This window comes from Balearica regulorum, chromosome 1, assembly GCF_011004875.1.
Source record: "Balearica regulorum gibbericeps isolate bBalReg1 chromosome 1, bBalReg1.pri, whole genome shotgun sequence".
Lineage (NCBI taxonomy): Eukaryota > Metazoa > Chordata > Aves > Gruiformes > Gruidae > Balearica > Balearica regulorum.
This window is the reverse complement of record NC_046184.1, coordinates 27,209,212-27,353,390: the sequence shown is the minus strand read 5'-3', so window position 1 is coordinate 27,353,390 and position 144,179 is coordinate 27,209,212. Positions and strand designations below refer to the sequence as shown.

At 41.8% G+C, this 144,179-nt stretch overlaps 4 protein-coding genes and 1 long non-coding RNA gene across 31 annotated transcripts; 2 read left to right on the top strand and 3 right to left on the bottom strand.

Annotated features, from left to right (window-relative positions):
* The first annotated feature begins 21,010 nt into the window (after positions 1–21,010).
* LSM8 (LSM8 homolog, U6 small nuclear RNA associated) lies at positions 21,011–26,624 on the top strand. The gene is made up of 4 exons (XM_075743682.1): positions 21,011–21,179; positions 22,537–22,577; positions 24,008–24,135; positions 26,221–26,624. The coding sequence occupies exons 1-4, from the start codon at positions 21,149–21,151 to the stop codon at positions 26,309–26,311; spliced, it is 291 nt and encodes a 96-aa protein (XP_075599797.1). The 5' UTR covers positions 21,011–21,148; the 3' UTR covers positions 26,312–26,624.
* Positions 26,625–36,547: 9,923 nt separating this feature from the next.
* On the bottom strand, positions 36,548–101,158 carry ANKRD26 (ankyrin repeat domain containing 26). 24 transcript variants are annotated; one of them, XM_075743566.1, is made up of 42 exons: positions 100,663–101,066; positions 97,096–97,210; positions 96,680–96,853; positions 96,466–96,572; positions 95,805–95,942; positions 94,854–95,002; positions 91,250–91,300; positions 88,394–88,427; positions 88,242–88,311; positions 88,098–88,131; positions 86,932–86,992; positions 85,621–86,579; positions 84,774–84,909; positions 83,123–83,184; positions 82,031–82,142; positions 80,613–80,641; positions 80,439–80,505; positions 76,633–76,694; positions 75,541–75,652; positions 74,128–74,156; positions 73,954–74,020; positions 70,537–70,622; positions 66,814–67,076; positions 65,819–65,968; positions 64,845–64,878; positions 64,485–64,623; positions 62,386–62,599; positions 60,013–60,196; positions 59,410–59,553; positions 57,731–58,684; positions 56,854–57,006; positions 55,710–55,885; positions 55,415–55,508; positions 54,280–54,357; positions 52,977–53,111; positions 51,822–51,934; positions 50,126–50,261; positions 48,032–48,313; positions 47,093–47,328; positions 46,074–46,320; positions 38,269–38,314; positions 36,548–36,848 (listed from the first exon to the last, which is right to left on the bottom strand). In XM_075743566.1, the coding sequence occupies exons 9-42, from the start codon at positions 88,289–88,291 to the stop codon at positions 36,700–36,702; spliced, it is 5,793 nt and encodes a 1,930-aa protein (XP_075599681.1). In that variant the 5' UTR covers positions 88,292–88,311; positions 88,394–88,427; positions 91,250–91,300; positions 94,854–95,002; positions 95,805–95,942; positions 96,466–96,572; positions 96,680–96,853; positions 97,096–97,210; positions 100,663–101,066; the 3' UTR covers positions 36,548–36,699. The 24 variants fall into 24 exon arrangements, 23 of the variants coding, with proteins under 23 accessions (XP_075599681.1, XP_075599672.1, XP_075599653.1 ...); XM_075743557.1 differs by lacking the exon at positions 91,250–91,300 and having other exon boundaries at positions 100,663–101,158; XM_075743538.1 differs by lacking the exon at positions 88,098–88,131 and having other exon boundaries at positions 88,242–88,314.
* On the bottom strand, positions 67,096–69,609 carry LOC142599996 (uncharacterized). The gene is made up of 2 exons (XM_075742795.1): positions 69,562–69,609; positions 67,096–68,960 (listed from the first exon to the last, which is right to left on the bottom strand). The coding sequence occupies exons 1-2, from the start codon at positions 69,607–69,609 to the stop codon at positions 67,875–67,877; spliced, it is 1,134 nt and encodes a 377-aa protein (XP_075598910.1). The 3' UTR covers positions 67,096–67,874.
* On the top strand, positions 101,157–108,062 carry LOC142600328 (uncharacterized). Of its 3 annotated transcripts, none has more exons than XR_012833758.1 (3): positions 101,157–101,317; positions 104,060–104,121; positions 104,744–105,667. It is a non-coding gene; the product is annotated as an uncharacterized LOC142600328 (long non-coding RNA). The 3 variants fall into 3 exon arrangements; XR_012833756.1 differs by having other exon boundaries at positions 104,060–104,125; XR_012833757.1 differs by lacking the exon at positions 104,060–104,121 and having other exon boundaries at positions 104,744–108,062.
* Positions 108,063–108,416: 354 nt separating this feature from the next.
* LOC142600325 (uncharacterized) lies at positions 108,417–116,654 on the bottom strand. 2 transcript variants are annotated; one of them, XM_075743660.1, is made up of 8 exons: positions 115,691–116,305; positions 112,850–112,992; positions 112,636–112,697; positions 112,013–112,165; positions 110,533–110,708; positions 110,238–110,331; positions 109,015–109,149; positions 108,417–108,763 (listed from the first exon to the last, which is right to left on the bottom strand). In XM_075743660.1, the coding sequence occupies exons 1-8, from the start codon at positions 115,936–115,938 to the stop codon at positions 108,629–108,631; spliced, it is 1,146 nt and encodes a 381-aa protein (XP_075599775.1). In that variant the 5' UTR covers positions 115,939–116,305; the 3' UTR covers positions 108,417–108,628. The 2 variants fall into 2 exon arrangements, with proteins under 2 accessions (XP_075599775.1, XP_075599784.1); XM_075743669.1 differs by lacking the exon at positions 115,691–116,305 and adding an exon at positions 116,516–116,654 and having other exon boundaries at positions 108,614–108,763; positions 112,850–112,988.
* Between the last annotated feature and the right edge of the window lie 27,525 nt (positions 116,655–144,179).

Sequence of the window (144,179 nt, the reverse complement as noted above, 5' to 3'; positions counted from 1 at the left end):
TGCATATGTTATAACAGTTCATTAAACACAGTAAACTGCCTGCAAAATTTGCATAGTGGAAAGAAGGCATTTCATTTTTCCCTCTCTGTTTGAGAGAGACAAGGACCACTGACTGTATCTCAGCACTCATCATCTTAAGAGGATTCTGTTCACTACAGGGGTAGTACCTGGTAACACTTCAGTGGGGCTAGGCTTTTGCCTTGTGCTCATCGGCTGGCCTCAGGTTCTTAATTCCAGAGATCAAGAAAATATATTCCTACACTAGAAGAAAATTTCCTTCAAGATGTTATGCACCAAATCTTCACTGCTACATTGGCTCTACATATGTTAAACATTTGTAGAGTCATGTAAGTGCAACAGAAAATATCACAACAGAGACCTTCAATGTGGCTGTGAAAGAAATGTTTTAATTCAATTGTCAAGATGCAGGATTTCATTGTTAGACAGTATCATACAATAAAGCTTTGCCACCTAGTTTGGGTGATCCTAGGTTATCTGTCATTTAACATTTAAACTATGTCAGGAAACTGACAGACATTCATATTTCCACTAAGTTACTTCTTCTAAGAGAGTCCTTAAGTGATTTGCCTTCTCTCGTGTGTATTTGCAGTATATAATTATTTTAAAGCAGAAAGAACGCTATGCCTCTGTACATCTCCTTTTGACAGTAGTCATCTTGGATTTCAGTAGAAATTACTCAGATTGAAAGGGATGTGTTATTGTAACTGACTCCTATCTATGCCCCAAAATATCATTCACTGTGGGTGGCGGGGGAACCTCCACCAACATGCTGATTTGTTCTGTTACTACATGTTCTTTGATATTATCAACAGCCTGAAAAAATGAATCTGCCATATGTCTATACTCAGCCATTCTCCATTTGGTTGAATGTACAGTTCCTACTTCATAGAGCTCTGGATTTTACTCTCTTGAATCGTGCTGAATGGAGAGACTTAGTACTCAGGTAAATTCAATGATCTAAAGCCAAGCAGGACAATTACGATCATCCATCTGACCTTCTGCACCACACATAATTCTATCTAGTCAAGCCCAATCAATTTGTCCTTGAAGTAGGCTATCTATTTTAGGAAGATATCCACCGTTTTAGTCAGTTGCAGAAAGCCTGAAAGTATAGGGCAGAGCATGAAACATTTTTCTAAAGAAAATGGAAACCAGCAGCAGACATAGCTATGTAATCTCACCAATAGAAAATTAGACTTTTGGGAATGTTGAGATAAATCAGAGTTTTTGCAGTGGTGTGCCAGGTTTGGAGTATATCCTTAGATACTTTGCAAGGTTGCTGGAGAATTTCATGACATCTATGTATCCTCTTCTTTTCTCTCTCCTGCAGTCACACGAAGATGTAACATTTTCTATGAAGTAAAGGAAATGATGAGTACAAAAGAAGTGTGGCATGTCAGCCAGTGTGGCATGTCAACCGAGGGCAGTCAGATCAGCTGTCTGCAGGAATATTTCTGGTCTATTAATTTGTTGGGGAGCAGAATCCCTATGGTCAGAGTGAATAACTTTTCTGGTTTGACATATTACATCAAAGCACAAATATGGATGTAACTTTGTTATCAACAACTACAGGATACATCACATTAACTCTATTTCCTACCAGATAAGAAAACCTATAGCCAAGTAAGATTTGACCAGATCTTAAACACCGCCATGGTGGAAAGTCTAGGTTCTGGCACTATTTCTCAGGTTCTGCTGCCATTCTTTGATGACATGAGGTGGGAACCTCCTCTTCCATTGTTTTGGGGGGTTTTTTTTGTCTCTTTTCTTGTACCCCATCTAACACTACATGATATGCAGAATTAGTTTCTTCTATCAAATTAGGACTTTATCACAGTCTGCCCCAGACAACTGTTGTCACTTTGCAATCCCTGCTGCTCACTGTGATGTTCAGAACTGCCTCACTCCAATCCATATTCTCACCAGACCATTTCCAAGGCAAGTACTATTCTTGGTTAAAACATGAGCTTCTCTTTGGTTCCACACTCACGAACTTCCTTAGCCTTCGATATTACCTGAACAACAATGCCTGCCCTTGATCCTACAAAGTGCTTTTGTAACTCTCAATGTGCTGCAAAACCTCTCATGAATTTCCTCCTACGATAACAGACACATGGACTGTAGGCTGCACCTTGGTATGGGCCATGGTCTGTGAGAACAGTGTCTACTATTTAATGGTGCAAAACTTACCTTCAATCTACTCTTTGCTCACCATACAAGAGCGAGCCAACCAGAAGATACAAAGCAGCTTACATCAGCCCCCTCAGCAGAGCTTCCTCCCAGCTACCCAGTAATGAGCTGGGGGGAGCCAGGAGTAGGGGAAGAGAGAAGCAATTCCCCTGGGGATGCCAATGTGCACCCAAGCACAGAAGCAGGGCTCTGCAGGGGGGGGGCAATGGCACGTGGAGGACAGGGAACTTGCGGGACGAGGACTGTGGGTGCAAAAAGTCAGGCAGGCAGTGACAGGCATAAGCAAGTGAAAGATGGGTACAGGATTTTAGAGGGGAAAAGTCAGACCTGCCACACCTGGATTGACTGGAGTGGAAGTAATTTTTGAGGGGAAGAGGGAAAGGAAGCATTTTGGCAGAGAGATGGAAAATAGAGAATAAAGGCTTGGTGCAGGCCAAGGCATATGCCCGTTCAAACTATCACAGCAAGGTAGGAGCGAGCCCAATCTAAGGAAACTTGGGAACAGCTAGTTTAGTGAAATGACCACAGAGTAAGACCGAGCTCTAATCTTGGCTTAGATATTGATTCAATGTATTGCCATGGGCATGGAATCGGTTAGATGGGATTAATTACGTCTATCTACCTATTTCAAAGGGCTGCTGCAAGGATTAATTAGTCATTGTTTGTAGATTTCTTTGAAGATGAAAATGTAGAACTGTATAATTAAATGAAATCATTAGACATAAGGTTATGTGACTTTGATGTTTTCCAAAAATGGATAAATTAATACCATAACATCTACTTCCATTTTATTCTTAGGCATAGTTGTAATCATGGATAAGGAATTAACAGTGCCTGTAAAACATTCCTACACAGTGGTCCCATGAAAGAAATCCATTTTATAAGTAAGGCTATATTAAAATTATAAAGATTAAAACAATAAAACTTGGGTTTATATATCAAGCTTCCTGCTGGAGACTTTGTGAATCTGAGATAGAGCACTGCCGTTTAAAAGTATTGTTTCATCTATAAAAATTTCTGGTTGTTTTCCAACACCTAGGAATTGTAATGGACGTTCCTCGCAGCAGCAGTGAAACTCCACTGGAGAGAAAGGAATTACTGATGCACACGCGATAAGGATTACAGTCTAACACCGGAGCTGTGCCTGCTGGGGTGACGTGCCAGCCAATGTGCACACATTTCACTGTCTTCTCTAGGACAAGCTTGGGCCAGAACACATGAGAAGGGTGATCGATCATACCCAGCTCCCACTCAAATGAACTGAAAGATGGTGATATTCCGGTTGGCATACAGTTTCAAAAAGCATAAACTGTCAAAGACATAACAAATCAAAAGACATTACACAATTTTATGTAACCATCTCAGGCCAAAAGGGTTAATACCTATGATAGAATCATGTCTTTGAAGTTCAGTGGTTTTTTGGTTGTGTACACCTCTGTAACGGGTTCCTGTGTGGTTTTTCACCATGGCATAACACTGAGTAACTTTATACCTATGTGTCATGGTTTTGCCCCAGCCAGCAGCTAAGCATCACACAGCTGCTCGCTCACTCCTTCTAGGTGGGATGGGGGACAGAATCAGAGGACCTAAAATGAGAAAACTCGTGGGTTGAAATAAAGTTTAATAGGTAAAGCAAAAGCCACGTGCACAAGCAAAGCAAAATAAGGAATTCATTCCCCACTTCCCATGGGCAGGCAGGTGTTCAGCCATCTCCAGGAAAGCAGGGCTCCATCATACCTAATGGTTACTTGGGAAGACAAACACCATCACTCTGAAGGTCCCCCCCCTTCTTCCTTCTTCTTCCTCAGCATTATATGCTGAGCATGACGTCATATGGTATGGAATATCCCTTTGGTCAGTTGGGGTCAGCTGTCCCAGCTGTGTCCCCTCCCAATTCCTTGTGCACCCCCAGCCTCCTTACTGGTGGGGTGGGGTGAGAAGCAGGAAAGGCCTTGGCTCTGTGTCAGCACTGCTCAGCAGGAACGAAACCATCCCTGGGTTATCAGCACTGTTTCCAGCACAAACCCAAAACACAGCCCTGTACTAGCTACCATGAAGAAAATTAACTCCATCCCAGCCAAAACTAGCACACTATAGCAGGAACAGTTTCTGTGATAAGAACAATTTGTCATTGTAAATGATTCTGAAACCATCACAGAAAGCTGCTGTGGAAAGTTTCTAGACTAGTTATCAAAGACTTTTTTTGCTCTCTTTTTTAAATGGAACTCTATTAAATGTTTCTGAAAGGACACAACAGCTCCACACAGTTTGCTTCTCTGTAGGTGTTGCTTAGCATTGATATGATTACAAGAACACAAATTAAGTTTTGTATTGAATTGGTTGTTTTCCAAACAGTTTTTGTGCACTGATTTATTGAACTTGGTGGAGAGTGGGGAGTGAGAGGAAGTGTTAGATTCCTACATGGTCCAATCAACCTACTTAATTTTTCACAGCTCCTAAGATCCATACCATCCTCTGGCAGGACCCATCTGCTGGTAGGAAATGGTGCATAGGGCACTATATTTCTCAATTAAAGTTCCTGAATAGAAACAGCAGTTAGCAAAATGGCTGAACAGAAATAAAAGATGACTATGTTTGCATTTGTCTATTGTTAGATCGCATGAGGAAAGCTTCCTATACTCTATTATTCCAAACCAGTGCCTTGACCATGGAGCTCAGAATGTGGTCCTTATTCCAGTCACAGAATCACAGAACTGTAGGGGTTGGAAGGGACCTGTTCCGATCTGGGAAGGCCCGGGCCGGGAAGATTCGTTGTTATACCCAGAGTGAGATTAAGATACAAATGAGGTCATATGCCGCTAACGGGAGGACTTTACTGAACAAAGTATTCATCAAGAAGGTAGCAATAGGAAAGGGAAAGAGAGAATAGAAAAGGAGGAAATTTAGCAAGCAGTCAGGATAGAGTTGCAAAAGACAGTCACCACCATGGATCCAGCAGCGTCCCGTTGGTCCGTAGTCTTCGTGTATTTCGGCAGTGAGAGGCCCCTCACCATTTGACCGAGCAGTCTTACAGGGTTGTTGAGGGGAGGTTGTTCCCTAGACGACGGCATGTAATGCATACCTGCGCATGCTCTCGACAGGTTGGGGTGGTCACCCCTGCCCAGGCATACCCCCACCCCACCCCCAAAGCAATGTGATCATTCTTTGACCCCTGTTGGTCTGTCCATGGCAACTGGGCTCGGCCAATCCAATGGGTAGTCTTGTGAAGAGCTTACCAGGGTTGCAAACAAGCTTTGAGACAGTTCATTCAAGACGTGGTCCCTCACAGGACCTCTGGAGATCATCTAGTCCAACCCCCCTGCTAGAGCAGCATCACCTAAAGCAGGTTGCACAGGATCGCATCCAGGCAAGTTTTGAGTATCTCCAGAGAAGGAGACCCCACAATCGCTCTGGGCAGCCTGTGCCAGTGCTCTGTCACCCTCAGAGTAAACAAGTCTTTCCTCATGTTCAGACAGAACTTCCTGTGTTCCAGTTTGTGCCCGTTGGCCCTTGTCCTGTTGCTGGGCTCCACTGGAAAGACTCTGACCCCACCCTCTCGACATCCGCCCTTTAGATATTTATAAGCATTGATGAGATCCCCTCTCAGTCTTCTCTTCTCCAGGCAGAACAGACCCAGCTCTCTCAGCCTTTCCACATCGGAGAGATGCTCCAGTCCCCTCATCATCCTTGCAGCCCTCCGCTGGACTCTCTCCAGTAGTTCCCTGTAGTTCTTGAACTGGGGAGCCCAGAACTGGACACAACATTCCAGATGTGGCCTCACCAGGGCAGAGTAGAGGGGGAGGAGAACCTCCCTCGACCTGCTGGCCACACTCTTCTTAATGCACCCCAGGACACCATTGGCCGCCTTGGCCATGAGGGCACATTGCTGGCTCATGCTTAACTTGTTGTCCACCAGGACTCCCAGGTCCTTCTCTGCAGAGCTGCTTCCCAGCAGGTCAACCCCTAACCTGTATTAGTGCTTGGGGTTATTCCCACCTAGGTGCAGGACCCTACACTTGCCCTTGCTGAATTTCATTTGGTTCCTCTCCGCCCAACTCTCCAGCCTGTCCAGGTCTCGCTGAATGGCAGCGCAGCCTTCTGGTGTATTGGCCACTCTGCCCAGTTTTGTATTGTCAGCAAACTTGCTGAGGGTACACTCTGTCCCCTCGTCCTGGTCACTGATGAATATGTTGAATAAGACCAGACCCAGTACTGACCCCTGGGGCACACCGCTAGCCACAGGCCTCCAACTAGGCTCTGTGCCACTTACCACAACCCTCTGAGCTCTGCCATTCAGTTCTCCATCCACCTCACTGTCCACTCATCCAACCCACACTTCCTAAGCTTACCTATGAGGATGTTACAGGAGACAGTGTCAAAAACCTTACTGAGGTCGAGGTAGACAACTTCTACTGCTCTCCCCTCATTCACCCAGCCAGTCATGTCATCATAGAAGGCTGTTAGATTGGTCAAGCATGACTTCCCCTTGGTGAATCCATGCTGACCACTCCTGATAACCTTCTTTTCCTCCACATGCTTAGAGATGACATCCAGAATGAGCTGTTCCATCACCTTTCCAGGGACAGAGATGAGGATGACTGTCCTGTAGTTTCCTTCATATCCTGTGGAAGCAAACCTAAAGAAGACCTCAGCCAGGGAACATGTGCTTCCTCCCTCCATTAGCATCTGTTTGGATTAATTCTCACCTCTACAGCCTCTTTTGCCTTTTCACCTCCACCCTGACTCCTGCTCCCCCTCAAGAGACATATTGGTTCTTAATTTATTCGAGAGACAATGTCAATACTCACTCCCCCAAAATCTTCACTACTTTCACCTCTTCAAACAGCTGGTATGCCTGTAGAGGCCAGGTGCAGGCATCCCTCTTCTCCCATAAGCAGCACCTGCTATTGAGGGCTGCTCCCTAGACTTCACTAAATGTTAAAAAATCAGCTCAGATTAAGGAAAAATGTTCTCTTTCATGTGATAAGGGACTGTTCAAATTTCACCATGAAGCCTTACCATATACTGAAACTGGTATTACACACAAGCATATACCTATGCCTATAAGCTTTGCCACACCCTACACAAATATACCCGTGCATTACTGGCTCTTGCTTGAGACTGGACTTGGCAGTAATTAGTCATGTGAAGTGGTGAGGTTTGGTGTGACAGAACCCTGAAGCAACCCCTGAGGGATACTGTGACAGACTTATTTGAAAGACATGTCAATAGGTAATGTATATTTCATACAACTCTCTATGAAGGGGGTTTTCCTCAGGAGCATGAGGAAGAAGCTTGTCAGTACTTCCTCTCCTCATCCAGACTGCTTAGTTACAATTCACACGCCTGTCTGCCTGACCCAGAGCATTACAGACACTCTCAGCCCAGAGATTTCCTGGGTAAACAATTACAGCAAGTGAACTGGATGCAAAAAAGGAGGTCTATTTTATAGAAAAGATACACAAAAGGGGTGCTAAGCATTCCAGACACAAAGGGTCTGTTTTTCCACCACTCTGTACTTGCGTAGAGTGAGAACAAATGGCTGTAAAAAGCAGGAAGATCAAAATTCTTTATTTACTTGCACATCATGTGCAGTCTCTGCATCTCGCTCTCCACATCATCACTACAAATATAGAGCACAGTAACATGTCGCTATGGAGGCTGAGAAGAAAGGAGGGGTAAATTGAAACACTCTGCTTTTATAGGATCAGAATGAGGCCTACCCTGCATAGATGTAAGTTGCCAAGAAAAATGTGAAGAATTGCCTTTACCTGCCTCTAGTACCTGGGCTTAGACACTCAGTCCCTCCAGAGACTGACCCTGGGTCCTCAGTTGCCTCATGCACATAGACACCCCCCACCCGTCCCCCCCCAAGGGGTCTGATCTCTCAGTGAACCCCAGCTCCTCCAGCCTCTCTGCCATATGGCTGGGACCCCCACTCCCTCCCACAGCCAGATCCTCCAGTCGGCTCACTCTGAGAGACACATGCGCACACCTGGCTCCCAGGTCTCTGCAACTGCTTTGCGAGCCCAGGTTGATATTCAGGAGCAATCACACTGACTTACGTACCCTCACCCACTCCAGTTGCTAATGGCACAGACAGGGGCCCCTGTGATCCCGTGGTCCCACTCCAGTTGCTGGCCTCTCAGACCTCCATACACACAGAAGAGAGCCCTGCACCCAGGAAAAGAAAAATGAGAGTTTAATGAGAAGACAGGACAGACTGTGCTGATCAAGTGCAGGGCATGGCCAGACAAGCCTACTGACCAGTCACCTGTTTACATGTAACTGCCCCCTTTTAGCCCCTTATCCCTCTGTTTTCCCCTGATTTTTCCTCCCTAAACCACCTCTATCCCTCCCTTTCTCTGCTTGTGGTTTCTCTCCTAAACATAGGATCATAGAATGGTTTGGGTTGGAAGGGACCTCAAAGATCATCCAGTTCCAACCCTCCTGCTGTGGGCAGGGACACCCTCCACTAGACCACGTTGCACAAAGCCCCATCCAATATGGCCTTGAACACTTCCAGGGATGGGGCCTCCACAACCTCTCTGGGCAACCTGTTCCAGTACCTCACCACCCTCACAGTAAAGAATTTCTTTCTAACACCTAATCTAAATCGACCCTCCTTCAGCTTGAACCCATCACCCCTCATCCTGTCACTACACTCCCTGATAAACAGTCCCTCACCATCTTTCCTGTAGGCCCCTTCAGGTACTGGTAAGCCGCAATTAGATCTCCCCAGAGCCTTGTCTTCTCCAGGCTGAACAATCCCAACTCTCTCAGCCTGTACCATCCTATGATGTTTTGCACAATCCCAAAATGCTTTTCCCTTGCAACCGATAACGTGTCCTATACTCCTAGGGAGTGACTCCCTCAATCTGTGAGGTGCTACAGAGACACACTCCCATCTTGGAGACTGCACCTTCTCTCTGTATAGAACAGCAGACATGGATCCTGACAGCAGGAAATGGAAGCCTCTTCCCCTTACAGATTCCTCTGCCAGTATAGCATCATCCTGACGCCCAACATCCTGTATCCATGTTCTCAGCTGCTCTAGAGCTCTTAGATCTTGCTTGCATCTGACACACAGTGATAGCTTGCTTTGCATTCCTTGGTAACCATGTGGACGAAAAAAACGTAAAGACTTGCATGAGAAAAAAATATCCAATATGAAACAATAGAATGGGGTTGTAACCCACCCATCCCCTAAATCCAATGCACTAGCATTGTTCAAAATCTGTTTATTAGAGCATTAGCTGGCATAATCTCGTTGCCAGCTTCCTCCACGCTCTTTTTATTTATATGTTCAAACATTTGCCTTTGGAATCCTTGCATTGCACAGAGGCCCCTTACTGGACAATGTCTAAACCCAGAGCACCAATTGTACTCTTCTGAACTGAGGCTTTGTTCAGCTGGAACATTACTGATTAATCACCAATTCAGCACAACAATGCTTTAAACTAAAAAATGGACTTGCTTCAGAAAACCTGGCATTATACTTGGCATTGTGTGTTCTAATATATACACACACGGTGCTGTGATGTACAGTTTCTAAAGCTGAGCATTTTCCTGGAAAGACTCTATCCCTGAGATGTGAGGGATGCATGGTTCAGGAGTTTTTCCTACCTTGAGACAACTTTCAGCTAGATACATATATCCTGGACACAACTCCTCCTGTAAAAATAACTTCTCTCTGTGCAAGCGTGGTGCAGCAGATAAAAAAAGCCTGCATTCAATAAGCATCTAAACAAATTTGCTAGCAGTGACTGGAGATAAGTTACCAGTTCTGCTTCATCTGGAAATTGAAGATAATTATGTGTCCCTCACCAAACACATTTTCATAATACAATCATGTCACACTTGTATTTCAAGATTTTCAGAAAATCTTGAAATGCGTTTCAAAAATCACTGCCAGGCAAACCCTTTGAAAGGAATTCTCTTAACCAAGGGCAATGGGCTGCTTTATCACACCAAATGCATTTTAGATATTAACAATATGATGAAGTTTTATAAAAAGATCTCAATTGTTTACAATAGTTGCTATTCAAGTGACGTTGTTCATTTCATCTAAGTAATCACAGCTCTTAGGCTCAAATTGGGGAGCAATATTATATAGTAGCTAAAACAGAAATAGATGAGACCATATACATGTAAGCGTTTTCCAATTTAACGTCATATATGCATTTCTAACACAATGATAATGCTCCCTAGGTACAGACTGGAAATCAGATTTAAATCACCATAGGTTTGTACATGAACATAATGAACACTGGGTATATTCTTTGAAAAATAATCATAACACCCTCTTGCCAAAAAATAGCAACGCTTTTTTTAATTATTTCCTCTATAACACAACCCCTTTTCCATGTGCAGAACAGATCACCTCCTGTTTAAATACCACAATCGTGACTACAAAATACGAGAGTCAGCCAATACTAAAAACACTTATGTGCTGTGTATGTTCATAATAAAGAACAAAAATATGAAAGCACTTGTGAAAACAGATTGTGCATATTAGCTTCAGGGCAGCAGAGACTTGCACAATGAAAGTCTTTTCTTGATACTGTGCTTCAATTTGCAGTGGCCTGTTTTGCCTAGGAGACACACCTGCCTCATCACTTATCTGACATAAAAGAAGACAGACCATTTTTTGAAAGGTATATAAACACTCTAATAAGTCATGTTAGTGTCATCAGGAATGGCAATGAATATTATTTCCATTCTAATGATCTCCTTTCAGGTTTATTTAATTCCCTATTTTTCTTTTTTTTTTTTTTAATTTGAAGACAGACAAGCAGGTGAGGCACATGATAATAGTGCTTTACCTCGCATGTGGCATACTGCAGTCCATATCCCACTCTGGCACTTCTCCTCCTGAGGCTGAAAGAGGACGGTGATTAGCAAAGTACTGGAGTCTCTGGAAAGGGGAACAGAAAGGGCATGGTAAGGAATGCTCATACATGCTCTGCATCAAATTACATGCTGAGGTGGGAAGCAGGGGAACCTTCCTCAAGGACCAAAAGTGTGTTGTAAAATAAACCATGAGAAACTGCCTATAGTTCAGAAATCTGAATTTGGTTTCTACTGGTGGTACGCAGCTGCCTTAGGCAAATCACATTTTTTTGCATCCTGTCTGTAAAATGGAGACATTAATACCTCATTTCTTCTGCACTTTCTCATGGCTATTCACCGTGTCAATTCCTTGTAGCCAAGACTTCTTGTCTCTTCATATGCTTATGCAGGAGTTTGGCATAATCAAACGCTCATATTGACTGATGCCTTCTGGTGTCATTGTAATACCAACTTTTGAAAATTAGCTAACTTCTACTTACAGTTCCACCACTGACTTCAAAAGAAATTCTGCCATTTTGGCGAATCTCTGTCTATGTGATTAAACTTACAGATTTAGTTAATAATTAAAATAGTATTTACCAATCATTCTGAGATATGGCAATGCTTAACTAAGATGTACAGAATACTTTTAGTCTTATTTACTTCACAATAAGTGAAGCATGCAAGTCTCCAGAACATTAGTAGTAGCGGTATATCGAGCACAAGTTGAGTAAAACATAAAAAAATATAGCATTATATTTGGAAATTTGATGCCTTCAGGATGGTTTCAATATTCAGTGACATACATACTTTTGCCAATGACTGAAACAGAGGGAGTGCTTATGAAGGACCTTTCACTCATTCCTCTTGCTATTCAATTAGATGCGGCTCATATGTTAAGTGGTTTTCAGTAAGAACATAAGGGACCAGCAGGAATGGCTTTCAACAGCATTAATCAATAATGCAATAGCACAGTGGTTGATAATGAAAAAGCAGCAGTTACTAATGGTTAGCACTGTGCTCTCTGAGACACTGCTCTTCTCTCATGTGAGATATTGCGGAGTGATGGTCACCCTTCTACAACATAGCCAGGTAAGCATGCACTCCAACAGGACATTTCTCAAGGCTTTTTATAATTTTCCCTCCCAACTACTACAGCACTACAGAGTTACAAAACTAACTTGCACTTTTAGGCATTAGATGTACCCATCCAAACAGCCCAGAAATTTCAGGGCATGAGTTTATCTGTGCCATACATCACTCCCGAGTGGCAACTAGTCCTTGGACACATGATCATTTTAATCAGAAGGAGAACAAAGTTTGCCTGAGATTAAAAGGAAGAAAATCTGTGAGCACAATGCAACTTCTTGCTGTGAAGTAGATCTGTGTGGTGAGTTGACCCTGGCTGGGTGCCCACCAGAGCCTCATTCACCAGACAGGGGAGAAAAAGTACAACAAAAAGCTTGTGGGTCGAGATAAGGACAGGGAGAGATCACTCACTAATTATCATCATGAGCAAAACAGACCGAACTTAGAGAGGGAATTCATCTAATTAATTACTAAGCAAAACAGAGTAGAGGAATGAGAAATAAAATCAACTCTTAAAACACCTCCCCCCACCCCTCCCATCTTCCCGGGCTAAACTTCACTCCCGGCTTCAACCTCCATCCCGCTCAGCAGCACAGGGGGACGGGGAGTGGGGGTTACGGTCAGTTCATCACACGGTGTTTCTGCCGCTTCTTTGTCCTCAGGGGGAGGACTCCTCTCATTCTTCCCCTGCTCCAGCGTGGGGTCCCTCTCACAGGAGACAGTCCTTCATGAACTTCTCCAACGTGAGTCCTTCCCACGGGCTACAGTCCTTCACGAACTGCTCCGGCGTGGGTCTCTCCCACGGGGTCACAAGTCCTGCCAGCAAACCTGCTCTGGCGTGGGCTCCTCTCTCCACGGGGCCACAGGTCCTGCCAGGAGCTTGCTCCAGCGTGGGCTTCCCACGGGGTCACAGCCTCCTTCAGGTGTCTCCACCTGCTCTGGCGTGGGGTCCTCCACGGGCTGCAGGTGGAATCTCTACACCCCCTCATCCTTCCTCCATGGGCTGCAGGGGGACAGCCTGCCTCACCATGGTCTTCACCACAGGCTGCAGGGGGATCTCTGCTCCAGTGCCTGGAGCACCTCCTGCCCCTCCTTCTTCACTGACCTTGGTGTCTGCAGAGTTTCTTACATCTTCTCACTCCTCTCTCTGGCTGCAAAAGCTCTCTCTAACTGTTTTTCTCTTTCTTAAATATGTTATCCCAGAGGCGCTGATGGGCTTGGCCTTGGCCAGCGGTGGGTCCGTCTTGGAGCCGGCTGGCATTGGCTCTGTCAGACACAGGGGAAGCTTCTAGCAGCTTCTCACAGAAGCCACCCCTGTAGCCCCCCCGCTACCAAAACCTTGCCACGGAAACCCAACACAATCTGCCTCAAACAAAAAGCTTTACCCAAGGGGATACCTCTTCAAACAAGGAATACATCTTGTCATGACCCAAAGCCCCAAGGTTTTTTGTTTACAAAGGTGTTCCCCAATTTAGACCAGCAGTGCAAACAGTAAGTCAACAGAAATACTTTTTTCTGCTGCCAATCATTCTCACTCCTATTAATCTCTGTAATCACGATCCCTCCCTTCCCCTCCAGATACCCTTGTGCTGGCTACAGCCCAGATTCCAGGGTGCAGCATATACCTTTATCTTCTTCACACCAAAGGCCTCAACACTTAGCCCAGCATTGGTGCCAGCTGCCTGCCTGAGGGACTCATGAGCTACCACAGCTGGGACAAGCAAGGTCATGAAGCTATTTCTTCTCTCCATAAGTTGACTGACCTCAGTATCTGAACACTAACAGCTAAAAAGACTCATCATTAGAAAGAATCTCAAGTGCCAGCAGAAACACTAACCAGAGGATGTGAAGAGAGCACCTGAAAGTACCAAGTGAAAGAGCTAGCACATACTCTGGCAGTGAGCAAGGATGCCTATTGCAATCATCAAGGAGATTCTGAAGGTTGTAAGAGAAAATATCCAGTTGGAGCAGTAGCTTGCAAAATTCTAGGCTAGAAATAATGACAAATCAGACAGCTCACTTCAAGGCTGTGAAGAAAGCATAGCATCTGCCATCCTCATGTGCCCCCTCTCTTCATTGCTGTTGGTGCAATTCTGTTTGCTTGCACTTCAAGTTTTGCCTTTCACAGCATAGCCTACTGATAAAAAAAAAAAAAGTCCTCCTCCCTGCCCTTTGGTCTTATGCCTTTTATTACACGAAACACAGTTCAGTGCCTGTTAAAGGAAAGGCAGATTCTCCTATTTATCTTCCCCTCCTGTTGATTATTTTTCATTGACATGTTTCTAACAAGAAGGATTTTGGCACCTCTTCTGGGCAGGACCAAATAAATCCACACAACATTCTTTCTCCACTTCCGTAATTGGTTTAAAGGTTCTGGTGCCAAAAGACTGCTCTGTGGTACAATGAATAACCTATTTCACAAAATAATGATGCCATATAAGTTACAAAGCAGAATTATATTGATTTTTTAGTGCAATCTACGTTATATCTGGCAGCAGGCAGCGTGTAAGTCACCTCTGAACAAAGCCCTTTGACCATGTGATATTTCTTTTACACAGTGATCATGTGCTACAGAGCAAATGAAACAAGAAGTGGAATGGGGTCAAATGGGCATCCCTGCAGAGAGTATTAAGATAAAGGACCTTATATTTAAAACTGGAAGATCTAGTCATCTTAACATAGGCTAAAGATTAGGATCAGTGCTTGTACAGGAAGATGAATTATACTTTGAGAAGTAGGGAATCTATCAGAATGAAAAGCCTGCTTCATGAGAGCAATTCAGCAAATGCAATTTCAACTACGACTGTAAAAAATGATGAACCTGACATGCTAGTAAATGTCAGTTTCTTAAAGCTTATTATTCATTTTATGTACAACAGAACTGTCTTAATACTAATACTTAAGAGCAACTGAAAACAACAATCCATTTGCTTTGTAATTCTGGAGTTGGAGGTACATGACCCATTAGCAATGGCATTTTTCCTACCAATAGTTTGTAACATCCCCTAAAATTATTATCTAAAAGGATAATGGTACTCAACTTCTACAGTTGTTTTCTGTTTCATCTGGTTAAAAAAAAAAAAGAAGAGAAAAATGGAAAACAGTTTGTTTTCCTGCAAACATAAACACACAAAGTTATTTTTTATGCCAACACATTAAGTAGTGATGTAGTCATTAAGATTGCTATCCTAGTTTGCATGTTTTAGCAAAAAATGCTGGAAAAAATATAGTTTCTCATATAAAGGAGCTCTTTGAGTAAAATTAGTTTTTTTTGTAATGTTTCCCATGATAGCAGTAGTTGCCATCATAACAAACAAAATTTAGATCAGGTGTTTCTTAACACTGAGTTTCTAAAGGCAAATAAAAAGCACTTTGGGACTACTCATGCTACAGATTTGTTTCTGATGCATTATAACTTATATTCAGAGTCTACAAGCAATTTTCAGACTGTTCACCATTTATAATACTTTCCAGTTGTTTCATTGCAAACCCCTGTCATTTGATATAATAACATATTACATGAAACACATCTCAACTTAGATTGCAGCTAGTCATGCACGAGGTGAGCAAGATCCTTCTACTTTTCTCCAGCTACCAGATAACATCCACGTCCTTGCATTGCTGATAATGGATCCCTAGAGTCTCTCCAGACTCAGAGGAACAAAGCAGAGGTGAAGGGATGTTTCTGTTTTTCCTGAACACATAAACAGAAGTCAATCATGTTTAGCCAGCTTAGGTGCATATAAAGACAAGCTAATGGGCTAGGCTCTTTTATGGAGTGAAGTTCTGGGAATGTAGGTAAAAAATCAGAGGTGTAAATCTTTGAGTCACAGAAAGTATGAGAAAGGCTGTTAGGAGGATTAAGTAAATTCAATGTGTGGGATTTGGGGGTACTTAGTTCTCTTCTGGAGTATATACTGTCTGATTCTTCTTCAGTACATACCACTCCATTATTCCCTACCTCAGGTGCTATTTTTTCTTCAGCAGCAACCAGGGGATGCAATTCTTGTTGAGCAAGCTGACAGACATTACCAATCTTGGGGGTTTTGTTAAAAGAAATTTCTTAAAGCTCCTGTTCCAACAGTCAGGCAATGGTATTAGAATTTCAGCTTTCGGGGAAGCCTGGAGTAGGTCTTGCACCCTTCTCCATCTGATCTGACAGGGAGATGGCTTGACATGCCATGGCACAGCACTACTGGTTAGCATGGCTGGGCTATAAAACCTGGCTACTTCTTCATAACCAATGAATGCAAAGCCACCAGAAGCTAGTGTGTTTTGGGAGATGTAAAACTGTAAGTGAGATACAGTCACAGCAGCAACAGACCATTCACTCATCCATTCCACTAGCTCCGGGCTAGATAACAAGTTTATGCACAGTAACTGCTTGCACATACACCGTACAACTACCATTGCAGGGTTTCCTTCCTGCCCTGGCAGACTGTAAGGAAGCAGGAAAGTGTGCAGAGACACTCCAGGGCATGATTAGTTGGTTATATATTCTGTGGAAAGCGTAACATACAAAAATGACTTGCCACAGCAACCTTAATGTATGGAGAATCAATTGCAGAAATAAACTGATTTTAATTACAGGAGTAAATGTAATTAGCAAATAAGCTATATCTAGACAATGTAAGAGAGAGGGAAAGCCTTTTTACAAAGGTGTTTTGTTTCTTCAATTAATTGAGAGTTTAATGAGCATTATGCTCATATTTGCTTTAGTGTATACTCATATTGTTATTTAGAATGTCCTAACAAGCAGCTCTGCAGCAACTGAAGGGAAGAAAGAGGCAAAAGGGTACCTAGCTGCAGGTTTCTGATCCTAAAACCAATGTTGGCAACTATATTAGTCACCACTAATAAAATTCGTTTGGCCCAATAAAAGTATGAACCTGTGAAATGTCCATGTCTGAGTTAGTCACCCTAAGCTCACTTTATAGGTATTGGAGAAACACAGACATCTGTAGAGCACAATGCATCCATAGTAGAAAATTCATTATTTTTGTCTGTAAAGAAGACCAAGGTGACATGCTTAGACCTAAGATACTGAAGTTCTACATCTAAAGTTAGGACTCAAGTGGTACTGACCAGCTACAGAGAACCGATGCTCAAGGTTGCTTATTCATTTCATCTAAAATGCCACTGGATTTCTATAGAGACCTTGTAATAACAACCAGAAGCTAAGATTTCCCTCTACTGGACAAGTGGCTTAACCACAGTTTTAGACTCAGTGCTCTCTAGCCTAATGAATCCATGTTTTCTCTGCATGTGGCCCAGCTTCAACAAAAGGGCAAATCATGGCCCCCGGCTGTAACTTAGGCTACCAAACCTTGCTACGGACGGGGAGAGGCAGGCAATATCTTTTTTTTTTTCAAAAAGAAGAAAAAACCTCCTATGTAGAGGTTTATTACATAAGGGGACAATAATAGTAGCATGGACTTCAAACAGAAGGCTGAACCTCGATTAGGGCTGTGAGAGGGGCACAGCTGCTTGTGCTCAGAAAAAAGCAGAGAGCACCTGCATAGATGAAGTCAGGAAATCTCTTTTCAAAGTTCGTTTACATTGAGAGTGCTGACTGCTGTTAAGCACCTAGTTTAGCAAAACCTGGGTACCTAACTTCAGGAGCCCAGAGCTAAGCCTTACTCTTTGTGTCTTAGTCCTTATTTTTAAAATAAGAAATATAGTCTGTCGCTGCTTTTCACAGACACAGCTAAAATAAACAAGTAGATCAGAGATTCTCAGGTGATCAGATGTTGATGTAATGCCACTGTACAAGTATTTTAAGATTTTATCCTACATACTTGTATCTCAATGATCTCATATTCTTGGCCTTTTAAAATGTCTATCTTTACAGGGAGACAGAAGAGTATGAAAAGGAAAATGTCAAACCACACACACACACACACACAAATCCTCAGCCTCTTACATGGAATATACAATAATTACTTCCAATCCTGGTATAAGGTTCAATGGCAGTTGTTAAACTTTTTATAATAGGAGCTTAAGAGGATGGGCATTACGTAATGCCCAGTTCTAAGAGTATTTTACGTTCTCTGACATCTCTTGTCATGTTTTTGATAAAGACTGAGCCATTAGACAAATTCCTGAGAGACTACTTTGGTGTAGTTACCTTCAGAGGTGCCAGGAAATGTCTATCCATTTTTTCTGGCTAATTTGCCTTAAAACATTCCATTTGCTTTTTGTGTAGTTGTGATGGCTACAATGTGAAAGGAAACAATCAGCATACTAGGAGGATATCAGGATGAAACAACAGCATTCTGCTGTACAGAAATGGTATTCCCCGCAGGAATTAAACCATGGGCTGGACACCAAGTTCCAGTTTGTACCTCTTGCCAATTTGTCCCTGGAGTCTATTGAAATAAAAGGAAGTTGGACTAGTACTGACAGGGATGATTTAAACTCTAAGTAGCATCTATATAGCAAAATAAAAAAAGAGACCACAGCATACTTCTACAGTTTTCAGGCAGACATGCAGAAGTCAGGAAACGCAGAACCAAGATATTTTAAGCAACATCAGTTTGGCCTCATTTGTGTCCCCATCTTTTGCTACTTGAACTGAGACTTATTTTTATAGGATTCTGTTGCTTAAAGAGAACAAAGGCTGGTACCTCATCTGCGTTGAGTTATTCAGTGTTTCTCCTACAAAACTGGGAGTAGACAACTTTGAATTTTCAGTTTGTCTTAAAAACCTGATTGTACCTTCCAGTTATTAAAAAATGCATTCTCAGTATTTCAGTATTTGAAGATTTATGACATTTACAGGTGAAAGCCCTGGAAATCAAGATAATAATAAAAAACAATTGAAAATTTATTTCCTCACATTTTTTCAAAGTATTATTTGTGAGAGCTTTCTCCTACGAATGCCTACTCAGTGCTTCAGCAAATCTAATCTCCTGATTATGCACAGATCTAATATTATTTTAAACATTTTATTAAGTCCATCACAATCACTTTTTTCAGACAGATTGGAAAACTTTCCAGAAATTAAATTTTCTTAGTGTCATCCAAAAGCTGACAAAAAGGGGAATTCCATATTCCAAGTCTCAAGCTAATCTTCTGTCTACTGAAGGTCATGAACTTACAATAAATATTTTTTTAATCCAGACTTTATGTAACATTTCATTTCACAATATGCTGGAGTGGAAATGTCCCACTGTTTGTTTTTATACTTTGGAAGAATATTTCCCATACAGCGTTACATCTGAAAACGTTGGCATCCAGCACAGTACAAAGCTGATATTGTTAAAAAAAACACAGGTGGAAGAAAATTTATTTTAATGGAACTCCATGAAGACTATTTGACCAGTGGTGCTGAAACAACAGCTGAAACAACAAAAGCATTGACCTTTGAGCTCTGAGAAGCTTGGTAGATAGACTGTTTGTAAGAGGTCATACCTGTGTAAGAAGTTAGGTATCACCTACAGACTGCTATATTATTAAATACCATTAGAGGGATGCATTCCTGACTTTGAATATATTGCAATGCACAGTATGTCTGTATGTACAACATATTGCTGTATGCTTCTGAAAGCCTGTTGCATACTAACTGACATAATTTCCCACAGACAAACATGGCTAAGCACCACGATTTGTTTTGTAGGGTAACTTGGTTCTGTTACTGAATGTCTGAACTTAATCTCCCTGCGGTATTTCTTCTTGTATTAAATACCAGTCAGGCTCCCTAAATTCCTGAAAATTGTCTCCCAGTGCTGCCACTGAACCCAGCAATTTCATACACTCTTCTATTTCACAGGACTCTGAGGAGACTGACGAAACACTGTGTGCATCATGTACACTGACCAGAAAGTATGGAAGGCAGTAACAATTACGGATGCATCAGAAGAAACAATGGGCCACCAGAACAGAAAGGGAAGAATGCTAGTGACATGTACAGTTATAAAAAAATGAAAATGTTCATCAGGACATCCCTATCTATGATTCCCACATTTACAGATTATGGTGAGATTCCTGTAAACATAAAATCCAAACTTCTGCATAAGAATCACCACTTACTTGACACTGCACATCTTTTTTAAAAAGATGTATAGTTGTGCTTGAATTGCAGAGAGCTTGACCACTGCACTTCTCTTTAAAGAAGCGGCATAGCTCTCCACTTGCAGACTGCAGCCTGGGCCCAAGCAGGTAGCTCGCTGCCACGCACATTTCACTGTGGGACCTCGGCACAGCAAAACCACCTTCCACAAGCCTCAGGTCTCAACCACACCCAGGCATCCACCATCGCCTACAGAAAGCACCTCTGCGTGGGACTTCAATACAGAGCACCGCGAGGCTGGCTCCGGGCACCCATCCCACAGCCCTGCTGCGAGGCTCTCCGAGTCAGTGCGGAGGGGCAGCAGCCAGGCCTCCTTCCCGCCCACCTCACACCGACAGCCCGCAGGAAACCGAGGGACCGATATGTGGCTCCCATGGTAGCAAGAGCAACGATACACTCAGGCAGCGAGGCTCTGAAGGCCAACTCTCAAGATAGGCACACAAACAGCCCTAACACTCCCCGCCAACCAAGCGCCCCACAGCCATGGCGGCCGACGGCCCCACATGAGAGAAGACGACGGCCCATACTGCGCCTGCGCCTCCTGCCCTCCCACCCAACAAGCCTCCCTACGGATGGTGCCATGTGCCGCGGAGGGGGCACTGTAACCCCCCCGCGCGGCCCTCGGCGATGGCTACTTGGTACAGCCCACTCGCATCGCCTTGCCCCCTCCTGCCTCTCCGCGCATGCGCATCCGCAAGGGCGCGTCTCCGCGCTGCCGATCTCGCGCCGTTTGAAACCTGTTTGCGCCGCGCGTGCGCGGCAGTTGGAGCGACGCTTCCCTGCCTCTCCGCAGGCTCGTGCGCCTGCGCGCCGGGCCGCGCGTCAGCGGCGCGCGACGGAGGTGGCGTTGGGAGTCTCGTCGTCGTTGTTGCACCCGCCGCCGCCGTCGTCTCGCGGGAGGTGGTTGCCGGCGCCGGTGTGAGGCAAAGCGCGCGAGCCGTCGTCATGACCTCTGCCTTGGAGAATTACATCAACCGTATCCTTCTGGCGAGCGGAAATGTCCCGGGGCGGAGCGAGGGGCGGCGGGAACGGGCCTGCTCTCTCCTTCGCGCCTGCGGGGATGAGGGGAGGCCGGGTGCGGGGCTCGCCCCGAGGGGCTGGCGGCTGCAGCATGGCGCGGGGCTGGGTGCCTCCGGGCCCGGCAAGCTGCGAGGAGATGCCCAGCCGTAGGCAGGCTGCTGACGGGCTTGTGAAAAGCATGTCGGCCGGGGCCACGGGTCTCCTGCATCGCGCTCCCGCGGGCCGTTGCGTGGCTGTGGTCCTTCCTGATTGACTCTCGGTTTCTCTTTACGTGAGACTGGCTTAGCAGGGAGAATGGAGGTTACAGAAGACCTAGAGAATAGGATCCCCTATAGCCTCTAGTGCTGCAGACCTCATTTGTGATGAGGAACGAGATTCACAATGAGCCTGGCTCCTTAAAGGGCTGTTAACGTGTTTTGTTACCAGCTTTACATCATTTGCTCAAAAACTGTGAGTTGGTGTTCTTGGAACCCTTTTCTTGCTATTTTTTTATACTCATAACCTATAGGCATTTTCAGTTTTATTCACAAACAGTAAGGTATTAAAAATCTTTCTACTAAAATCATTCAGGATGGTGGATATGTGATCATCAAATTGATATAGTCGGACCTTCAGAGTGAGTATATGTACAATGCCAGACTTGGGATCCTCACTGCTAAGCTGTTTTTAAGGATGTAGCTTGAAGTGCTTATAAAACTGTTGTTTCAGTTTTGGGGTAGTGCAATTAGTAATGGCAAGAGGGGTGAACTCAGATTTTTAGTCTGCTTTTAATGGTGTTCATGTTTGTGTATCATAGAATCACAGAATGGTTTGGGTTGGAAGGGACCTTAAAGATCATCTAGTTCCAGCCCTCCTGCCATGGGCAGGGACACTCTCCACTAAACCACACTGCTCAAAGCCCCATCCAACCTGGCCTTAAACACTTCCAGGGATGGGGCATCCACAGCCTCTCTGGGCAACCTGTTCCAGTGCCTCACCACCCTCACAGTAAAGAATTTCTTTCTAACACCTAATCTAAATCGACCCTCCTTCAGCTTAAGGCCGTTACCCCTTCTGTCATTACATGCCCTTATAAGCAGTCCCTCTCCAGCTTTCATGACTCTCCATGGTTGGGTACAGTGAAACTTTAAAACAGATTGTCATAAAAAATACTGTATTGTGAAATGTTACTATCAACCATGTTGCTTTTTAAAAAAATCCTGAAATGCTGATAGGCTCCTAATGGCTCTTAAAACTTACATTACATATGAATGATTCAGAAAATGCTAATGTTCTGTTTCAGATAGCTAAGCATTTCCTTAATGAACTATTAGGTACTGTTGCAGTAATTACTTCTGATGGAAGAATGATTGTGGTGAGACTTGTATTTTTTCAACATCTTATTTTGCCCTCATAAAGACTTTTCATCATGGCAGTAAAGAAACCATGCTAGAATGTTATCACTTATATGTTCACACATTTACAATTGGGGTGTTTTTTAAGCTTTATGGCCATTATTTTGTATTGTATGATTTAAACAGTTATTCGTTGTTGCCTGTCAGCTTTGTCCTTTGATAAACTTGTGCATGCAAATGCTTTCACTTTTTGTCAAATCGCCTTTTCTATAGGAATGCACAAGAAAATGCATTTCTTTTTCTGTTCAGCAATTTGGCGTCTATCTTAAAAAAATCCTCTTTATTCAGTAAGCTCTTTAACTTTGTGCTAAAACCATTTCTTCCATATGTTTATAGAAAAACAGCTGATAATTATGTAAGAGTTTTTATGGGATTCTGTTTAAGCCTGAAAAGTTGAAGACTGTCAAACCCTTATATGTTAGACTGTATAACTGAGTTTATTGCTTCTGTGTTTGGTTGTTTGCTTGTGTTCCTCCTTTTTTCCCCACTTTTATTCTCTTCTGTTTTGAGTTTAACTTAATAGCATGATCTTTGCATGAGGGTTATATTTTCCTGTCTGTCTGTACTTAGCTTTGTGCAACCTCTGGAAAGAGAAAAAGGTACTTTTAGCAGAGAAATATTAGCTTCACCAAATCTGTCTGGTTAGAGTCAGTCTGGTAAACTTTGTGTTGTGATACATGATAATTTCTACCAAAAATATTGGAATGGAATTAGTATACGTGACTTTGTTACATGGTTAGATCATATAAATGGATATTATTACTGTTTGAATGATGGTGTTGTACATGAGTTTAAATTTCTTAATCAGTTACTGATGGTAAATTACACAAACCAATTACATTAGCATTTTTTCAAATGCGTATTGAAGTGTTACAGAAATTCTTCCTTTGATGTGTTTTGGAATTGGTTTTGAGTAATTTTGTGGAACCAAGTTAATCTCCTTCCAAGAGACACCACTTAAAATTACATGTTAAGGATGATTTCAGTACTGTTGACCACAATAATCTAATTTTTCTATTCTTTGATTTATTTAATTATTTGATTTCTGGAAACTTCCATACATGGAAGACTCAAATAGTATAGAAATTGTAGAATTAGTTGTCTAGAGGGCCACCATTGATACAAGGGAAACTTTACCTCTTTTAATGCTCAGGATTACTGTAGCCGTTAGCATGAACACTCAGTAGTAAATACAGATACTTTTCTTCAATCAGTCGTTTTTAGAGTTTCATTCTCCGGCTATTTGTGTTTAAGCATAACAATAAAACATAAATAGAGCATCTGTTCTCTAGTATCTTAGTATTGCCACCTTGTTTAAAATATCCTTGAGAGCAAAGGTGATAAATGTAAAAGGTATTTGGAGTGATGTATTTTTGTGTGTGTTTTTCAGGGAACCCTCAAAGGTTTTGATCAGACCATTAACTTGATTTTGGATGAAAGCCATGAACGAGTGTTCAGTTCCTCACAAGGAGTTGAGCAAGTAGTGCTGGGACTATACATTGTAAGAGGTGATAATGTGTAAGTATAGCATATACTTGTTTAAACCACTTAATAAAAATCTAGTGTGTGTGTGTATATAATCTCATATACATCTATATACACCTTTATAGCCCCAGACATGTTGCATATTTCTATGTGTGGGTAACACTGATTGTACTATCAAAGCTGAGGCTTATTAAATAGCAAATATCTATGCCTCTGTTACAGAAGTGATTGCATTATAAAGTTAAGATATTGTTGGTCTAGATTTACTGAGCTGTAAATTACCCAGCTCATGCACTGATAGCAATCTAGGAAGGTCAGTATAAAGTAGAAAGCTCAGCATTTCCCTTTCTTGAGTCTAGACATTGTGTAGATGTTCTTTATTCTGATCTGCGAACAGCAGGATCCCTCGATGGAGGAAAAGATAGAAGAATGAACAAAAGATGAGATAGAATTTGTGTGCATCATGTCAGCAATCCGGTATACAAAGTTAACTTTTAACAGGATTTTTTTAGATGAAGTTTTCACAGAGAGCACTTTATAATCTGGAAGATGCTTGAATGTTCTGGCTTGACACTGTAACAACTGGACAGTGAAGCCAATGTAGTAACAAAGGTGTGACTTCATATTTGATGTAAAATGCCATGACAAAATGGTAGTAAAAGCTCATTAAGTGCAGAGAAAAGTAGCTGATGTGTGAAACAGACAGAAGGGTTACAAGAGAAGTAGAAAGAAGGCCTAGTAAGTGAGCCTGCTAGGAAGGTGATTTTTGCAGTAGCATTCTGAAACTGATGGCAAAAAATGAGATTATTTTTTAGCACAACCAGACAAAGAGCATGTCACAGTGACCAACATGTGAGCTGGGACAGGAATTTTAATCTTCTAATTCTAATGGATATTTCTGTACAAAGAAATGTCAAGACTTAGATTTATATGTAGTTGTTTTTATCTAACATAATTGAGAAAGCAGATCATTTTGGAAGACTTTCATCACTGAAGCTTTTCAGCAAAAACAAACTGACAAACGTGCAAAGGTAGGGCTAAGCATGCTACTCAAACAGTAACTTTTCAAAAAGCCAAGTAATTGTTTATACTTTTCTTCCTATAAGGATGCTGTCTTTCAGTATGTTAAAAGTTGCATGAATACAGAATTATTCCTTCTAATAAATATGTTTCCGAGTTTGTCAAGTTTACAAAAATTAGAATACTTTCTATAAAAGAATGTTTTGAGAACAGCTATAGAGGTAATTTGTTGCTGTGGATTGGTATAAGGAAATGGGGACATAACTGCTTCATTTAATTGCATCTAGCTTTTTCAGTTCTGGCAAAAAGGAAGATACTCCAACAACAAGTTTACATATAAGGGTATTTCCTTGCACACTGCTACATCTTGCAGCAATGAGTGCCACAATTAAGTTTTACAAAGACCAAAAAGATAAATTTGCTCAGAAAGCTATTGGATGGATTAATATAACATAGTTTCTGGCGGCCATTAAGTCTTTCCGTGGATACAGCCACTAGCTCATAAGTCTCTGAAGTGGTGAATAGAAGGATATGCCAGGTAGATTAGACTCTGTTCTTATGTTTCTTCTGGGATAGTTCTCACCCTGAGAACATCTATTGCCTTCACCTTCTTTTCTCTTCAAGACAGTTTTACTGAGTCCACTAGTGTTTTAGTCCAGGTAAGTCTTAACATAGCATAGGTAAAATACTATATATTCTCCCTTGGATAAATTAATAAAATTTCACTGGTCTGTGTTGAAGGAAATTGTCTTGCTTATCTAATGCTGTAGACACTTAGAAATTGCTACAGGTAGGCCTTACTCTTGCAAGGCGATTCTCTGTAAAAAGTTTCCAGTTCTTGTTTCAGAGGCTAACCTACTGCCTAAAACAGACCAGTAGTATTTGGTTCTTATAATCTGTATCTTTAAAAAAAAACAAATGAGACTTCTTTTACACTCTACTTATAGCCACCAAAATTTGAAGTTTAAAGAATAGAGCTCTACAATTATTTTAAAAAAAAAAAAGGGGGTGTGTGTCTTCACTAGCAAGTTAATTTTGTGGCTTTCTAGATTTGCACCAGAGGGTTTCAAGAAATGATAACCTGTTTTTTTATTGCAGTGCTGTCATTGGTGAAATTGATGAAGAGACAGATTCAGCTCTTGACTTGGGGAATATTCGAGCAGAACCTTTAAACTCAGTTGTGCATTGAAAAGATGAAAATGCACAGGGACTTTGTAAATCTTCGGTTGTACAGACCTATTTAACAACGTGGATGATTTTTACAAATTGTGTTTAATTTGTTTAGTCACTGTTTTTTTATTTTGAATATGTTGTAGTTTTGCATGTAAATTAAAGTTTCTACATTTTACTAAACATGCTTTCATTGAATTTCCTTTGGGCTTTCATGCTGCATAATTTCACTGTAAAATACATACTGGGAAATGCAAAAAATACCACTTACAGTTCTGATGCTGTGTATGTATACCTTGTTTTTGAAACAAGATTTCATTCCTAAAGGTAAACCAAGGCTTTTTGTGTTAACTCAGGATTATGTGGAGGTAGATTATGTAACAGTCAATTTAACCATCTCTAAATGTAGTTCTGGCTGTAAGTAGAAAACTGGTTTTGGTGAGGTTTGGAGGTTTTTTTTGTTGTAGTGTAGAAAGCAAGAATGTTAAAAGCTTTTACAGGCAAATTAATAACTTATGCATGCAATAGGGTTTTTGTGGTTTATCAAACATTGTTCTCTAGTCCCCAGGACTATACTAGAGGTGCAGGAGTTCTTAGTGCCTAAATGCTTGCAGACAAATTAAATTGGAGAAAGACATTTGAGCAGGAATACAGAACCTAACCCAAAACCACACATTTATTTGAAGCCCATTCCAGACCAACTCATTCTCTATCTTCTCCTCTCAGCAGGGGAGTTGTGTTGCTCAAAATTTGGATAAGATCTATAGAAAGAGAATTGTGTATTTGCTAAAGTGTAACCATTGAGTTGCTAGAGTGTAGTTCAGAAGACACAGAAACTTTAGCTAGAGAAATTATTTCTTTTGAATGAAATTTACCATAAAATTAAAAATAAGGATTACATGTATAAGAGGAGGTCTATTGTGGTTACATCAGCAACAGCCAAGTTAAGTGGGACAAACTCTGTGCAGTATATTGTGTTTTAGGCCACATACTATTCACTGCCCAGCGGAAATACTGGTAGGATGGTAGCAAGAGGAAGTTGGTACTATTGGACAATGTTGGTTTCCTTATCCTCTAGTGTGCCAAGAGGCCCAATATTTTTTTCCCCCCACATATAAATGTGCTGCAAGTTCACTGTTTGGAAACCAAATACATTGAACTGAATATATTTTTCTTCATGAAATCTGGCTCTCAATTCTTGTAGCTTCCAGCTTGTTTTCTAAGAGTGTTCTTGGTGGAGCGTGTGAAGCCCAGCAAACCCTTTTCTCCTTTATCCATCTTGTGACCTAGTAAAGGAATGTCTTGTAGTTTTCTGTCCACGTTTCTGCAGGGAGTTGCTGAGCATACATCGAATAAGGCAAATCAGGGTTTTTCTGTGATTACTGGAAGTAAGTAAAGTCTGGCTATAATTCATTATGTCAAAAGAATCGACCAGTTTCATTAAACAGTCAACAAAACTGTGTGTAATGAAAAGCCCTTTTGCTACTGAAACGCTGATAATCAGCACAAAAGAAAGTATGGAAAGTGAATTGTATTGATAAAAGACAAAGCAGATTATGTAAATTAGAAATGTAGAGGCAAAGAGATTAGAACCAGGATGAGCTGATTTTAAATGCACCACTTTGTCTTGGATGTATTAGAGTTATAGTTGAAATACATAGGTTGAATACTTGTAGAAGCACTGAAGTAACTAAGGAAATGAGGTGCTTTACAGCTGAGGAATTATGTTTGAAACTTACTTACGGAATGTTAATGCATGTGGAGACTATCTGCGTTGAGCACATCATTTGCAATGCAACTCCTTGGTCCTGTGTTTGGTTGAAGACTTAAAATACGATGAGCTGCTGATGCCAATTGAAAAGTCTTTCTCTGTCCTTAAAGTGATGATTTCAGATGCTGTGAAATGCTGTGGAACCAAGGTGGTGAAGCTGATCAGTAAAATCCAGGAGTGACCAGATGAGAATTCTGAGTAGGTCAGGAATTGCTGAAGCAGGAAAAATATGATCTGGAAAATAATAGTCTCACACAATTAGGTGTTTAAAACAAGATTGCAAATCCTGTCTTCCCTTCAGGTGAGTGACCTCAGCTCTTGCATGGACTTTTCTGGACCTGTGAAATTGTGTGTGCAGAGTGGGGGGGGGTTACAGCTTAAAGAAGTTAAAATGTGTCTCCACTCACAGGCTGACCTAAACTTTGGGCGTTCTCTAAGGGATTGAGAAAGATAAGTTTCAACTGCCTTTCAGAAAAGCATCCTAACAAAAACTGGCTGCACATAGCCCAAATGGGTTGATAGGCAGTGCATTGCCAAACTGATCCTTCTGCAATGAGATAGGCAAAGGATGGCCAGCCCACAGGTCTGATCGGGATTGTGGGCAGTAACTCAGCCCTGCCAACACAGAGCCTGCTCAGAGGCGAAGTTCTGCCTGAAGTAGAGCTGAATTTTGAGATAAAAAGTTACCTTCTTAGATGCTGAGGAGGTGTGAAAGATGACTGGAATGGAAAAAGAGCACCACAAATCATTATTGTGTTGAGCCAATTGGAGTGTGCCAGCTGGCTAGGCTGAAGGTTCTCCTCGCTGTTTCCCACTAATTGTACAGATACAGCAAAGCAAATGTCTCCTAGGAGATGAGGAATAGCACTGTCTGCAAACAGCCTTTGCTGTATTCTTGCTGGAGGGCAAAATACTCTCAAAAAAAGAGAAAAAGAATAACTCCCTTCTCAGACTTGAAGGCACTGACCACTGTGGCTATATGACTGTCAGCTGGTTCTTCAGGGTACATGAAGAGCCCTGCTGAGAGAGGAAAAGGGGGTCATAGTCCACAGTGTTCTTGAAACAGTCTTTTCCTGCAAAGAGCCTAGATTAAAGATCCGATAAATAGCAGGTGATGTTCAGTTAAATCCAATGTGTCCTTGCAGAGCGATAAACTAATTTTACAAAAATAAGCAGGGAAGAGAAAGGTGATGCTAAGGACAAAAGGAAGTAACGCTGAATTGGAGGTAATTGTCATATTCCATTAAGTTTCCTGCATTGCCCTAGGTTGGTCACTTCCTCCTTTTGTTTGTTTAATAGAGATCTTGGAGTGAAAGGACAAGTCTTGACTAGTACTGGAAAAGGATGCCTCTGGTGAAATGACAGCTGGCTCATAAAGAGATTAATTAAATTCATTTGGTGTTCATGAAGCAGCACAGGAGCCATCTTCTGTGGTCCAAGGGCAACTACCCTAATTGCCATTCACATGAAGTGCCTCCATATCCACTTCACATATTTGCCATCTACGTTCTTCACATATTACATGGCCTACAGGCAGGTTACTGGATTGAAAGAGCATGGGTTCTGTTTGGAGGATTTATTCCAACAGTGGAGAATCTCCATATGACTCAACCTTTGCTATCAATGATAGTCTGTTATACTTAGTCACTGGAGGTAATGTTTATCAGGCAGGTTACTGGATTGAAAGAGCATGGGTTCTGTTTGGAGGATTTATTCCAACAGTGGAGAATCTCCATATGACTCAACCTTTGCTATCAATGATAGTCTGTTATACTTAGTCACTGGAGGTAATGTTTATCATTCAATCCATTTTATAAATAAAGCAACTGAGACATATCTAACACACTGTGCTAGAGCTGAAGATAAAACACAAGTGGTTTGTATGACAGATTTACCTCTCGGCCATCACCAAAATACTTCCATAGCAAATGTACCAGATCTGTATGCTTGAGGAGGTGTTTTGTATCTGCGGTCACGTAATTCCACCTCCTAGCCTCTGCTGCGTGAAGCTGCACTCAGCACTGAGAATTTAATTCTGCCCATTCCTACAGAAATGATCCTAAATAGCAGCGGTGTGTTCTCGGTGCATTGGTAAGAAAGGATTTAAGTTATTCCACAGTTCATGTAACAAATACCAAGCCATGAGCTGTTGTTCCTTTAGGAATTAAATTACAATGACCATGAAGACACTTCTCAAGGAGGTAGAAGCATCAGTTGAAGAGACTTGGAAACTATGAATGTGAGTCATGGCAGTGAAACATCACAGTGGTTTGTGCTTGCTGGTTATATTTGCTCTATGGTAACATTTTGGCACCTGTATATGCACATCTACTAATTCTTACTAATTGTGTTCTTATTTCTGCTTTCCAGTTGGGAAGACTCCATTTTATTGATTAGAATCATGAGAAGTCTGTGGATTTTTTTTTAAAGCAGAAGAGAGTTCCTTGGTCCCAGTAAAGATCCAGAAAAGCTTTGTCATATCAATCAGCCTTAGCTTTCCTGTTGCTTAAATAATAAGACATATTTCATGTGCCGGGTGTTCACAGACAAAAACCCATGAAACCTGGGTGTGCCAGAAGGTGGCATCTGTACAGACCAAGCCTTGAGGTGAGGGATGGAAAACCTGTACAAGGCTTAGGTTAAAACCATAGGACAGAAGATACTAAAGAGCCAGGCATTTGTCCTGGAAATCCTGTTCCTGACAGCCTCTTCCAGTGTGCTAAATTCTGTCTTGGGGTCCTTCTCAGCAGCCTTTTTTCTTACAGTAATTTTTACAGTATGGCAGAAATGCTGACATGTCTACCAGTAGCAGCATTTTCCCTGAAGAAAATAAAAGCTCTGATGAAAGTGGAAATCAAAGCTGAAAACAAGATAGTGTTCAGACTTTTGCCAAGAACTACTTGCTAGCACTAAAAGCCTGACCTTATCTAGGCAGTAATACCTTCCTTCCTGGAGCCTTGCAGCACATTCCAGGAACTCTGGAACTTGCGTTGAACAATGTGCTGCTGCCGTTCAGCCTTACATCAGTATCGGTGCCACTGAATGCCAAGAAATTCCACTCTATGCTGAACTTCTTGCCTGCTACTTGTGCTTTTAAATTAAAGGTGTTTGATACTCGAGGGAGCACAAGAGCATGTGGATGTACTGGTTTTGTCCACTAAAACATCTTTAATGGTTGTCCCTCCATCTTCTTTTTGTTTTATACTCTAGATATATCTTATCTTTGATTCAGTGTCTATTTTTCCAGCAGTGATGATTACAGTGCTCTGCATAGAAACTGGAGTGGAAATTATACAGGTGGAGAAATCAAAGAAGCTGGATTCCAAGTAAAATACATTAAAAAAATAGAAGTAAGCAAGATAGAAACCTGTTGAACAAAGTTAGGTTTTACAGCAGTGCTCATTACAGTGAAGTTATCTTTAACACAGATACAATTATTGTGCATGTCATATTATAAGCAATACTGAGAAACTGTAAGAGAACATTCTCAGAAATATTTTAGGGCACTAGAATTTCATATGGAAACTTCCTATCCCAAAATATTATTTTTTAATTATGGTTCTTGCTTTGGATTTTTGTGCTTAAATCTTTGGGAATTGTCACTTGTGTAATTTCAGGCTTCAGCTCTGCTTATGATGCTGATGGAAAGCTGCATGCTGATGAACACTGTCATGTTTCTGCAAGCTGTCCAGCCAGAGTTGCTCGTGGTGTATGGCAAGGATTTGCAGTATTTGCACTGATGGAACATGCAGGTGATGTAGCATCCTCAGATCCAGGGGATAGATTGTCAAAATTGTATTCAGAGCAGCATGCATGCAAAAGACCAGGAAAAAACATGCAGCAATAAAAACCTTAGCTATTTACAACCATTTCAAACTCAGTTTATAGCATTTCCAATTAATAAAACCAGTTCTTGCCAACTGCCACCTAAATACCACTTCATTTATGCCATTTAATGTATACAGACTACTCTACTCTCTACTTACGAGAGTTCCGTTTTGCAGTGAGTTGCAGTGCTGAACAGAAGCCAAGGCAGGAAGTGATTATGGCTAAGGAGCTGATGCTGATTGAAAATGTGTGATGCTGCAGAGGAAATATGACACAATAGACCCTCAGTTAGTTTGGAAACAGATTTCAAAAACAGGGCACATTAAGGTGTAAACAGTCAATAGAACTGGGGCCCGCCTTTCTCCTAACAATCAGATCATTAGCAGTAGGAGCATGCAGAATGATTTCCATGATTGAACTTCAAGTGCAAAATGCGTGAAAGTGTGTGCTCATCAATGCCAAACGGAAACAGCCGTCTTGCTTTTTGCCATGTTTCTTCTACTGCTTGTCCTAACTCATCCTGGATACAAGAGTCAGGCATAAGTGCAGATTCAGTCTAGGAAGTGCAAATGCTGAAGGTCTTTGAAAAGGCAGGCCTGCGATTCTTTTGTGTAACTGTAAAGGGGTAGGCTTGCATTTCTCATTTTCAAGACTGCTTCCCTGAAAAGTCATCAGCTCACATTGAATTTAAATTGTCAGGATACGAGTGGAAGCAGTCTGTGATGAGAAATGGAACAGAATTCAAATACTTGGAAGAGTTAGCTATTATAATTCCAGTGATGGATGTCATGTGGGTAAAGGGGACAGCTTCCTGTTTTATCTAGGGACTAGTTTAACATCTTGCATGATTTATAACATACATCAAGTAACTTTGAGTTTTTATGCTCTAACTTCTGATTTGACCATTTTTCAGCAGTCCAGCCACTGCAGAAAGTGACAAGACAGACAACCATCAATCTGGGAGTCGTACCATTTTATTTGTGGATAAGACATGTATGATGCTGTACAACCACATTGCGTATGTCAGTGTTTTTGGGGTTGGTTCTAATCATACTTTTTCTGCGCATCAACAGCAAAGCACAGATGCTAACAGAATTGCCCTCAGCTGAAAGGGAAATGCCCAGGCTAACCCTACTGCTAGTGCCATGCTTCAACACACAGATGTACCCAGAGCACCATTGAAAGCCATGAAGGAGGAGCATTTGAGTTGGGTAATTGTCTATTCATTCTTGCAACAGGGAATGTAGTTGTATGGACAGGATTTTGCTAATACAACTGGAGATAAAAAGTGACTTTTCTGTAAGGCTATGGCAGTTGATCAGCAAGGAGGTGACTGCCAGTACTGTCCGTGTAGATGCCACAAGTGTTTATAAATGTGAAGGAGGCCTCATCCTGCTGCTGATCCTGACCTGGGGACAGACTCCCCAGGCTGGAGACTGTGTGCTGCATACAAAGGAGAATGCTCAAGGACCTTACCAATGCAGAGGAAGACTGGCATACTGTAAACAAATAAGTGGATATTATTTCCCAAAGTATGGAAAATGAATCTGTGTATCACCTGGAAGAGGACTGCCTGACACTGTGCAATAACTTGCACTTCTCACTGGGAGCCATCAGTAAAGAAGCAGTTGCCATTGGCTTTTATAGCCAAATAGAATGTGTACTTAGTTTGGTTTTAGTAACAGGTAGTTATCTCTATGTCCAGGGTAAGGGCAGTGAGAGGTGCCTCTGAGGTAAAGAAAAGGGGAAAAGAGGACACAGTTGGTCAGCATGGTTATAAGCGACCAGATTTATGCTCCCTCTGCCATGCATCAGCGAAGTGGTTAGAGCTGCAGAGGTCAGCAATGAATTGTAAGCAGATGCCTGAATATCTCAGAAGTCAAGGTTCACTGGGTGGACGCATTAGTGCTACGGCAGCACTACTCAACCAACCTTTAATTGCTCTTTCAAGCCACTACTCTGCCAATGAATAACAATTAAAAACTAATGTTTTGTGGCCACAATTCAATGCAACATTTTGTAGAGAGCAAAACCTGGACAACTACTTACACTATTTGCTCTTGAGGAAAAAGCAACTATCATAATAAGATTTTCTGAAGCAGAACTGTATATTCTGTACACCTGATTTTAAAAAATCTAGCAAGGGTTTCTAACATATCTTAACAAAGAAATTAAGAAACACACTTGCTTTCTTTTTGGAAAGAGATCAGGAAGTTCCAGAAGCTGAACTTGACTGTTACAGTGCAAGCCAGAGAAAGCCTTGCTGAAGTACGCAACATGCACTGCTCTCCCTCTGTCCACTGAATTACGTCATCGTATAAGGCTACCAGATCGTCATGGCATGATTTCTGCCTTTGCAAACCATGCTGACTCCTCCCCATCACCTACTTTCCTCAGTATCTTTGGAAATGGCCTCCAGGAGGATGTGCTCCATCCCTTCCCATGCAGCAAGATGAGCTGACCAGCCTGTAGTTCCCCAGCTCCTCTGTCTTGCCCTTCTTGAAGACAGGACAGGCATTTCCTGTCTTCCAGGCCTCAGGAGCCTCCCCCAACTGCCATGGCATCTCTGAGATTATCAAGAGTGTCCCCACAGTGACACTGGAGATGGACTTCAACATGAAAAAATTGACTGGACTTCTCTTTACCGCCTCACCCCCCACCCCACTGTAACTGGTATCAACACCTGTTATGCCAGATGCCAATGCTGAATTTCCATTCTGTGGCTCCACCAGCCAAGAACTTTCCCCTCTCGCTGACAGCCTCAGCCTCACGGCAGCACAGGGCAGGTTAGGACCAAACTTGAAAACAGGTCACGTCTGAGTTTATCACAGGGACAACACAAAGTGAAGGGCAAGATGTTCTGCACCTGCTTTCTCTGCAGAGAGATGCTAGAAAGTACCAAAAGCTGAACTTCTCTTTGACTGCTGTGGTGCAGGCTGGAGAAATATCTGAATGCCTTTTCCCTTTGCGGGCTACAAACTGGTCAGCTTCCCACGGGATCAAAACCTGTGGGATCTGCCAGTGTTTCATGGCTAGCGGAAGCTCACCCACTACCTTCTGCCCAGACCACAAGAGGGATTGCTCTAAACCAGAGGACGAGCCTGGGAACTGATTGTTAGCAATTCCTCAACTCTAGTCCACACAATTGTGCTTCAAGCCTCCCCAGAGGAAAAGGAGAGAGCTGTGTGCTGGGCATTTGCCTGGCCCCCAGGAGAAGCTGCAGGTGCAGCTGTAAACAGAGCTGAAGTGGGCAGAGGAGAGCTCTGGAGAGTTCTGTGGGCAGGGAAGGGGGTCAAGTCAAGAAGGGGAACAATAAAACCAAGACATGTACTAGACTACAAAGTTTATTAAATATCAAGTTGGAACAGAATATCTGCAATTAAATACAGTGTATTAGTTTCACAAAAATCTATTCATATAAAAAGGAACAGAGTGTCACAGCAGCATTCATTGCGTTCCTCGCTGCCTGTTCACCCAAGTCCTTGAATTAGTGGGTAAACCCCCTAAGTTTTTCCAGTCTTAACTCATCTCAGTACAACCATTCTTACTTTTCCAGAATTGGGACTTTGTTCTATTATCTTCTGATTGATAGTGACTTTTGCAGACACAAAATGACAAGTGCAGCTTTTCAGTAACAAAAGGCAACTCCCTGAAAAGTGAAACTACTTGTTTTATTGACACAAGTGTCCCACAACAGTGGCCAACATCTGGGTTACAGCTACTATCATCAGCTGCTAGCAGCAACAAAAAGATCAGCTATCCTATCACACAGGTTTTGGAAATTACTGAGGAGTCTGAAGGTTGATATATTAACATTCCTTTTTTCCCCCCCGTATAAAGTGTTTCAGGTGCACCACAGCTGTTGACATAGGAACCGCAAATGTCTAAACCTGCAGCAATTTTTAATACAAAAATCAACATGAATACCATGACAGGCAATGGGCACCAACTGAAACACAGAAGGTTCCCTGTGAACATCAGGAAATACTGTTTTACTGTGCGGGTGACCGAGCACTGGCAGAGGCTGCCCATGGAGGCTGTGGAGTCTCTGTCCTTGGAGATATTCAAAAGCCAACATGGTCCTGGGCAACTAGCTCTGGGTGGTCCTCCTTGAGCAGGGAAGTTGGGCCAGATGACCTCCCAAGGTCCCTTCCAACCTCACCCATTCTGTGGTTCTGTGATACCAAACGTACCGAAAAAGCAATCGTACCGAAAAGACCTCGTAACAACTTTCTTGGCATTACTATACACTCACAGTATTTTTAAAGCTAATGTGCATAAAGTGACAGCAATGTAAAGTGCCCTATTCTCCAGCTTGAACACTGGTAAAACTTTCACTTTATCAGCAGAAATATTCACTGCATCAGGACTGAAGCAGCAGGCTCAAAGCACATCCAAATAACATCCTAAGCATTAAAACAAACACTGGAAACATTAAGAACAGAGTGAAAGAATTAAACAGAACAAAGGGAATGCTTTTTTTAAGACAAAGAACACAAGTGAAGCAAAATAATGCATCTACCTTAATAAGAAACATTTTGACAGTTTTGTCATGCTCAAGAATCAAGATTAGTCAATCTGCTAGTCAGAAAAAAATAGATATGGTTCTTATTGTGAGTGCAAAATAAAACAACTATGCATCACTAAACCAACAGGTAAGTGCAATGTCCTTGACATCCATTTAATAGACTTAGAATTTCTATTCAGACTGCAACAAACAAGTTTTCACAACTGAACCATGGAACAGGAAACCCTAGGCAGCACTATGTAAACAAAATTATTTCCAGAGGCTTTCCCTAGCATTTTGTTCAAATCAGGTAATTTTTGGTTAAAACATCACGATACTCCTGTACTGCCCTGCAAAGAGGATCCTGGTCAACATGGAAATTTTTTGAAGAACCATCAATGGATACCATGGGAGAAGCTCCAGCAGATCCAGCTTCAAGTTCAGCAGTGGCTAGGGAGAATAGAGACAAGATTCCTGGTGTTACTTCTACAGTAGACAGAGCCAAACAAGTCACTGTAAAAACATTACGGGTAACTGCAGACACGACAATCCAGAAAGAGATTTTAAAACTTCCAAGGGAACATTACAATGAAAGGGCTAGGCACAAAGGAAGAAACACATTTTTCCACATTTTTTTTATCAGTCAATAGTATTTCTAAAGGTAGTGAAAGAAATTCCAGAGGCTACACGCCGAACGTGTTCACAGAATCCACAAATGACTCTTGCTTACACCAGAGCTAAATTTAGCCCCCTGCAGACCTCTTCAACCTCAAGTGTCTACTTTCCTTAAATGTTCAAACTAGTGATTCATTGGAACACTACACCTAAAAACCTGCCTCTGCATTTGCTGTGACAAACTTTAAATGAATCTGCCCATGAAAACGTGAACACCTTTGCACTGCAGTCAGGCCAGGACAAGTCTCCCAGCCTGGTGCCTTCTCTGAGGGGAGTCTTTGTAAATTGCTCTGGCAAAACAGTCTTTTCTCCATGAAGACACATACTCAATGAAAGCAAAACCACCTTTGCCATCTTTCTCCAGGCACCTTTATCAGACAAGGTCCCCAAACCAAAACACACTCTATGACTCCTAGCAGATACGAATTACATTCAAAATGCACACGGTTCAGACATGTGGGAAGAGCTATGACGCAACAGCTGAACATGCTCTATATGATTAAAAGTATACAGGAACAGAAGGAAATGCTCTCAGGGGCCACCTGCTTTGAAATAGCACCAGTCACAGTGACTCTGGAGGAACAATTATCATGAAATAAGCTGAATTTGTCTTTGGACACCTGGCCTGATATTACAGAACACGTTTTATGCTATGTAATATAAGCAATCAACTCATCTCATGTTTGCCTAAACACTGCTGAATGATCTTTTCCTAAAGAAAGGTTATATTTTGTCATTGATTATTTTCTTCTTGCTTATTCAGAAAAGACTGCAACATATAAGCTACAAAGACAAGCAATGAATAGCAGATGTAGCAAAAAATCAAGAACTAGTAGCAGAGAATGTGTATGGTATGGTTTGGTGCTGAATGCAGTTGTACATGGAAGGCAAAGTGATGGCTGAAGTCTATAAAAATCTTATCTCAGGGCTTCTTTTATATTTGATGTTTGTGCTTGAGGATTAACTGTAGTGAAAGGTGACTTCAGCTTAATTCACGTGTATCTGTGTGAGGGAAATAGGTTCATTTTTTTGCACTTTTTTTTTTTCAGGCAACTGCATCCAAGTCTAAACTGGAAAGCTAGCAGAAAAAACCCTAGTACTTAGCACAGGAACTTGACAACTTTCAAGCCATTATTTTCAAGAGTTAGGAACCGTCATCTTCCTTAAAAACACTCCCAACATAATGACACATTACCCTGTTCAAGTTCTTTCGTGATTTTTTCATCCAGTTCCTGCCGTACCTAGAATTATAGAGTAAACACACAGTTAATATTTTAACAGTTACATTTTTGTAGTATTAAACTTCTATAACATTCCTAAAGCCCACACATAATGTGATAAAACCTAAAAATATCATCCCAAATACAGAAATCTTGGTTTGGGGTTTGATTTTTAATGAAGACAAACTTCTGGTCAGCCAGGCTCATTCTCATCGCTGAGCGACATTAACTAGCACAGAACAATCTGTAACCCACCAGCTGGATTATAACTGGGCATTTAAAAAATATACAGGAAGAAAGCACAGTGGAGTTATTACAATGAAGGTATGGCTGAAGTCTATCATCAAATACATGAGCAGAATGTCAGCTAAATGCTGAGATATGCACAAATGCCATCCATAGGAACTAATTCAGTTGAGGCTGGCTTCTGCAACTTCATAAGAGAGGAGATGCAAGAGCAGCTGCTGCAGGATTGACATATTCCATTGTCTAGAAAAAAGCATGCACCAATATTCTTTTCTCCACTGTAAGATGGAAAATTGAAAGAGTTCCTACAGATCGCACCAAGATTTTTCTTTATTGTTATTGCAAATACTGTGACACACATACATAAAAACAGAAGAACACAGTTTTTTCTTGCACTCTTGCATGAAGAAAAGATAGCAACAGCTACAGCTTCTACACAAGTGCTGTGGGTTTTATTATGTAACAAAAATCAGCTTGGATCACTAGAAAGGATCACTTATCCCCTTCTCCCCTAGAAGGTGGTTATTGCTACCAATTAAGTTATTCTCACTTACGATTCTGACTTCAAAGTCTTCATAAGAAGAAAACAGACCTTTTGAAGAGTCATAGTCCAAGTGCTATACACTGTTGTTTACATTTGATAGTATTTGTGACTCCTCCATTTTTTCCACCAAGTCCGTGACACATAAGTGATTTTCAAAATAGATACCATAGAGCTTCCAGGCCTATAACGGCCATGAAGATGCTGAAGGGCTTGGACCATGTGAGCTATGTGGAGAGGCTGACTGTGACTGTTTCTTTACTGGAGTAGAGAAAGCTCAGGGGGACCTTATCTATAAATACTTGGTGGGGGCAGTAAAGAAGATGGAGCCAGACTCTTCTCAGTGGTGCTATGTAAAAGAACAAGAGGAATGGGCACAAATTGAAATAGAGAAAATTTCATTTTAACATAAGGAATTTTTTTTTTTTTAAAATGTAAGCATGGTCAAACACTCAAACAAGTTGCCCAGAAAAGGCTGTGGAATGTCCATCCTTGGAGATGTACAAAAACCTGGCTAGACATAACCCTGAGCAACCTGCTATGGTTGACCCTGCTTTGAGCAGGGGTGGGGTTGGACTAGATGATCTTCAGAGACCCCTTCCACCCTCCCTCATTCTGCGATTCTCTTAGTACCAAATCCCTGAAAGAATAAGTATTTATTTTATGAAATGAGCAGGCTCACCTAGCAACATACTAATGAAGAGAAGAACCGAAACACTGTACAATGTACTCAACAGGCCATGGAGAGCAAGAGTCTCAGTAAGGGCAAAGCAGCAACAGGCAGTAACTCCAAGGACTAAAGAAGTGGAGCCATAAACCAGCAAAGCTGAGGGAAGGGCTCTCTCTCCAGGACTACAGGGATAGCTGCGACCAAATTCACCAGCTCCGCCAGGGAAGAACCACTCAGTGGTACTTTGTTGGAATAGTCTGTGCCTTCACAGCTAGAAGAGGAGAGCAGGGAGGTGAAAGGACAATGAAAAAGGACCCCTCAAATCCCCAAACCTCTAATTGTTTTCAAGCAGGTACAAGCAGCAGCAAAATCCTAGGGAAAAGGGGGCCCCTAACACATGAAGTGAGAGATCGGTAACAGAAAAAAGCAGGAAAACTAATGCTTAGACCAAAACACAACCCAAACCCAGGACCAACCCTAAACAAAGCAGCTGTAGGTGAGGTGTTAGAATAAACCACTTTTCCTGGTTTCTGGAGCCTTCACAATGACCAGAAGGCCCACAGGACACTCTGCAACATGTGTGGATGAATCAAGACAAGAAAAAGGATCTTGTTTTCCTCTTATTCTTTCCATTACATTGCAATTCTCATCCACGTCCAAGGAAAGAGGAATAGGTGGAAATAAAGCCAACGCACTGATTTCTGAAAAGGGAATCAAGCGTCAGGTAAAATACATCCTTGAGGGCTGTAATCTGTCTCCACTGTTCTCATTCCTCCCAACCCCCTGGCAAAAGGCATCACAGCTGACTATCCCAAATCTCCTGAGCAGCAAGGATGACAGTTTCAGATTCCAGAAAAACTTCTGCCAGACTACAGTCACAGAACTTGAAACCAGAACAGTGATTGCTATCTCTTCTGTACTAAGTTCCACACTGAAGTACTTCTCATCTCACTGCACATCTCTTCAGGCAGCAACATACTGGGTTCCCTTGCAGCAGTCACCTTCTCAAAAATTCTTTTTCAGAAAGTGGTATTGACTTACTGCTTACCCACATGGGTTGCTTGAGCCCAAAGTAAGTTGGATCCTGTAAGACTCCATGAGCTGATAATCAAAGTCTAGGAACTCAACTTCAGAACAGTACTGGTATTCCAGACGCAACTGCTGACAATACTAGCAAGAACTTTTTGAACATCAGAACCGACAAGGAGGGTAAACCAGCCAACTCCTATAATGGAACTTCTTTAAACTATAACAGATGAAATCCATACGTTGTCATCTTATAGATGGTTAACTCCCACAGAAGCCATACCATTACAAATACATAAGCATGAAAGTACTCTGCAGCAGTCATTCTGTCACTCGGACAAACTAACAAGTTTGAAATATTTGCAGTATTAGGAAAATATGAATGCATCAGTAAGCTTTAACCAAAACCTAACAGCATAAATAGACAAAACGTTTCCAGTATAAAATACCACCCAACATTAAACAATACTGACTACAAACCTTGTCATGGATTTGGCTGCAGAGAAGAGAGAAAAGAACAGTTTTTTTGATTAAGGAGCTGAAGAAGAAAGGAAAATGGCCTTAAGTTCAAAGGTTTTTAGTGAGAAATATGGCCTACTACATAAATGAAGCAAGTAAAAAAAGCTAGCAATACAAAGACTGCTACAATATGAGAGTGTAGATGGAAAATGAAATCAGGAAAGAAACAAAAAGTGAGAGAGGAGGAAGCAGACATTCCCTTTTTCGTGTTACATAGGCAAATTGATTTCTTAAATCCACTAATTCATATTGGTTGCAGCTAGCAGAATTCACCATTATTTTCTATGTCAAGATACCCACATTCATTTTCACCAGCCTTTCACATAGCTGTTAGGTTTAACAAATGTCAAGTTTAAATCCTAACAGTGGGATTCCAGTCCCAAAACCTCCTTACAGCAGACATTCCACGCCTTAGTCTACAGGCTAAAGCAGCAGCTCGCAAATTATGGTACACAGACACTAGCGTTACCTCACATTGGTGTTTCATCCACTTGACTCAATTTAGTTTTGAATGGTAACATGCCAATTCATGAGCAGTTTGGGAGTCAGTAGACCAGATGACCAAAAGATCAAAGATCTCTTGACTCCTGTAAAGGACAGGCAATACACATGCACACCCTTCTTATGACACAAGTCCTACTATGAAACAAATTTCAGCCAACCTCCTTCCAGAACATAATGAACTGCTAGTTGCTACGGTTGTTGTTTTTAATTACATGCACAGAATTTTTCAAGTACTAATTTATTCATTTTTCATATTTATTTATTCATTACTGGAGCTCTAATAAAAATAAAAACAACCAAAACCCCAAAGACATTTGCATATGATTGGTATTTTTCTGGTTAATTGTGTCAATATGAACTTTTTTATATTTTTCAAGATACTTTTGCACTTCCATTTCAAGGTTATTAATTTCTGTAGCATATATATTTTATAAGCAGAAAGGGGCTATACTGTAATGGAACACATTTATTTATGTTTTTTTTAAGAATAAAATGCTCATTTTTTGCTGAGCTTGCAACATGTCCATCTTTAAAATGTAAGGCTATATGCATAATCACTGATATTTGCCTCTCACGTTAAGTAGCGGTTTAGGAAAACGATGAAATCTTTCAAGCCTTTAAGATCCAAATTCCTTAGTTATGTCTAAAGGTAACTGTGTCCAATTGCCAGAGGAGCACTTCTTCCTCTTGTTGGCATCGGCACCGTTTACCTATGTTTTATCCAACAGTTGCATGGACGAAGAATTAATGCCAGCATTTTGAATACTAGCAGTGTGAAGTATTTTCACCTCCTTGCCCATGAAGCTATTTAAAAGCTTTTCCATAAACCAAATTTACATAAACATCCCCCTCTTAAGAATCCTCTACTTCAAATAGCCTTTCTCACCTTGAGGAAGCAACTGCGAACACCAAATCTGCACAGAGAGCTTTGACTAAAAAAAAAAAAAAAAAAATGCAAGAGGACTACCTGAGGCACACTGCAATTTAAGCTCCTTAACTCCCTGTCATTATGAGCTTTAGTGGTAGGAACACTTGTAATCTCCAGCCAAGAAGGTACTGCTCAGCTTGAATTTAAAAGGCAAGACAAATTCTGTAGAAGAAAAAAAAATCTGTAGAGTTACTGGAAAAAATCTGAGGCATAATTGAAGCAAATAGTGAAGAAAAGGCTTAGAGTCAGAGAAACTCTTCTGTCTTAAAATAATCTGGTAACAGCATAACTGGCTAAGTACTTCAAAACAGACTAAAACTGTCATCTCTCAATTCTTCCCTCATGCTCCAACTTGTCTACTGAATGACACAGGACTCCTGCAGAAATGACAACACAGACTGTGCATCTGGTAATTTTGCTTTTGGAAACTGATTGCAATTCACCACCCATCACTGTACGCAGAGGGATACATGCAGTTTTTCCCTTTCATTACTGCCTGACTTAAAGCCTTATTTTTGAAATCAATCCACCTTTTTTTGATGCACGTCAGGAATCCTGTACTTTCAGTTCCTCAGAGATACAGTATGACTTCAAACACTCTTAATGACATACTGCACACAGTTGAGAAAACTTAAGTTAGCAGTTCTAAGTGAAATATCCACTTAGATGCCCATCCTCTAGCAACTACTACACCTCTGCGAACTCTGTTCCTTTTTTCCGAAGGACTCTGAAAGAGAAGATCGGGTTTTAAGACTTTCCTGAATAGACGGAACATTGAGTGACTTGAGGCTACAGACAGTGCCATTACACTTTGTCTCAGTTGATCCCTAACTAGTGGTTACAGGAAGAAATATCACAAAAAGATGTGCAGCTGGATTTAGTAACAGGAAAGATAAATTCACACCAGTAATTCTAAGTCCCAGAGAGCAGCCTTTTGCTTTGATTGAGGGAAAACAGGCATGCTGAGGTTTCCAGCTTTTTCTTAAGAGAACCTGGTAGAAATGGCAAGAAATGGGTAAGTTCTCTGAAGATTTAACAATAGTTTTATTCACCTTCATTCAGAGAAGAACATTTTAGAATTTCATAGTATATTAGAATTAAAGGCTAATCCCAAGACAACAAACTGTGTAAAGGAAGAGCAATTATCCTCAGCTCCTCTGTTGACAACAAAGTAAAAGTCTCTGCAGGTTGTAAACAAGATCAGAAAACTTCAGGGGACTAAGTCCTACTAACAAAACTGAACTAAGGAGGAGAAATTTAGGTATATAGGAAAGCCCCCAAACTAACAAACAGAAAATCCCACCTGACGTCAGTAATGGGAGACTGGGGAAATGTCATACATAATTGTTCAACTTCCTTGAGAGTCTGCTCAAGGCTGATGGGTTTTTTGATTATGTTTTTTAAACCTTCAAAGCAAAGCCTCCAAAAAACAGTACCAAAACCTAAAAGCATTCCCAGCATGGCAATCCATCACAAAATGTAAGAGACATGCTCTGAAAAGAAACCTTATGGTTGCTGTTGAACTCAGGACACCGAGTGAGAACAGTATCACCATTCTCAGATCTAATGCACACTTTTCTTGGAATCAGCTCGAAAGTTTTTCACAAGTAGATTTGCGAACCATTTTTCACAAAACGTTGAAGCAGCCTACGTAATGAATTGAAATATATACGTGCATATATTAGCAACTGGATAAAAACAATGAGTTATGAAATAGCCTTTCAAAATATTTAATTTCTGTAACATATTTAAGGGAAGCTAGCAAACCAGTAAAGGTATCTATCTTGATACTGACAAAACTTTGAGATGCCCAGAGATTTCCAATTTCTTCTGGAAAATTAAAATGGAAAGGCCTACCTGAAGAATGTTGCTGCAATTCAGTTAAGAGTACTCTTTCTTTTTCCCCTAAAAATAGGGAAAAACCCTATTTCTTCTTCATCAAAAAAGGCACAACTGTTAACTGTTCTTTTAAACCAGGGCAGCTTTTTTCCTAGAAGTGGGATGGCTTCCCTCCTTTGCCTTTCCTTCAACATCTTGCTTCCATCTCTGTCCTTTCATTCTCCTCACTTGTTCCCTGCTCCCTATCCTCTTGTTCCCTTGTCCTGGCCTTCTCTGTATTTCACTTTTGCAGTAGGTCCCTGAATTTGCCTCCTTTCCACTAGTTGCAGGCAGAACAGCCCCTGCAGATGGTACAGTACCAATTGCCTCCTGAGTGCTTCCTGTAATGTATGTCTACCTCTCTGACCTGAAAAAACACATTCACAGTGATACAGAAAAGTTCTCTCTGTAACTGCCACTGCTATACATTAGCTACACTGCTCTGCCCAGGTTTTTGGTTTTGGTGGTGGTGGTTTGGTTTTTTTTTCTAAACCAGGTGCAGCATGTAAACACTGTTTAAATGGGTTCCTCCCAATGCAGATGGGACCATTGAACCAAGATGGACTTAGCAGTGAATGAATACTTCTCACGTTTCTTCAACAACAGAATATGCGAGGGAGAGAACACTGACTGAACCGAGAAGCTTGTCCATGCCTCAATCCTATGCTAGGTGAGAAACTGATTACAGCTATTGACATCTAGTTTCCAAATCTTGTGATATGATGTTCACCATTCTGTGAGGGATGTACTATCACGCTGACTGCTAATTACAGGGCATACTTTGACCAGAGGTACTGCAGAGGTTGCAGCATTGCTGCAAAATTAGAAAGCTGTGAAGACTTCCCAAGGAGTAGTTAACTTTACCTTTTCATGTAATAACACATAGCAGGAACTACAAAAACAAATGCTTCCGCACTGAAATTTCTCACTGAATGTGAGAAGTTACATGATCCCATTCATATCATCCTATTTTTGAATCACCCCTTTGTTGGTATTAATGTACTAAAACAAGTTCCAGCGAAGAAACTGCTAGAATCAAGATCTGTGAAGAAGGAAAAGGTGTCTCAAAGATGCCTGATGGGATTTTGCACTCAGCATGAAGTTAACCATTTTAAATAGGTCATACATACTATATATTAAAATTTAATGAAGAGCTTAGGTGGGAACTTCCTATGCCACAGTATTCTCTACCACAGTTTCTCTTGTAAAAGAATGTAGTTACACAGTTCATTATTTAGTGGTCGGTATTTTTTGGTCTTTGAACACTCTTGGAAATCCGTACAACCCCTGTCGACCAGAAGTCTTCAACCCCACCACAAAGTTGTGTACTGTTTGGATGATTAGCAGCTGTTTTGGCATATTAGACCATATGGATTGGGACTATAAATGGATTCTAACTTTAGGCTAAAAAGCACAGCCTTGCTTACTGCTTTAGCAATAGTTGAGAACAGTATTTCAAAATGCTTACCTTAGCCACATAGGCTTCAACTCTGTTTCTCGATGTTAATGCGTTCCTGGTTGGGCTTAGGAAGCTTCCTCCTAGACTTAGACTTCTGTTCAGTGCCAAATTGTTGCCAAGGCATCCCAGTTCAGCTGAATAGAGAACAGGACTTGCAGCCAGACCTCCACTGACAATGCTGCCTGCGATTAAAGATTTGCTTCTATGGCGCTCCTGAAGAAGCTTAGCGTTGGCTTCTGCTAGTCTCTCATTAGCTCTGAAACATTCAGAGATGTAGAAAGAATTATCTTTCTTAGCAACACTTTTCACAAAGTTACCTTCCAAGTCTTTGACTATTATTCGACTTCTGAAAGTGAAAGGGATTAAGAGCACCCAAAACAAGAACATAATTCGATTTGAGGTTTTTTCTGGAGAGCCTATTTTTTAAGATGTCACACTACCTGCAAGGAGCAACAAGAGTTACCAGCACTTAGGACTTCTCAACATTTGGGCTTCAGAGCAATCTATGAATGCCATGTGTTTACATAGCTTCTTCTGAAAGGTACGTCACCTGCATAAGAACTCCGGGCTACCCTCCCTTTCCCAAGGAAAGCTCAAACCTCAGACACTGCTGACTTACTGCTGAAATGGAAGCGAAAAAAGATTTATTTTTTTTGCTTCACAGAATCAAATTATGTTCTCTGAAGGGCCTATCTTTATTCAAGCAGTAAAGGACATGAAATTTACCTTCTCTGCTATACACAGAGTAAGAGGAAGAGATTATTAGAGATTGGCAAAAAGGCTGCCTGTTAAAACACAACGTAAAAAATACGGTATTAATGCCATGATCAGTGGTGTTACTGCTGGAACACTGAAGAGAAACGAAGACAGTTCTAATGAAGGGGAAGGGTCTTAAGGTACTTTCCTCACAAATACACCATTTTGTGCTTACATACATAATACTGACCAGATGAAGAGGGATTTTAGGAGGAAAATGCATGAGGAAGAAGTAGTATCTTATTACCACTCCAAAAAACGCATGGACTTACCTTTCCAGTTTATTGGCTAGGCATCTTCTAATTTTTACTTCCTCCAGATACAGCTCTTTGTACCTTTCCACTTCTGCCTGTGTGGATTCTTTTTGAAAAATACTGTCTTGTTGGGTATTTTTTATCCTGTCCAATTCACATTCGAGATCTCTAATTCTGTGTTTTAGCTGGTTTCTCAGTGAAGCATGATGATTGGCTCTGATTTGTTCTAATCTGTCCTGGGAGGCTGCCTGTGTCTGAAGCAGATAATGCAATTTCAACCACCGCAAAGAAAAAGAGAACCCTCCCTGCCAGTCAACTGTACATACCCAATTTCAAGGGCCCAGCTTCACTCAGTGAAGCAACTGTGTCTCCTCACTACTATCAGCAAATCAACGCAGAACCCTGGAACTACTGTGTTAAACAATTCTTTTCATTCAGAAAGAACCCCCCTCTTAACACTATTATTCATCAAAGGTACTAATGAAAGAATGCTATCTTTGTAAGACAGGGCATATAGAAAAAGGGTTGCTCAAAGAAATTATGAGGATCCCTCTACTCCAACACCCCCACCCTCACCATCTTCGGTGACTTCTTTTCTCAGCACTTTCCCCTGCACAATTAGCAAAGCAGGACCTGTATGTCTGGCCATGACAACTGTAAGTTGCACTACTCCTTCAAGGATGAACAGTGAGAACAAGACCAGTGGACAGCAATACCACTCCGAGGACTGCAAAATGGAAATCTACCTTGGGCAAGCTTTTGATTAAGGGACCTGCAGGCATGTTACACATACGAAAGCACTGTTGCCCAACCATATTCCCTTATCCCACTGCCCTTCAGGAAAGAAGTACACCCCTAACACACAGAATCAGGCACTAAAAATAAGATACTAAAAAATGATGATCACAACAAAAGTATATAATAGATACAAAAGACACAAGTGAGAAATTTACTTACCTGCAAAAACAGATTCACTTCTTGTAGTTTTTGTCTTATTTCTTGTCCGGCTCGTTCTTCCATCTCCTTTTTATATTGTTCTATTTGGCTATGATCCACCATGTTAGTCTCCAAATGATGTTTGAGGTTAGCCACCTCTTCTTTCAGCTGGCATTTGCTCTTCTCCAGTTTTTCATGGTTCCCATGCATGGTGGACAATTCTTCTCGCAAATCCTGATTTTGTGCTTCTAGTTGCACGCATTTTTTAGACTCTATTTCCAGCTGCTGGGAAAGTTCACCAACCTGTAGATAGAGGAAAAAAAAAAAGAAAAAAGAAAAAAAAGGAACTCACAGGGATCTACAATTAGTTAATTCTGAAAATCCATAAACGGGTTGGCCATCAAGACTGTAGTTGTCATCTGCTGACTCAGTATGAAAACCAAAGTGAAACCAGGCTCTTCTTTTAAAACAAGAACAGCTTTCACATCATTTCTGATAGGATTCCTCAGGTTCCCATCTTTTCTCAGTTCTTCTTCAGTAGGTCACAGACTAAGAGGTAGCAAACTAGCAGCATTTCACCCATAGCACTAGGCTGAAAAGCACTAGGGCTGTTGTTCCATGACGTGCCCATGGAAAAAAATCAGACACACCCATACCTAGCTACCTTCTGGTTTCATCAGAAACAAGATGTATCATGCTTTAGAGGAATTTTTACATGCCGTCACCACAGTCAAAGCTTCATTACAAAACTGACAAGACAAGAAAAAGATAGTCTTTTTTTCCCATTACACTGAAAGATTTGTAAGTAGTGGTTCAGAACACAGCCTTTACAGCAGTGGTGGAGGAAGACATATTCTTTAGGTCAAAGCTGCAGTTTATTTTCCAAAAATCTGCAAGAAATAAGACTTTCAATAGGTCCTAAAGGTCAACTACAGCTCCATTCTCCTCTTCCCCCTCCAGAAACATACTTTTTCTATACCTATTGAACATAAACCATGATGCCCTGTCTTTTATTTAAAAAAAGTGGAAGAAACTAGCATAGTAAACACTCGAAAGAGTCTCAAAGAGAAAGTAGAAACTTTAAGACTTACTTAAAACTACCTAAGTGTAATACACTTTCCCATCATTCAAAATACAATTTCCAACAGAAACACAAAAACAGAACTAACTTTTGGCCTGAGAATGAGCCACTGCAAAGGCAGTTGACTCATTCTACAATACTTTTAAACACAAACATAGCTCTGAAGCATGGCTGCTTTAGCAACACGTCCGAATAACAAGCAGAGAAGTACATAAAAGGTTACATGCTACTGAACAGCCAGAGCAACCACAACAGCACTTCTGGGAACTCTACTTCTGGGTCCCCATGACAAGGGAAAGATGGGCTGAGACAGCAGCTACTGGTGAGCAGTAAGTTCGAGAATTTTTTCTGCATCACCTCACTGCATTGTGCCCTGGGAAGCAATGGCACTGTTTAGAAAACTGCCTCCTGCTCAACTGGTGCCTAAGACGGGGCTCAAGGGCTGATCATGAGCAAAGCCAACTTCATACAGTGGTTCCGAGTTATAGCGGTGTTACTTGCCTCTCTTCCAGAGAAGGAATTAACCTGTCAGACCTAGATGATGCTGCCACAGCCTCGAGCTGCAGCCAGGCCTGTGCTGGAACACATGGCTCTCAGCCCTGACCCTCACCCACGGACATGATGTCCTGGTAGGACTGCAGACCTGCCTGTCCCTGTGGATGGGCCTGGCGATCTGCACTCTTGGCTGGCCCCGCTGACTGTCACTGGACCTGTTCTGCTCTTCCTGGTGAGGGCCTGTGGGACTGCTCCATGGCCCGTGAGCTCTTCTCTACAGGACAGCTTGCCCTTGATGTGCCCTTGCACATACTGCTTTCAACGTAATATTTTCATCTCTACCCATAATAATTACATCAGTATTATAGTCATCTACTACTGTAACAGTAGAAGGACCATCAAGAAAAGGCAATCAACTCAAAACACAGCTAAGAAAAAAAAAGACAGTAACATGAAAAGAGTATGGGGAAAGAATAACACAGGTTTCAAAAGAAAAAAAACCACCACCACCAAAAAAACCCAAACAAACCAGAGCTCACCTTTGTTCTTAATCTACCAACTTCACTGACCATTTCAGAATACCTATTCTTCATTTCTCCCTGAAAATGAAGCTGGGACTCTCTCTCCTCATACATCCTTAGTTTCTTCATAGCTCTGTTCAGAAGCCTCTTCAACCTCCACAGCAAATTAGTCAAGAAAAAAAAAAGTCAAGAACAAGTGGTCTTTTTCAAATACTCTCATGTAAACAGCGCAGATGTGGCTTGCTTGATCTTTAACATGCTTGACACATCAGGAATGACTGAGAAAACCAGCACACTGGTGTCACAGATCACCCAGAAGGTCCAAATTTCACTTGAAAAGTCAAATATGGGACTTCCTTCCCTCCCAGGAAAACTGCAGGGCAACCTGCGTTTGCATTTCTTGTAGCAGCTATTGAAAACTATAGGCTCATGCACAGAAGTGCCTTGCAAGAACTAACACAGGGCTTGAATCTGCTCACAGTTATCACAGAATCACAGAACGGTAGAGGTTGGAAGGGACCTCTGGAGATCATCTAGTCCAACCCCCCTGCTAGAGCAGCATCACCTAAAGCAGGTTGCACAGGATCATGTCCAGGAGGGTTTTGAATATCTCCAGAGAAGGACACTCCACAACCGCTCTGGGCAGCCTGTGCCAGTGCTCTGTCACCCTCAGAGTAAAGAAGTTTTTCCTCACGTTCAGACAGAACTTCCTGTGTTCCAGTTTGTGCCCGTTGGCCCTTGTCCTGTTGCTGGGCTCCACTGGAAAGACTCTGACCCCACCCTCTCGACATCCGCCCTTTAGGTATTTATAAGCATTGATGAGATCCCCTCTCAGTCTTCTCTTCTCCAGGCAGAACAGACCCAGCTCTCTCAGCCTTTCCACATCGGAGAGATGCTCCAGTCCCCTCATCATCCTTGCAGCCCTCTGCTGGACTCTCTCCAGTAGTTCCCTGTAGTTCTTGAACTGGGGAGCCCAGAACTGGACACAACATTCCAGATGTGGCCTCACCAGGGCAGAGTGGAGGGGGAGGATAATTTCCCTCGACCTGCTGGCCACACTCTTCTTAATGCACCCCAGGACACCATTGTCCGCCTTGGCCATGAGGGCACATTGCTGGCTCATGCTTAACTTGTTGTCCACCAGGACTCCCAGGTCCTTCTCTGCAGAGCTGCTTCCCAGCAGGTCAACCCCTAACCTGTACTAGTGCTTGGGGTTATTCCTACCTAGGTGCAGGACCCTACACTTGCCCTTGCTGAATTTCATTTGGTTCCTCTCCGCCCAACTCTCCAGCCTGTCCAGGTCTCGCTGAATGGCAGCGCAGCCTTCTGGTGTATTGGCCACTCTGCCCAGTTTTGTATTGTCAGCAAACTCGCTGAGGGTACACTCTGTCCCCTCGTCCTGGTCACTGATGAATATGTTGACTAAGACCAGACCCAGTACTGACCCCTGGGGCACACCGCTAGCCACAGGCCTCCAACTAGGCTCTGTGCCACTTATCACAACCCTCTGAGCTCTGCCATTCAGCCAGTTCTCCATCCACCTCACTGTCCACTCATCTAACCCACACTTCCTAAGCTTACCTATGAGGATGTTACAGGAGACAGTGTCAAAAATCTTACTGAGGTCGAGGTAGACACCTGGTTTTACATTATAGTTCAATAAAGCTTTACTTCTACTCAGGGATATCTCTTAAACCATACTAAAAATCCATACCTCTTACAGTCTTTTTGCAGTTCAATGTTCCTTTTCATTTCTTGGTCTAGACGCAATTCAACTGGGCGTTTCAACTCTGCCAGCTTCTTCACTTTCTTTCTTTCACTCTCACACTTTCAAAATAGAAGAGATACATGACACACAGAGCACAGGAACAGTATCTACATGCAGTATGTGCATCGAGCGTTCTCCAGAGAAGCTGCAGTATGTCTATGTGTTAGTCAAGTTCCACACAATGCCAAGGGATAAAATTCCTGAGAACATTTAATCACTTCAGGTTTCACATCAAACAGGCCAGTATCTAACAACAGAAACAGATGCCCCCATTGAAGCAGAGGCCATCCTCTTCTAATGCTTGAAGACAAAAAGGTGAAAAAGATCATGGGGAACACTTTCAGCAGTTCCTCTGCTCATAGCAGGGATTACATAGGTATGCACATCGTGGGAGAGCATAGGTCAATCTAAAGCTTTCATGGTATCTTCAGCAACCAGCAAGCAAGGGCTTGCAAAAGAATTTGATCTTTTGGAATTCTTTAATGTTCTGTTGTCCTCTGCCATCTTGGTTTTGGGGGTATTTACTTATTCACACGTTGTTCTTACTCTTGGTGTTTTCTCAGCCAAACTAGAGGAGAGATGGCAGACTTTGTACTTCCATTTTTCCTCTACAGAAAAGGGAAAGACTGCCCCTTGGAAACCGGCAGCCATTTCTTGTTTCCCAAGATCTAGTTCAGTTGGCCATAATTCCTTCAATAAGTTTTTCTGCAAGTTTTTTCAGCTCCCGCTACCCTGAAAACATGCAGCAGCTTCTCCGTACAATGCACTGGAAACACGAAGTATTTTAACCCTGCCCAGAAACCACAGGTTCAGAAGACTACCAGAAGAAATCCAAGGAAAGAACTGAGGAACTGCAGCCTTACTCCACGTGCTCAACTGATAGCAAACACCACCGGGAACTCTTCCCAACAGAACCACTCCAGAATTTAGACAAAGATAGCTAGCTTTTTTTTGCTTCCTGGATGATCCCCAAATCACAAGATATTCAGAGCCTGAATGGCAGGGATAACAGAAAAAGCCGAGTGTGTAAAAACTCAACAAAAAAGTGAGGACAGTTATTCTGGCTATTGGATAAGTGACTGGAGAATTTTCTGGGCTCACCTGTTCCAAGAGTTCAGCCTTTTCCCTGTCAAGCTGAGCAACACGCTCTTCAAGGTGGTATCTTGACTTCAATTGCTCTTCCCACAGGCTGTGTGCGTCCTTTGATGCCCAAGCCAGAACATTCTGGTTTTGCATCTGTGAAAGCAACAGTGGCAAAAGAAAAATCTAAGGTGACCAGAAAGACAACGCTACAACAGAAAACGGTAATTGAAATAGAAACAGGCCTAAGCTCTCCTCCTCCCATCCAAGATCTATGGTTAAGGTTAATGCGGAGCATAAAACACATCTCAGGAAACATAACCAAGAACAGCAATTGAAGCTGGTGGAAAGAATGAACATTCTAGAAGTGACAAGATGATGTTACAACTGTGGAGGGTAATACGACACACAGAGGCATGCACAAAATCACCCTACAGTCGTCTTCTACAGGTCCTCTAAAGTTCGTAATGATACCTACTTTATAATATAATAATTCTTCTAGTGCCCACCACAGAAAATATCCTACCCTCACGACTTCTGTAGCAATTGTACAATCATCTGAGAGGAGGAAATAGTTTTCAGATAGGCAATGCTATTAATGCTTCTGCCCAAAAGGGACAAAGATTTGTCTAACAGCTGCATTTGAGTGGAACAGAACTTGCTAATTCAGTTCAAGTATAAAGAATGCAAGTTGGCTAGATGTTTTTAGAGACATTCTGTAAGAGAAAAAAAAAAAAAAGATGTCTACTGATCTCCAGAAAGTCATGAAAACCTTAGCACAAAGCCTAGATAAAAAATCCTCACGATATACAACCTTCTCAACTGTCTTTAAAGAGTAGGTGAAATGCTGGGTCTTATGACAGAAGTAACTAACATGTTCTCAAGGGCAAGCTGAGACAAAGCTGCAAAGGTAACACTGATCTCCCAAGTCCAGTCTCCTCTCTCAGCTTTAAACCACAGATTTCCCTCCTGCCCACAGCATCCATCCTATCCATCATCTGCCACGGTTTAACTCCAGTAGGCAGCTAAACACCACACAGCTACTTGCTCACCCCCTCCCGGTGGGATGGGGGAAGAGAATTCATTGAACAGATCATGCTGATGAACACAAGTATCTTGCACACCACCACACAGATACAAGACACAGCAACAGGGGAATGAGAAAATTTACAGCCTTTTCCATTGAGGGTGCCTTGCCCTAAAACCAGAAGGATATTTGTCAGCTGAACTGCGCCTACACAGCCCAGCAGATCTTTCCATCAATTACCTGTACACAAAGAAATCAAAAGACTAAACCAGTCATTCGCAGAAGCCAGTCATGTACCTGCTGCTGCTGGTGGTCTTCTACAGCTGCCTGTGTTGTCCGTAAGCCAGTTATCAAGTCTTCTAGACGGTTATGAACCTACAGAAGCACGAAGACACTCTGACTTTCCAGACTGAAGTTTACACCTCATTAACAAAAATAAATATTACATAGACCTCTTCACTCCTATAGTACTTACACCCAGCACCAATGATCAAAATGACCTTAGTTTGATGCCATGGTAAAACTGTTAGCAATCATCACATCTGCCGTTTGCTTCGGGGAAAGAGAACACCATGCAGGATACAAAGAATCTTCCACGAAAATAGGCAGGAATAGCTTTTCCTATCCACAGTGCATTTCAAAGCCGTGCCCTATTAACCAAAGCCACCAGCATTGTGACTGCCTTCCCTCTTCTCTTGTCAGTATCAATACATCAAAGTTCAACTTTCACATATAGTTATTTTAAAAATCTTTTCAGCTCTAATTAACAACTCCAGTCATAACAAGAACCCTAGCTCACTGGTTACAATACAAAAATAATTTGCTTCATACAGGCCACAGATGAAAGCATCTTATCTGAGCTAAAATTAACTACTGTGTAGGGGCACTAGGAAATTCCAAGGCTTGCACCAAGTTCTCCAAATGACACTGCAGGCATTCCTCTTCACTGTTTCATGAAAACAAACACACAGCAAGCGGCCAAAGAAAAAGCATTTCCACACAGCAGAAGCTCTGAGGGTTATAATTTTTGTTCCAATCTGACGAAGCCAGTTGAGCCTCTGACACTGTACAATTTCCGTCAGTTAACTTGATGAATACCTTTAATGATATACATTGCAACAAGTGTCTGAAGCAGCATCTGATGTCACAATAGGTCTAAAGCAGACAACAGTTATAGCAGTGTATTATTGTCAAATCCTTACCTTCTAGAGTGTTAAGTAGGACTTGCTGTAGTAGCATGGGAAAGCTCCCAAAAGCAGAAAGCTGGGGAATGGACCAGGCTGCTTTCTGAGCAGCCTATATTCAGCAGAATGCAGGAACTGAGTTCCCCCAGGCTTTCCAGGAAAATCATCTCATCTTAAGATTTCCCCACAGAAATAGGTAACTAGGCTCAGGAGTTCGCAAAAAAAAGGGAAGTTTATGATCAGCTTACTGAGGCAGAAGCTTGCAGGTCTCTCTGAAGGGCTTCAATCCTATTGCTTTGTTGCTGGACTGTGGCTTCCAATCTGGCATTTTCAATTTCAAGGCTTAAAAAGAAATACAGGTCTTATTACGCAAATCTACCAGAGCACCAATTCTGAAAGAACAGCATGGAATAACATCCTCTAAACCAAAAGCATCTTTCAAATTTGTGTTTTAACTTGCTGTAATGCAACAAGGCTATCTGGTTGTTTTTGAACAATCCCAGAAAGCGACAGACACCTCGCTTCACTGTGTTACTCTCTTACCGTTGCACGTGTTCTTCCAGTTGTTTTACAGTAGTATTAGTCCCCGAAGATGCCAACAGGAGGTCCTGCAGTTTCTGGGAAGAAGCTATTGCTTCTCTTTCCTTATTATCCAAGGCAGTCTTCAAGTCGTGAACACAACGCTCAGCCTGAAGACGCTGTTCTTCCAACTCCTGCAACTGTAAAATCAAAGTAGGAATCCAGAGCAGTCAGGTGAGCTTATATAGAGGAGTCAACTGCTGCTGAAGAATTCAAGCGCTGCATATATCAGCACATTCCCTCTACTCAAAGAGCTGTAATCATTTCAAGTACATTCAAACCTTCTCTTCTACTAGCAAAGGAACCCAAGTGGTGTTACTTCATCATCTTTTATACTGGCCTCTCCCATCCCTCCACTGATTTCCTATTAGCACCGTTCTAAGCACCAACACTATCCTGCTGCCCTTTCAGTGGCTTGTGACCCTCTTTGTATCCACTTGTTTGCTCCTCCATGAAAATAGGAATTAGAAAAGTTCATCCTTCTCCTAAAATGAACCCACAGCTCCCTCATAAGGAGATTTAAGATGATCTCTGTTTCAGAACTGTGAGGCCTCTATACTTCAGTTTTTGTAAGAACACTGCAAAAGGAGGTCCCCACCTCAGAAAGCAGCTTACAATTCACTTGCAAGAAAGCTGCTTAAGGACAGCAAGTCACAGCAGGGCCAAAGAAGTGGGGGATGGGAGGGGTGGGTATATGCAAAATAAGTTACAAAAGCATTCAGAATTGACAATGTGTTACCTGGTAGCAGGGTGAGGAGAAGGAAGCATAGACAGTAGAAAAAAGCCCAAATTCAACAGTCCACTGTTTCTACTATTCTTCAGAAATCAGACAACCTGCTTGGCCAAGCCAAATGCAATAAGCTATAGATACATCAGTTTGTTTTGCAAAGCACCTTAGTGAATACAAACTTTTGTGCAAGTGAGGATGTAGTGACCTCATGTCAAACACCTCCCGATCACAGGCACCAGGTTTATAAAACCATGCAATTCATTTGCACATAATTAAATCTATCCTACTGAAGTTGTTTCTAGGGTTTTAGGACAACATTCACTCTTACTTTCAACAGCCACCTTCAGATTCGTTCGTATACCTACAGACATTACGCACCTTGGTTTTAACCTTTTCCAGTTCCTTTTGCAAGCGTAATTTGTCTTCCTCCAGGTCACTGCGGTAACGCGTAGTAACTTCAAGTGAAGCTTCTGACATAGATTGCTTTTTAAGCGCATCAGCAAGCTCCTGCTGCAGCTGTCTGACCATGCCCTAATGAAAGAGTTAAGTGAGCATGAAGAAAATTGGAAGAACATGAAATATGCCTTTAATGTATTTGATTATACAACTAGAGCTGTCTTCTGATTGAACTCAAAGGTATGAAATTTTGCCTGCCACCAGCAGGCATCTGCACAGATTAGGACCTTTCCATCTTTCTCAGCTGAGCACCTCCAAACTATCAGCAGCTGTTCATGAGGATTTCCGCTTCCTAATACATAAAAGAGGCTCAAGTATTACTCTTCTCAGAACAATACACAAGCAAACACTGCAATCATGTACTTTTTTCTAACAAAGTCCAAACAAATCTGTGGCGATGTAAGAGATATATTTTGACTGCAGATAGTACTCTGATGACCAAAGGCAGGACTTTGTATTAGACTGTTCTTTGTTCTATTCCTCCATTGTACAAATACAATTGAATGAATACATATATCTGAAAGCTGTTTTGAGATAAACTTTAAGTATACGTTGAATCACATCCCCTTGCAGTCTTCTTACTGAGTTCATTTTAAAATAACAATTGCCTTCATACTGACAGATTAGGTTTACAATAATCTGGATAGTTCAGATATTTCACTATATATCTAGTGTCTTCAGAAGGAACCTGTTATTTTGGTAGTAAGAATACAAAGTAATTCACAGATTAAAACAACCGACAACACTGCTGGAGTTCTGGAACTGACAAACTTTAAATTGTTCCAAGTGTATACTTTACCTCTCTTTCTACTTTGTCAGTCTCATATTTAAAGACTTGGTCTCGTAAATCAGTACACTTGGCATTTAATTCCTTGTTTCTCTCTTCTACTAGGTAAACTTGCTTTTCAGTATCAGCTCTGAGTTTGTTGAAAATATCATTAAATCGGTCCTGCACATCATTCACTACTTTTTCTTTGATGATCCCCTTGTTCTGCATATCTTCCAGTTGCTGACGGAGTAAAAGGTTTTCACTCTGGAGCTGGGCCAAACGCTCCTGCATGGATTCCTGCTTTATTATAAATTTGCTTACTTGATCTTTCTCAAGTTGTCGAGCATGATCACATTCCTTTGCCTGACATTGGGCTTGACTTAATTCTTTTTGTGTCATTTCTAAAAGCAATGTTTTTTCTCTGAGCATTTGTTTCAACTGGTGAAGCTCATTTTCTAGACTATTAGCTTTGCTTTCAGCTTTACTCAGCTGCTGAGATAAGCTCTTGTTGGTTTCTCGCACATCAGAGAGGTCATGATGAAGCTTGTCTTGCAAGCGAAGCCATTCATCACGTTCTCTCTGAAACGTTCGTTCGACATCACTTTTTGTTGACTGATGACGTTCAAGTTCTTGAACGGCAGTGGTCAGGCGGGAACGAAATGATTCAATTTCTGTCTCTAGTCTGTCTTTGCTTTCTTTTGTCTGCTCAAGTTTGGAAGTCAGCACTGCAGATTCTGTCTTTAATAAGTTCAGCTGTCCATTGTACTGAAAAACTGTTTGTGTTAAGGCTTCCTCGTTCAGTTTAAGTTCCTTTTTGAGATCTTCATTCTTTTCTTTCAAGGTCTCAGTTTCCTCTAAATATTTTCCTTTTTCCTCTTGGTGCCTAAGTCGTACTTGATCAAGTTCTAGTCTTAGCATAGCAATCTCATCTTGTAGTAACTGATTTTTGTACAGGAGATCCTTTTCTCTCTCGGTGTCGGATTCCTGAATGACAGGGAACATGAATAAATAGCCATTTGGGAAATGACTCTACCAAAACACTTCAGCAAACAACTGTGTTTTAACATTTCTAATACTGAAGCATGACTTCAAAGATGAGAGTGAAACTTCAGGTAATATATAAGCTACTCTGTGAACCCATGCACGTGAACAGTGTATGCACACGCTGGAAGTGTAACATACCCTTAAACTCTAAAAGAACATCCCAAATATACAATGCCTCTTTTTTTTTTTTTCTTAAACCAGCAACCAAATAATAAAATTATTTAAAATGTACATGCCTTTAGAATATTCCCTTTAAGGTTAATTTAGCTCTGATATAAATCTGGTAAGAACAACTTTCAAACAAATAATTTTCTTCCTGGTCAACCTTTACATAAGGTAGCTAGGTGTTTAATTGCTAGAAACCTTAAAAAGTGATGATAAAATGTCTATGAAATGAAAAATAATAGATAGCTTAAGAAATGGGGTAAAGAGTGTTTTCTATTAGTTTCCTACTTGCACATGCAATTCAGGTACATACAGGACTGATGCTGCTTTCCAGAACTTTTAAAGACATGAGGGAAAAAGAAAAGGTATTTACACAGTTAAGTTACATTAGTAAACTGTAAATAATTCATCAAGAAGCAGAAAAAAGTTACATCGATTTATTAGGACTTTAGAACAGACATAGTGAAATTTAATTAATTAGAAAAAACAGAACTGCTTACCTCTGCATTTTTTCCTATGGTTCTTGTCTCTTCTTCTAGTTCCTTCTGTCTCCAAAGGTGGTTGTTCAAAATTCCTTCTTGCAGGGCTCTGGCACTCTTTTCCTGAGAGAGCTGCCTCTGCGTTTCATCACGCTCTTCTTCAACCTACAGTAATACAATTAAACTACTTGCATCTTGAGAAAAATCAGAGCTAGCAATATCTTCCCATCCTCCCTTGTATTCTTCCAAATACTTTTACTTCCCCACAGTTATGATAATCCATTTATAAATAATAAATTTTAATTTTCTTCTGACAAAATAAGAGATACAAAATGTTTCATAGTAATTTATAAAATATAACTCAAAATCAGGCTTTGCCTGAAATACAAATGAAACCCCACTTTTGCAAAAGGAGAAAAGGAATCATGAACCTGCAAAGGGGAAAAAAAAAGCCCGCCCAAGAGCAATCCACTTGTGAACCAACTGTTTGCAACTATTCTCAAAAGTGAGGCGGCATTGGATAAATACTGCTAAAAGTACCTCATTCTTTAGGCATACTAGAACACAATATCAATTAAAAGAAGCAAAAACTAAGACAAGTGTTTAACTCATTATTTAATATACCTGTTTCAAGACCTTTCTCAACGTTAACAATTCCATTTCTAAATTCCTTGAGTGTAACTCAAGTTGCTGTTTCTCCTCCATCTCTTTACAACATTGATCTTCTTTTCTTCTGAGTTTTTCTCTTGTTTTCTCATATAGTGTTTCTACTCTGAGTCTCTTTTCCTCTTCTTGTTTCAAAGTAAATCTGGGATTTAACAGAATATTTGAGAAACTAGAGTACTGTTAAAAAAAGTAGATATTCTACATTCAGAACTTGTGGAGACTTAAACCATAAAAACTTAAACCATGAAAATGTTAAATCTTTTCAGATTTCATATTTTTACTATAATTTTTAATTTTTTAAAGAATTCTAACTTCATTCCATTATCCATAGTATCAGTTGTACAAAATACAGAAATAAGCTGTTGAGTGATTTATCATTTATTTGTAAGTAAGTTTACATAAGTAAATATACAGTAGTATGCACATTTCTATAATTCTTAAATCATCTTCATATTATAGATGCTTATAGAATCATAGAATGGTTTAGGTTGGAAAAGACCTTTAAGATCATCAAGTTAAACTGTTAACCTAGCACTGCCAAGTCTGTTGTCTTATCAGATCAAAGCATCATAAACTTTTACTATGATTAATATACACTTTTCTTAATATGCTGCGCATTGCCTACATATTATGGATTCAGTGATTGCAAGTAATACTGAATGAAGCAGCACACCACTTATCTGTGACAGACCCAACAATTGTTTAGCAAGCCTTCTGTGAGCCTAAACCAACTGCTGACCATAGGAAGAGGAGGCAGTTTCTATTTACTCAAGAATGAGGTCAGTGTTCAAAAATAGATTTAGAGATGCATAGGATTTAAGCTCAACAAGACTAAATAGTTTTAAACTTCAATGGATCTACATCTGGGAGAAACAATAGCAATCTAATTTTGAAGTTAATTTATAATGAAAGTCTTAGGGAATGTCAGCTTCTTTACTATCTGAAACAACCAGCAATAAGCACCAACATGGTAAAAAATTGTCCATAGTGTCTTCATGGTACCCCAACAAGAAAGCAGTTTTATGTTTGATAATTATTTTCAATATTTTTTCTGATATCCTTGCATCAGTCAACAAAAAAAAAAAGCAAGTATTAATAAGGAAAGAGCTGCCAATTGAAAATCTGCTTTAGGAATTCTGCAAAACAACTATCAGCAACCACTAATAAATTATTCGTAAGATTGACAGTAACATTTATATTTGAATAGTTTATATTGCAAGGAAAAAGCTTTACATATAGTCTTTAGTGTAATTTCACAAAAAGCATAGCTTTTGTAAGTGCAAAGTTAACATTGCTTTGAGAATTTATTTAGAATGAAAATATTAATTCTTTGCAATTGACAGATATTTGAGAATTTTGAAAAATGGCTGGAGTCAAATCCAGGCTAAGTTGTGACTGGCTTTGTGTTCCACATAATCCTGTTCCACATGCTAGGAGGTACAACTCTTTGAAGCTTAGTTCCCTCAGCCTGTCCTCACAGGGCTGGTACTCCTGCTCCCTGAGCAGATTGGTAGCTCTCTGCTGAACTCACACATATTGATTAAGATATCTCTTGTACTGGCAGGCCAAAAATTGGACCCAGTGCTCTTAGACACGGGTCAGCAAGTGTTGAGTAGGGGCAGACAATCACTCCCCTCAATCTCCTGGCTCTGCTGCTCTTAATACAGCCCAGAATGCTGCTGGCCTCCTCAGCTGCCAGCTCACACTGGCTCAAGTTGAGCTTGCTCTCTGCCAAGACCACCAGGACCTTCTCAGCAAGCTCCCCAGCCAGGCCATCCCACGGTACATCATCACAAGGGGATCTTCCTTCCCAAGTTCATTGCTGAACTTCATATGGTGCCTGCTGGCCACTCTTGTCTGAAGTGATGTGAACAGTGATTAAAAACCTCACACCATCCAGGTCTAGCTCAGGAGTATGGGGAAAGGGGCAATCCCAAATTTGCCCTTTCAAATAAAAAGACAAGTAAACAAATGCTCTAAGCTCTATTTTGAGTTACCCAAATTCCTAATATTACACAGCAACAGAAGCTGCAAAGACAAAATAAAAAACTCCTCTCTTATAAAACTCATTTTTTCCATACAAACTCTCTTGTTTTCTTTTCTTGCATTAAAAAAAGTTAAAACAACATCCAGAAGTTTTTAGATGGAGCTAATACCCAGGCATTTTTTGCCCCCCGATATTATGTCCTATATAATACAACTTGCCCATGGGTTTCAAAAAACCCAAACCCAAAAGACTAGAAACTTCTCATCCTATCACCTGTACCATCAGCATCCTCTGGTCAGAAACACTAACAGGATAACACATTATCAGAATGCAAGATTACATACTTAAGGGTTTGGATATCACTTTTCCATTCTACTTCTTGGTGAGCCAATATGGATTTCAAATCTTTAGTCTCTTCCACCATTAATTGTGACTCCTCCTTTTCACTTTCCAGTTTCCTTACTGCTCTCCAGACAGCTGTATACCGATTTTTTTCATGTTCTATTATCTGTTCATATTCAAGAAGTATGTTCTGAATTTTCAACAAAACAGCAGAACCTATTTTGAGATAGAAAAGACACAAAGCTGCACATATGCACAAATACTTTCCAATGTGTAAATTATTTAATGCTTTGCTGTATTGGGTGTAGGTGGCAAGGTTTTGGTAGTGGGAAGACTGCAGGTAGTGGGGAGGTCTCTGAGAAGAGGCCAGGGGTTGCCTCGTGCTGGACACAGCCAGTTCCAACAGACCCACTGCAGGGCACAGCTGAGCCACTCAGCCACAGTGGCGGCACCTCAGGGAAGATGTATTTAGGAAAGGGCAAAAATGCCACGCAGGCAGAGGAGGAGGGGAAAAGAATGTGACAAACAGCCCTGTGGACACCCAGGTCAGTGAAGGAGGGGGAGGAGGTGCTTCAGGTGCCAGAGCAGAGACTCCCCTACAGCCCCTGGAGACACCATGGTGGAGTAGGTACTTCTCTGCAGCCCTTGGAGAGGGACATGCTGGAGCAGATATCCACAATGCACCACTGCAGAGGACTCCATGCCAGAGCAGGTGGTTATTTCCTGAAGGACCTGTGGCCTATGGAGAGCCCAAGCTGGAGCAGATTTTCCCCTGAAGGACTGCAGCCCATGAAAGGACTTGCAGTGGAGCGAGGAAGTCTGAAGAAAAAGGAGCAGCAGAGGGAAACTGCTACATCCTGACTGCAGACCCCAGTCTCCCTGCACTGCTTGGGGAGGGGTAGGGGAGTCAGAATCATAGAATCATTTAGGTTGGAAAAGACCTTTAAGAACATCAAGTTCAACCATTAACCTAGCACTGCCAAGCCCACCGCTAAACCATGTCCCCAGGGGCCGTGTCTACACATCTTTTAAATACCTCCTGGGATGGTGATTCAACCACTTCCCTGGGCAGCCCGTTCCAATGATTGACAACCCTTTCGGCGAAGAAATTTTCCCTACTATTCAATCTAAACCTCCCCTGGTGCAACTTGAGGCTAGTTCCTCTCATCCTATCACTTGCTACTTGGGAGAGGAGACCAACACCCTCCTGGCTACTACCTCCTTTCAGGTAGTTGTAGCGAGCAATAAGGTCTCCCCAATACCCCTTTTCTCCAAGTTAAACAACCGCAGTTCCTGCAGCCACCCCTCATAAGACTTGTGCTCTAAGCCCTTCACCATTCAGGAGTGAAGGAGAGAAGTTGAACCTGAAGGGGGCTGTGGGGAGGTGTTCTTTTATTTTTTTTTGTCTTTGTTTCTCATTATCCAAACTTATTTTAATTGTAACTAAGTTAAGTTTCCCCAAGTGGAGTATTTTGCCTGGGACAGTAACAGCTAAGTGATAGCCCTGCCTTTCTATTGACCCTCAGGCTTTTTCATCCTATTTTGTCCTGTTGAGGAGGAGCAGTGAGAAAACAGCTCTCACTGGATGGGAGTTTAGCCTTTAGCCAAGGTTAACCCTTGCCTAATGATATTTTAGCATAGTTTAACAGATGTAGTAAGTGATGCTTATGTTTATATAATGCTATGCGTATATATGCAAGCATCTTATGACAGCTGATTTTTATACATACATATTTTTAAGCAAAGCTGTTATTTCGCTGTACTATTTGTCATTAGCTATTGAGGGGATATAAAGGGGAAAAAGAAGATCTTGCTAACTTTTGATGACTGCATTAGATGGAGCTGAACTGTACTTTGCAAGAACCTGCTTCTCCAGCTCTGACTAGACAGAGAACCAACAATAAAGTAAGGCATCTTTGCTGACAATACAGGCAGACATCTAAGGTTAGGTGAGAAAATTCAAATCTTTTGAGAGGGGTCTCCAATCATAAAGAAATATTAGATTGAAATGTAAAACTGAAATACCTAGTAGTACATACAAAGAAATCATGTTTTAAGAGGAACTTGTAACAGCTAAAGATAAAATGACTTGAAAACATACCCGTATGATCCACACTCAGCTGTTCTAACAGCAACATAGCCTCTTTGTAGATTGAAGTTGGCAATTCAACATCCTCTGAAGTTGTGTCAGATGAGTGAGTTAAATCAAGGTCATCAGTTACATCCATCTGTATGCTGACCTACAAACAATACAGTATTTTCTGTATACTGCTATATAATTATTACAGATACATGAATGGTTCATTCTCTCATTCACAGCCCGTAGATTTGGCTCAAATATGATAAAGCTGCATACTAACAGCAATTTGTGCATCTGGTTGATCACTACATAAACACTATTCCCATCTAAGTGATTAAAAGATGATACAAACTGTTTATCAAGAAACTTATTTTACAGTACCTTGTTCTTTTCACTCCCTGTTTTTGCTGCAAGTCTGGAAAACAGAAATATATTTCAGTACTAGAATGCTTATATTGCATTATGAACAATATCTAAAGTTGCTCTGGAAACTTAATTTCAGAAGTGAATTAAATTAAAATTTAATATAAGAATGTTGTTAGATGTAGTTGAAGACTGACAAAAAAGTGTGTACTATTATGTCTACTGGAAGGCTATTTTTTCCACAAGATACTAAACAAAAATAGTTGAAATAGCTGTTCTCTGCACTTCACTCAAAATGATAGGAATCTTACAGTTACATATACGTAGATATACAGTTATGTGCGCTCATCTGTTTAATACTAGAGGTTTAGCTCTTTTCAATATTGAGAATCCTTCTCTTACAGGTCAAAGAATCATAATTTTGGATTCTCTAGTGTACTGGGTCTGACTGGGACGGAGTTAATTTTCTTCATAGCAGCCCACACAGTGCTGTGCGTTAGATTTGTGACCAAAACAGTGTTGATAACACCAGGGTTTCAGCTATTGCTGAACAGTGCTTGTACAGCGTCAACACTGTTTCTCACTTTGCCTTTCACAAAACTAAGTTTGGGGTGGGCAAGGAACTGGGAGGGGACACAGCTGGGAAAAAAAAAAAAAAGACAGAAAAAAGCTGCCTGGAGTGAAAAAAGTAGCTGTGCTCTTTTATAAGCCTCTCCTCTCCCTTTTTAAAAATATAACATATATATTTATGCATGCACACACACTCAGGCAACTATTCAGAATTTATGCACATGTGACCTTATAATTAATTAGCTAGTATGGTCACAGCACTCTAAGCAAAAATTAAGCGTTTTTGAACACAAAGAGCAACAGGTTGTATTGTCACATGAAAGAACAAGAACCATGGTACACATCAGGTTTACAAAACTTGCTTTCAGGTCAATTTTTATCATTAAGTAAGTTTTATTTCTAACATTCCGTATATTCAGTACCTTCCATCATCTTGAGACGTTTCACTGAAAGTGCTATCATCCAGTACTTGAAAGTGATTGCCACTGGAAGAGCTCATCTGCTGATTAGCCTTCTGCTTTGAAGTCTGTCTTTTATTTTTCTTTGCAACTTTGGCATTCAGGGCAAATTTACTATGTTAAACAGAAGAAAAAAGTCACCAATTGGGTAGCTTTACAGAAAAATATTTCTGTGAAACAGACATATTTAAGATGATGTCCATAAACAACTGAGACGAAAAATATCTGTGATAAAACACAGATTTGACTCCAAAGATCGTGGAAGATACTCAAGTATTTAACAAACCTTCCCCTAGGAATGAGGGCAGAAAACGGGGAATCTGAGCTCGATTCAGGTAAGCTGGAACATACTAGATACCCCATTATAGGAAGTATTTAGAGCAGAGATTTCTTTGAAGGACAGACAGAAAAAACCTCCTGCTTCAGGTTACAAAAATATCTGCGCCTTCTTCAAACATTTGAGACTGGTTTGGTAATATAATCTTTTCCCTTTTCCTGACAAAGAGCATCTGAACTTAATGAAAAGAAAAACACTAACTACATAGAGATCACTAAAGTCACCTACAAAATGGAGAAAGCAAAGTAAAAAGTAAGTTTCTACTTTTATTTTCTGGATGGCCATTTCCTACAAAAATAACTGTTTTCTCCAGTCTTGAACTGGTTTTGAGGATGCATTTTGCTTCACTATTGACAAGGAAATCTACAGGAATTTGGTTTCTCTTTTTTTTTTTTCCTTTCCTTTTTTTTTTTTTTTTTAAAGTAGGCAATAAATTTGCACCTCCACTATGAGCTTAGTTTTTTCTAAATTTTTTTTTTTCTTAAATGTTTCAGAAGCAGTGGACTACTCAGTATGGCTTTCAGCACTGAGGAAACTACTTCAACTACTACAATATTAGAAAACCTAAAAGATACTTAAGTAGTACTACAAATAAGAATTACAGATTATTTCCTTAGTTTACCCTTTCATTGGCATTTTAATCAATTTTGGTCTCTCCTCAGGTGAAAAATTCTTTTTGTCTTTTTCTTCTAAATTCTTTTTGTCTTTTTCTTCTATAGCATTTTCATTCTCCATTTTCAAACAGTCATTCTTCCTTAGAGTAAGCTTTTGTTTCATTTGCTGATCAGTAACGTTGCCTGGTGGTGTATTTAATTTATCAAGATTTTCCTGTTTTGCCACCTCCTGTGTTTTGAAACATCTTTCTTTGCTTTTTTCCAGCTCAACCTATAAAAACAAAGTTAAGCTTCATATATTTCTCAGTATTTCTAGAAGAGAGAAATGCCATATCCAAAATTGTGTAATTCAGGGTTTACCTCTGAAACAAATTTTTTAAATTCATATAGAGAAACATTTTCACAAAATTACACTACAAAGCATATTAAGTCATTGAAAGCACTTTGAATTCACTCATGATTAAAGATATAACAAAAACATAGCCCTTGGAAAGAAAACAATAGTGTATCTTAAAACATGAACAACAAAAAAGTGAAAGCGTTACTGACGGACAAAGAGTTAGGCGGACTGCACGATGTTATTTGTAAAAAAACACAAAAAATTAAGTGGAAGTGTGCTGAGCTACTGCTTCCTTAAAGGGGGGAAAAATTGAAAAAAAAAAAACCCCAAACCCACAAGCAGAAATGGTTTCACAGCAAACAAGAATTTTAGTGACGGACAATGAAGAAAACATGCAGAAATCACAGCAAATGAATAGAGTAGTCAAGACCCTGTTCAGAAGCTATTTTCATTTCTTTGATTCAGAATCAGAACTGATCAATTATGTGCATTTCTTTTTATGGCAATGAAATGATAACTACTTACACTGGAACTGAGTGCCGCCTATTATTAGACTGGAACAATAATACATTCTGTATATTCCAAAAATGGGGAAAAGGACAATTCTGCACTGCTCTCTATATTCACAAGTAATGTATTTCCATCAAAACAAAAAAACCAATTTGCACAAAACATCTCCCCTTAATGATGAATAGCTAAAGTGAACAGGACCATTGATACCGAGAAAGACTAAAGAATAAGGAGTAGCAGGTAAACTTCTACCTCTTTTTGCAGCTGCACCTTCTCTTTCTCCAAAGACAGGAATAGTATTTGCAGCATTCCTACCTTACTCTTAAATCTTTCCAAATCTTGTTTTAGTTCTTCATCGATATTCCTTTTCAGCATGCCACATGATTGCTGAGCATTTTCAAAAAGACTTTCAATTTCTGTTTCTCCTATTTTATTATTGTCGATAAGGCAGTCCCTGGGAACACCATCATTAAATCCAGAGTCTTTCCCAGGTTTCCTTTCTGTTGCAAAAAGTGCTTTTTCATCACTTGTAGAAACAGGTCTTACTTTAGGAAGAATATTAGAAATGTCATCTGAAATACTTGCTTTTAAGCCTTGTCTTGGGAAGTATTCAGGCCTTCCCTCTACACTTCTACTACTTCCATTTGCATTCTCTTCTGTTTCCATAGTATGCATTTTCTTTTCCTCTCCTTTTGCTAGAGGCACCTTTGTATTACCTGTACTGTTTGTGCTATCTTCTTCATCAGTACTCCAGATATCTTCCACATTTGCATTTAAGTTATTTTGATTAGGAATGACACCAAGACTTGGAATTACAATTTCCATTTTGGGTACTTTTCCACCTAGCATAACTTTAATATCTCCAAATTCACCTTTACTTTCTAACTTACTACTTGATTCTCTTGCACAAGATAAAACAACACGAGAACTCTTCAATTCTTCACTGAAGCCATCTTCTGACATTTCTTCCACAAGGGAAGTAGTTTTCCCAGTTTCATTAATTTCACCAAACAGCTGCTTCAGCTCTGCTGTAATGTTTTTAAAATTTGTTTTCAATTCCCTTTTCTCATTTTCAACCCAAATTCTTTCGTATCTTTCTTCCCAAGGTTTTGGAATTATGTGCTTGTCAGCACTGTGCGATTCCTCATTTTCTGCTAGGGCTTTGTGATGTGAAATTTCTGCTTTGTCAGTCTGATTTTCATATGCTGTTTTTTCTATCAAGTTGGTAGATTCTAAAATATATTTATCCTTAAGTAAACAGGTACAGACAGAAAGATTACCAAGACAAAGGAAGTTACAGTTAATCTAGGTAATTTCTGTTCCAAACTCATCCTTATAACAGAAAGAAGACATTCTGAAAGCAATTTTAGTAATAAAAATCAAGGGATACTAAATTAAAGGCTCACTAAATCATCATTTCCTTAAAAGTAGAAGGACTTACTTTAGAGACAACAGTTTTTCTTGGACTAGATTTGTCTAGACATTAGGGTTGCTTTTGCCTTTTAGCCTGCCTGCTTTCTGTAACTGGTGGCATTTGTCACAGAGCAATTTATTTTTCCACATTTTATTACTTTAATACCATTTTTCATTACAACTGCCTACATTTTCTCACCCTCCTTTCTCCATCATTCTCTACTGTCTGGCATTTTACAGTCCCCTGCCAGCTAAGCTGATACAGTGTGAATGAACATGACAAGCTTTTTACTATCCACCACATGGAGAATTGGCTAGGCTAGGACTATCTCTTCCCTCAAAATTCAAAAATATAAAATTCCATTCCAAGCTCCAAAGAAAAGCATTTATTAGGGAAACCTAATTCCTTCTCTCATCCCAACAACAGGAACCCAAGCTTGTATGAAAACCATACCATGCATCAACCCCAACCCAGTCTCCTCACATCCCTGACCTCATGCTCTGTTCCCCAACAGTTCTGACTGCTGCTGTCATGTGTCATATTCCTTGCAACACGGTCCCTCCCCACGTGCCTCCTTAGCTCGTGATGCCTTCTAAATACGGTCTGCAGCCTTGGTGCCCCAATGGGCTAGGACCATGCAACTCCTCCCTCTTTTCTCATTAGCCAGGCCCTTTTCTCCCTCTGCAAAAATTCCTCCTTTCAGAACAGGGAAGAAGCACCTCAGCCAGCCACCATCTCAGCCTCTCCAGTCTCAAGGTCATTGCCCAACTACTACTCCCTTCCCATAGGCTTAAGTTCTGTGCTCTGCATGTTAAAATTAAGCATGTCCCTCTTTCATGGTGCCTGGGTGTCGGGTGGAAATAATTTGCTCCACTGTCCCTTGAGGTGTTACAGAAGACTCCAGACCCCTCTATCCAGCTCTGTCCTACATGCCCAACACAAACAGGATGCCTGCTTCACTCCGCTCTAGAACGCCCTCTGAAAACAAAACCCTTTTCAAACACTTACTAACATAGCCAAACAAGTGCATATTTCACAGAGGCAGGGAAAGCATAAAAAAGGTCACCAAATTACAGGTTTTTTTGTTTGATCTTTCTCTTACAAAGAGGAAGACCAGGCATGCTTAATCAAACAGATCAGCATATTATAGACAAATCTCCCTCTTCACTTGAATGTGCATTTTGCATAGGGGGAAAAAAAAATGCATTTGACTGCACTGTTTCTCAGCACTACACAAAAGGAAAAACACTGGTCAAAATTGAAGCAAATCAGTAAGTATCCAACATAATGACAAGAATTTTACCCCACTATAAGAAGACTATCCAACTTTACTTCAGACTGCAATACAATCTTCATCTACAGGACTCTCCCTTTAGCATTATTCACTGACTGGTAAGTTTTGTTTAGCTTTGTGTATAATACAATTTGCCAATTCAGACTCCAATTTAAAATATTGGTTTTACATACCTGCACCCCATAGTTTTCAATGGCATCCTTGATGTCTTGTTTTGCAGCTGATGATGACACGTGAAAGGTAGATCCTGAGTACTCACCTACAGTGACAAAACCCTATTTTTATAACCAGCATGACTCAATACTCCTTATTTACACCTAGAGTACATCTTGAATCATCACACTTGAGAAAAATCTTAACACAAAATAACACATCCCCTCAAATTGTGAGCTGCTAGAGAGAAAATTATCATAATACAGATTTAAGATGCATCTGTGTGAATTCCTTTCTTAACATATAAAAGAAATTTGCTGAAAATCACTATAAATGGTCACAAATAAACCATTCCTGTTTCTTAAAGGTGCATGGTATATCTCTCTCTCTGTGTATATATCTGACACACTGTGTGCCATGCAGTAACTAGCTACATTCCTCCAGCAATTTCAATTTCCCTATGTGCTGTGCACAGGAAATCACGAACAACGAAGTCATAGGCTTGAAATTAAGGTCTCAGCTTTGCAGCTCCATGCAGGAAACAAATCTGTCTCTAGACATGGATCTGGACTGAGTATTTCAGTCAAACTGATGCCTCACCTGTTCCAGAAGACACAGATGGGACACTGAATGAAAGACAGGCTTCTGAAATGTTGAGAAAGAAACCATGATCCAGATGTTTGCTTGTAGTGTTGAAAACTGGATTCCACCCTTTCCTCTCTCAGAATTTCTAAGTAATACCGGACAGGTCACTAACTCCTCAGAAACAGTCACTCAGTCTGGGCTCCCCATTATGGGGTACCTACCTTGAAACTCTCTATGTTACATCTGAGAATTGGACTCCAGAGAGTCCCAGATACAATTTAGAAGCAGCAACTCATTATAATTGTTTGTGTGGAAGACACACTGAACACTGTGATGTATCAAGTATTCAAAAAGAAACAAGTCTCAGGAGCTCAAGTGTGGCATCTATAAAACAGAGATGGAAGCTTTTCACCTTAATTACCCTGCACCTCCTTTCCTGCTCCATAGTTCTATGGTTTCTACCCAATAGCGTTTCTATACACAAAGCTTCACTGCTAAAGAGGGACACAATACTCCACAAGAAAAGTGCGTAAGACAAGGAGAAAATAGGTATCATCATAAAAATGCAAAAGGGTCCAGTGTTAATGAGTCACAAGACCAACCTCACTTCTGGCATTTATCTTGTTTTTTTTAAGATCACAGATTAGATTTAGCCTTTACTGATGCTTGTAGACATCCCAATAACAAGCTGTTTGCTGGTGCAGATGAAGGCTCCAACCGGCATTAGAAATAGAGGACAGATGTGCTGGTGGTCAAGGAACATTTGTAGATAGCACCATAGAAGGCAGTGTGTCATAAATTATCAATACCAAGATGCTTGGAATAAGTAAACACTTAGCTCCTATACAAAATAGCCTCCATAATTTGGAGATCAACATCTTCCTTTCCTCCAATAGTTAGGCATAGTTTTTGTACATGGGTTCTTATCCCTCTTACTAGAATTGTAATGCAGCTGGATAATTTGAACCAGCAAGTCTCTCCCTCCCTGAGCATACATTTCTGGGAGTGCCAACTGAAAGGGGCGTCCAGAAGCTTTCTAGCCTGATGAAATCCAAAGGAAGTATCTGCACAGACATCACACTGATTTGTAACATCCTTTCAGAAAACAAGAAGAAAAGAATTCAAGAAAGCAGAGCTAAGCACAGGCAGGCACCCAGCATGTTAGTAATTGGCACATAAGCCTCTTGGGTGATAAAAATATCTCATAGAATGAGAAGTCTAGACACACCAGTTTGCTTGGAGCTTCTGCTGCTCCTAGAAGCCTCTCCACACCAAGTGCAACACAGGGTGGTCAGTCTCTCAGACAGATGGGACTGGTCCTAACCATTTCCATAAAGGTACACTTAGCAGATTTCTTCTGTCACTTCATCAGTGTTCATCAAGGTCACAAACTGAAACATGCATGCAGCTTCCTACCATACAACTTGATATGTGTGATCACTCCTACCATGTAACATGAACACCACAATTTTGCTTAAAAAGATAGACTAAGCATTTTGTGGATGCAGGAGAGCTGTGACACCTTTCCTCAAGAATACTGCACAACACAGACTGAATAAGCTTTTCTGGTTGACCGTGATCTGTCTGAAAGCAGGATAAAAGCAGGCCTGCCAGCACCCAGAGTTTTGTACTGGCCTTCTAAACATGCAATCCACATTCTCTGTTCAGAGTATGTAGGTCTCAATGTTTTGAATTCGGTTTCAAAGTCCAAACACTTTAAAATTAGGTGTTGCACTGCTATAATAAAAAACAATCTGAACTCCTCTTCAGTCTTTGCCTATCATTGTCAACAGTAAAATTTTCAGTAGCAGCTATTTGAGTCTGAAGTGTCAGCCTTTAGATAAGATTTTAGGATCTTTGGATCCCATAAAATTTCTTTTCCATATGGTTTAATCAATCTTGAAACTTCTGTACTATGGGCACAGAACAAGGAAATAGACAGGAAAGATGAAAGCCAGCAATATTCTTCCATCTGCAAAATTCCAGTTCTCGTTGTATCAGTAACTCTTGTAAGGAATTATTTTCCACCCAGAGTAAAAATAATTCAAAAACAAACTCAGAAACCTAACTTCTCCCATTAGCAGCTGCATAAAACTTCTTTTCCTGGAGAAGTAATGCATGAGCAATGCTGACACTGTCATTTCCTCCTGTCTCTCTTTCCCCCCCCTTCCTTCCCCTACCTCTGAACCACTAGTTAGTTTCCAAGAAACAAGAGAGGGAAGCCTCAGAGGAATGTATTTCCTACACGTTTCAAAACAATTGCCAGACAAGTAGAGAAGAGCCAGGCAAGTAATAATTCCTGCTAAGGACAGCTACAGCATGAGCCCAAGAATTACCCTGTCTCACCTGCAGCTCCTAGAGAGCTTAGCTTGCAGAACCCTAGCCTGGAATCAGGCACAGCGCATACTCAGAGAACCAGGAATATCAAAAAGGGGTTGGGTTTGGGGTTGGTGGTTTTTTTTTTTTTTTTGAGAAATTGGAAGGAAAGCAAACTTCAGGACTACCTGAAAGGGCAGGTATGGTGGACAAAGCTTACATAATGGAAGGGTATTTACAGTGTTGAATGGCAGGTTAGAAGAAGGAGCACACATATGCATAGACTTCTGCTCCCAGAACACCTTGCTAGAACCATTAATTTAATATTAGGAAAAGATTTGCAAGTACAGCATGTCTGTCCATGGAAAAAAAAAACCTACAAAGAGACTGCTACGAATACTTTCAATATGCTCTGCATCTCCTAAACCAAATTCCTCCAATGGATCTGCAAAACAAATAAATCCGATGCTTTATTAAATACTTCTATCCAGAAAGATTACGGAGCTAAACCCAGAACCACATGAAGCGAGTATTACCTGATTTCTGCTCCTTTTTTTTAGGAGAGGTTTCACTCATTTCCAAAAGAGATTCGGGACTCTTCAGCTATGAAAGACACAATCCAATGATAAAAAAAAAAACCAAATTCAAAGTAACTACGTACTATTTAAGGAGCAGAACAAGTAGTCAGTCTGACATGAACAAATATTTACCTGGGAGCTGTTGGGTTTCTCTGGAAGGCCTGGAGGTGAAAAAATGTTTTGAAAAGTGTTATTTTATTTAACTGAAGGTATCTTTAAGTCCATTCAACATCAGTAGTTTGTACAACTAAGCAAGCATCATTTCATCAAGAGTACTATACCTAACATTCAATTGACCTCATCATACACCATTTGTATCAGTATACAAGAAGTGGACAATGCATACTTCCCATTGGGCACCTTGGATTTAAAAAAATAATAGTCACAGAACTAGGATAATTCATGTGAAGCAATAAGGTCATGCTTGTTAACAGAACAAGATTAAAATATTTAGTCCTTTTGAGGAGCTGAATCCTGCTTTCTAAAAGGATTATTTCAAAAGCCAAAGCTGGCCTGCTGCAAGGCACGATCATAAACCTGTCCAACAGCACTATGACTGTGATTATCCTACAAGTGTTTAATGTTGAGAAGTGTTTTCCTTTCCATTGATGGAACAGCGAAAGCACGGGTGCACACACAGAAACCTCATATACGAGTCATTCAGTGAGGTAAAGACGAGCTAGTTCTCATCAGATTGTTCTGGTTTAGCTTGCAAGGAAAAAAAAAAAAAAAAAGAAACAAACGCTGTTTGGTTGTCATCTGCATTTACAGCATATAGAAATACCTTAGAAAGATTACCATAATCACCTTTTATCGCCTTTTCACACTAATTTTAAACTTATCTTAGTAGACTCATACAAAGCAGACTTCCACAACAACCACTCAACTAGTAGATTCACAAGCTCCCAGGAGCTTGTAAAGTTTTCCTTCCAGCTTACTAAGCTAAAATTGGATTAGCTTCTTCGGCTATTCTATTGCACCTATACTGTGAGCAGGACCAACAAACCATTTGTTAAAGGAGAAATCCTTCAGAAAAGTTCTACCCCAACCACAAAATTTCCCTGCCATCCTACGCTCAAGAGACAGTGTCACAAAGTACAGGCAGAAACCCTTAGCAACAAATCCTGAACTTTCAGTTACGTTTTAGCTCCTAGGCAAAGCACGACAGAATGCTGTCAAAAATTAAGCTAGGGAAAAAAGTGCTTAGCCTGATCATAGCTTTCTTCTGCTGCATTATCCAAGAATACTTAAGTGTTCTGACGGGTCAGTCCCAAAACACGTAAACTTTCATCCCTATGCAACGAGAACCTGAGATCAAAAAAAATACAAACGCGTCCAAAGGACATCCGTAATGCGAACAAGACAACTTCCTTTACAAACTGGCCAGCAAGTGCTGCGATAACTGGTGTTCATTAACAAATACTAAGCACTTCATTGCTATAGCGCACACCCCCATCATAACAGCATTCCTAAGACAGACACTGATAAAAGTTCACTTTATAAATGCCTACAAACAAACAAACATTTAGTCCACCAGGAAGTTACCATTGTTGTGTTCCCCTGAAGCAATCTGTGAGCACGCTCCATGTCTGGCTGCAGCTGGGAACAACACACCGGACGATACTTTTCTCATACCTTCAGAATCCGTCTCTATAATCTAAAACGCATGCATGAGAATTGGTACAAATGCATTTTCAATTTTGCAATTCCTATGCAAAACGTTCCTGCTAAGCCAACTCGCATAGCACTGTATCAAGTATATTAGAGATGCAAAAACCTTGAGAAGATCCTTGGAAAGGACACATCGAGACATAGTCTATTGGAAAATCACAGCAGTTGTGTGTGTTTCCAGATCCTAGGCAAAAACCTCAAAACTCATCTAAACTACTCTGCCATCGCTATTCCCAATCACAAAGGTGATTTGGCTTGAACAAACACTAGCAAGGCAAAGCTTACAGAAACTAAGACTACCTAAACCCAAATAATTTAGTCTTGTATATTTAAGAAGGGGGTGGGGAAGAGTTGATTTTTCCTCACAAGAAAAGCCAGAGGGCATAAGCTACAGACCCTGCTTGTTTTCTTCTAGCCTATTACCACACACAGAAAAAACCAAAAGGGCAGACACAGCCAGCACGTGTGTATCTCTGTTGAACATGACTTTCAAAGAGGGCCAAAGTACACCCACAAAACATAGAGAGGATCTATTGAGAAGCAGCTAACTGCCTAGGTTGTAGACCCTAAGGGCAGCCACTGACCAAGTCAGCAGAACAGCAGAGCTGTATGGTGAAAAAGCAACAACCCTGCCAGCTCCTGTGGAAAGCTCAGAGCATTTTAAGCAGCAAGAAACTTCACTGCTTCAATACTATTCTAGAAACCAAACTCAAAGGCCAGTTGCTATGAGACCCAAGTCATTAACTTGACCTAACTTCATCCCAATTCTAACTGAACAGCTGGCCTACAGCAGAAATATTTCAAGGGCCCCCAGTTACAGGCACATGGCAGAAGCAGGAGAAGAGGAAATAAGCCTCATCAACAGCAGGGCCCAAGCCAAAAGCGAGCTCTCAAATGTTTCTGGATCTTACTCCTACCCGCCCCCTGCCCCCAGTGGGAACCCCCCGTGCCCTTCACACAAAGTACCTCAGAATCCCAGGGAGATTCAGCATCTTCCTCCTCCTCTGCTCCCACTGGTGGCAGGGCACCTACAAGTGAGGTAAGAAGTGAGACACTGAGTGTTTATATTTCACTCTGCTTTCCCCCATCAGTCAAACCCTGCATGCAAAGGATGCACAGTGATTCTACTGCTGAGGAAAAACTAAGAAGTGAGCGTTACTCAAACATTTCTTCACACCCAGCCACATCACGGTATTTCCTTTACATTGCCACCTCCTCTTGCCTCCTTTCCAGCAGAGGATGGCTATGCACAACAGCTGACACAAGTACAAGCAACACCCAACGCACAATTTGGGTAACATTCAGCGAGACACTCCAGTATGCTGCAGTCCCGTGGTATACAGAGTTTAGGTCACCCGCTCTCCAGCCTACAGCTCCAGAATTTGGCATTTACTACCACTTCCCGCTGCACAGGGGGTACCGTAGAAACACTATCCAAAACATCCGCACGCTAACATCACTGAAATCGCCAAGAAACAATGCTCCTTTTGCAGCGCTACCAGCAAAGATCTTGCTCGTCAGTCTCGTCACCCTGCGCCTTCCCAGAAGCTAAACACCTAAGCACTGCCACGCAAAAACAGAGTAGAGGCTCACAGCGCACACACTCACCCCAGACACACAAAAGTCATTTCTAGCTCAGGATCCAAACCTCCTCTCTACCAGACAAACGTAAAGCTCAGTCTCAGTGGATTCCTGGCCAAATTAGACTACCTTCACCTCCCTGTTTTAAGCTGCTCCATTAGGTAAAACTGATTCAGGAGTCACTTGCGTGGACACAGGCGTACAAAGAAGGGGGAAGGAGCTGGAGACCAGCGAGGGCACCCACCTCAGAAGAGGACAACCACTGGGTCCAGCCTGGGCTTTACTTACACTATGCCAAACACACGCTTACAGTAAAATGCGGAGCGACAGAAGAGCATGCACGGGCACAACACTTGAACACAGCAGGTTCTGCCAGGCCCCCTGTGTAGCATTTGATCAGCAGCTACACATGCTGATGTGGTAACATCTACCACACGAAGCTACTCTCTGGAGACAGACAATGGAAGCAGTGCCTTCTCCTCCTGCTGCAAGGCATGAGGTGAGGACCAAAATGCTCAAGTCTGAGCTGGTAATGCTTTCAAGCACACGCAAGCGTGGCACCGGAGAGGCCTTCTACGCTTTAAAACTGGACAAATTGAGGCACTGGAACAGAACAGTTTTCTCTCAGGTTGTCTCACATCTTCTCCAAGCTTCAGCCAAGACCAATCACAGTTTTTTAATCTGACAGCACAGGCCCGAAAGGGTAATACTACTGTCACACCCAAGACACTCTAGTCCCCTTCTCTTTTTCATCCGTGCATTTTGTTCAGATCGTGTCAGGGAAAACACAGCAACAAAAGCAAGAATGGCAGTTGCTTCATGTAGCATCGTTTGGAACCCAACGCCACAATTTCAGTTCTTCAAGAATGAATGAAAAGGAACAAAAGCTGCTTTCCTTCTCTGCCAATGCCCACTAGGATTCACAGGCAAGGGAAAAAAAAGTAAAACTTCTTTTCCTGAAGAAGTAATGCATGAGTCTGTTTTCAATATTACTGACTTCTGTCAACATTGTGAAAGAAACATGACTCCTCATCGTCTAGACTTTTTCAGTTTTAGCACAGGGGGAAATTTTTAGTTAAAACATTGGTAGAACACTAGTCTGAAGCTTCTGAAAAGTCTGCCATTAAAAAAGTGTATAAAAAATTCACAGAGTAAGTTAAATCACCTCCTAGTAATAAATGACTAGCAAAAATACTGGATTTTTAATCAATAGATACCAGCAGTGGTGTTAGATGAATCTGGCTTCGTGTCTAACATCTAAATACACAGAAATCCACGTGCATTGAAAGATGCAAATCCCCACCTTTTACTCTACCTGTTCTCGAGCTAGCATCGAAAGATGACTTTTAGCGTTCTTTCCAATTAGCCTTTACCTCTCCTCTCTCCTCTGAAATTTCCCTCCTCATAAACTGTCTTACATAATGACTTTTTGCAGATTACAGTGCAAAGCAGCTACTCTGCTGTACAGAAGACATGAAAACACCACTACTTAATTTTGACCAAAAAACAGATTTTAAGAAGTTATTACTATGAGTCAGTAGCAAAGTAAATAGAATGGAAAGTTTCATCTTGCATTCAGCAGTTAATTGTGCAAGATACTGTACCTGTTTTCCAGATTTATGAAATAAATTGGGGAAGGATGGCATTCAACCCTTTGAGAGTTAGAGATATGTGTGCTGCAGGAAACACGATGCTTTGCTGAAGCAATCTAAATTGCTTAAACCCAAATCCAAACATAAAAGTTTGAAAGAAATGTTCACATGCCTTTCTTAACACCCAATCTTCAAGATATCACACAGGTAAAAAACAACACAACACAAAAGATTCAAGACACACGGGAAAAATAGCTGACATGAAATGGCACTCTTTCTTTTCTGTGTTTGTAATACTAGAACATACAGGTCCATTATAGGGCTACATTTCACATTACTGTGTAATACAGACAAAACCAAACCTCATGTTTTAACTGAACAACTGCTAACAAACCTCTATGCATCTTACAAAAGCACTATCACTGCAGAATAAAGGGCAAAACAGGACCTGTTGTTGCTTACCCGTTTTGTGAATACACGAGAGAGGAGGAGAGCGGTATTTCTCCCCAGAGAGAAGTTTAATCTCTATTATTATCAAAATTACAATGTTACTTCCCCCCCCCCTGCCCAAAACAAGGATGCCAAAGAACTTGCAACTATTTGTACTCTATACTTAGAAGTTACAAGTTCACTTACTTGCTTACTTATCTGTTCACCTACCTCTGGTTTATATTTTCAATAGCTGACTATAGAAACTCTAAAACCTTAATGAGGAATTGTTTTTCATTTCATTAACAAAGACGCAAATCAATAAATGCTAGAACAAAGAAACTAAAAACCCATTAAGTTCATAGTATCCTCTCTCCAACATAGTGGGCCAACTAGCTGCTTCACTTTTAGCCTTGTTCCCCAAGAAAAGAGAATTCCTGACAACATGCTGACACTGTCATTTCCTCCTGTCTCTCTTTCCCCCCCCTTCCTTCCCCTACCTCTGAACCACTAGTTAGTTTCCAAGAAACAAGAGAGGGAAGCCTCAGAGGAATGTATTTCCTACACGTTTCAAAACAATTGCCAGACAAGTAGAGAAGAGCCAGGCAAGTAATAATTCCTGCTAAGGACAGCTACAGCATGAGCCCAAGAATTACCCTGTCTCACCTGCAGCTCCTAGAGAGCTTAGCTTGCAGAACCCTAGCCTGGAATCAGGCACAGCGCATACTCAGAGAACCAGGAATATCAAAAAGGGGTTGGGTTTGGGGTTGGTGGTTTTTTTTTTTTTTTGAGAAATTGGAAGGAAAGCAAAATTCAGGACTACCTGAAAGGGCAGGTATGGTGGACAAAGCCTACATAATGGAAGGGTATTTACAGTGTTGAATGGCAGGTTAGAAGAAGGAGCACACATATGCATAGACTTCTGCTCCCAGAACACCTTGCTAGAACCATTAATTTAATATTAGGAAAAGATTTGCAAGTACAGCATGTCTGTCCATGGAAAAAAAAACCTACAAAGAGACTGCTACGAATACTTTCAATATGCTCTGCATCTCCTAAACCAAATTCCTCCAATGGATCTGCAAAACAAATAAATCTGATGCTTTATTAAATACTTCTATCCAGAAAGATTACGGAGCTAAACCCAGAACCACATGAAGCGAGTATTACCTGATTTCTGCTCCTTTTTTTTAGGAGAGGTTTCACTCATTTCCAAAAGAGATTCGGGACTCTTCAGCTATGAAAGACACAATCCAATGATAAAAAAAAAAACCAAATTCAAAGTAACTACGTACTATTTAAGGAGCAGAACAAGTAGTCAGTCTGACATGAACAAATATTTACCTGGGAGCTGTTGGGTTTCTCTGGAAGGCCTGGAGGTGAAAAAATGTTTTGAAAAGTGTTATTTTATTTAACTGAAGGTATCTTTAAGTCCATTCAACATCAGTAGTTTGTACAACTAAGCAAGCATCATTTCATCAAGAGTACTATACCTAACATTCAATTGACCTCATCATACACCATTTGTATCAGTATACAAGAAGTGGACAATGCATACTTCCCATTGGGCACCTTGGATTTAAAAAAATAATAGTCACAGAACTAGGATAATTCATGTGAAGCAATAAGGTCATGCTTGTTAACAGAACAAGATTAAAATATTTAGTCCTTTTGAGGAGCTGAATCCTGCTTTCTAAAAGGATTATTTCAAAAGCCAAAGCTGGCCTGCTGCAAGGCACGATCATAAACCCGTCCAACAGCACTATGACTGTGATTATCCTACAAGTGTTTAATGTTGAGAAGTGTTTTCCTTTCCATTGATGGAACAGCGAAAGCACGGGTGCACACACAGAAACCTCATATACGAGTCATTCAGTGAGGTAAAGACGAGCTAGTTCTCATCAGATTGTTCTGGTTTAGCTTGCAAGGAAAAAAAAAAAAAAAAAAGAAACAAACGCTGTTTGGTTGTCATCTGCATTTACAGCATATAGAAATACCTTAGAAAGATTACCATAATCACCTTTTATCGCCTTTTCACACTAATTTTAAACTTATCTTAGTAGACTCATACAAAGCAGACTTCCACAACAACCACTCAACTAGTAGATTCACAAGCTCCCAGGAGCTTGTAAAGTTTTCCTTCCAGCTTACTAAGCTAAAATTGGATTAGCTTCTTCGGCTATTCTATTGCACCTATACTGTGAGCAGGACCAACAAACCATTTGTTAAAGGAGAAATCCTTCAGAAAAGTTCTACCCCAACCACAAAATTTCCCTGCATCCTACGCTCAAGAGACAGTGTCACAAAGTACAGGCAGAAACCCTTAGCAACAAATCCTGAACTTTCAGTTACGTTTTAGCTCCTAGGCAAAGCACGACAGAATGCTGTCAAAAATTAAGCTAGGGAAAAAAGTGCTTAGCCCGATCATAGCTTTCTTCTGCTGCATTATCCAAGAATACTTAAGTGTTCTGACGGGTCAGTCCCAAAACACGTAAACTTTCATCCCTATGCAACGAGAACCTGAGATCAAAAAAAATACAAACGCGTCCAAAGGACGCCCGTAATGCGAACAAGACAACTTCCTTTACAAACTGGCCAGCAAGTGCTGCGATAACTGGTGTTCATTAACAAATACTAAGCACTTCATTGCTATAGCGCACACCCCCATCATAACAGCATTCCTAAGACAGACACTGATAAAAGTTCACTTTAGTCTATAAATGCCTACAAACAAACAAACATTTAGTCCACCAGGAAGTTACCATTGTTGTGTTCCCCTGAAGCAATCTGTGAGCACGCTCCATGTCTGGCTGCAGCTGGGAGCAACACACCGGACGATACTTTTCTCATACCTTCAGAATCCGTCTCTATAATCTAAAACGCATGCATGAGAATTGGTACAAATGCATTTTCAATTTTGCAATTCCTATGCAAAACGTTCCTGCTAAGCCAACTCGCATAGCACTGTATCAAGTATATTAGAGATGCAAAAACCTTGAGAAGATCCTTGGAAAGGACACATCGAGACATAGTCTATTGGAAAATCACAGCAGTTGTGTGTGTTTCCAGATCCTAGGCAAAAACCTCAAAACTCATCTAAACTACTCTGCCATCGCTATTCCCAATCACAAAGGTGATTTGGCTTGAACAAACACTAGCAAGGCAAAGCTTACAGAAACTAAGACTACCTAAACCCAAATAATTTAGTCTTGTATATTTAAGAAGGGGGTGGGGAAGAGTTGATTTTTCCTCACAAGAAAAGCCAGAGGGCATAAGCTACAGACCCTGCTTGTTTTCTTCTAGCCTGTTACCACACACAGAAAAAACCAAAAGGGCAGACACAGCCAGCACGTGTGTATCTCTGTTGAACATGACTTTCAAAGAGGGCCAAAGTACACCCACAAAACATAGAGAGGATCTATTGAGAAGCAGCTAACTGCCTAGGTTGTAGACCCTAAGGGCAGCCACTGACCAAGTCAGCAGAACAGCAGAGCTGTATGGTGAAAAAGCAACAACCCTGCCAGCTCCTGTGGAAAGCTCAGAGCATTTTAAGCAGCAAGAAACTTCACTGCTTCAATACTATTCTAGAAACCAAACTCAAAGGCCAGTTGCTATGAGACCCAAGTCATTAACTTGACCTAACTTCATCCCAATTCTAACTGAACAGCTGGCCTACAGCAGAAATATTTCAAGGGCCCCCAGTTACAGGCACATGGCAGAAGCAGGAGAAGAGGAAATAAGCCTCATCAACAGCAGGGCCCAAGCCAAAAGCGAGCTCTCAAATGTTTCTGGATCTTACTCCTACCCGCCCCCTGCCCCCAGTGGGAACCCCCCGTGCCCTTCACACAAAGTACCTCAGAATCCCAGGGAGATTCAGCATCTTCCTCCTCCTCTGCTCCCACTGGTGGCAGGGCACCTACAAGTGAGGTAAGAAGTGAGACACTGAGTGTTTATATTTCACTCTGCTTTCCCCCATCAGTCAAACCCTGCATGCAAAGGATGCACAGTGATTCTACTGCTGAGGAAAAACTAAGAAGTGAGCGTTACTCAAACATTTCTTCACACCCAGCCACATCACGGTATTTCCTTTACATTGCCACCTCCTCTTGCCTCCTTTCCAGCAGAGGATGGCTATGCACAACAGCTGACACAAGTACAAGCAACACCCAACGCACAATTTGGGTAACATTCAGCGAGACACTCCAGTATGCTGCAGTCCCGTGGTATACAGAGTTTAGGTCACCCGCTCTCCAGCCTACAGCTCCAGAATTTGGCATTTACTACCACTTCCCGCTGCACAGGGGGTACCGTAGAAACACTATCCAAAACATCCGCACGCTAACATCACTGAAATCACCAAGAAACAATGCTCCTTTTGCAGCGCTACCAGCAAAGATCTTGCTCGTCAGTCTCGTCACCCTGCGCCTTCCCAGAAGCTAAACACCTAAGCACTGCCACGCAAAAACAGAGTAGAGGCTCACAGCGCACACACTCACCCCAGACACACAAAAGTCATTTCTAGCTCAGGATCCAAACCTCCTCTCTACCAGACAAACGTAAAGCTCAGTCTCAGTGGATTCCTGGCCAAATTAGACTACCTTCACCTCCCTGTTTTAAGCTGCTCCATTAGGTAAAACTGATTCAGGAGTCACTTGCGTGGACACAGGCGTACAAAGAAGGGGGAAGGAGCTGGAGACCAGCGAGGGCACCCACCTCAGAAGAGGACAACCACTGGGTCCAGCCTGGGCTTTACTTACACTATGCCAAACACACGCTTACAGTAAAATGCGGAGCGACAGAAGAGCATGCACGGGCACAACACTTGAACACAGCAGGTTCTGCCAGGCCCCCTGTGTAGCATTTGATCAGCAGCTACACATGCTGATGTGGTAACATCTACCACACGAAGCTACTCTCTGGAGACAGACAATGGAAGCAGTGCCTTCTCCTCCTGCTGCAAGGCATGAGGTGAGGACCAAAATGCTCAAGTCTGAGCTGGTAATGCTTTCAAGCACACGCAAGCGTGGCACCGGAGAGGCCTTCTACGCTTTAAAACTGGACAAATTGAGGCACTGGAACAGAACAGTTTTCTCTCAGGTTGTCTCACATCTTCTCCAAGCTTCAGCCAAGACCAATCACAGTTTTTTAACCTGACAGCACAGGCCCGAAAGGGAAATACTACTGTCACACCCAAGACACTCTAGTCCCCTTCTCTTTTTCATCCGCGGATTTTGTTCAGATCGTGTCAGGGAAAACACAGCAACAAAAGCAAGAATGGCAGTTGCTTCATGTAGCATCGTTTGGAACCCAACGCCACAATTTCAGTTCTTCAAGAATGAATGAAAAGGAACAAAAGCTGCTTTCCTTCTCTGCCAATGCCCACTAGGATTCACAGGCAAGGGAAAAATTGGCTCAGAAGTCAATCACCCTTTTAGTTCATTCACTCCATATGAATATTTGTAGAGGAAGACTAGGGATCCATGCTTACTAACTCATTTCTCTCACCAGCATTGCCTTTTGAAGTATTGTGGACTTGATGGCTATCATTACAAATAGAATTTTTCACACTCTCAACAACTGTAGTTCGGAGCTCTTCACCAGCGTTTTCCTTCTCCTCCTCCTCCCGTTGAAGTGATTCTTCCTAAAAGAGATCAACCAAAACAGCTGTGAAGAGCAGAAACAAGCATTTTCTTCAGTATCCATTGACAACTTGAAAAATACTTGTCTTGTGAGACACAAAAGATAGAAACTTTGTTGAGCTTTTTTTTGTAAAACCTTCAGTTTTTCCATGGGAATCTGTATGAGTAGATTGCCTAATGTCATAAGTCTCTCCCTTGGTTCTGCAAAGCCCCTGAGAAGCACTTCCTCATGTCAGTCTAACTCTAGCTTCACTTCAATGACATCATTTTGGAACACATTCCTTCTTTTCACCTACTTTGCTCCAAGGAAAAATCACTAGCTTCCTGCTCTCAATCTTCTTCAAACTTCCTGTTGTTTCCTCACTTTCAGCCATCACATCATGAATTTTACTAAATTGCAGTAAATCTTCACAGATAAAATCTGTACATACTACTCAGAAAAATCTAAGTGATTCCAGAAAAAGTCTACCACCTTTTTCCTGCAAAACCACTGTAACTAATAGAAAAAAAATATTGAAAATACTGCCTAATATTATTCTTATACCTAAGAAACTGCTTTGGCTAGGTGTAAGACATTTTCTAATATCAAAAAAGGATAATCAAAAGATGGATATATGCGAAATATTAACAGAAACCCAGTTTACCATTTGTTTCTTACCTATATTACCCTTAGAAAATATCCTGATGGGACTGAATCATCCCTATATACTTACTTTGGTGCTTGAGTGAAATGCTGCCCTTAAATTTTCTTCACACCTATTTGAGTGCAAGCTTTCACGTTGTTTCGGTGCTTCACAGACTTTATCATCTACTTTTTCATACTGCTCTTCTTCAGTATCTTCATCATCCATGTGTTCAAGAATGATAGAATTCTGTCTTTGACTTTGAAGCCTTGGGTTTTTTGCTGTTGATGAAGAATTATTACCACTTTCAAAGCCATCACCAAAGTTTGACTTTTTCTCTTTAAGACCACAACTATCTGAGAGAGGCTGAAGTATCTCTTTTTTACAGCCTGTCATTTCAGAGTCTGCCAAAAAGGAGTCAGCATTTCTGTGAAACTTCTCCTGAATCATGCTTTTCCTGCCCCAGCTTTCTTGTGTATTTTGCAAATTATTCAGATTTTGAAAGACAGGTTGTTTTGGTACTGACTTGCAAGACACTTCATTATTCATTATCTTTGGAGACACGGCAGTTACATTTTCTTGCAGTCTTTCAAAACACTCAGCTATAAAAGACACAGGAATATCAACAGATTCCTCCACCTCTTCATCAAGTTCTTTACTTATTTTATCATCATAGACATGTCCAGTTCCACACCGAGCTTGCCCTTCAAACTTCGCATTATTAAAATACTCCAATTTCTGATTAATTTCCCGTTTAGGTTCTGATTTGTCTCCCTGCTCCTCCTCCAGTATGTCATTAGACTGAGTTTCTTCATCTTCCAGATCTTCATCCTCTTCTTCCTCCTCCTCCTCATAATCATCTCCATTCTCATTTTCATCATCATCCTTCTCCTCCAATTCTTCTTCCTCCAAGCTGCTTGCATCTGAGACATCTTGATTCAACAATTCTCCACGTTCTCCTTTGTTCAGGTTTGCATCTGACAGGGTTCTTTGTTTGAGGCTCTTCTTTGGTGTCTTAGGACTTTCAATTTTAGAACCATCACCATCATCTTAAAGCAGAAGGAAAAATGCATGTGAACAAAAGAAGTTATGTAAATAGCAACAGGCATGTTACCAGATTAATGCACAGGAGAGGAGTTGTCTGGAAAAGAAGTCAGACAGGGGATGAGCAGGATGGAGGAAGGACTTGACCAGGGACAAAGGCTTAGGAGGGCATTAATATCTTTATTTTAATGATATGACTTATTTGTTTCTGAAATGACTAAGTGATGTGTTTTCAAAATGCTACTTTGCTCATTTACTGTAGCAAAAAAAAGACACCAACCACCACAAAACCAACCTGCTTAGTAAGTCTACTTTTATATATCAGTATATCATGCAATCTTTTTCCAAATAGCTTACTGTTTTTCCTGAACAGGTGGGAAGCTTTCATTAGCAGTGTCAAGTTTGGCTTCTGCAGCTTCTATAAATAAAGATTTAAGAAAAAAAAAAATAAACAATAACAACAACAAATCCTTTGTTCACATCAAATCTTGATCAGTAAATATAAACAGGCTGTCCTTTTGATAATGCTCAGGTGCTGGCTCCATTCTATACTTCTAACTACACAAACACTCCTCACATATGCAATTCAGAGACTATTTCACCTTAAAACACTGTTCAGATACCCTTCTGCAAGTTGTTTCCAAACCAATGTTTACATGCATAGCAGTTCTAAAAATCTGTTTTTATATTTGTAATACTTAAGCAAAAATTCAGCTATATTTAGGTCACCGTTTCAGTATGCTTACTTGCAAATGCAAAGAACGCAAGTAACTTAAGATCCCTAGACTTAATGCATAAATTAGTCCCTGCAAGTACACTTACCAAAATACCCCTAAATTTCAAAATCATGCCAGAAAAATGCATAATTTCTATTTAAATCAGTGCAAGAACATGAAATCATGTTAAAACTAAACATGCTTGCATCTCCAGCATTACAGAATGGGTTGAAGTACCACACTCAGGTTCCTCATCACTGCACAATCCCAGTGCAAAAGAATAGATGCTCCAGACATCACTGTGTAAGTTGCTAATTCTTCAGAACATTAATAAAAACAGTAGCTGTGACAGCTTGTAGCTGACAAAAAGAATACTACTCAAGCATTCAAAAAAGAGGGAGAACATGCAGTGTGAGATTACATGCAAGCACAGAATGCCATCTCATAGAAGAAAAAAGACGACCCATTTGAGTGACTCATCCACTGAGCGCTCTTGAAGAACCTGACAAGGAGGAAAGGAGAACTAGGTGATGAAGGATTTCAGAAGGTCTTGATAAATAAATGCCTTTTTTCTTTAGCAGTTAGGATTCTATCACCAAATTCACAGGAAACAATAAATGTTTGGTGAAGAACAGAATAGGTTATAATAAGTAACTTAAACTTTTAGTGTCTGCAAGTCTGACTCAAATGAACAAGAACAAATAAAATAATGTGGTTGTTTATCTTGTCACCTATTGCTCTTTTGTCCCAAACCACAAATCTACTGCATGCTCTGCCACAGCTACAGGTCTTTTAGGAAAAACTCACAGCACAAGAAAGGTTGGCAGGCCAGAGACTGCTTCTAAGGAGAAACAACATTGGCTGGAACTGCAGTTTCTTTCCATCCCAGAGAAAACTTGCCTTCAAATCACTTATTTTTCAGGACATTTTTTCCCTGTAAATGTACCATACCTTGGGGGTAAAATCGAGTTCTTCTTCCTCAGAAGTATGCCAATTGTCATCACTCCCCTCTTTCTCAGAGCTTCTTAAAAAGTAAAGCAAAATGAGTACTGTGTCTCTCAAATCATTCCTCAGGTCACCATTAGATATTTTTAAAGTCTTACCTTATTGAATCTCCTTGGGAAAAGTCATCTATTGCTGTTCAAACATGAATTGACATGTTGAAATTAGATTCGGCATGCTAAAAATTAACCAGCACACAAAAACATTTAACATGGACAACTCTACAGGTCATAACAGAATGAAAATTTGGGTAGTCAATTCAACACAAGACAGCATGAATAAATGCATTTCCAAAACAACTGCTTTTTCAAGCCATACTCAACTAAAAAAAAGAAAACAAAAAAGACAAGAGTTATATCTCATTTGGACTCTTACACCTAGAGGTTTAAGAAACATCTCTAAACCTAAAAAAAAAGCATAGCATGAATATGCTATGTTAGTAAACAGTTAACAAAATGGTGGTGTTTTAACAAGACAGTAAGTAAATGAACTGCTGAAGTACTCATATTACACACATGAGTACATATCATATGTAGAGACTTTACTATTTTATCTAACATTATGCTATATACTACACTATCTGCTGCTCTACCCAGTTACAGATTATTCTGAAAAGGTAAAGAAAAATCAAAAAGCATAATCAAGATCTGAAGCTTGTCCTCAGGTAGAAGAATCACCTCTGCAGTGATTCTACTACTAGTTCTCTACACTGCACCAAAAAAGGTATTCAATAGACAAAAGAGGTATAACCTGGCATCCTATGCTACACTCCAAGCTTTCATCAGTGTTATGAAGGCAACTTGCACGAAGGATCACAGGCATAAATCAGGTCATAAGGGACCTCAGGAAGTCTCTTAGCCAACCACCTCCTCAAAGCGGGCTCAGCTATAAGGTCAGATAAAGTTGCTTAAGGTTTTACCCAGTTTGGTCTTGAACACCTCCAAGGAGGGAGACTGTACAACCTCTGTTTTGCTGTCCTTACCATGGTGAAGCTTCTCCCATCCAATTAGAAACTCTCTTGTTTCCACTTACGCCTCTTGCATTGCTGCCTCCTGTCACGCATCACTGGGAAGCACCTGGCTTCTTTGTCTTATCCTCAGATGTACTGGAAGCTGCTGCTACATCCTCTTCATAGTCACCTCTTTGAGGCAGAACAAGCCTAGTTTCCTCAGCCTCTCCTCAAAGGGCAAGTACTCCTGCCCCTGATAACTTTGATGGCCCTCCACTGAACTTGCTCACTGTTAAAAAGACCAATCTCTCTTGTACTGGGGGCTTAAAGTTATACCCAGGAAGCTGGACACAATCCAGTGAGTACCAAGTAGGGTGCATCATCACCTCAATCTCTTGGCTATGCTGCTCTTAATACAGCCCAGGGCACTGTCGACCTTCTCAGTTGCCAGGGCACCCTGCTGGCTCATGCTCAGCTTGTTCTCTGCCAAGACAGACCCTCTGGGCCTTCTCAGCAAAGCAGCTCTCCAGCCAGGCAGTCCCATCATGTTTTGTAGCAAGTGGTTGTGTTCCCTTACACATGCATGACTTTGCATTTGCCCTTGCTGAATTTCATAAAACAGGCCTAACAGTCCATTCACCCAGCTTGTCAAAGTCCCTCTGAAAGGCAGCGCTGCCCTGAAGCGTATCTACTGTTCCGCTCAATTTGGGACCATTTGCAAGCTTGATGAGAGGGCATCCTAGGCACATCACTGATGTACTAAAGAAATCCAAACTCTAGGAGTTCAGCCTGAAGAGTGCTAAAACTTCTCTGCTATCAACAACTAAGATAAAAGGGCTCTTCAATTCCCAAGACAGAAGGTAACAAACAAACAAATAACCTCCACATAGTAGCTACTTCAGTGTTTCTCAAGTTCTCGATAACTAATTCTTGCTAAATATCATAACAAAATGAAGTTGCTTATAAACAGGAGATTGGCGACCTTTTATAAAGTCATATGATGATAACCAAACCAAGGTCTTGGACAAAACCAGTAAAGGAAAAAAGAAAACAAAGGCATGTCTTACACGAAGACTTCTCCTCTACTACCAGCAAATAACAAATGAGCACAGAAATTTTGTTTGTCCTAAAGACAGGGTTTATATGGGAATTTTGAGTACATCTCCTGACCTGAACAGGAATTTCAGACAACCAAATACAGTGTACACATTCAGTGTAGACATGTCATGTGGACATGACAAGCTGAAACTTCCAGTGTGAGTACAAGCTAAAACAGTTAAAATACCAATACAGTCTTTGATTTTTAATGTTTCCTATTACAAACATGAAGTATTTAAAAATATTAATTAGTTTTACATGCCACAGTTTTCTGTTAACTCACTCAGTACCAGCAGTCTAACCTACCTGCTAACCTCCCAAGCTGAATAGAAATCTCTTTCTTAGAACTGGGTGGATAGTGTGGAGCAGTCAGTTGTAAACTCTTGGCAGGTGACTTCAGTTATATTTTCAGTTATTCAGCTGGTTTGCTTAATTATAACTGTACTAAGTTATCTGAACTTTTGCTTTCACTGTATAGCAACTTTGAGCAACGATCAAAACCAGGTCACATCATCCTTCAGAAGGCAAGAGAGAAAGTTCATGAGCTAGTTTTCAGACAGACCTTGATGCCCTACTATAGAAATGGGATCTAGAAAAGCAGTCTCTGGGGATTGTTTATTTCCACTTTAATTGAAGTCCGTTTCCATTTTGGAGTAACAGAAGACCATATTTAAAAAAAACCAACAAACTACTATCACTAATGACACAAAGCAAACACTCAATTCAATAATAAAGGACCCATGCAAAACATGCAAACAAATAATAAGTGCCCAAAGCCTGCTCTCAAATCTAATTTATAAAACCAAAACCATCAAAACAGGGACATCCAGGATAATAAACATCATAGACATGTTAATATTTGTATATCGTACAACATGTTTCATATTTGAAATGCTACTGTATAGAATACCTTTCCTTGATTTTCCTGTTCTTGATGTCTGGTTAGGAGATTGTTGCATTCCTATATCCATTTAGGAAAAGGCATGGAAAGGATAGATGAAACGATAACATCAGAATAAATTTGAATTCTCAGAAATTTGGAAAACGTAATCAGTACATCAACAAAGCTATAGCAATGGGAGAATGTACCATGACTATCAGTCTACTCTACAGTTACAAGTGGCAGGAACAAAACCAATCACAATCTACAGAACTCTACTCTCAAGGGACAGTGCCAAACAGTATAACTTAGTTTACTTGCTCCATGTAAAACACACACATTCCAATATTTTGAAATAAACAGATTATCAGAAATATACTCTATTGCCAACTTTACATTTCCCTCAACTTGACTAGTCCTTGTCTAGCACAGATCGCAAATGCAATACCTTTATATTTGTAGACTGCTTTATACATACAGCACACTCAAAATCCCTCTAAGCATCCCAAAAATCCTTAGGTGCCAACAACTAAACTTTAGAGTTACACTATCCAGAAATTTTGACAGAAATCTTGGCGCTCAGTACTCACACCACTATGCAACTTGGAGCCATTATATTATTTACATTCACTCAAGTCAGTTTTAGCATGTTTGTTATCCCTTGCTAAAAAAAAAAAAAGCAACCCAGAAACTTGTTGCCTTAAATCAGCTCATCTTAACAGTGTGTCGGTGCCTGATGCAAACATAGGCTCCTCCTACCTCAGTATGAAGACAAGAGAGTCCTGCTTATATTGATTTGACCATGCTGAACTGTTTCCATACAGAAGCTATGCCACCAGCCAAAACACAGACATGACAAGTAGTCAGAATGTTCCCCCAGGGCTATAGGGCAGGCCACAACTGGACCAAAATGGGTGCACTGACTGGTGTGAGTGTCATGCACGTGTGTGTGTGCCTATGCATTTCTGTGTCTTGTGGAATAGAAGTTTTAGGATATAAATCACTATCCACCTGCTCTACCCATCCTACTTAGTAAAATTTTATTTTTTAAGTCAATGAATGGTGTGGTTCTGTTACTGCAGCTACCCGACACCACATTTCTTTGTGACAAGGCCATAACATGGAATGGATGTGGCAAAAGGACTCCTATTAAAGACATACACTTAAAGAGTTAAGAGAGGACCTCAGGATAGTTTCTCATCCCTTCTTCATTTCTCGGTTTTCTTAAAAGGTGATACACGACAACTTTTCCTGGCCTTGGGACATGTAAATCACACTGAAGCACTTATTTCTTTAACAGCTCTACAATGAAAAAACAACAGTTTCCGCAGGGACTCAGGGAAACACTGAAGGAACAATACACTAATATGCAGTGCAGTAGCAAAAAAAAAAGTTGCCACTGCACACATACTAAAAATTCAAATCCTCGCCTTTAGAAAAAAATGTGTAATAATTATTTTTTTGCCAAAGAAATTCCAACTTCAGATCTAAAAAGTCTGTCATTCAATATGCTAGGGTTGGAATCCATTCATTTGGAGGTTTTTGCAAACTTGTCTGTGATTAATAAAAAGGTTCATGTTCTGACAAAAAGTAAACATCCAAATAAGCATGAGCCAACTTCTTAAATATGCTGACTTGCTCATTAGAGGAGAATATTTGAAGCAATGTCAACAAGTGCAAAAGCAGCAAAAGGAACAAGGACAACACTGAAGATCCCATAAAAGTGGTACAGAAGAGCAAAAAAAAAAAAAAAAAGGAATTTCAAAGTGGATGCTTCTCTGGTCTCTCAAGATCATCCCAGCTTCTCCTCTAACAGCAACTTCAAAGCCTGTTACTGCAGCATATCAAAGGGACTCTCACCATGCAGGAGCTGTGCTTTGTGGGTGCAAGTCAGAGACTGCAGAATTAATGCCAATAAATGTTCCCTATATGCTACTAATATCTCTCGCTCAACATGGTGGGGTCATCTTTTAAGAGACTGAGCACAAGAAAAGGATTCATACTACTCAGAAGAAAACCAAGCCCTACTAGAAGCAGACTGAGAACAGAGCATACTCTTTCTCCTTCCAAGTCCTTAAGCCACATAACATTGTCTTCAGACTTACTATGCCTCTTCAAATAAGGATAAGTAGTCAAGATCTCCCATAATATTGGGGACTTATATTCGTAGTATCATAATTTTCAAGGAATGGGGCAAATTATTTGGCTCAAGAACCCATATTTCCCTGAGGGTATGTCAGTTATAGAATCATATAACAGTATTATTTTTCAGGCCACATATTTTAAAATAACCCAGGCCTGTCAGCCATTACAATGTGGTACCACAGGAATTATCTACATGCACAGGAGGCAGAAACAGTGTTGTTTGGACAACAGCAACATTTTACTGATTAAACTACCTGTACCAAGCCCTTTCCAAAAAATTAAAATAAAATTCTTCCCTCAATCAATGAAGAAACTTTACAAGTCTCCAACTAGATCAAAGCAACTGTTCCCAAGTCAAGGGAACAAAACTTGACTCTAAATTAAATTCCCATATCTGGGAAAAAAATCAGTGAGGAAAATATATCCCATGTTTCGCTCATATTTCTTGATGTATTTAAAAAAGGAGTAACGAACTGTGTTTGAACACTGTCTGCTGCCCATTTGCCGCATAGTCCTGATATAACACCCATAAAAAGCCCCAGAAAGAATAAAACATCCCACTGTAAGGCCTGAGATGTAAAGTCCACGACAATTTCATTTATATTAAAATATTAATTTTCTAAGATTCCTCTAGGGCAATGTGAGCTCATAAGTATAGACTGAACTTTAAAAACTCACCGAAGGAGTTAACTTTTTGATCACAAGACAATTTAATTGTTTTTCTGGATCACAAGGTAATAGGGAATTTTTTTAAAGTTTATTTCATTAAATTACTGAAAGTGGAAGAAAAGCTGTATTTTTATTGTAAATCAAACTATGTCCAATAAGATGCAGTATACACAAACACTGCATTGATGTTGCTAACAAAGTTACTTTTCCAAGACAATTTTTCCTAAATACATCTCTACAGGTCCTACACAGAAACAATTGTAACTGATGCTGAGAAATAAGATGAGTCACTAAAAGGCATCTAGTGCTGGTGAAACTATTAATATTAAAACCAAAACCACACAAACTCAGTGGAAATCAACAAGATATATCTTCCTGCTAACTCATCTGTTGCTTCCCAGATGGACAACTACTCAGGATGAACCTACTGCTTTTGCAATTGGATTTTCACAATCTGAATGCCCATCTATAGGTAAAAGTAGACACCTGAAAAACAAAAACACTCTCACCTTAGTTCCTTCCGTTCCCCTTCTCTCTCTCTAGGAAAACCTATATAGACAGGCAACCTGACAGGCAGAAGGCAACAACCCCATAAGTAGACAGACATGTAGCACACAAATCACAACTGCCTTCACAGCCTGACAAGAAGCACCTCCAACCAGCAACAAATAAGCACGTTCACAAAACTTCTTGTGCTGCCCCATCCAATGCCTCCACTAAATGTCAATGGTGAACACAGTAAGTGTTAACAATACAAACCACCTAAAGAAAAGGCTATAGTGATTCTCCTCATAAGTTCCTCTGTGGTTAAGGTTCCTACCTCCTCTGTCCATAGCAGGGGCACCCAATGTAAAGCCAGCAGCTGCTGTCCGGTGAGGAGTGCTAAGTACCGTGATGCCTTGTGCACCACCTGCAGAAGCTTCTCCTGTGTTTTCCCAGTCTGTGTATTCTGCCAGTTGTTTACTAAGACTACATAGAAAAAGAAAGGAAATATATTTGGTAGAAATAACCACATACTTGCATATACCATTTAATAGAATAATTAACAGCCACTTATTATCCATCCTACACATATTCATAGCCACATGAATTCATATACGTGTATGTATTTGTTAAGGGTAATACACATAGAGCTTATTGCATGAGTATTACATACTTCAGTATTCACTACAGTCATGTTCATTCTACAGATGCATATTCACACCTACGAAGTTATTAATTCCTGCTTGGTACACTTTTTTCAGCCTAGCTTTTAAGCACATATTCGAGTTGTGCTTTTAAGCACAACTTCAAGAAGGAGCGCTTGTGGGCACAAAGCTATGAATAAGAGGAGTAAAACTGCTTAAGATTTTAACAAAAGAGATATCGGTTAGATCTCCTCTAAAACAAAAGTCTGGTAGTTCCTGGTCATTGTAGTGGAAGTCAGTAAAGACAACAGTGCTGGTCTGGGGAGAGGGTTTACGTGCATTTCAGTTTGCCAAGTTTCACCTCTGGATAACTGTAGGATACAGACACTGTTTAGAATTTATATTGGGCAGATGTGCGCTTAGCTACAAAACTTGAAATCTAACAGAGAATTCTGTGCAGAAATTTGCCTCAACTTCCAAATTAACACTAGACATAGGAATGATACATATCAGAAGGCATCACTGAGCACAGCTTCAAGACAGGTCTCAACATACCATTAAACCTTGGTGCCTTTACCAAAAAGGTGTTAAAAAGCCGCACTGATAACTGACAACTCATTCTAATGATAAGGTTAAAAATTTACCTAGAATATCCATGAATAACAGCATAATCCTCAGCTGTCCATCCATTAGTGTCTTTATGGGAAACATCAGCACCATACCGAAGAAGAACTTTTATCAAATTAAGCTCCCCACCAGAAGCAGCAGTCATAAGTGGGGTTCTGAAGCATTGAAAAGATGATATGAAATAGACTTTTTTTGAGAGCAAATAGGAATAAAAATTTTACACAGACACTGTAATTATATTTTCCCCATCATCTTAAAATGAACAAAAGACAAAGCAGTTTTCATTACCTATTAAGAGCAACAATAAAATGGGAAAGGGAGTCAAAACAATTAAATGTTCAATCTTCAGACAAAGCCTCCACATAGATAACACTTACATACAAACTGTGCTGCTATGCAGATGTTTTTTCAAATTGAGGCAATGCTGCTGAGCTAATGACATGCTTCCTGCCAGAAGGGCCACCAGAGACAATGCCTTCTTGCAATCCTCAATGCAGAAAGCATCCACTGAGGTATGACAGCAGCCAAGTGCAGACCTGCTTTCACAAGTCACACAGAAATAGCTCCTCCTGTGTGGCTCCCTGGTTTTTTTTTTTCAGAGCTCATTCTCATGTCTCTCATCAATCCAACCTGAAGAATATTAAAGAGACCCATGAAGAGTTTTGACAAACCCCTCACCTTTCACACTGATCTCGAGCATGCACATCAGCTCCTTTTTTAAGGAGCAACTCTACTATCTCTTCATGATGTTCAGAGACAGCAAGAATAAGTGGGGTATATCCCTCCTGAAAGGACAGATAAATAAAGTTAAAAATCAAAGTAAAAAAACTCTTCAAGAGAAATATTAATGCAACTTTTTGAAGTAATTTCCTTAACAAATATAAAAGTTTACCTTATTGTGAGCATCAATATTGGCATTATGCTCAAGTAACAGCCTTGCTACAGACGCATTAGGAGATATGATAGCAAGGTGAAGGGCAGTGTTGCCATCAGCATCTGCCAGATTTGGGTCGGCACCATGGTCTAGCAGAATAGCCACACACTCTTCTTGCTGGCACTGTACTGCCTGGGAACAGCACACAAAAAAGAAAAAACTTCCAGCATTTACATTTCCCTCCGTTACAATTTCCCCACCTTCCCACTGCTGGAAAATAAGAGCACCTTCAAAGATTAGCTAATGTATCCCTATTCCATGCCAATCACAATATGCATGTTTCAACACAGGTCTACATAAAGAAACCTGCAAGATACAACATTAGTGCATAATCAGTAAGCCACACTTACAAGAACATAACATATTCCACATACCTTCATCAGTGGTGATCTGTTATCATTGTCAAAAAGATTTAGCTTACACTTGTTTTCCACTAGATATGTAACAACATCCACATGGCCATTCGCACAAGCGAGGTGCAGAGGTGTCCTAAAAATTTAATATATTAAATTAGCACAGACAGACAATTAAAGAAATCATTTCAAGCTGTGATAAATGGATATGACCGCAAGTTTCACTTTGCAAAAAGCAAGCTTAAGAAAAGATTTCTTGTTCAATTACCAGTAACAGCAGTTGCACACCAAATGCCTGAGGCTGCCTAACAAAAAACCCTCCACATCGTCTGCTTAGTAAGGTAACATTTCCTTCATTGTAGAACTGAATTGGCACAAACAGATTCCTCTGTCTAGGCATTGGTCACTGCCTCCAGCAGGACTACACATACAGCACAGCAGAGACCAAAGCTTGGGAATCTGAGGACTACAGCAAGTAAACCTCTAAGTTCTCCTATGATCATTCATGTGCCAGAAGTGTATCAGAGAGGTAGGAGATGGGTTTTATAACAATAATATTAGTGTTTCCCTGCACTTTGATAATTTCTGCTTTTTCTTCAGCTTGCTTACTACTGCAGCAAAACCAAGAACACGCTTGCACCAAAGCACAACTGATAACTTGTAGGAAACTAGACAGCAGAACACTGCAATCCTGACTACAGGAAAGTAATGTTTGGCCTTCCTGACATGTATAACTATCATAGTCATAAAAAGCCTACTACAGAGGAAGTGCTCTTCAAGGAGGGAATACACTGTTTCCACAATACATGACATGCATAAGAAAATTAAACTTTTTTCTTCAAGTAAAGCCTTGCCAGAAAGAAAAGGGCTCCTTCAAACCACAGAATATCTTAGGTCTAATGTCAATTAACCAGCATACTTGTACCCAAAGACACAATCACCCACAAAGTCCTTGCCTGTGTTTCCCCCTAAATCACAGGCACAAAGCATCACTAACTTCACCCTGTGCAGAAGGCAAAGCGCCTGCTGCTCTGCAGGACACCTGTGCCAACAGAGCAGGAGACAAACTAGAAAACAGCTGGGACCTTTCTCCCCTGAAGGTGATGCAATAAAAATCCTGCAGTTCCTTAAGAACTGAGGGGAAAGCCAACACTAGTTTTGAACTGCATCACTGTAGGTGGGTCCTTCTCTGTACTTAGGAAAGCTCAATTAACTTTGCAACTGTTTTAGTACCTTGCTGAGAGATACGAACCAAAAGGCTCACCGGCTAGGTGGGAACAGAAGGAGAGAGGCACACAAATGCAGTGGCACGTGATGCAGAAACACAGCAATTTGTAATGCAGATATTCTTGTTACAGGGCAGCTGATGAGCATCCTCCATGGCAACAAGGATGAGGACAAGAAAATCACAAAACTTCAAAAAATTTGTAATGTCTTGCATACTTCTTGCTGCCCTCCTCGATCAAGTGTCTCAGTCTGCCAACAGGAAAGGAGATTGCTCTACTTGCAACAAGGCCTGCTGAGCTCCATAGAAGATCCACTTCAGGAAACAGGCCAGCAGAGAACATCAGAGTGTTCAGAGTTGCCGGTCCCCGCAAGAAGCTTCCAGTAACAACAAAGCTGTTCTGCCACCCAGCCCTGGGGACCCTGCTCAGACTCCACTCCTCCTGCTACTGCAATCCTACGCTGATCACCCACGGGGTAGAAGAGAACTGCTGATGCCTGAGATGCTGCAGAACAACCCACTGGGAGACCACAGGGAAATAGCAGGTTGGTGGCACACACTTCCAATGGAACTTGAGCTGACAACCCAGCAGCTACAAGATAAGCAATGAAAAGCTGTAGAGTTCACTCTGACAGGCAGCTGACAGGGTAAATCTCTCAGTGATTAGCTTTGACCCAGGATTCATGACTAGCTGGCATTGTGCCTACAGCACTTCCAAATCTGTGCTGAGTTTTGCTCATCTCTTTCAGCAAGGCTGAAGGCTTTGCTAGACCACCTCTGAAAAGCTGCCTGCTGCCAACTGATGCTGTTCCAAGTGCATTTTTTTGAGAGGTTCTATGGGCTACAGGACCCACTTTATGGAAGGAGCCTGTAGGTGTGATACTTGCCATGTCCCTGGTGCAGGATTTTGCTTTTGGAAATCCTGAAGAGCAAAACTGAGATATTAATATGAACAACGCACACATTTTAGCCATTACTTCCCACATTTCCTATTCTTCAATTCCATCTCCAATGATGTCAACTCTTCCAGTCCCTGGAGGACATGATGAAGCTCTGAAACAATTGGTGGTCAGTGACAATACACATCACACCCACAAGCACTAAGAAGGCATGGGTGGTCCTGCCACCCTCATGACTGGTGTAGTCTACAGGGGCTGCAGCAAGCAGGCAGACACTCTCCATTGAATCCCTCTCAAGTAAGCTTTTCAAGCAGCAGGCATTGTCATGTCATACCATCACAGTGTTCTAGCCTACATACACTGCCTTGTCTCTTGGTTTTCTGTTATAACACTGATAATAATAGCATGACACACAGAAGGAAAATCTTTCCAGAGTAAACAAACCTTTCTAACAAGATGAACTTAAAATGCAAAAACTAGACAAATTTCATACCAGGGTCTGCTAAGACCTGATGACCCACTGAATCAGCCACAGTGAAAGAAAAAGTAGTAAGAAGAAAAGAGAAAAAAAAAAAAAAAAAAAAAGAGACACATTCAGCAGCTATTTCCATAAATGCCATTGGGCACCTTGACTCAGGCAGCTGGAATATGCACAAAACATACTCAATCCACCTTAAACTGCATCCTCCAACTCCATCTGCATAAACAAATACTGACTGGCAACACTCATGCGCACAACCCCCATTACTAAAGTGCATGCTTACTATGCTCTTCCTTATTTCTACAAATCTAGGTGGTTTTAGGTGTTTCCATGGCAACAAGCCAGCTGTCTGGCAAAAGTCCAGTCTTCAGGATAGACAGCCTAGGAAGCTGAGCTACTCTGATAAAACCAGCATCTCTTCAGAATATCATGAACATTTTGACTCCAAGTCTTTTCAGAAAAAGCATTAAAGGGTTGACACATACAAGACCCAAACACTTTGGTCCATTCCCTTATGCTTACAATGGGTCACTAGGAGCTATGCTGCAGCCCAGGGCTTCTTCTTAAGATATAATTGCTAAGTATTTGCTGTGCTTGATTAAAAAACCTATGCAACAATACCTGCCAGAAGCAGCAGCTTTTCCTTTAAGTCACTGCTCAGATCTTTCAACCCAACTTCCAACTTCTTCGTTAGGCTGCTGCCAGCTCCCTCCCACTGCTGTGCCCCCGGGCAAAGAAATATGTCTCCGGGAACGAGGGCACCGAGGAGGCCAGGGCAAAAAGGGTAAGACGACGCTTGGATGCTAGGCCGGATTCAAGGGCTTGTGGCAGCACTGGCCTAATTCCCACACCCAGCCGAGGGCTGAGCTTGGCTGCGGAGCCAACTCTCCCGCTCCTGGCGGGGAGCTGCCGGCAGCTGCGGCTGCACCTGGTGCTCCCGGCACCGCCGGGACCCCCCGCCCCGCCTCAGCTTCCCCCCTTACCGCTCCGCCTTGTCCCGCCCGTCGATGCCGTATTTCTTCAGTCCCTGCCGCACCTGGGCCAGGTCGCCGCTGGCGGCCGCGCGGTGTAGCTTGCCCAGGTCCTTCTGCCGGAGCTCGTAGGCACCGGCGGGACAGGGCACGGAGGCACTGCCGGACGGCGGCTGTCCCTTCCTCTTCCTCCCGAACCCGAAAATCCTCTTCATCCCGTGGCAAGGACGCGGGCACGGTCCCACCTCAGGGGAGCGACGGCGCGGGGCACCCGGCGGGCTGTGTCGGGCCCCAGGCAGGGACAGGGGAGCGGAGTCCCCGGCAGCGCCTTCCACCCGGTACAGCTGTTGCAGAAAGAAACAAAACACCAGCGGGCTGCCCGGGCAACACCGGCAGCCCCCGGGGCCGCGGCCCCCCGCGCACCACCAGGCCCCGCGCAGGCGCGATTGAACGGCGCCGGGAGGGTAAGGCTCGCTCCGCCCACCACGCCGGGAGTGCGGGTGTGTCCGCGCATGCGCGGCGTCGGGAGGCTGGGGTGTGTCAGCGGGGCGGTTCAATATCCAACGGGATGGCGGCACAGTTAAATGTCAAACGGGATGGCAGCATGTTTGTCTTTAGGTTAGTTCCTGGTCTGCCCCTGTGAGTAGATTATAGGGCGTGTCAAACGGTGAGTGATACCGCTTTTTCTCCCTCAGGCTGCCATGACGGGTCAAGGGGAGGAGGCGCCTGGGTGAGAGGCCTGGCGTGCCCCGGCGGGTGACAGGGGGGGATAGTGCACCCCACAGGGCACTCGGGGATCGCTGCTGTGAAGCTTGGGGGGTTGTTGGCGTACCTGGCAGCAGCAATTCCCTGCTGGCCCCAGAGCAGCTTGGGCAAGTTTGCTTTAAAAACAAATTGTGCAAACTGAGAAAGCATTTAGTGAAGAACAAAAAAAAAATCTCATAAAGGAGTTATGGACAAAATAGTTCTCCAATGAAATTAATGTGTCAGTTTATTTAGCAGTACCACTTGAGTGCTGTTATTAGGCTTGGGTGAATGGATGCCAAAGGAAAAACCAGCAAGGATTAATATGGTAGGAAATGGGATGGAGGGGGACTTCAGATATCATCTACTTACATACCTTATTCATGACAAAACGAGAAAGTTACTTTCCAGTAAATGTGGCTGAGTTGGCACCGCCACAAAAGAATACAAACATGCATGCACACTGATTGTAAGAAAATGTGGTACAGAAATCAAAAGACAGGTCACACCTTTGGTATAGATAAGGTGGGAATCATTTTCAATATTGTACTGCTACAGTGATGCTACTAGGTAGTTCAGAGTGGTGAAACCTTACTGTAAGAAACGATATGATTTTGGGGTAATGTCATAGTACAGTATACCCTAGACTATTTGATTAATGACACACCTTGGAGAACACTTTTTCCTATCTTTAGGAAAGGAATTTGATAGGGACTGTAGGGTCTCCTGGTCTTAGTTGGGGAGTAACTCCTCCTTGCATCTGAATTTGTGAAAAATGGAGAGATGGCAAACAAAATCTAATTAAGAGGGACACATTTACTGTGATTAGCAGTGAAAATATTTATTGCAAGGGGACAGGAATATAGTGCCACTTCTTAGGGAAGAGATTCAGCCCTTTAAAATATTTTCTTCTCCATCACTAATAATGGTGCAGCTATTAAAACCTTCATTTGCTTTTCCAGAATGAGTCTTCACAGCTTTATCAAGCCTGTTTGTTTCTGGCGGTGTTCTCTTGTATCAAAGTGGCTGACATATAGTCACTTTCATTAGTTGATTCTCAGTGTATTAGCAGTGTTCTGTTGTTTCAGACCAGATCTTTTGAAGGAAGAGCTAAAATAATAATAATTTTAGAAAAGATATATATATGTATATAAACCCCACCTTTTTCTGATACCACAGCCAAGTAAATTAAGGTTGCAAACCCTAAATTTTATGAGTATTGGGCAGCAGTTATGAGTAGCCATTTTAAGAGTATCTCTGTAATCAGTGACCATTTAATGGAGAAATGAAGAGCAAAATGCATTTTTAATTGGATATTTTTGTTTTCTTACAGATACTTAAAACACACAAAGATGTGGTACTTAGGGACTTGTTTTAGTGGTGGCCTTGGCAGTGCTAGGTTAATGGTTGGACCTGATGATCTTAAACGTCTTTTCCAACCTAAACAATTCTATGATTCTATCTTAGAAGAAAGGCAGGATTTTATTTGCAAGATGGCAATATAGGGCAAACACAGTACATCTCTATGCTCTTTCCAGGAGGAAGTATTTCTTCTCAAGTCCTTTTTGAAGTGGACACATGCTCAGCCACAAAAGCTTGTGGTTTTTACAGGTTACTCCCCAACTAAGACCAGGAGACCCTACAGTCCCTATCAAATGTCAAATGATTCAGAATCGTATTAATACAACCCCTTGTGATTAGAGAGTCAGCTTTAGCTGGTAGGGACTTTGGTAGCTGTTTGGGCTGAAATTTACCTTCACACTTAGAAGATAAGAGGGTGCTGATGAGGCCTATAGATATAGTTATATGGGCACAACAGGAACTGTTCATTATTAGCCAAAAAGGATGCAAAATGAATAGCTAGAATTTTTCACAACCAATTAACTGTTGTTTGTATTATTTTCTTCCAGCTTTTTGATCTTTGTACTATTTCTTGAATCTCTGTGGCTCGTGGGTGAAGCTGAAGATACTCAATTTTTTTGTTTTAGTTTTAATCCATTTCTATTTTTTTAAATAGTTCCTTTATTAGGGGGATTTTTTTGAGGTATTGGTATTTCCTATTGTGTTGCTTTGTCCTTTCAATGTGTTCTATGTAGCTTATCTGTAGAAGTCTCAATATCATCTAGTAACTGTTGTTTCTATTCCTGTCTGCATGCAAGGTTTCATTCCTGTTCTGATGCCCTGCACAACACCCGTGTTCCACAGGAAGATTTCCAAACAGGGCTTAAATGTGGCTTAAGTGTTGCATAAGCCTTGGTATTTGAGTTAGTCTGCTAAAGGTACACCTTTCCTTTGACGTGATTCACTGTAGCTGGACAATTTAGCTCACAAAATATTTTTTACTGCTGAGGTAAAAGAATGTCAGTCTAAAATTCCCTTTTTCCAATCTGTATTTTCCCCCTATTAAATCATTCTTTGTATTTTGTTTACCAAGAAGGAAAAAATTCAGTAAAGACTTGTTGGGCTGATACCCATATGCTTCTAATCATCTGGTTTAGTACACCTGCTTTTCAACTGCTGTACTTATAGGAGGCGTGGTATAACTCAGAAAAGCTGTCTGGGAAGATTGCATTTCTCCGCATTGCTCGCTCTGAGACTTTGAAGAGAACTGGGTAGTTGCGTGCATCCTGCAGACAGTGACTGTAACAGCTTTTCCTCCCTCTAGGTGGAGAGCTGGAGCTGTGGTGGTGCTTCTGATGTGCCACCTCTGGAAACCCCGTACAGTCAGTGGGTATGCCGAGTCCTGTGGTGGCAGTTTTACTTGATCTCAGTACAGTCGGACACTCACACCGTATCCCATGCACACGTGCACACAGTAGGATTAACAGCTAGCTTTCTATTGAGAATGTGGAATGGATTTCTTTTGGCTTCCTCTAAGTGATGAACAAGAAATGCTATTTTTTTTCAATACAGTAAAAGAGCTACTGTGCAACAGAAGAGACTTACTAACATATTCAGAACCACATAGATTCACTGGCTCACACTTTTTGTGCAACCAGTATACAGTTACCATTGAAATGGCTCCACAATAACACACTCGAGTCCAAGTAGATCATAATTGGATGTGTTAGGTTTAGTTACATTTTAGTTGATTGCAAAGAAAAAGAAAATTTTTGTCTTCCTTCTTGTAATTAAACTACTTAGAAATTATAAGCCATAAGAAAATAAATGTCTGCTAAAAATAGGACTGTACTGCATTGAGGATTGATTTCAATTCCTGAAGGAATACAGAGTAGCATTCCTACTAATGTGGTTATTTTCAAGATTTTTTAAAAATCATGTCCTATGAGTATATACCTGCTACTAAAAAAGTTTTTCTTATGTTTAAATGGAATTTCCTGTATTTCAGATTTCAGTTTGTGGCCATTGCCTCTCCGCTGACTGTCACTGGATGCCAAAAGGCTGCTGCTTTTCTGTACTGCCCCCTCCCCTCAACTGATAAGATTTCTCCCTTGAGCCTTCCTAAATGAAATTCATTACAAAAAGATCTTTGCTACCTTGAGGCTTCTCCTGTTCTCATACCAAGAAGCCATAAAAGAATGGTTTCATTGCCTCTGTCTCATCTTTCTAGCACTCCTAGCTGATTGCTGTATCTCTCATGCTGCCTTCTGCATTGGCCTGACAATAGCAGGGTGGAAAACTGATTTGGCTGAGAAATACTAATTTCTTTCTGCTGGAGCAGTTCCACAATCCTGGTTCTGCATGTAGTAGCACAGGCATCTGTACTGGCCCACAGCAGAGAAGACATAAGCTGATAGCGGCAAGGGTATTATCATAAGGAACAGATACTTTGGTACTGCAACCTAGAGGTTGCTCACTGACCGTTGCTTCTGGGGTGTTATCTCAGCAGCTCAGAAGATGCACAGATGAGATGAACAAGAAATGGCTGGGGAAGTGGAGAAGTTCCAGAAGGCTCTTTCTTCATGATCAGGAGTTGGAAGTCAAGATTTCCTTGTCTAAATGTATGGCCATTCTTGAGTGGTGCCATCGCGCCTAACAACATGACTTTGCATTTAAGAAGGTTGATCTCATCTTTGTCCCTTTGTGGTTGCAGATGTTGAATACATTCTGCAGTGTTTTTTTGTTGCATGTAGTCAAAGACTGAAATTAAAGCTAAGATTAGGCCAAACTTGGGCAAAATGCTCATTATATTGGGTAGGAGGTCTACCTAAATAAAAGCAGGCCTGCACTTGAAAGTTTAGGATCACTGGAGGTATTTCCTGTTTTTATTTTGGCTGTAAGAGTAAAAAATTATTAATAAAAGGATTTTATTCAAATTTGTCTGGTAAGTCTTTGGGTGGTATTTTAGACACAGCTCTGGTGTTACAAGAGGTACTGTGTGTGAGCAGGTCTCATGTGCACAATGCAGTTTGCTGTGAAGATCCCCACATCAGTGCTGGACATTTCTTGTCTTCCAGGCCTCAGGAGCCTCCCCCAACTGCCATGGCATCTCTGAGATTATCAAGAGTGTCCCCACAGTGACACTGGAGATGGACTTTAACATGAAAAAATTGACTGGACTTCTCTTTACCGCCTCACCCCCCACCCCACTGTAACTGGTATCAACACCTGTTATGCCAGATGCCAATGCTGAATTTCCATTCTGTGGCTCCACCAGCCAAGAACTTTCCCCTCTCGCTGACAGCCTCAGCCTCACGGCAGCACAGGGCAGGTTAGGACCAAACTTGAAAACAGGTCACGTCTGAGTTTATCACAGGGACAACACAAAGTGAAGGGCAAGATGTTCTGCACCTGCTTTCTCTGCGGAGAGATGCTAGAAAGTACCAAAAGCTGAACTTCTCTTTGACTGCTGTGGTGCAGGCTGGAGAAATATCTGAATGCCTTTTCCCTTTGCGGGCTACAAACTGGTCAGCTTCCCACGGGATCAAAACCTGTGGGATCTGCCAGTGTTTCATGGCTAGCGGAAGCTCACCCACTACCTTCTGCCCAGACCACAAGAGGGATTGCTCTAAACCAGAGGACGAGCCTGGGAACTGATTGTTAGCAATTCCTCAACTCTAGTCCACACAATTGTGCTTCAAGCCTCCCCAGAGGAAAAGGAGAGAGCTGTGTGCTGGGCATTTGCCTGGCCCCCAGGAGAAGCTGCAGGTGCAGCTGTAAACAGAGCTGAAGTGGGCAGAGGAGAGCTCTGGCTTGGACTTACGGCCTTGCTTCTCTCTCACAAGCGAAGATGTCTGCGTGACTGATTTTCATTCAGACCAAGGTCAGATAGAGAAGTCTTAACTGCCTGCTTAGGAAGAAAGCCTTCATAAGCCTTCAAAAAATGATTCATCATCCATACCAGCTAGGGCCAAAGAACTCAAATTCTCTGACAAAACGCAGCAGTTCTGCTAAAATGTCACGACAGTTCTAGTAGCCATCACCATTTTGCAGCAATCAGACAGGTCCTTGTCTGTACCAGAGGCAAGCGGAGGCAGTAAGAGTGTACAGCCACATGAAGGGGGAATGGGAGAAGCAAGACCAGCAGGGGGAACAGAAGAAAATAAAGACACATACTGGATTACACATTTTATTAAATACCAAGTTGGAACAACATATTTGGCATTAAATGGTGTTAGCAGCACAAAACTGTCATCTTCCTGCCAATGTAGTGGCTATGGCTGCTCTTCCTCACTGCCTGGCAACTCCAGTCCCTAAATTAGTAGGTGGAAGGGAAACCTTTCCTCTCAGTATAACCGCTCCTTGTTTTCTGGAGTTGGGACTTCTGTGCTGCAGCATCTTCTGATGGGTAACGATGCCATCTCTTCAGCTGTGGAAACAGTGAAAGGCAGTTGACTCATTCCACAAGAATACCTTCTAAAAATGAAAGTAGCTCTGAAACATGGCTGCTTTAGCAACACATCCGAGTAACAAGCAGAGAAGTACATAAAAGGTTACATGCTACTGAACAGCCAGAGCAACCACAACAGCACTTCTGGGAACTCTACTTCTGGGTCCCCATGACAAGGGAAAGATGGGCTGAGACAGCAGCTACTGGTGAGCAGTAAGTTCGAGAATTTTTTCTGCATCACCTCACTGCATTGTGCCCTGGGAAGCAATGGCACTGTTTAGAAAACTGCCTCCTGCTCAACTGGTGCCTAAGAAGGGGCTCAAGGGCTGATCATGAGCAAAGCCAACTTCATACAGTGGTTCCGAGTTATAGCGGTGTTACTTGCCTCTCTTCCAGAGAAGAATTAACCTGTCAGACCTAGATGATGCTGCCACAGCCTCGAGCTGCAGCCAGGCCTGTGCTGGAACACATGGCTCTCAGCCCTGACCCTCACCCACGGACATGATGTCCTGGTAGGACTGCAGACCTGCCTGTCCCTGTGGATGGGCCTGGCGATCTGCACTCTTGGCTGGCCCCGCTGACTGTCACTGGACCTGTTCTGCTCTTCCTGGTGAGGGCCTGTGGGACTGCTCCATGGCCCATGAGCTCATGGGCCCTGCCAGCCTTGCTTGAACTCTTGGCTTGCCCTTGACCTGCCTTTGCAGATACTGCTCTGCACATTCATTTTTACCCATGATGACAACTACAGCAGTGTCACTACTACTACAACAGAAAGAGCATCAGGAAGAGAACAGATAATTGACTATACCAAAAAAGTCTAGGAAAAGGGTAATATAGGTCTCAAAAGAGAAAAAAAACACCCCACAACAAAAGAAAATCACCAAGAAAACTCCAAACAAACCAGAGCTCACCTTTGTTCTTTATCTACCGCCTTCACTGACCATTTCAGTTGTTCTTCATTTCTCCCTATTAACAATGAGGGCCTCCACCTCTCTCTGCTCATACACTCTTATTTTCTTCATAGCTCTGTTCAGAAGGATGACCAACCTACACAGCAAATGAATCAAGAAAACAATGAAGCAATGGAACAACTGGCCTTTTTCACATACTCTCATGTAAACAGCGCAGATGTGGCTTGCTTGATCTTTAATGTGCTTGACACACCAGCAATGACTGAGAAAAAACAGCATTCCTGTGCCATAAATCACTTGGAGGATCCAAATTTCACCTGAAAAGAGGAATAAAAGACTTCTTTCCCCCCAGGAGGTCTGCAGGGCAACCTGCATTTGCATTTCATTTAGCAGCTATTGAATACTATAGGCTCATGCACAGAAGCGCCATGCAAGAACTAACATGAGGCTTGAATATGCTTACAAACAGTTATGTACACCTATTTTTACGGTAAAGTTCAATAAAGCTTGACTTCTACTCAGGGGTACCTCTTCACCATACAAAAAACCCATACCTCTCACAGTCCTTCTGCAGTTTGAAGTTTATTCTCAGTTCTTCACACAGATGCACTTCATCTCTGCATATCCCCACTATCAGCTTCTTCATTGGCTGTCCTTTACTGTCACCCTTTCAAAATAGAAAAGATCCATGACACACACAGCATAAAAACAATATCTATGTGCGGTATGTGCATCTAGCGTTCTCAACAGAGAAGCTGTCTCTCTCTGTTGCTTCCTGCGTGACCCCCAAATGACAAGATATTCAGCACCTGAACGGCAGGGATAACAGAAAAAGCCAAGCATGTAAGAACTCGGCAAAAATGTGAACACAGTTCTCCTGGGTATGGGATAGGCATCTGGAGAATTTTCTGGGCTCACCTGTTCCAAGAGTTCAGCCTTTTCCCTGTCATTCTGAGCAGCATGCTCTTCAAGGTAGTATCTTGACTTCGATTGCTCTTCCCACGTGCTGTGTGAGTCCTTTGATGTCCAAGCCACCAGATTCTGCTTTTGCATCTGTGAAAGCAACAGTGGCAAAAGAAAAACCTAAGGTGACTGGAAAGACAACTCTGAAATAGAATGCAGTAACTGAAATAGAAACGGGCCTGAGCTCTCTGCTCCCCATCCAAAATCTAAAACACACCTCGGGAAACATAAGCAAGAACAGAAGTTGAAGCTGGAGGAAAGAATGAACGCTCTAAAAGCGGTAAGATGAGGTTACAGCTTTGGGGGATAAGACGACACACATACACACACACACACACAAAATCACCTTACAACTTTCTTCCAAAGGTCCTCCAGAGTTCATAATGATACCTACTTTATAAAATAATAATTCCTCTAGTGCCCACCACAGAAAATATCCTACCCTCACGACTTCTGTAGCAACTGTACAATCATCTGAAAGCAAGTAAACGCTCTGCCTGCTACTGTACAGCATCACCTCACCTAATTATTCTATACCTCTGCCCCCCCGTGTGGCAGGAATGAACCATCGCCTATTCACAAGTGGGAAAGGGAGCTAGCATGGTCTCAAGGGCAAGCTGTGGCAAAGCAACACAGATCTCTCAAGTCCAGTCTCCTCTCTCAGCTTTCAATCACAGATCTCCCTCCTGCCCCCAACATCCATCCTATCCATCTGTCATAGTTTAACCCCATTAGGCAGCTAAGCACCACATAGCCACTCGTTTACTCCTCCCGGACAGGATTCGGGAGAGCATTGGCAGGATAAGAGTGAGAAAACTGATGGTTTGAGATAAAGACAGTTTCTTAAGTAAAGCTAAAGCTGCATAAGCAAGCAACGCAAAAGAAGGAATTCATTCATTACTTCCCATTGGCAGGCAGTTTTTCAGCCATTTCCAGGAAAGCAGAGTTTCTTCACACGTAATGGTTGCTTGGAAAGAAAAGTGCCATATCTTCAAACATCCCCCCCCTTCCTCCTTCTTCCCCACAGCTTTTATTGCTGAGCATGATGTCATATGGCACGCAGGAACTGAGTTTCCCTAGGCTTTCCAGGAAAATCATCTCATCTTAAGATTTCCCCACAGAAATAGGTAACTAGGCTCAGGAGTTCGCAAAAAAAGGGAAGTTTATGATCAGCTTACTGAGGCAGAAGCTTGCAGGTCTCTCTGAAGGGCTTCAATCCTATTGCTTTGTTGCTGGACTGTGGCTTCCAATCTGGCATTTTCAATTTCAAGGCTTAAAAAGAAATACAGGTCTTATTACGCAAATCTACCAGAGCACCAATTCTGAAAGAACAGCATGGAATAACATCCTCTAAACCAAAAGCATCTTTCAAATTTGTGTTTTAACTTGCTGTAATGCAACAAGGCTATCTGGTTGTTTTTGAACAATCCCAGAAAGCGACAGACACCTCGCTTCACTGTGTTACTCTCTTACCGTTGCACGTGTTCTTCCAGTTGTTTTACAGTAGTATTAGTCCCCGAAGATGCCAACAGGAGGTCCTGCAGTTTCTGGGAAGAAGCTATTGCTTCTCTTTCCTTATTATCCAAGGCAGTCTTCAAGTCGTGAACACAACGCTCAGCCTGAAGACGCTGTTCTTCCAACTCCTGCAACTGTAAAATCAAAGTAGGAATCCAGAGCAGTCAGGTGAGCTTATATAGAGGAGTCAACTGCTGCTGAAGAATTCAAGCGCTGCATATATCAGCACATTCCCTCTACTCAAAGAGCTGTAATCATTTCAAGTACATTCAAACCTTCTCTTCTACTAGCAAAGGAACCCAAGTGGTGTTACTTCATCATCTTTTACACTGGCCTCTCCCATCCCTCCACTGATTTCCTATTAGCACCGTTCTAAGCACCGACACTATCCTGCTGCCCTTTCAGTGCCTTGTGACCCTCTTTGTATCCACTTGTTTGCTCCTCCATGAAAATAGGAATTAGAAAAGTTCATCCTTCTCCTAAAATGAACCCACAGCTCCCTCATAAGGAGATTTAAGATGATCTCTGTTTCAGAACTGTGAGGCCTCTATACTTCAGTTTTTGTAAGAACACTGCAAAAGGAGGTCCCCACCTCAGAAAGCAGCTTACAATTCACTTGCAAGAAAGCTGCTTAAGGACAGCAAGTCACAGCAGGGCCAAAGAAGTGAGAAAAAAAGGTGGTGAGATACTGCTTTGGATATACAGTGCAAACAAGCCACCTACAAACTCTGCTTCTTGCTTTAGTTCAATCCAGATGGTGCTGACACCTGTACTATTGAAAAAAACCCAAACTCTAACAACTCCTTAAAAAAAGTTCCTTTAACCTTGAAGAAGGTTTGCATTGTTTTACACACTGTGCACCCAAACCAAAGATGACCTTCACACATATTTAGCAAGCTACATATAAGGAGAATATAGAGAGAGTGCAATATCCTGACCAGGGAAATCATGCCTCAGAGCAGAGGTGAGTTTTGAGAGAGAACGAACTGCTCTGTTTGTACCTAGCTGCCTTAAGGCTGCTCCTAACGTACTGCCTTGCCCCTCCAGTTTGCGAGGAGCTCCCCAAAGGGCAGGTTGCTTTTATCACCAGGGGAGGGGAGGAAGAAGGGAAGAGAAAGGACATTGCTGCAATAGTACCCCAGAGCCTGAACAAGAGCTTCTGCTGTGGCGTTGAGGAGCAAGATTGTCTCTTACTTGCAACAGAAACCAGGTGGCTTTTTGATGATTCAAGTAACACTGTCTTGCACTCTGGAAGAGGAAAAGGAGGCCACCTGGCTGAAGGTTTCACTGGCTTTGTGAATTATGACAGGGGATCACTGTTAACTTCCTTAGATCTCTCTCCTACTGGCTCCCAGAATACTGTTTTGGCCTTTTTCACAATGTACATGAAGAAACAGCCGCCCACAGGTTTATTCTTATAGTGACAGGCTTTCCATACCTCAGCTTCAACCCCGTCCAATTCCTTTTGCAAGCACAGATTGTCTTCCTCCAGGTCACGGTTGTAGAGCATAGCAACATCCAGTGAAACTTCTGACATAGATTGCTTTTTAAGAGCATCAGCAAGCTTCTGCTGCAGCTGTGTGACCCAGTCCTAAAGAAATGTTTTTACATGAGCATGAAGAATTTGGTAAGAACATAAGACTATGAGGCATGCTTTTACTTAACTTACAAAATTAGGTCAGTGTTCAGAGTGAATTCAAAGACAAGAATTGTTGCCTGCCACCAGCAGACACCTGCAAAACTGGTGACCTCTGTCTCCCCATCTTTCTCAGCTAAGCACCGCTATGCTACCAGGGGGAAGCGGGGTGAATCTTCACTGCTTCTAGGCTATACTAGAAATCAAACTCGAAGGCCATTTGCTATGAGACCCAGGTTATTAGCTTGACCTGCCTTCATCCCAGTCCTAAATGAAGAGCTGGCTAGAGCAGAGTATTTCAAGGGTCTCCAGTTACAAATGTAACTGCTGCAGGAGCAGCAGAAGAGGTCAACAAGTTCAGAGGTAAATAAGCCCAAAAGCAAGTGAACCAAGGGGGACCCCACTGCATCCCTCATAGAAAGTACCTTGAAATCCCTGAGAGATTCAGCATCTTCCTCTTGCTCTGCTCCTCCTGCTGGCAGGGCACCTACAAAGGAGGTAAGAAGTGACACACTGTGAGTGTTTATCTCACTCTGCTTTTTCCCATCGTCCAAGACCAGCATCCAGAAGATGAGGGACAGTTCTACTACAGGCCACAGCGATTTTACTCATCAGCCCTTCCACAGTTAAGGATCGTACCTCCTCTATGCTGAGCAATTGCAGCGTGTGTAAAGTTAGCAGTTCTCATTGGGCAGGAGGTGCTGAGGACTGCCTTGTCTGCTGGACCACCTGCAGAAGATTCTTCTGTCTTTTCACCATCTATGTTTTCCATCGGTACCTTCCTAAGGATATATACAGAAAGAGAGGAAATAAGAGTTGGTAGAAACAAACACATCCTTGCATACACACTTGACTAGGAGAGCAACAGCCATTCCTTATTCCATTTCATTGCCAACTGAGAAATGGTAATGCTCGCACCTTACTCTTGCACTACCATTACAGATTCACAGATTGGAAGGGGTTGGAAGGGACCTCTGGAGATCATCTAGTCCAACCCCCCTGCTAAAGCAGGATCACCTAGACCTGGTTGCACAGGATTGTGTCCAGGTGGATTTTGAATGTCTCCAGAGAAGGAGACTCCACAACCGCTCTGGGCAGCCTGTGCCAGTGCTCTGTCACCCTCAAAGTGAAGTAGTTTTTCCTCATGTTCAGATGGAACTTCCTGTGTTCCAGTTTGTGCCCATTGCCCCTTGTTCTGTCACTGGGCACCATTGAGAAGAGTCTAGCCCCTAGAAGAGTTGGGCCCCATCCTCTTGACACCCGCCCTTTAGATATTTATAAGCATTGATGAGATCCCCTCTCAGTCTTCTCTTTTCCAGATCAAACAGACCCAGCTCTCTCAGCCTTTCCTCGTAAGAGAGATGCTCCAGTCCCCTCATCATCTTTGTCACCCTACATTGGACTCTCTCCAGTAGTTCCCTGTTGTCTACTGGGTTGCCCAGAACAGGACATAGAACAGAACTCCAGCTGTGGCTTCACTAGGGCAGAGTGGAGGGGGAGGATAACCTGCCTCGACCTTCTGGCCACACTCTTCTGAACGTACCCCAGGATACCATTGGCCTTCTTGGCCACGAAGCCAAGCTCATGGAGAGCTTGTTGTCCACCAGGACTCCCAGGTCCTTCTCCGGAGTACTGCTTCCCAGCAGGTCAACCCTTAACCTGTACTGGTACATTACATGACGAAATATTCGCTGTGGGTATGTTCATTCTCTAGATGCATGTTGGTATCTGTGAAGCACTTCAGCCCTGCTGCCTACAGTCTAAACTGATGAACAACTGCTCCATAGGGATTAACAAGCCCTCTGGAAGATTCACATCTAACTGCAAGGGTGCTACATCCACAGGATGCTACATTAATTCAGATCCCAACTGAAACAAAAGGCGGGTAGTTCCTAGTCAGTGGGGTTGAATAGCACTTAGCAACACATGCAGAAATTCTAAAAGACCATTGTGGATGTAAGTTCTCCTCAATTCCCACATCTACTCTTGACATGGGAAGGAGATTTATCAGAAGACATCACCGAGCCCATGTCCTGGGTTCGGCTAGGATAGAGTTAATTTTCACCAGAAGCTGGGATGGGATACAGCCAGGACAGGTGACCCAAACTAGCCAAAGGGGGTATTCCATACCACGCGACATCATGCTCAGCATAAAAGGGAGGCTAGTCAGGGAGGGGTGGAGCGGCTCCAGGACATGTGGCTCAGGGACAGTCGGGCTTCAGGACAGGTCTGAGTGTGCGGTCTGAGTTGTACGGTCGTTGGGTGAGAAACTGCATTGTGTATCACCAGTTTTGTGTATTCTGTTAAGTACTGTTATCTCCCTCTCCCTTTGCTGTCCCAGTAAACTGTCCTTATCCCAACCCACAAGGTTTTGCCTTTGTCTTCCCATTCTCCTCCCCATCCCATTGGGGAAGGGGAGAGGAGTGAGCAGCTGTGTGGTGCTCAGCTGCCGGCTGGGGCTAAACCATGACAGCCCAGCTTCAGTAAAGGTCTCAGCATATCGTCAAACCTTGGTGCCATTACCAAAATGGTTCATAAATCAGCACAGACACTCTGACAACTCAGCCCCTCTAATGACCACGTAAACCATCTTCCCAACATGTCTAGACACATGAGCATAATCCACAGCCATGAAGCCAGACTTATCATCGTATCAGCACCATGCCAAAGAAGTAGTTGGATTGCATTCATATCCCCAGCAAATATGGCAACTTTAAGAGCAGTCCTAAAGTATCCAAAAAGTGATATGAAATATATCCGCTTCTGCAGGCACTGTGTTATCATTTTAATTCCTGCTTGCTCCCAAACCAATTCTTTCCCCCTTTCCTACAAGCACAGTGAAAGTGAAGCCAAATATTTGGAGGAGTTGGAGAATTCAGGTTGGAAGGGACCACAGGAGGTATCCAGGCCAACTGCTTTCCCAAAGCAGACTCAGCTATGACCATGTCAGACCATGCTGCTCAGGGCTCCTTCCACTCTGCTCTTAAAAGCCCCCACGGATGGAGGCTGCATAAATTCCTGGGGCAAGGTGTTCGACTGCTCGACTGTCCTCATGTGAGGAGAGAACTGGTGATGCTTGAGCAGCTGCAGAATCACCCCACAGGGAGACCACAGCAAAGTGGCAAGTTGGCAGCACACACTACCAACAGCACTCAAGCCGACCTGGCAGCTACGAGCAATGAAAAGCTCTGGAATTCATTCTTCCAGCTGACAGGGCAAATCTTGCTTTTCAAGTGATTAGCTTGAATGTGATCCCACACGATGCCTTAAGGGCAGATGCTTCTGCATGGCACCCTGAAAACTGCCAGTGGCGTTCATCGTACCATGCTGATGCTCACGCTGGATCAGTAGACTCTTGAGTTGTGCTCCTTGTGCTTGGAGAGGGCTGACAAGGACTAGCAGAGCTTGGCTCAGAACCTCCCGCAGCAATGCCTGCCAGAAGCACCCATGTTGTCCCATCAGAAACCCAAAGCCCCTCACCATTTCTCTGTGTCTTGCCTGTTGATGCCAACTCTCTTCAGCCACCAATGCCACCGCCTCAGCCAGGCTGGGTCACCGTGGGCAGCTGCGTGGTGCAGCCTGCCCAGGTCCTCCTTCCGGAGCTCATAGGCACTGGTGGTGGTGGCAGCATAGGGCTGACCAGAAGCGCTGCCGGAAGGCAACTGCTGCCACTTCTTGCAGCAGAGTCCCATGAATTGGTGCATGCTGCGGCGCATGCTCTGGTGCATGCTGCGGTGTGGGCACAGCCCCGCTGGGAGTGACCCTCAGCAAGAGGCACCCAGCAGACTCTGCCGGGGCCCGGGCAAGAACAAGGACAAGGACGAGGGTAAGGACGAGGAGGAGAAAAGGCACAAGAGAGACGAGCTCGCCCCGAGCTGTGGCCGCGGCCTGGAGCCCCCGAGGCGGGGAGCAAGGAGGCACGATGCTCCCAGCCGGGGATGTGCTGCTGCTCCAATAGCGGCGGTGACAGCACCGAGCGCCTGCTCCCTGCGCCAGCAGGGCACGCGCCAGCCCCCGCCTGCGCAACAAGGGCGGTGAGCACTCCAGGGGGCGTCACAAGGGGGTGTCACAGAGGGCGGGGTGACGCCGCCGTGCGGGCCGTCGCGTGGCTGCAGAGCTCTGGCGGGCGGGTGAGGGCGACCCCAGAGGGTGGCCAGGTGCGCGGCACGGGGCTTGTGAGGGTCCCGGGGAGGGGGGGTTCTGCCCCCGCGACAGGGTGCCCAATGCAGGGGCCCAGGCTGCTCCTGCCTGGCTGAAGGCTGCGGCAGGTGCTGGAGCAGCTCTTGCCTCACCCGCTCTTGATACTTGCCTCAGCGCGTGGCCAAGGTGCCTCAGGACACGCATCCCTGAAATGAGGCTCGAGATGGAGTCAGAGCCCAGCTCGGGTGGTCAGAGCAGGCTCAGGGTGCCCATTGATGGTTTCAAGCCTGCCATGCCGGAGCTCCAGGGTGATGTGCTTCCTTCCAACAAAAGGCGGCCTGAACTTCCTGCAGTGTGACGAAGGGCACCATCTCGCTTTTGTGTTGGTACAAGGGTCAGCACAAGGAAGGTGCTATTTAGTCCTTGAGTGCTGTGGAGGACAAAGTTGTATTAATCAGGAATTAGATTAATGTAAGCTGTCTTTCCTTTGATGTCCCTCTAATTGCCCTAGCATGGTCCTAGTGCAGCTGAGAGTGGGGCCTCTTCAATCTGCTCTTTCTTGTGTCATTGTGCTTTGCAAGGTGTTGCAAAGGCTGTTAAACCCAACAAATCCTTGCTGCCATGTGAGCCTTGCAGTCATTCAGCCCGCAAGGACAGCTCATTTTGTGTTCACAGAGATGCAATAGCAGTAGGAATCACTGCCCAGCCTAGTGTTCAAAGGAGATGGTGCTGTATAGATGGGGGAGATAGGTTGGGGAATTTGTTCCTCATTATGTTTGGGAAAGAAATCTTAAAACACCATCGCTGTCGTAGTGTTTGGTGCCAGTGTTTTCCCAAGTGACCCCTACAGTACAGTCTGTCCCCAGGCCTAGGGTGGGTGAGGTGATTTTATGTTAGTTAAGTTTCTGTCCACATCATGTGGTGTGTCCCATAATCACTCCACAAGACAACAAGGAATCTTGTGGAGTAAATCTTTCCAAATGGCTAAGGATTTCCCTCTGCCCCCTTCTTTTGTGCTCTCCTCAGAGCTTCACAGTCTCTTGCAGCCAGACTCCTGAACTTTGTTGAGCCCTGTCCTCAAAGCTTCCCAATGCCCCCTGGGGGCTCCAGCTGCAACTTTTTTTTGGGGTTTGTTGTTTGTTTTTTTTTGTTTGTTTGTTTCTTTGTTAGCTAGCTTTACAACACAACTCAGTGCAGAGGGGGGTGGGTAATTAGGCAGCGTTGGGACCCAATGCAGCTTTTCCAAAGGCACAGTGCATGCTCGGACAGGGCTTTTGTGCTGCCTTGTTGCCTTCCTGCCTGTGCCATCTGAGGAAGGAATGAAGTCCCCTGAGTGAAGAGACTGGTAGTTGTCCTCTCAGAAACGTGTTGCTGCTTTCCATGTGCGCTTTTTGCCATCTAGTGGCAGCAACGTATTGGTGTTCTGTTTGCATCTGATAATTGCACTTTCTAGGTGTGGTACAAAATTGTCTGTGCTGTAGGACTCCTCCATCAAGCAGCAAGGTGCAACTATCCATCCGCACTACTGACTATACTGCTATGATGGAGAGCCAGGAGACTAGCTTTTCCTGGAATAGTTAGTCTGGGAGAAGTATCCATCCACTGTCAAGTAAAACCCCAGGAATGCTCAAAATCGGTGCTTTTCTAAATTTTAATAGAGTTTTGAGTGCTTTAAGCAAATACTCATTATGTGATCATATGGATGCCTTGTTGCTGATTTGGGGATGTGTTCTGAAAGGTAACATTGTGAGGCCTTTAAAATGAAAAGTTGTATTTTGATGGGAAAGTTTGTTCCATCAGTGACCCCCTGCACAATTAGGTACACTGTATCTCTGATATGGAACAGTTCTGTTGGGGATGCAGGTAGTTAAACCAGCTCCAGGTCACTGATGCCAAATTGCTTTAGAGGAATTTCCCTCACTGAACTACAGTCCTGTAGATCTGTAGAGATTGTATGTGGCTACCTTCCTGAGCTTCCACTCACTTTTGAAGCAGGCTATGACTTGGAAATGAGTTTGTTTTCATTGATGGCTTCTTCTAGCTCCTGATGTGAGGCTATGAAAAGTGTCTTTTCACATCCAGAAATCAGAGGCCTGCTGTTGGTCACCCCACATCTGAAAGATGCTATGATCCCACCAGTTTGCAAGTATGATAGGAATAATATCCATTCATATTACTGCTGAGGTACTGAGTCCTGAAGCAACCATTGCCAGGCTTCAGCATGGGTGGTACGTGCCAAAAGGCCATATCAGGTGTGTCCCAGGTGCTTTGGGATAGATGTTGCATGCAGGAGTAGCCATGACATGAAATGTAGCTATTTGTGGAGTGTTTCCAGCATGTCCTGATGTCCTGAAAAGTGACCTTGGAGCAGTCCTTTATCTAAACAGCTGTACCAGGGCAACCCTCAGGAGCAATCTTGCAGAACAACACTGAAACGGCCAAATACTCTCCAGGAAGCTATAATGTCTGAAAAGAACTATGCAATGCATACCTTTGGTAAGCAGGCTTTTTTGACAATGCATTTTTCTTTGCTCCAAGGCAGGCATTATTTCCCAAGATATAGAAACACTGTGCAGAATACAGTCCAGTCAAAGGCAATACTGAAACTACAGCTCAAAGGAGCATTGCACTGGAGATGAGGAACTAAGGTAGATCTACATTCCATGGTAGGATGGCTTTCTTAGCATAATTAGATTATGTTGCCATAGCTAGATTTGCTCACATAAGCAAGTAAGCTTGTTTAGCAGTATCTTCACCCTGTTCAACAGGATACCATGAGGACAGACCCTTAATCCCACCTCATTTGATGTGTGTCTACAGAGCTGTTTCCTCACTGAGCTCTAGTGGCTCACCTCCCCCGTGTGTGAAACCTGCTCATTTGCTTTCCTCTATGGAAACTTCACAGATGGCTGCTGCCCAATTACTACACCGTTTCCAGATGTCTAATTGATAGGTGTTTGTTTAGCAAGCGTCTGTGGTGCTACAGGGTGATCTTGCCTCCAAGTGCTTGCTATTGCCACTCAGAAGGACAGTGGTTGCCTTTCACCTCTGTGGTGCATATAAGCATTCCCTGATGGACTTTCCCTCTTAAAGTGATCGACTGGATTCTGCCTGAAGCAGTTGAGGAAGTACTCAGCAAAACAACTCACATGCTCTAAGTAATAGCTTTAGATGAGGATATTGGCTGCTGTTTGCAAAATTACTCTCTGCTTACACCCAGCCGTGGGATAGTAATTCTGAGAGAGGGCCAGTAACCAACAACTGGAAGTCGCAAAGTCCTTCACCACTCCAGCTGAATCCAGGAAGGGTGAATAGTCATAGCCCAAATGCTGCACAATATAAAGAGTTCGTGTCTTTTCCATGCTCCTTCTTCAAAGAAGCATTTTATTTCTAAACTGTTACTGCAAGACAAGAACTTAAGCTAAATTTTAAGAAGGCTAGCACAGAAAGAAAAAAATACCAATAGCAGAGATATCTTGAATGTGTAGTTTATTACTGGGATACTAAATTTTTCATAATAAGTCAAAGACTTAGTGTACGAATATATAATGAGCCCAACAAACATAAATGTTACATATTTACCCACAGAAATAGTTCCAGTAAGTAAACCAAATTGCCTGCTCCAGATCATCTGCCCTATTTTATTTATTGCAGGACATGATAACATAGTGTGCCAAGCTGGGGACAGAGCCCTTTCCTTATCTTTAAGTGGTGTGATGTGATTAAGAAATTATGTTCTTTCACTTCCACCTTGTGTTTGGGAGTTTTGCTGTCCCAGTAAAGCATTATTCTGGTGTGTCAAAGCCTCTATGTATATAATATTTAGATTTTTGGGGGTTTTTGCAATTCAATTCCAGTTTCTTCTTCTGTCCAAGGAAATTGTTTTACAATAGTCTTGAAATAATCCCCTAATAAATAATTTTCAGACTGCTTAATTTAAAATTATAAGCTCATAGAATGAAAGTAAAAGGGTTATTGAGCCATTAAACCGTGTATTGGTTTAAGCCTCAGCCTTCATTCATTGCCATTCACTGTGATAATTGTCCTTTAAGTATCTGAGAGAAGCTGAGAAACTGTCACTTACCAGTAGAAGTGATATAAAGAAGTGGCAAATTCTTCTCTTGAAGTGAGGCGTTTTTATAACAAATATAAAATGAGTAGCTATAAATGGTAAAATAACCCTTCCTCTGTGGCTGGTGGTTGGCTGGTTGTGTTTAGTATTCTCAGAGCTACACAATTACTCTGTTTTATTGATGTTTGTTTTTTTGGTATTGAATAGTGTGCTGAGTGCAGTTACCTCTTTGTTACCATCTTTCCCCATTTTTTCAATTATTATAACCACTTCTTGTTTCTCATATTTAAATACTAAACTGGGTTGCTATGTCTGTACAGAGCTTGCTGCAAAAGGCATTGAGTATCCCACTGCTATTGTACAGTTATAATACTTTGGGTTTTTTCCCTATACAACTCTAACCAATAACTAGAGGAAAAATAGACATTTATAATTTTATTGGGTTACCAGTAATTATTGGAAGGACAACCATCTTTTCAGTAACTAGAGCGAGAGGTAAATAAGCAACGAATACTAAGGTGTCTAATGAAAGATAGTGCAAAATTTCTCCAAATTGCAGGATTGCAATTGGCCATTACATTTTATCAATGTAATTAAAATGCAGATAAGAAAAGAATAACCTATGCAGTATAGAAGCTGGAAAATGTCAGTTAAATTTATTTTTCAGCATCAGGTTTTTAAAAACATCGATTTCTGTATTTGCAGATAACTCTAAATAATGGTGTGTTAATGAAAGAACATACAGGGTATGAATTTTACACGACCTAATGAAAGAATTACTTTTGATAATGAAAATATTGATTGTCTAAGAAAAATCTTTTATGAATTATGTGAAATAACTGGGTCCATTTCTTTATTCTGTCTCTGGGTACCACTGTTATGCCAGGTATATACTTTTTAGTCTGGTTAGTTTCTACTATCAAGATTTTTGACTGAGTAATGACAAATCAATAATTTTCTTCTTCATTATGAAGACTGGAACTTTCCTTGCCTGTTGCTATACATTTCAAATTACAGTGGTCTATTGTATATGCCTTGCACTATTTGTGGCTTTCATTATGTACATAATACATATGTACATATATAGTTGAGTAAGTATGTATATAAAATACAATTGATAGGCTATTTAAGATGTGTAACTAGCTTTGGAATACAAACCTTGTTTGTTTTCAGAGGAACTGTTGTTGTAGAGTACTTGGAAAAATCTCCCCTCCTTTTTTGTTTATACAGAAAACAAATAAAAAAAAACCCCAAACCCCCAAATTAAGTGTTGTAATAATTAATTCTAATTCACCAAGGATCAAATCCAGAAAATAATAATTTTTCTCCTTGTTCCAGTGGGGGGAGAGGGGGAAAGAAGTATTTTTTCTTACATAAAAGCCAATGAGGGATAGTTGAAGTGCCTTGTTCATCACAGATAACATAACCATCTTCAAGTAATACCTGTCAAAAGGCTGTCCTCTGCACCTAGCAGCTATGTGTGACAGAGAGTGGATCAGCAGTGAATCCAGGTGCTGTTCCCAGGGATCTGATGGCTATTGTCAACTTCTTCACCAGGCTGCTTGTGTTTGTTCCTAAGGAAAGATATTATGGATATGTTGCTTCTTTTATTTATTTATTTTTTTTAAAAAGAAACTACACTTTTTCAGAGAAATGTGACACATTTTTACTTTCCTACCCTCAGGCTTGATCCTACTTGATCTCAGTAATACAGCTGTAGGCTTGACCACAGTAAAAAGAAGAATGTTGCTATTATTGTTGCTCTCCTCTAGGGAGAGTTTGTCTGCCTTGTTCAGCACTTTGTCTGGAAGAGGCTTTGGCTTAGTTGTGTCCCACCCTAGCAATAGGAACACTAGCTAGATAGCTGAATTCTTCCAGTTCCCACTGCAGAGTTTTGTTTGTATATTGTGCATTTGTTTCTTTCCTGAAGTTCTGGTGAGCTCCAGCTGTGGGTGAACCCGCATGTCTACTGAAGAACCACTAGATGTCCATATTATTTAGCATCAGCTTAATGTATCTTAGTATTTCCTGGGTTTTTACTTCACAGGCCATGTCTTTCTCACAGAAGTGCAATATGTAGGCCTCAGTAGATTATACAAGTTTAATGATTTTTTCCTAATGCATTTTTCTGCACAGATCCCCAGTGCCTGTGATCTACCATTGAACTACTAGTTGTGCTATGTCTGTCAAACAGCTCTGGAGTAATTGTTTATGGCTAGATAACTAGCTATACAGCAGATTATTTAAGATTAATAACATTGGACTCCATCTTATCTTGTACATTGCATGTTCAGATTCAGTTGGGTGGCAACACAAGTGATGTACCAGGTGTACTAGTCTACAGAGAGCAGATAAAAACAGATATAAAGAAAGAGAGACTGGAAGAGAGGAAATTAGATATGGGGGTACTCGAGAAAAATGTTTGAGACCAATAAATACAGTCTGCAAGATGTTCGTCATTTGTATTAGTCTTAATTGTAAAGATGAGGAACAGTGTGTTTGTGTTTCCACCTAGGGCAGAACTGTTCTGAATTTTAAGGGAACAACAGTCTATCTTCTTCAAGGTTGGCTGCTTTTGAAGCAAAACCCCAGGTACCTCAGACACAGAGCAATCAGGTGCAGGCTGAATGTAGGCTTTGAAACTCCATGAGTCAGAGACAAATGGGAATTAAAAATGTCCAAGGCAGTCAATACCAGAGTAAAACCAGTTATTGTCCACAGAGTCCTCAGGGGTAACCAGTGGGGTTACGCTGGCCCCCACAGTCCCTGGGATCCAGTAGGCAAGCCACCCATCCTGTTTTCATTGAGTTAGTTTGGGAAATGGGTCCCTTTGTCCCTGCCTTGGTTGACACGCAACCACACAACTTAAATACCAAATCCTCCAAATCAGCACTCCTCTTGTCTCTTTCTCCAACACTGCCTCCCTCAGATCTGCAGATGGTACCTCTGATACACCCACAGGAAAACAATCTCTTTGGTCACATGGTGGTGACTAAACCTCTCACTTGCTGTGGTCACCCCTTCTGCTTCCAGAAAGCAGTGCCACCGTCAAACCCCAATGAGGGTCTACTTCCCCCTTCACTTCAGCAGCCCTCTTCTACCCCTCCAGAAACTCCTCAGTGCCGTCACTGCCTGTAAGATGTGTGACATCTTACACAGTGGGAGCAAAACCCCACTGGCGTCACAGCAGTCGGTGTGACTGCTGATCTTTTCTGCCTGTTCTCTGGCTAAAACCTGGGGATGGAAGAGTTACAAGAATTCCTGCATCAGCATTGGAAGAATGGAGCTATTATTCTTGTTGGTTTTATAATTATGAGGAAAAATATAGATCAGCCTAGGGCATAGCACAGAACTATCAGTGACAGAGCATTGACTTTTGTATGAAACAGTTATTATAAAACACTTCCCAGTCATTTCCACAATTCATTGGTCAAAATCTACAGAAGGTTTTGTTTAGAGCAAAGATACTCATGTCTTTTTTTGCATACAGAGAGAAGAATCATGTTATCTTGAGAGGATTATTTGTAACATAAGTCATTATTTAACCCCAGCCGGCAGCTAAGCACCACGCAGCCGCTCGTGCACTCCCCCCCCAGAGGGATGGGGGAGAGAATCAGAAGAGTAAAAGTGAGAAAACTCATGGGTTCAGATAAAGACAGTTTTAATAGGTAAAGCAAAAGCCATGCGTACAAGCAAAGCAAGACAAGGAATTCATTCACCACTTCCCATGGGCAGGCAGGAGCTTCAGCCACCTCCAGGAAAGCAGGGCTCCATCACGTGTAACGGTGACTTGGGAAGAAAAATGCCATCACTCTGAACATCCCCCCTTCCCTCTTCTTCTCCAGCATTATAAGCTGAGCATGATGTCATATGGTATGGAATATCCCTTGGGTCAGCTGGGCTCAGCTGTCCCAGCTGTGTCCCCTCCCAACTCCTTGTGCACCCCCAGCCTCCTCGCTGGTGGGGTGGGGTGAGAGGCAGAAGAGGCCTTGACTCTGTGTCAGCACTGCTCAGCAGGAACAAAAACATCCCTGGGTTATCAGCACTGTTTCCAGCACAAATCCAAAACACAGCCCCCTGTGAGCTACTATGAAGGAAATTAACTCTATCCCAGCCAAAACCAACACAGAACCAGTTCCAAACCTGCTTTAATAAATAATGTTAAAAGGTGCTTAGAGGCAGATAGCTGTTCTGGGAGCTGCAGCGCACATCACTTGTGAATATCTATAAAGCTCTGTGGCTGTGTGACTAGAATGTCAAACCTGCATTGGTTCAAACTTTTTCATTAGAACATTGCAACAGAATTTCCACATGCAAAATACTTCACTGGGTAAGGGTTAAATCCTCCTAGAGTAGACTGTTGCCAGCGGGAGGCTGGGCTCTGTCGCTGAGCTGGTCATTTTCCCCAGGCATGTGATAAGGGCTGAGATCTCTGACCCTTTAGCTCAGCTTTTTGAACATCTCAGATAGTTAATTATAAGCTCTTTCTGCATCAGTAGATCTCATAATTTCCCATGCAGTGACCAGTGGTAAACTATGGAAAAGCTGTTTTACAAACCTATTCCTCCTAGCCAGAAAAAAGGGAGGATGGTCACATCTGATCAATTGGAAGGGCAGAGAAGTTAATTATTTTTGCTTGTTTGCTCAGTACCAGTCTTTTCAGGCCTCTGAAAGGAGACACTGTGGAAAAGTTAGTGATGCAGAAAGTAATTTCCCTGGCAAATTTGTTTATTTACAGACCGTGCATATGCCCCGTTTAATAAAGAAGAGAGAGGGGTGAAGCTTAGGTGCGCTAATTCATCTCTGCTGGGGTGCTGTGAAGCCCTGCCGTGCATAGGAGCTCTTTTCTCGGGTTGGGGAGCACCACCGGGTGGGCTCAGGGCCTGGACAAAGCAACAGCTTTTGCTAATACGGTACTATCATCCATCAGAGAAATCACTGGCAGAAGGTGCAAGCCAAGCTGGGCCGGGGCCCCATTCCTGTCCAGAGCATCACAGCCATGTCTGCTCTGGCTGCCCACAGGTCTGTGTTTTACAGACACAGCTGTTTGGTTCCTGGGGTGAAGCTGTTCGTGGGTCAGTGCTAGGGCGTGGGAGAGAGAAGCCATGGACAGTCCCTGTCCGTCTGTGTAGACATCCTCCAGTTATATTCCTGTTCAGCTTCCATGGGCACAACTTCCACCACCAATTTCCCTTTTTTGGCCCTAAATCAGCATAGGCTTATGACAGAGCTGCTAGAAGAGCAGGTAAATTCAGTGGTGCGCTTCCTCGACAGAAAGTTGTACAGTGATTGTAGAAGCTCAACATTTGTATTTAATCACCGGCTTTTGTCTTATTATTTTGTATGTATAGTCTCTATTTTGCTTTTTCATTATCATGCCAGATTAGCAATCTTGGGAAGAAGTGTTAAAGTAAAATTTTACTAACTTGTGCTCTACTAACTTGCATTTTTACATAAAAGTGAGTTTTCATTGAGATTCTTTTCAGATTCAAATCCCTCTGGAAGATGTATTTCCACTAATTACCCGTCTGAAAGGTAACACAGGTGCCTGATGCCAGATGGGAGCTGTTGTGTGATCCTTCACTGTCCACCTGGTAAAGCTGGGGATACTCCTAGAGGAGCAAGTTTAGAACACAGGCACCTTAAGAAAATTCAGATGTTCTACAGTAGTAAGTGTGAATTGGAATTTCAGGGCTTAGGTGTACCAGTATCATTGTAACATATCATGCACTCCAACTCCTGAAATTCTACCATTTCAGGAATTAAAAAAAATGTGGATTTTATACAGTTTCTATGGAAAAATAATTCTAAACTAAAATTTTTAGTTTAGAGAAATGGAAATTTGTTGCTCTGCTAATTTTGGATCAGCCCTAGGGACAGTACATGGGGCCAGCATGGAGATGAGGAAATCCTGCCATCACTATACATGCATACTTACAGCAAGAGGATGCAGAAGGTGCTCTCAGGCCTTTGCAGATCTCTGCTGGAGTCTTGAATGAGAGCTGCCAGGCTGCTGGTTGTCTCTGGACGTGCAACTGTATGGCACAAGGCTGTTCTGAACCAGCCAGGTTGGGAACCCGACGCACTACAGGTATGGCAGTCAGCGTTGCCTGGGCTAACTCGCATAAGCAGAAGTTTGCGCAAACGTGGGGTGGGTATTGCATCTGGGACCCAAGCTAATACCTGGATAACACTGAACTCTGCTGTGTGGGAATGCCTGTTTATCTGGAGATGGACTCAGTGTTTCTGCCTGACACTAGTGTGAACAGGGCAGCGTAACCTTTGGTAGGATGCCAAAGAGCTAGGGAGGTGTACGTTTTTTCTTTGTAAATGTTTTTCTTGCGTTCAGATGTTACTACAGGACGTCTCAGTTCTAACAAATTGGCATTTGTCACTGTGAAAGTATTTTTCCATAATAATGATAATAATAGTAATAATAATAACAATAACAACAACGATGATGATGTATTCTTATTGACTTTAATCATAAATGATTGCATAAGAAATGAAACTGTTCTCAACAAATACATTAACAAACAACTTTTGTTGATACATTACCTTGCTTTGTTCATGTGTTTGTTCCGTTATTCACTAATTTGATCCCTCTGAGCATTAGTGTTAATTAGTGAGGTTTAGCTGTTCCTGAATGTCAGTGAGAGATTTTAAGTATTTATAATTGTTTAACTACTACAGGATATTTTCAGCAATATTGAAAATCTAATTTTATAGGATAATATCAGGAGAATATCACAGAATCCAGCATTCATAATAAAGATAGGATATACTTTCTTCTTTATATGCCAAAACACAATGACACAAATTATGCAGGCTTTTTACCACAGGCGATGTGTGTGGGAGTGGATTTTTTTTCTGGCTGTTAAGTGATGAAGAAGAGCAGTTTTATAACTTGATCACAGGTGACGGATGGGTTTTGAGACACAAAAGGAAAACAGAAGATAAGCATGACATCTTTCTCCATCTCTCTCTTGAGCTGCTTGGATATTAGCTACTAATCTATAATAAGCAGAATTTTATGCTTCCTTTACCCCCTTCCTGATATGCTCCATTATAGTTTTCAATTGGGTTTTCATTACCTTGGGTAATGAAAAGCAGCTAAAATGAAAATGAAGGCTCTTGTGCTAGTATTTCTGATGCTGTAAGCAATTCGAGTGCACAAGGAAGACAATACCAAATTCTTTGCTATGGTAGCAGCAGCCTAATCGGAATTGAGTTCTTCAGATTTTCAGTCCCTTTTCCAGCAGGCATGTGAGCTGAAGTTCTCAGATTACCTGCTCAACTTCAGTAATGTTGCAGATACCTCCTGAGGGTATTGTAATGTCTTACACAAATATTTCAGCAACCTGCATTTCTCACTGTACAGCTTTTGGGGGTTTGTTTGTTTGTTTACTTGCTGTCTGTGTTATTGCACATCTACCTATCCATAAATTTTCTTTTAGAGCTATGATGTTTAAGTTTTCTTGGGACAAAATATTCTGTTACTATCTCATTTTTTCTTTTCTTTTCTTTTATTTTTTTTTCTTTCTTCTTTTTTTTTTTTTTTTTTTCACCTTTATTGTCCTCCACTGCAGATTCCTGGATGGCATGAGTTGATCCTGCTTCAGAAGCACATAATTTTATATCAATTGAGGACCTACTCTAGGGTTGCATGTTTTCAAGAGTGGCTCCATAGGGAATGCTACACCTGGGTTAGAGCCTTGTCTTTAACCTCATAGTCCTGCAAATCTTCAGAACTTTCTTTTATATGTGAAGGGTGTAGTCACCAGTTACTTGCAGATTTGAATGGGATCAGACCATTGCATGGAAACCTCAGTCAACCATTTTGAGATGTCCATATTTCCCCGCAGGTTATCCATCCCTTCTCTCTTTCCACTATCGATTTGCGCTTTCCCCCCGCCCCGCAAGACCCCATTCTTTGACCAGTTCTTTTGCCCTTACTTGAATTATCATGTGGAAAGGCATGATTATTTCCTTAGCACTAATTTATAGTGCGATTTGTAGCCCTGGTCTAGCAAAGCGGTTAAGTATTTCCTTATATTTTCACTTGAAATTAAGACTTTTTCCAGTCTTTTTCTCAAAAATAAAGTGCAAAATAAGTGCAGATATCTTTGAATTGGATAAGGTAATTACAAATGTCTTCCTGAAAATTCCATTTGGCTAGTAAATTGCACATTAGCACAGTGTAACTTTGAAAGATGTGAGAGCACTGTAGTAGTGCATCAGTGCTGCACTACTCCCCAAACTTCTATCCTGCAATAACCCCATTCCAGAAGAGAACCCAGTGTGCTATCAGGCTGGAGATTCAGGAGTTACATGCCTCTTCCAAGGCAAAAAGTGTCATTGCACTTCCCAAACACATGTTGTAATTTTCAATGATGGAATGTGAGTGTTTCAGGATGTATTTTTTTTTTACTGCCGAGAAACAAGAAACATATACATTAGTAACGCTTTGATGGCTACACAGAGATAAGTATCAGAGTAGCTGCAGGTCAAGGTCTTCCTCCCCCTTATGCAGTGAGCCCTTCTTAGCTCTTTCGAGTTCCAAATGAAACAATCCTGACATTATTTTACAAAAGTAAAACATTGTGCTCAGCTACAGTGTACACTGATTTAGTGACTTCATGGCAGGCACAATGTAGTGCAAAGGGAGAGGTGAAATGCTGAGCCTTTGCTGAACAAGTAGTATAAACTGCAGCAAAGATGCTAAATTAGGTGAGTATGCAGATGTGAGGGACTGGATTTTGAAAAAGGTGGGATGATAGTTGCATTCCTAAAAAACTAGCAGCATGTCTAGCAAAAAAAAAAAACCCACCAAAAACCAACCAACAAACCAAACATCCCCCCCCCCCCCCCCCCAAAAAAAAAAAAAAAAAAAAGACTTCACCTATTCATGGTGTTTTCAAAGCAAATGTCCATATGGAGGGAAGTTGCCAAGGTACCATATGTGAAAAATCCCTTTACTGCAGAGGCTAAGACCTTGAGGGGCACAGCCACTGAACTAATGGTGGCATTAGTGACTCCAGAACAGGATCCACTCTGGTTGCCAGATACAGTATAAAATGGGGACAGCTATCACTATAATTGATGGATACAGGACAGAAGGCAGGCTTTAGCAGAGGTCAGGAAAGTGCACATGGGAAGGCAGTAGGAGCCAGGAGATACTAGCATCTGAGATTTCAGAAAGTTTCCCTTCAGAAGGTGATTTTTTTAAGGTGACAGAGTAATTTAATTGATAACAGAGACACTTTAAGACTTGCTAATATTGGCAGTGATTCATCTTATTCACAATAAATTCTTCTATTCAGACTGCTTCTTACAAAGAACCCTGTTAAATAGCTCTGTGCGGTATTAGATGTCCTTTTCATTTGAAGCTACAGGAGCATAACATGGAACATGTGGTCACTAGTGACAGTAAGTAAAACAACACAGTTCCCTAAGACAGAGAACAAGACTATATTGTGTACCTTTCAAAAATACTGTAATTACAGTGACATGATCTATGAGACAAATTACATTATTTCTGGTATTCTAATGACATGAGTCCTATTTTTACCTTGTAGTAAGTAACGTGGGGTTTTTGTTTACATATAAAAAATTATGCATAGATCAATTTTTTCTGACTTGGCAGACAAATAATATCATTCGGTTCCTTCTTCACTCCTACTGCGCATAAAATATTAACCCTAGTGTTACACAAAGGCAGATTTTTTACATGTAATTGTTACTCAGTTGCAGCCTGGAGAAAGTATTAATTAAGAGAAAGTACGATACCAGTCCTTCCCGATGTATGCATTTTGTCCGCTAAATTGCTGAGACTAGGATCATAGTGGGATAGCGCTTCCCTGTTAAATTCTTATTTTACATCATCTTCTATATTTCATGGGATCATGAAGGAACAAGCTGAGGCCAGGGTATCTTAAGAGAGTATGGTCCAGACTGACTTGCTGTGGGGCAGGAAGAATTTTTAGCTCTCTTAGTCCTCATTTTTTGGTTCTCCTTTGCAGTGCTGACATCTGACCCAACCCTTGCTGCCCCTCAGACAACACCTTCTCTCTAGCTCCTCTGATGTGAAGGTGAGCAGGTGGAGGCCATGGCTCTCTTGGGCTGGGGCTGCTTCTATCCCTGCATCCCTGTGAAAATGGCAGCTGGGAAGAGACCAGGTGCAGTGGTACATGGGTACTTGGAGCAGGTTGCAGGATTGATGCACCACTGTATGAAACAAAGATGAAAAGGGAATTCTTTGTCACTGCCTTGTTAGGGCCCTGAGCGCGTCCTCAACCTCCAGGGTTTTTTTGGAGTCAGCTCAGGGCTGGTGCTGATGTGGTGCAGCTGTGCAGCCTTGGAGCATTCTTGGTTGACCCTGTTTGCCATCACTGGACCTGCTCTGCTCTTCTTGCTCAGGGCCTGTGGGACTGTGTCCTGGCCTGTCAGGCCATTGACCCCACCAGCCTTGCTGTGACTCACAGCTCCTGTCTGGCCAGCCCTGAGGCTCCTGGCACTTGCTACATTGGCTTCAGTGCAGGGATAAGTATTTCCAGCCAGGTTCTCCTATAGCCAGAGAGCAGAGCTGCTCCTTCAGAGCGAGGGACAGGGCTTTGGATCCCTGGAGGCTGCCAGAGGATCATCAGCCCTGAGGCACAGAGGCTGAAGCCAGGCACTGCCTGGTGGATCCTGAGCAGATACAGCTTCTTCCTCATGAAGAGGCCTGAGGAGGTGCATGATTTCAGATGCTGCCTGGTAGCCACCATTTCCTGCTGCTGGCTAAGGCAGCTCTCTAAGCAATGTCCTACCTGATTTGGGTCCTTCTTTGGAGGTATCTGGCCTGCCATGACTCCTGTGGTAGGCTCTGAGGTTCCTCCTGCAGCAGGCAGTTACATTGATTTGTTGATGAGTAGTACACCGAACGCCAAGGCCAACAAAGGGAAATTTACATATGTTCCAGGATGCCACAGGAGAAACATGCACAGGAGAAGACACTCTACAGCCATGTAGACTACAAGATGATGACACACCAACATGGTAGGAAGGTCTGAACAACTTTCCAGGATTAGGCGTATGTGGTATTTGTAGATGAGGAAGCTTGGAAGCAACTGGAGTAGAGATTTTGGCAAGAACACAGAAAGCAGTGATCCATTTAACAAGTCATAGGTACACACTGGAGCCTAAACAGGATCACTACATAATTATTTCAGTTATAAAATTGCTTATGTTTCTGACATAAGCCTGTATAGAAAAACTACTTCCCTGAGAGTTGCTCTGCTGGAAGCAATGCTCTTTCTAAGCACACTGAATTTTAAATTTATATAAATCCAAAGCAAAAGCTTTCCTTTACAGTGTTTAGATATAAGCTCCAATTTAGGCATAAGCTTTGCCTTGTCTTCTCCAAAACTAACAGTGTGCTAAGGCTTAACTCCAACTAGGATTTCTACCTTGAGAAGAAATGCACAATAAAAATGAAAACGTGTATTCTTCCCTCTTTTGCCTTCAGCATTTTCTTTTTGGTTTGATAAAACTACCAGCAATTCTCACTGAAACTAGGATTTTAATATGCTAGGCTCAGTAAAGGAACACGAGATTGAATTTGGCTCCTAGATTTTCGCGTGTGCATGGGTAATGTGTGTGAAGGTAAAATTTCTCTTTTAATTTCTGGAATGAGTTCAGGTCATAGTAATACCCTGTGGTAGGATCCATCTCACCTGACTGCATATATAGCTTCATTTCACCTATACCTTTCAGCTATCCCTTTCTAGTCAAGAAGAAACATAGGCACTTCTAGAGCATGAATCACCAGACCTGTTTTAAATACCTGCTTTAGGGAGCGATGAATCTCCACTGACTGTCAAAGGAATCTTGAGTGACTTACTCAGATGTAGCATAAGATGATTTCCATCCATTGCCCCCTCCCTGGGAGACAGAAATGTCAATGCAGACATTTCTTGAAGCCTATTACAATAGTTATGGTTTAAGCTGCAGTTAAGAAAAAATGGATGAGTGCCAAGATTTTGTGTATATTTACAAAATAAGAGGCTGAGATTCTTGCTGGTTTTCTCAAATCTTCATTTCAAGGAGTGCACTTTTTATATTCTCCTTTAACAAAACTTTTAGTTGAGTTCCTGAACTAGAGGGTGTGGGGGAACAAGAGAAAAGAAGAATGTTTTACTTGTTTCCTCAGTCCAAAATGAATCTTTTGGGCAAAGAAAATTGCAGAACCTACTAGTGCACCTCGGTGTTGTGGTGGTGCAGCCCCCTGGGCCACTCTGAGATCTCAGGATAAGCCCCATTGTGCTGCTCTCTTGGATACAAGCGCAGTGATTTGGGCATCAGGCACTCTCTGGCCACCCCTGGGCCAGCTGCTGCCTGAATTGCCTACCAGAAAGACTCAGCACGAATTGTGGCCAGAATGGAGAATACTGACCAAAGTGAATCATCTCAAGATCCTATAAATAGCGATCCAAAAGTGAGACCCTTTGAGCTCTCTGGGACTGCAGCGGGCTGCGTGACCCAGTAACTCCCCCTGAGCTGGGATGCCTCTCAGCGTAGATTTCACAAAGATTGAAAGTTTGTCTGACGACAATTTCATGAGGACTTAAAGGCCTGATTTCACTAGGTTCACCAGCCACCTGTTGATGAATGCGCACACATAAAAGTAAGCAATTTATGAAACTCACAAAAAAGGAAATTTTAATCATAGGTTAACCTCTCTCTGTGTGTGTGTGCACAATTGGTTCAGAACTATTTGTCTATCTCTGTGTGTGTAATATGATTCAGGGTTATTTGTCTGCTTGGCTGTATGCGTGATTTGATTTAACCCCCATCTGTGCGTGCAACCTTGCTGTAAGTTTTGTGCGACCCTTACCATTCTTGAATCTTTAACTAAGTCAATATTTTGATTGTAACAAATTCCACTGAATCTCTCTGTTAAACTGGCTGATGATTAAGTGCTGTTAATAATTATACAACCTAATCTTGTGATTTATCTCAAAAATATTAATAAATCCTAAATTGCTGCTAAACCAAAGCCGTGTAACAAAATCTTATTTGCGCCAGGCATTTTTATTGTTTTAATGTTAGATTCATGTTCCCTTCTAGGGAACATATACCTCAGATCTAAGGAACAGGAAAAGCTTTGCTTAAGTGCACCCAGAGGAAGTGTTTCTTTCCCCAGATTTCCTGTGTAACATGCTACCACCAGTTGCTCAGTCGTATCATGTTCCATCATGCGGAGTAATACTTGGTGACTGTGACAGCCAGATGTGTCATGTCCCTCAAGGAGACACTGCCTGAGGGAAAATGATCATTATTTTGAAAACCATGACATTCTTCAGAAATGAAGTTATAAAAACCCAACCATAATACTCAACAACAGCTTACCCCTCCTTATTCAGAGAGATGTCGGCCGATTCTTCCTGCAAAGATCATAAAAGACCAGGCACACTGGCACAGAATCCATTCATCTAATAAATTTTAATGAGAACAGAAAGGGCTCAGAATTCCATCTGCCTGATATAAAAAATGTAATGAGAACAAAACCCAGCATTAAGATTGCAGTGTGAACAGAAATTATACAAACTATTTCCATTTGACTAAGGTTATAATGAGAGCACCAGGACAAGTAAATGGTGTAAATGTAATCAGTTCTTTTGACAGCATCAACGTGGCAATTTGATTGTTCTCTATAGATGCTGTGCCAGCTCTTGGCAGGCATGATATACTGTAGGCTAGGCTAAGTAAGGAAGACACAAAGAAAGACTAAGAACAACATGTGTAGTAGCTTATGTAGGGAAAAACAGAGCACACAAAGATACTTAGGAAAGAAGGAAAGTAGTCAGTGAGATGAGCTGTGCAATGAAAATACCTGTTTCGTCCACTGCCAAAAGAGTTGTGAGATGCATTCAGAACAGTTACTGACAAGAAAAGTTAGTTTGTACCTAGTGAGCTAATGGGGGTGAGCACCTAATGTCAGCCACTGTTCCTAGATATGATAAAGTATAGCTGAACCTTTCTACTTAGTGGAAGAAACATATTTAAATGAGTCATTCTTTTGTTCTGAGTTCATAGCCAAGATTCAGTCTAGCAAGGCAGGAGATGGTGCTGAGATTAGCAGCTGTGTTTAATTGCAGAAGAGAAGTGTCTGCCTTAAACAGGACGCTTATATACCATGGTGTCAAACTCATAAATGCCAATGATTTTCACAGATCAAATAAATGATAATAGCAAGTTTGTGGTTGCATCTGGTGTAGTTGCAAGTGACTTTCTAATTTATAGCTGGAAACATAATCAGTTTAAGATAATATAGAGAAAAAGCCTCAGATCTGCCCCCTGAGTTCTACCACCAGTCTACGAGAATGTGACCATATGGAAGAAGAACACAAATGGAGGAACCTATACAGGGTGGTTGCCATCTGTGATACATTATCTATCTTCTGAATTTCATACATCAACAGTGCCGTTGCTGAGGGGACCGGTCTATCTCTTTGCTCTGATAGACACATAGTAGGTTACAAAATTTCACAGGCATCCTCTGCCACCCCACTAGATGTTACTACTGTGATCAGCCAGTCTGGTCTTGTTTGCTTCAGAGACTATTAAAGGCCACCTTCATATTCCTTGTAGCCAGCCCGAGGAGTTTAGCACAATGCTTAGGACTCTCTAACTCCTCATAGAGATGAAAAAAAAAGAGGGCCCTACCAAATCCTAATGTTCTTTTGAAGGTAGGACCCAATTTGAGGACAGAACCCCAGGCTTGATACCACCTAATTGTCTTCTGAAAATGTTAAATTTGGACCAAGAGCTCATCCCTGTAGGGATACTACCAGTAAAATGTTTGCATCTGCCCATTAACAACTACTGTTAAAGGCCTCGTTTTTGATGAAAATGTGGTGTTGTGTAATTCAGTGAGGGATTTTCTTCTGAAGTATCATGTGGTAATAAGTGGTGCTTATGAAAACCTGGAAAAATATCAGCACAGTAGTGTTTCTCAGTTAGCCCTGTAATTTTCTCAAAGAAAAAAAAATAGTTTTGTATGACAAGACCTATGTTCTTTAAATCCCCATTTTGACTCACTGTAATTGCATTTAGAGCACTGAAATTAAATACTGTAGTATTATTTGGTAGTTGAATTTTTTGTTAACTGTGTTATAATTTTACTTGCGAGCGATGTCAGACTAACCAGTTTATGTTTTGCTAGGTCATCCTTTTTAGTCTTTTCAAATAGAGAAACAGCATCTGCAGTTCTTCTGCCCTTTCAGTATTTCCCTTTATAAGACCTGCAAGACTACTCTTAGTATTAGTGGTTCATCCATTAAGCATCTAACAAGGTGGAGTCATCTCAACTGACTTTAACTATCTAGATGTTACTCATTTAGCTTTAACTGAATTATGCTTGTATAGCCAATTCTATTGTATAACCAATAGGAGGAAGAAGGCTCCACCAAAGAATAATTAACACTACTTAACTCGGAATATGAGCTGTATTCTAAAGGCTGTCATCTCCTGAGAGGAAAAAGAGCTTCTAGATGACTAGTGCAAACTTATAACTAAGTTTTAGAGCGCTAAAATTAGGTGAGATGAATCTCATCCAAACTGAGCAGAAGCATCATAATCATTGCAACAACCAATCCCACTTTCCTGTTCTTTCTTCAAATATTTAGTCCCTCTGTTCTAACACTTGAGATGCGTACTTAGCAACAGGCATCCTTACTCCATCCATATCACCTCTTCATAAGGCATCCTGCTGCTGCAGAAAAGCATATTCTTTAAAAATATGGTAGTGGCTCACAGGATTTTGCTAGCAGATCTTGCACAAGTCCATAATCTTTCTTATCACACTGGTAGTATTTAAAGCCTAAGCATAAACCTTAATCAAACTCAGTTTTCAAGAGAAATTATCCATCAACTTAGAATAAATTGATTTTGCAAACAAACAGGATTTTTTTTTTTTTTTGTAAATTTTACCTGTGTGCTCCTCTGTGGTGGGTTGACCCTGGCTGAGGGCCAGGTGCCCACCAGAGCCGCTCTATCACTCCCCTCTTTCATTAGACAGGGGAGAAAAAGTACAATGAAAAAAAAACTTACGGGTCGAGATAAGGACAGGGAGAGATCATTCTCTAATTATCATCACGAGCAAAACAGACCGAACTTAGAGAGGGAATTCATCTTATTTATTACTAAGCAAAACAGAGTAGAGGAATGAGAAATAAAACCAAATCTTAAAAACACCTTCCCCCACCCCTCCCATCTTCCCGGGCTCGACTTCACTCCCGGCTTCAACCTCCGCCCCCCGCCAGCGGCACAGGGGGACGGGGAGTGGGGGTTACGGTCAGTTCATCACGCGGTGTTTCTGCCGCTTCTTCATCCTCAGGGGGAGGACTCATTGTTCCCCCGCTCCAGCGTGGGGTCCCTCTCACGGGAGACAGTCCTTCACGGCCTTCTCCAATGTGAGTCTCCTCCACGGGGTGCAGACCTTCAGGAGCAAACTGCTCCAGCGTGGGTCCCCCACAGGGTCACAAGTCCTGTCAGCAAACCTGCTCTGGCGTGGGCTCCTCTCTCCACGGATCCACAGGTCCTGCCAGGAGCTTGCTCCAGCCTGGGCTTCCCATGGGGTCACAGCCTCCTTCAGGTGCCTCCACCTGCTCCGGCGTGGGGTCCTCCACGGGCTGCAGGTGGAATCTCTACACCCCCTCATCCTCCATGGGCTGCAGGGGGACAGCCTGCTTCACCATGGTCTTCACCACAGGCTGCAGGGGAATCTTGCTCCGGCGCCTGGAGCACCTCCTGCCCCTCATTCTGCACTGACCTGGGTGTCTGCAGATGTTCTTACATCTTCCCACTCCTCTCTCTGGCTGCAAAAGCTCTCTCTAACTGTTTTTCTCTTTCTTAAATATGTTATCCCAGAGGCGCTGATGGGCTTGGCCTTGGCCAGCGGTGGGTCCGTCTTGGAGCCGGCTGGCATTGGCTCTGTCAGACACAGGGGAAGCTTCTAGCAGCTTCTCACAGAAGCCACCCCTGTAGCCCCCCCGCTACCAAAACCTTGCCACACAAAACCAACACATCCTCATTCTCTATTTCCACAACTGCAACTAAAATAACCAAATTTACACAGAAATGAAAATGTAAAGACAAGGCTAGCTCTGTACTCATTTGTATAGGTGCTTTGTTCTCTCCCCAGTGATTCCTGCAGAATTTTTTTGCCTCTGCTTTCATAAAATGTGAATGATGGAAGACAGTGTGCTTTATTTACTCTTATGCTTTAGCCCTTAGTTCTCTGATAGATTCATTTATTTTGATGAAACTGCTAGGAAAACAGCATCCCACTCAAACTGATTAGGCAGCCAGAATCTGGTCCTGTATTATCCAAGTACAAATAGGCATGAAAAATAAACAGGAGATGATCTAGATATGTGGAGGAGTAAGATTATTGTTCAAATAATATGCCTATTTCCCTCATTCTGTGTAGGAAGAATAGGAATATTGTCATCTTAGAGCTATGGCAAATCCCGAAGCCTTAAACAGACAACTTGCTATGTGATTGAAGGGGTCAGTGTATCAACTGTACATCAACTTTAGAATCTGTCCCCTAATCTTAAGGGGGAAAAACTACCTATTACCACATGCAAAAGATAAATGGAAAGCTTTTTGATGACAGTAACAGTTCTGATGTCATTTTCAGTAGCATCACAATCAAATGCCTTTCTGACTCCGTGGAACAAACTTTCAGCAAATTGGGAAGAGCCAGGCTTGCGTTTCCTACTCACACATTTGGGACTACCAAAGCTCAGGGCTTATTCATAGGAGGAGTGGATGAACACTTAAGCCCAATATACAGACATATTGTCTGTATATAGAAATACTCTTACATATATACAAGCAAATGCTACGTTTAGATCATATTAAAGGAAAACTAGCTTGAAGGTTAAGAAAGTGCAAATAACCATTGGGGAAAAGTCTGTATATTTTAGAAATACTTTTGAACAATAGCAGTTGTCTCATTTCATGACTTCAAATACATCATATTGTAGCAACTTTTAGAAGATGAGTAAATGTTGCAAGAGTCCACACGTCTTAGTCCTAACGGGTTAAATGCATGAGACAGACATATGTGAGCTACAGAACAGATGAATTAGCTGTGTTGATTTTTTTTAAGAAATCCAGGTGACAACCAAACACAGATTTACCAACAGGGATAAGGAGGTTTTATTCTTTCCATTAGCATCAGCTAACACAAAACATATTTCTACATTGATGTCTGTGCTGTACAGTTGAATGGCTGCACAGCCCTTCCTCCTTCTTCCCCCCTCCCCCTGCCCTGTTCGGACCAGGGCTCTCTCCATCCCCATTATTATACTGCAGGCTGTCACGGTCTGTGCTGAAGTTAAGAACAGCCTGGCATCAAATGTGAAAAATAGCTGAGGATACTGTCAGACATATTTAAAGTCATTAGTATTCTCCACTGCTGTAATCAATCTGGTGGGCTGTTGTTTGTTATGCTGCAGGTTTTTTGCTGCTTCTATTGACTGGCCCAGCACTGTAGTGGATTCAGTGCGGTTATAGAACCCCTCTGCATCTCCCTCACTGCGCCATTCTGACCTAAAATGATGGATGGCTTGGAGGACATTTTAAAGATCAGTGAAAAGACAAGAGCTATTGCAGTTTAGGGGACATAAATGGGAGACATGGGTCAAAATATGATATTCTTCTGTGAGAAGGGGAGGAAAGGAGAAGCTGTAAATTTAAAGTAGTCAGAGAATATCAAAGACTATGTTCTTAGATACAGTATATTTAAGCTGGTAGACTGTTAATGAAGAAGCTACAGTGGAGTGGATGGGACAATTGAAAAGTTATTATAAAATGTTATCTATCAAAAATGATAGAAATGAAGGAAGGCAAATACCTACATATTTTATCAGACATCAGTGAAAATTGCTAAGTTCAGCAAAACTCTTACTGATTAACAAATTGGGCCACTGAGAAACTTGATGCCATTGATTTGTATGATCTGGAAACAGATCAATGGTAAATTAACAGAAGTGATTTTCTGTTGTTGTTGACTCTTACAGCTTAATCGGACAGAGAAATGCACTGAAACAGGGAACTGAAAGAAATTACGTCACCAAGTTCTGTACAAATAGGACTGTTTGGAGCTACCAAATTTAGAATAAACTAGTTTTAATAAACTGTCTTTCTTCCAGTAACAAAAGAAGCAATTTTGGTCCCTTGTAACAGGCTGTGGGGCTAGAAAGTGAGCACATTATGCTTCCACAGATTTTCATCTTAGAGTTACTGGATGTTCATACATCTGAAACATCACAGATATGCATGACAAAGCTACTGGCTACTTTGTGAAGCTTAAACAAGAGAAGAAAAAAAATATCCCAGCACAATTTATCCACACAGAACAATCAACACAAGTCCTCTTATTTCTCAAACTCCTGCTCCTAAATTACAGATATCAACCCTGATCCTTCACTTGTCACTCCACTCTTCCTGGGAGCCAGGGCCAGCAGGAAGGCTGAGCTAAGCCTGATCTCCTCCCGCCAGGGAATGGCTCCCTGAGCTGTCTCTGAAAACCTATGCTGGGATTTAGCACAAAGCCTCTATCTGGCTTGATTTATGCTTATAGTAGTTTTGGATTTAAGCTGCACTTAGGAAGTTTACCAAGTGATGTTCTAAGGGACATATTTAATGGTGGGGGGCAAGTGCTCTCGAGAGCCAAAAGGAACAATATTAAATTCCTCAGCTTCTTCATTAGAGATTGTCTTGATCTCAAAGAGAGCCAGAAAGCATGTATTTGTGATGTTAAAAGGGAATGGGTTTATATCCTCAGGGCAGACAGAAGCCTTTTATTCAATGGAGAGGACTCTGAGGATTCAAGTACACAACCCTGTGGCTTCTCTTCCCAGGGCCAATAGCAAATGTCATAACGAGACCTTGTGTCGCTTTGATGAAACACCTTTTCAATCGGATGTCCTTGTTCATATCTAGTGACTGGTATTGCTGTCTATCAGAAGTCCCAGGGAGGCTTCCTGGGGCACAAGAGACCTCTCTTCCCAAGCAAAGGCATCAGGCACAGCACCGTGTAAGCAAAGCACAACTCTGACGCAGCAGCCTTGTCTTTTCTGCTGCAGTTTGTTTCCTTTGCCTGTGATGGCTCTAAGCTGTGTGCTCACTGCGCCAGCTGCAGCAGGATGAAAGCAGTAAAAAGCTTCTGCTGAACCTGCCTTTTCCCAGACTTGCTCAGAAAGGTGCCTGTGTAATTCCAGGACACGTGCACTCGGCAGGGTGCTTCAGAGTCCTCGTAGTCTCGCCCCATTTTATTGTTGTGAAACTACCTTGATTTGAGTAGTTAATGGGTTTTATCCTGTCTTAGTCTTAGAATTTCTGTTCACCACTGAAGCCCAGATGTATATGGCAGGGAGCTGTGCAAGAAGAGAAAAGAGGTGGTCAGCATGGCTTGCTGTAACCTCACTGCTGGTCGTGTGCTCCTCGGTGGTGCGTGTGGCCACACGTCAGACTGATGCTACCAAGACAATGTCCTACTTTGCTTGTTCATCCACAAGTTTGAGAGTTCGGAAGTCATTAAATTGACTCGAGCATTTGTAGCTCAGACTTACACTGTGAAGGAGCAGGAACTCCCTCTGTGATCGCAGGCAAATAATTTAAAATCTTTGTGCCTCGTTCCACCCACCTGTGAAAATGGATACAATACTACTTCACAGACCCAAAGGGTTTAAGAAAAATTGCTGTTCAGATTAAAAACTATATCAGTAGGAGCCAGTAAGTATGTTAAATAGGTACTGAAAAGAGTGGAGTGCAAAAATGCCCGTAGACTCGACACCTGTTCTGGCAGCTCTGCACTTTTCTGTCATAAATATCATCATCTTTCTCTGCAGGAGAATCAGTCTGAAGACTCCCTTTTCAATGGGTAGCATATAAAGCAGTCAAAGAATGAACCAAAACAGGAAGCTTAGCTGCCATCAAACACAGTAGGGTATATTCATCAGAGCATATAATCATCCCAACATGGGTTTTTTGTATATATTAGGACCTTTTTTTCAACCCAGGCATTTTTCATAGGTTTATACTGATACATCCCCCCCCCCCCCCCCCCCCCCAATGTATAAACCAATCAGAAATAAAAATAAGTACTGTAGATAGGAATAACCAGCCACAGGACAAGAGAAATTTTGCTGCTTGCCTCTGCCTGATTAACCCAAACCTCACAAATGGACATTTGTCAAGAAGGGCCTGCCTAGCACTAAATAAATATACTTCAAGGATTGTTAACTCTGTGTTCTTTAACCGTATAGATCTGCATGCAGCCTTTTACTATGCCAGTATCACTTTTTAATAAGAAAACAGAGAACTACTAAGATTGCTGTAGTTTTAGATGCCACGCAGGAAAAGCTGCAGTAAAACCAAGAAAAAAATAAAAGTATACTCTTAATGAACAACATGTGGATGTAGGTGACCTGGATAAAAACAAGGGCAATGTAGGTGTGATCACTGAAAGCCCTGAGACAGCTACATTACAGGTGTTTACAAGCTCTGCCTCAAGGCAAAGTCAAAGCTTCCAGGAAGAGCTACTGCAGGGAACCCCAGGGCAATGATGTGCAGGCACAAGCTATGGTGGGTGTCATGGCAGTGAGTGGATCCCTCAAAGTCCTCCTTCAGAGCAGAGCCAGCACCTGGAGAGGCAGAAACCAGCCAGACAAAGGAAGGAGCTGAAAACTTGCCTCACCACCCGTTACCCTTTCTCCCTTGGCACCAGGTGGATGGAAGAGTTGAAGAAAATGTGATGAATCTACTGACTTTCTTCAAACTTTGCCCATAAATCTGGGCAATTGGTAAAAGTTCTTTGAATCAGATGTGGACTCAGACCTTTGTGAGATGGATGAAATACCAAAAGGCTTATGATGCTGGAGAGATTTCTGACCTTTTCCTGGCTGTTGAGGAAAAGAGGGAGAAAGAGCTTGAATGCGAGAGAGAGAGGCATGAGATCACAAGCGGAGACAAGGAAAAAAAGATTATGACTAAAAAAAAAAAAAAAGCGGTGTGTGGAAGGTTAAAGTCCTGGGTTTGAAATATGAAAAAAGGAAGTAAATATACAACCAGATTTTAGGAGCCCATGGAATAAATAAAAAAAAAAATTAAGTTGTAAATAAAATCAGTTAAAATAATTCTGTAATAATCACCAGAGTAGATGTTTTATTTTGATAAATTTTATTTGGTGTTTGCCTGCATTTTCCTTCTAGCCTGACAAGAATGCAGTGTAATGGTTGTAGCAGAACACCAACCTACACTTTAATGAGAAAATGCTCCTGTTTTGTTATTTCAATATCTACACATTTTTTTTTTGTTGGGTAAACATAGTGTTATGAGCAGAGGTGCTAGGACTGTTGTATATTTAGTTATTTTTTTTCATGGTTAGAAAGCCCAGGGCAAGCACTGATATCTTTATTGCTCTAAGTCTGCTAAGTTCCATTATCTCAAATGAGCTTGTTGGGGAACAAGGAGTTTTGATCATTTGGTGCCTCACAGGCTTTCAGTCCGAGGCTGGAGCCCTGCCTTTTTTTGGTGTATCTGCAAAACCCATAATAAAAGACAATAACGAAAGTAAAATTTTAATAAGTCAAAATGTTAACACTATTGTAGAGTCACTACTTTATTTGAAGAAGATAGTATGAAAAAAATACATGTCAGTGGTTTGTAGTATTTTCTGTACTAGGCCCACTTAGTCAAATGGCACAGCTCAGGAGTTGATAACTGCTTTGCTTTCTTTCGAACCACAGCGATCTCTGAAAGGAGATAATACAGGAGGGAATAATCTTCAAGATGTTTTCCACCTTTTTCCCCAGATTAATGTCTGCAGGCACCACTGTGAGAACAGCCCTACAGTGCTCAGCCTGTAGAAATGCTCTAATAGCACTGCTTGTGCCCGCCAGCTGACGTTCTCCTCCTCCTCTTTCTTTTTCTAACCTGACAAGAATGTGAAAGGAATGTTTATTTTTAAAACGTCAAACCTACGTTTCAATAAGTGAGTATCCTAAGTACTTCTTTTTGTCAATTCAATGTCCTTGCCCGTGCTATTTCTTTAATAACTTGAAGCCCTATGTTTTTAATAGGTTCTTAAGGAATTTGTCTTGTGCTGCCATTGGGGGTGGGAATGGGTAAATGAGCAATATAAAGTAAAAATATCTAGAAATCAGGAACACAGAAATGTCAGTTTTCCAAAGTCTGTTTAAATTAGCACTGCCAGTCTCCTGTAAGTAGTTGCAGCTTTGTAGCAGGCTTTCTGCTAGCCAGCCAAGAGGAAGTCTGGGTTACAGGCAGGGAACTCACGCAATTTCTAGGACAGAGAAAGGGAAATCAAGAGTTTAGGTACATAGGAAAAAGATGCCTTTGTGCTTAGAATTGTCTTTCTAGCTGCATACTAACTTAGCTGCACTGCATGCTGGGTAGCTAAACAGCTGAAAAACACAGAAGAGACCTTCCCCTCGGTGTTCTTATTTGTAGAGACCCAAGCAATCCAAGATATCCTGATCCCAATGCCACGTCATATGGGGCTGCAGTCTTTCTGCCAGACATCCCAGAAAAAATGAGCTTCAAGCCCCCCCACTGCAACAAATGCACCTCTTGTGAAATGAAACTGCGCCTGCTCTTCTGCCAGAATAGTCTCTTCGTTGTGGAGGCAGAGCACCTTAGCCTGTGGCTATGTGCATGGCAGCACCAGTGCAGCCAACC

Bases quoted from the DNA above. Each gene is read 5' to 3' on its own strand.
- LOC142600325 (XM_075743660.1), bottom strand. From the start codon at position 115,938: ATGCACCAGAGCATGCGCCGCAGCATGCACCAATTCATGGGACTCTGC. The intron at 110,332-110,532 runs GTAAGAGAGTAA...TTTCTTTTTAAG, and splicing joins CTGGAAGAACACGTGCAACG to CCTTGAAATTGAAAATGCCA. The intron at 109,150-110,237 runs GTAAGCTGATCA...TTGCTTTCACAG, and splicing joins ACCTGCAAGCTTCTGCCTCA to ATGCAAAAGCAGAATCTGGT.
- LOC142599996 (XM_075742795.1), bottom strand. From the start codon at position 69,609: ATGACACATGACAGCAGCAGTCAGAACTGTTGGGGAACAGAGCATGAG. The intron at 68,961-69,561 runs GTCAGGGATGTG...GAAATTACCTAG, and splicing joins GTTGGGGAACAGAGCATGAG to ATTAACTGTAACTTCCTTTG.
- ANKRD26 (XM_075743538.1), bottom strand. From the start codon at position 100,865: ATGAAGAGGATTTTCGGGTTCGGGAGGAAGAGGAAGGGACAGCCGCCG. The intron at 95,943-96,465 runs GTGAGGGGTTTG...TCAATGCTTCAG, and splicing joins GCTCGAGATCAGTGTGAAAG to AACCCCACTTATGACTGCTG. The intron at 50,262-51,821 runs GTATGGATTTTT...TTTGCTGTGGAG, and splicing joins CTGCAAAAAGACTGTAAGAG to GTTGAAGAGGCTTCTGAACA.
- LSM8 (XM_075743682.1), top strand. From the start codon at position 21,149: ATGACCTCTGCCTTGGAGAATTACATCAACC. The intron at 21,180-22,536 runs GTATCCTTCTGG...ATGAACTATTAG, and splicing joins CTTGGAGAATTACATCAACC to GTACTGTTGCAGTAATTACT. The intron at 22,578-24,007 runs GTGAGACTTGTA...TGTGTTTTTCAG, and splicing joins CTGATGGAAGAATGATTGTG to GGAACCCTCAAAGGTTTTGA.